Source organism: Manihot esculenta, chromosome 16, assembly GCF_001659605.2.
Source record: "Manihot esculenta cultivar AM560-2 chromosome 16, M.esculenta_v8, whole genome shotgun sequence".
Classification (NCBI taxonomy): Eukaryota; Viridiplantae; Streptophyta; class Magnoliopsida; order Malpighiales; family Euphorbiaceae; genus Manihot; species Manihot esculenta.
Window position 1 is genome coordinate 31,519,724 of NC_035176.2, and position 140,470 is coordinate 31,660,193.

The following is a 140,470-nucleotide window of genomic DNA, read 5'->3' on the forward strand; positions in this document are numbered from 1 at the left end:
TTAAATATAAAATTTTAAAATATAGAAATTAATTTATTAATTATATCAAAATTTAAAAATTTAAATATAAATTTTTAAAATCAAAACTACTAATTGTATTAATAAAATTTAATCAAATAAAATGAGAGATATCATCATAAATGGAGAGACAATTATATTTAATAGATTTTATAATTAAAAGTATGAATAGTAGCATTATGACGAACCCATCTAAAATCACTATATAAGATAATTTGGTAAAAATATTTTCAAGTGTCTATTTAAATCCTTGCACAAGATAATTTGGCAAATATGCTCATACTTTTTTCTTATCTCTCGAGTGTAAATCATTAAAGTCTCCCGAATAAAGGCACAGAAAAGAGTTTATACGAGACAAAGTTTGTATAAAGTTCTAAAACTGACGTCGTCGTTGCGATTCCAGAAATCCATAATAACTAGTAAACCTCCATTGAACATTACCTTCCGAAACAACTGAATCAATAAAATTTGAAGAAAAACCAATCACGAAACAAACACAACTTTTTCACATTAACGAAAGGTTTCCTTCCAATTCTTGTCTATTGACTTGTATCTCCTTCCAAACAAATAGGAATCAATTGTACAACTAAAACTCTCATTCACTATAATTTCAAAATCAACATTATTAAAAAATCAAAACCTATATTTTTTTATCTCTAATTTCATAATAGATATCCCTCTAAAGGATATCTACATATTCTAAAAATTATTTGAATTATATGTGAGAAACATCTCTAGCATATAAAAATCATAAGTGATTATCAAAATATTTTTAGAGCTCTTAGCAGGGACAACAACGTCTTATTTTTAATCAATAATCAATTGACACAGATCATCTTTCACGGATAAGTGTAAAGAAGAAATTAACTTTAAGAAAAAGAAAAAGCCAAGACCATCGAATTATAAAAAGACCATAGAGAGTGAAATTTACGTTAAAAATAAATATAATTTATTTATTTTTTTTGAAAATTATATAATTTATCTATTTAAAAATAATAATAAAATTATTTTTACATTTCTAATAGAATAAATAGATTAAGTAATCTCTGATTTATATATATTTTAAAATTTAAATATTTAATTTAAAAATATAAAAATTAAGTTATTATCAGGACCTTTTTACTTTTCCACGGTTGAAAACGAAGAAAAATTGCATTTGAACACGAAATGGAATCCGATTAGCTTGATGTATGGGGGAAGAAGCAAGCTGAAAGTGGATGTCTTGTCACCTTAAATTATCCACTCAACACCCAAAAATGCTCCGACAAAGAAAAAAAAAAAAAAAAAAACCCTAAAATGAGAGTTGACTTATGATATACAAAGACCTAAAATTCTGCTTTTTCCTATATATACCATTCAACTAATAAATAATTCATTTTGTATTCTCTCAAATTTAAAAATATTTTACACTCAAAATTTAAAAATAAAATAAAATTATATCATCTTATATTATCTTTTTAAAAATACAAAAATTTTGTATTATTAACATAAATATGTGTTAATAAATTTTAAATTTTTTTATTAAATAGAGATAGACTTTTATTTTCTCAATATAAATATCAATAATACAGATTTAGACCGATTAAATTTAAAAAATATTAAATTTTACTTTTTTTAATTTTTAATTTTTATTTTATAAAAAAATTAATAATATAATATCAAAATAAATGAATGAGGAAACTTAAATTCGAAACATCACATCAATGAAGACTAAACATATTACTATTTAAGATATGCACATGTAAATGTTTGAGTGAATTATTATTTTTATTATTATTTTCTATAGATAAAGAGTAGATTTCATATGACAATCACAAAACTGGAATGTAACATCGCATCATATCATCAATTATATAGATTTTTCAAGCAAAGTTAAAAGATGTTCAGACTTAAATGGAAGTCCATCAATTAATAATTTTACATTTAATTCACTAGTAGCCACAAAAGAAAGAAAACAAACGACCCAGCCGCCCCAGTCCTCTTCCGCCGTTGCTGCAGTCGACGCTCTTGCCTACTTCACCTTCACCGCCATTGGCAGCGAGCGCTACCCTGTACTCCAAGCATGCGTTGTCCGTGGAAGCCGCCTCAGACATCAACGAGAGCTATCAATATTATATTAAAAAATAATTAATTTGTTTATTTTAATATTAATTAAAAATAAATAAATTAAATAATATGAATAATTAAAATTATAAAATTAAATTGAATAATAATTCAGACAACTGATTTTTTTTAATAAAATAATTAAAAAATTAAATTTTATAAAATATAAATACTTTTTAATTAAGTTACGTTACAATAGAAATGAATTAATTTCATAGAAATCAGTCTTAATACTAAAAATAGATCAAAAACGTCAGGCGAATTAGAACCGTGAACGATGAACCGGAACGATATGGTCCTGTCCGGTCCACCCTTATCAAACTCGAACCGGTTGTCCGCTGTCATGTCTGCTTTATGGATTCGGTGTCCGATGGTGACGCTGACGGCGAATTGTGTACGCATAAGGCTTTTCCCTGTCACTCTGTATATTACAAAAAGCAAAGACGCTTGGCATTTAACAACAATTGCTCAGAAATCGACAGCGTTCCTCTTACACGGTGGTATGGTACACTCCTTTGTTATCGGCGAATTTGACAGTTGAGTCGAGGGTCCTCATTCGCACCAAGAGAATGGAGAAGCAGCAGCTGCTCAAAGATGGAGCTGACGAAATTCCTTCTTCTCACCGGAAAGTCTCAGCCCTTAACTGCGTCGATCTCTCCTGCCCTGATATCCAACAATCTGTTTCTTTACTCAAACAGGTGCCTTTCAAGTTTCAGTTCTCTCCTTTTTTTTTTTTTTAAATCTATTTCTCTTATTTGGCGCTCTTCATGCTAAATTTGTTGCTTTAACTTAATGATTATTAGTTAATCTGTGGAATTTTCATTTTCTTTTTTAAATTTTGTTTTCAGGCTTGTTTGGATTGTGGATTCTTTTACGTGGTGAATCATGGAATAAGCCAAGAATTCATGGACCAGGTTTTCTCGGAGAAAAAGAGATTTTTTGAACTTCCATTAGCTGAAAAATTGAAGGTTCTTAGGAACGAGAACTATCGAGGCTACACTCCTGTCCTGGACGAGCTTTTGGATCCTGATAATCAAGTACATGGTTCGTTCCATAATGACTTTCACCTGAGATTATCGATAATTTGCTATTACTTCAAAATTTTCCATTATCACAAGTCTTCTCTTTAATTTGTTCATTTCTTTTATTATTATTATATTTGGTAGGAGATTACAAGGAGGGATATTACATTGGAGTCGAAGTGCCTGAAGGTGACCCTCAAGCAGAGAAGCCATTTTATGGGAAAAATGTTTGGCCAGCAGCCGGTAATTGAAATTTCTTACAGTGGAGAAGCTTACTTTGAATTATGATTATTTATTTTTGAAGACTTAATGCTTGTTATTCATGCCCTGTTTTTAAATTATGATGTTAGATCTTTTGCCTGGCTGGAGGCAAACCATGGAGAGGTTTCATAAGGAGGCATTGTAAGCTTTTGCAAACTTAATATACACCTCTTGGCTGTTTATAAAGGATAGCCTGCTTGTATTTCATTGCCGTTGTAAATTTTGATATTTTCTTCATGCAGAGAAGTCACAAGAGCAGTTGCAAGGATCATAGCACTTGCGCTTGATCTGGAAGCTGATTTTTTTGATAGGCCTGAAATGCTCGGCCAGCCAATTGCAATCATGCGCTTGCTACGCTATGGAGGTGAAGTTTTAATTAGTAGTCGTGCAACTTCATTCTGAACTTTCTGCCAGTTTCTAGTCAATAAAATCCATATCTTCTTCATTTGATTTTATTCCTTTTTTTTTTTGTGTTCAGCTCAGATTTCTGATCCCACAAAGGGAATATTTGGAGCAGGAGCTCATTCTGACTATGGTTTGATTACCCTTTTAGCCACAGATGATATCTATGCTCTCCAAGTAAAAAATATTATGTATATATATAAATATATCTTATTTGCTCTTTTTCATTCACAATTTGATTGCTCATTGCAATTTCTTATAATCTTCTTGCAGATATGCAAGGATAAGAATGCTCAACCTCAAGTTTGGGAATACGTAGCACCGTTAAAAGGGTGAGAAAATATGACTCTTACTGATTGTAATTTTCTACTGTTCTACTATATAATTTGGAAATTCAATGATCCCAATAGGCTTTCATCTTTTTAAGTTGTGTGATATACACTATTCTTTCATTTCTGCATCTGTATGCCAAGGAGAACTAGTCTCATGCATTGAAATGTTGATTTATTCAATAATGAATTAATGGAAATTAGAGCATTCTATGTCAAAAAACTTAGAATAAAATTGATACATAATCTTATGTCTTCTTGCACCTAAAACACTTTTGTCCAACCACAAACTAAAGACACCTATAGAGGTTACAACATTATAAAGAATTAAATGAGAATTATTGAACAATCCTCACAAGATATATAATTAGTAGACACACTAGACAAATATAAAATTACTAGATGGAGGATAATAATTTTGAAGAACACCTCTCCAAGATGGGCCTGGGTTACTAATAGGACATGGGCTGAATCTATGGTGATTTGTAGTAGGCAGGAATTTGACCCTTCAAGGCTTCAAGCTATCAACATTTTTGTAATGAAATTTAACTTAGAAGCCTATATTACTCTTACATAAGGAGAAGGAAGAATACAATTACCTAGCACCAATTAATACCACTTCAAACTGTTCATTATCCAGCTGTACTCTGTTACTATGCTCTGAAGTTTATAAGGAATAGCAGGAAATTGTATTGCTCCATGAATGACATAATCAGGAAGACTTTGTTAATTAGTCACGAGAGTTGACATTTTCTTATTGGTTCATCTTAAATGCAGAGCTTTTATAGTGAATCTTGGTGATATGCTGGAGCGCTGGAGCAACTGTATTTTCAGGTTCTTATCTATTTAGTATATATAACTTCATTTTATTTCATGCCTGAATAAAATTTCAAAGCTGGATTATAGGATATGTATGGCACATATGGCATTTGAGAAGAAAAATAACTTTTCATTAACCGTGGAGCCTGATGGATGTAAACAGCCCGAATGCAAATACCAATATACCATTCCTAATTCATTTGCTATTTTCATATCCAACTTTTCATCATTCTGTGAAATTGAACTCATTGATTTATTTCTTTCTGCATAACCTTTGTTTATGGTATGTAATGGTATACAGGTCCACACTGCATAGAGTTGTAGCGAATGGTCAAGAGAGATATTCTGTAAGTGCTCTATAGGGTTTTCTTTTCATTTGAAGCTCTCAAGCTCCGTAGTTGCAAGCCGTTTATTGTATGTTTTGCAATTCAATATTTTTGTACTGTTTGTATGGTGTCATGTCAATCTCTCAAACAAATTCCCTCTTGATCTCTGTACGAGTATTTAACTATTTCTGTTTTGTGCAACACCCTTCTGAAGAGCAGTGGTAGAAAAAGCAGCAAGCTAAAGTTTTAAACTGTTTCAAAATTTTATTGAGTTGAGTCTCTATTATGCATGTGATTCCGTAAGTTCTCTTACAGAGAAATAGAAGGACATTCAATACCAAGAAAAGTGTCGGAGTTAATTTTCTTGGTCATGCTGTATCTTTGCTTCCCTAGGTTTTTCTCTTTCAGTTAATTTAACTTTATTTGCTTAGTTACGTCCTATATTGGTGAATATTATCTTAGAGAAAGTTCTGTATTTTTCACTTGCTTCCTTCTATGACAGATAGCATATTTCGTGGAACCTAGTCATGATTGTGTTGTTGAATGCTTGCCCACCTGCAAGTCAGAAAAAAATCCTCCCAAGTAAGTAGAAACCACAGTTTATTACAAGCGCGATTGAAATTGTTGATAGTGCAACAACTCATCCTTGTACAATGCATCCAGATGAATTAATTTTACATATAAATGTATTTTTCATTTAAGTTTTATATTAAAGATTCTAATGAGCTGTTGCATGTGTTTGTTTTATCAGGTTTCCTCCAATCAAATGTGGGACTTACCTCAGTCACCGCTACAAGGATACTCACTCTGATTTGAATACATACAAAGAACATCAAGCTTGAGCCAAGAAATTAAGATTTGATAGGAATACGAGGAGCTGACAATCATACGGTGCACTTTCCTTGAAAGTTCTGTGGTATTTGTATATAGGGCTCTCTATAATTTTTCTTTCTAGTTTAGTTTATAGAAGATCAATAATCAATGATAAAAAGTGATGGTTATATTTGGTGTCTAGACATGAAAAATGACTGTCCAAATTTGTTATCTGTATATCAATAATAAAAGATAGATTTACTTTATTGCCATGCCTCTGGTTATTTCTACTTCTCTTCAGAATTTTAATGAGGTCATCCATGTAAATTTTCTTAATTGGGAGTCCTAGCTGCTTGCTGAATGTTTGGCTTTCGAACAGTTCGGTTTGTTTTTGCTTTTTCTTGGTTCGGTTTGATTTATTCCAACTCAATTCAGATTCCGTGATGACAATGCATAGCCTATTTTAATATCATTAAATTGTGTACTGACACCCAGAGCCGTAGTTTTTTTCTTTCAATCTTCTCCATACAAATGTTTGGCTGATGTAGCTTGCAGAACAATTTGGAAGGCCGAAGGAGACAACAAAGAGATCCATCATCTTCCCTTTGCCTTGCCGTCGCATACTGGATGGACTATCCATGGTTCCTCTCCGCTTCTCTGCTCCTATTTGGGTTGGGTGCCTAATGCTTTTCTGAATCTGGATCTGTTGATCCCTTGGTTTAGAGGCTCTTAGGTCCTCGTTTATTCATTCGGTTTTGGTTAAAAGAAGGTTCCGGACCACGACAGCTATGGATATGGATATGATTATACTGCTGTTAATGTATCAGCCTAGAATAAAGGTTGCTGAATAATGGATTAGAATTCTATTCAGAAATTTAGTGAACTTGCTGACATGAAATCTAAATTTATCATTCAAGTCAAAAATCTTTATTTTGTTTAGAGGTACAACTTCTTAAGCATATCAAAGCAAAACACAAAATTACAACCCACAACCCGCAATCTTGATGATTCATATCAGAATCTTATTTTGCTCAGAACTAATACACCTTACGTTACATGTAGCTTCTCACCAACAAAACTTCAAAATTAACGGAAATTTCTGTAGACAGGACTGTACATGCAACTCTCAGCATACTTCACAAGGTTCTCCGGGCGGGGGAGACGTGTAGCCAACCCTATAAAATGGATAAGAATGATAATAATATTCAGAATTTGCCAATCAAAGATTTCACTACAAGACGAGCAACACTTACCAAGTTCATATGCCTTAGCAGCTACTTTAGCAGCAATATTTGCTGAAATTTTTCTGATGTTAGAGAAGGGTGGGTAAATCAACCCATTGGCATAGTTTTCCTCCGAAACTTGTGCAGCCAAGGCTTCCGCTGTTACAGAATGGACACAACAGAAATGTACAAGTTAATCCTCCAGCGACAACTATAGTAGGTCTAAGGTCTACATGCACCTATTTTTGGACCTTAACATCATATCAGTCTAGAAGATCATCCCAAAAATATAATTATGGAGATTTATGATTAGTTCTGCCGTGGATAGAAACCTAAAGTTTTATTTCAGTTATTTTTACTCTCTCTGCAGTCAAACAAGGTCAATAATTATTGTTCTTTATAGGAGTTGAACTTACATGCTGCCAAAAGCATATCATCATGAACACGAATTGCTCCAGAGATGACCAATCCCAAGCCAAATCCAGGGAAAATATATGCATTATTGGCCTGAGTTGACAAGGAAAGCACAAATTTCAAATCTCAATAATTGATATTCAACTCAATTACCAATTAATACTAAGTAATCATATATATAACCTGGCCAGAGACAAAAACTTTGCCCTCGTATTCAACAGGATCAAATGGACTTCCGCTAGCAAAAATTGTCTTGCCCTAAAGTTTAAAGTAAAGCAAAAAGCACAAGATAAGATTAACTTTACTTGCAAAACAGGGTATTTAAACAAACTTAAGATGGTGGAATCCTTGCACAGTTGCTTCCTTGGCCATATCATTACCTTAGTCCAAGTATAAGCCTCTTCAGCTGTACACTCTGACTGTGATGTTGGGTTGGAGAGAGCCAAGATAAGAGGTTTCTGCACATCAGTGGCATAAAAGTTAGTTTTTCCCCTGGTTGATATAGGGTTATTGAATGTAATATTAGAGCAACTTCTAAAACACATGGAGAGAGAGGGAGAGACAGAGAGAGAGAACCTCATTTAAGGAAGCCATGGTTTCAATCACTTCCTTTGTGAATGTTCTTCCGACCCCAGATGATCCAATCAAAACTGTTGGTTTGATTGCCTAAAGGAGCAAATAAATATATTGAGGGACTAATGAACACTACAAAAACAATTTCAAATCAAATACACATGTTTTTTACACACCTTCACAGCATCTAAGAGAGTATTAACAGGTTCATGCTCATGAGCCCAAGGCTGCTTGAAGTGTTGAAGTGATTCCTTTCTAGAGCTAACAATCAATCCCTGTCAGAAAATCACGTGCAATTTAGAGGAATGAATTAAGACAAATAAACAATTCTCAACCGAAGACTTAAATATTTTGCAAGATATCTTGATTAAGAGTTCAGTTTATTATTACCTTTGAGTCTACCAACCAGATCTTCTTGCGTGCCTCTTCTATAGGAGCATTGATCTAAGAAAGAAAAATGAATTAGGGAGATAAACACAAATCCCCATTTACATTCTAAGAATAATCAAAGATGATCCGAACATAATGATAGTACATACCCGTTTTGACATCTCAAGAGCTATAAGCTCTGCTATTCCAGTTCCAGCCTGCAAAACCAACATATTAGAAAGGATATGGAAGGACAAAATCTTTCAACTATTAATCACATCTCCAAAAATGAGACATCTAAATTTATAACGGGAAGGAGAATAGAGGAATTTAAAACCAAAGGCTACATTTCCTCGGTTGACATTTCAAAACCAAATTGAACCACTCATTAATATCCTCATATAATTAGGACTTGAGACAGAAAATGACGAGTTTAAGATGGCAAATCTTACTTCCCCAGCACCAAGGAACAAGAAAGTATGATCAGCCAGGGAACCACCAAGCAACTTCAGTGCAGCAATAACTCCTGCAAGAACAACAGATGCTGTCCCCTGCAACAACAAGATTAGCAATATATCAGAGATGAATATGAAGTTGACTCAAGTGACTATCAACAATTGCACCATCTCATACCTGTATATCATCATTGAAGACCAAATGAGTTGTGCCATACTTTGCAAGCAGCTCAAAAGCATTGTGGTTAGCAAAATCTTCAAACTGCAGGATTCAGCACAAAAGGCATGTGAGGAACCTCATATTTTAATTAACTTAGAATAAACTCATGTGCACTTTAACTTGTTGCTAACCTGTACAAGGACTTTTTCTCCATAGTTCTGCTTTACAGCGGCCATGAATTCTTGTAGAAGTTCAGAGTATTCCTGAGAATAAAATCATGAAAAGAAAGAAATTTAGGCAATGTGCAAATGAAAATCAGCTAAACTTAATCAAGCTGCAATAGTGTGTAACCTGGCCAGTTGCCCTTCTTTGTCTGAGTCCAATATAGAATTCATCCTTCAACAATTTCTCATTGTTTGTACCCACATCAATAGTGATAGGCAAACACTAAAAGAGCAGCAAGAAATATTCTTAATCAGAAAGGATAAGGAAATGATGGCATCATAACCAAGAATCAGGGGATCGATTTTGAAGTTAAAACTCTGTTATTCAACATAGCCATGCTACATTATTCTGGAAACCTAGAATTACAAGGATAAGTAATAATAGTCAAGGAAGCACCATTCTGAAAGTAAGTACTTTGCACAAGGATTGATTTGGAAAGAAATACTTCTTTTCTTTGGGTTCACAAAACAGAGGCAATTAGATAGCATTCTTTAATGATTTGCTTACCGCAGAAGGACGAACTCCTCCAAGTGCGGTGTAGAGTGCCAATTTCCCAACAGGAATACCCATCCCCTGTAACAATCTCAAATTTATTATGCACATGATAGTCCAATTTATAGTTTAATTGAAATCGTGGGCTGCTTATCTAGTATGCTCACGATGGAATATGTTTTTACCTGACAGCCAAGATCTCCAAGTCCCAAGATACGCTCACCATCAGTTACAACAATAACTTGAATACTTCTTTCAGGCCAGTTTTTCAATACATCAAGAATCTTCCCCCTGCAAAGCCAACAGCCCGTAATAAGTAACGGTAAAGTATGCACATAGATCACAGAACTAAAAAAAAAAAAAACAAGCATTCATACTTTTCCTTCAAACTTATGTATAATCCCTGAGGACGCTTGAAGATGCTTCCATATTTCTGACAAGCTTCACCTACTGTTGGAGTGTATACAATGGGAAGCAACTCTTCAACATTATCAATGAGAAGCTTGTAAAACAGTCTTTCATTCCTCTCCTGCAAAACCAAGAAAATTTTAAATAAATTCCTAGCAAATTATTCCACCACATCATAATTAGATCTAACCAAGGATTTAAGGATTTAAGTGGTACAACTTCTGCAGGTGTAAAACACGGTACCTCAAGTTCCATCATGGCCATATATTTTTGAAGAGGAAGTTGATATTGTCTTATAGTGTGCATCAACTTCTTCTCCTGAAGTTGTTGGCTTGCAACCACAGGGGGAAGAAGCCCACGCAGGTAGTGGGCATCCCTCTCTTTCTCAGTAAAGGCAAGCCCTTTGTTATGGCGTGGATCCCGTAACAAAGAGTATCCACTGCATGTAGCCAAATCAAAAGGTTAGTGATCATATCAGCACTCCAGTGAACACAGGTGAATACAAGATCAAGACATAAACTTGAATCTCAGATCAAAAGATGTATAATTAACAAATAACAATAGTCAAAACGCAAGATTAAACTTACTAAAGTTAACAAGAAAGAGTCATTTGGGAAAGCAACTAACTAAAGAAAGTGCCAAAGCAACTAACTAAAGAAAAAGAATAAACAAAACAAAATTCTTAGAAACTGCTTAAATTGATAAAAAAAAATGGTAAAATGATCAGTCAAATCCCTAATCAAGACTTCAAGTCAATCACAAGAAAGAAGGGAAAAAAAATCCTGATCTGTTACTTGTCATACAAGAATATGGATAAGCAGGAAAATCAGCATCAGAAGTAAATCTACAAAGAAACGAAAAGAAAAGAATATTCCCAGTGTGAAGCGAGTAAGTGATAGTAACCTGGCAACTGAGATAGTCCAAGGAGTGACGAGCTGATCCAGGGTGGCGGAATCCTCACCGTAAACATCCTCAACGCCACCACCGACGGTGGACTTGGGATCCATGTCGAGGACGGAGGCACCGCCTCTTAAATCCTTCATTGTGCTCTCCATTCTACTGAAGCGTTGACTTAGTCTCTCAAAGCAAATGCTGAGATCGATCTGAAACTAGCAAGCAAGAAATAGTGAGAGGAAAAGAGAAGTGATGTGTCCAAGCACAAGCGGCTTTGATGGTTCTTTGCTCTTATTATATAACAAATCAGCATCCCATTGTCACCCACTCTCCCTCCTCAAAGAATAGTCTCTCCAATTATTAAGCTGATAAAATATCTCTCAGAATTAAAAATAAAAAATATGGATAAAAAAAAGAGGAAGGAAAAGACATGTTTTGCCCTATAATAATAATTTTAGTAAGAGATTAAACATAATAAATGAAATAAGGGAATAAGACAATAAAATTTTGATACGGTAAAACAGATGTCAAGTAATATGAATTATGAGTAAGTTAATTATGTTATACAGAGTAAATATTATTAAGGATGTAGTATATATTAATATTATGAAATATAATAAATTAATGAAAAAAAAAAGAAAAAAAGAAAAGAGGAGTCTAACTTTGAAGAAAAATAATATTAACAAACCTATAGTTTTAAATATTAATTTAAGATTAATATCAGAGAGTTAATAATAAATATATATATATGAATTAATAATTATGACAAACACATTGGTAGTATTGATATCGAATCCAATTAATTAAATTTAGAATAGTTTATATTTTAAAAAAATAATTTTCATTGTGGATTAAGAGAGAATGTAGCGGTGTAAATCTATTTATATAAATAATTAATTTAATATAAAAAAATATATTTTATAATAATATTTATATATATTTTTATTTAAAAAAATTAAAATTTAAATATTTTTTTAAAAATATTAAACTTTTTAAATAAAAATTATTAATAAAAAATATTTTTTATATAAATTATTAATTAAAATATTTAAAATTAAAATAATTAAAATAAATTTTTAATTAAATTTAAACGAATTTAAATATTATTAATATAAATTAAATTTAAATTTAAATATTCTAATTTTTGTAAACATTCTACTTATTTATACGTATAACGATAAAAAGATAAATAGTGTATATTTTTGGTCAACAAGGGTGGATTAGGAAAATCATAGATAGTGGATTTTTTTTTTTGGACAAAAAGGAAATTATTTGTTTAATGCGCTATCGGCGCAAGACCTTAAGAGGTGTTTATCCATTCTTTTACGTGGTCCCTCCTCGAGACTATAAGCAGATGGGACCGCGCACATGGCAGAAAGTTGGGGTATAATTCTTAAGTAAATCCGAATATACACATGATTAATAAAAAAGAATTAATATATTACAGTTGATATTTTTAAAAGCATGCACACAAATCAAAACTAAAACATTTAATTTTATACAATATGATAATCTAGTAAATTCTATCATTAAATGTATATACTGACGTGGAGCTAAGACTGGCTCCACGTACACAGGAAATAGCAACTTTTTTACTACTTTTTTTCTGTTAGGAAAAGGAAAATATATCTCTAATGTATTTATTTTGCCGAGTTAAGCTTTTCCAAATATAAAATTTCATATTGATGACAACTGTGACGCACTTGATAAAAGCAACATAACGAAAAGAACAATGAACCTAAACAATGCTTCAATTTCGCTAATCAAATTGACAGAAAAGGAAAGGAAGCTTCCTTTCAAAAAAAAAAAAAAGGGAAACTTCACCTTTCATATCGGCTATTATTTTTAATTGTTGTATCAGATGCTGAATGATAATTCAATATTTAAAAAACCATCCTAAAATATATTAAAAAAGCAGAATTCATCCATGCTTGTAACCCATCACGAGACATTTCAAAATTATAGTGCAAATTGGCCACTTGCAGTTTTAGTTTAGTACTCCACCTAATCCCGCTTCATAACAAGTCAAAAATGCCAGCAGACTTGGAGCATCTTTCCATAATTATCTATATATATTTAGTACCATGGCGCTTGTCCACACTACGAGGGACGCCCATGTGTTTAATTCTAGTAGCGCCAAAAACATGCATTGTCCCAGACACGAGTACTCATATTTACACAGCTTTATATTATAACTCTTCTTCCTTAAACTTACAAATATAATGTACTACCTTTTATCTGATAAACAACTCCTTCAGGGTAGACGGCGTCGTATATATCTTCATTGGTTTTTGGCAGTTACCCTGTTTCAATGAATAAAGTTTGCACAAGGCTTGTCCTGCTACTTTCCAAGCAAACCCACAATATTTAGCATCTCCTCGGGCCTTGGCAAAATTATAAGAAATATGGTAGATTGCAAGTGCTTCTTCAAATACGTCTTCTTCCTTCCTCTTGCTCTCTTCAAATTCTGATGCTTCGTATAATATCTATTCAGAAACAAAGGGTGGGAAAAAAGAAGAAGAGGTTTTTACCCATAAGACCGTTTTAACTGGACAAAATATTAAAAAGGTGAGGAGAATATTATTTGAATTACCGCCTTGTATTTTTTAATGACTTCATTTGCAGCCTCGTTTTTTGTCTCTGTATTTTGATTTAAAGCATCTGTCATATCTTGTCTGTAGTGTTTATACAACTCCTCCCATTTCATCAGGCATGACTCGGAGACTTCTTCATTGAAATAATGGAGTTTCCAAACTTCTACAAAACAATAATAATAAGGCATCCAAGACTGTCAAACTGACTTTTTAACCTAAAATCCGCGAAGGATTTCAAAATTCATATGGTAAAATACAATCTTATGATTTTAAACTTGAAATACCTTTCAAAGAGTAATATAAACTTTCATATACAGCACAGAGGTTTATTGAGACAAACTTTATAATATATTATTTAGTACAATATTTTACTTATTTTAACTTTAAATGTAATGTTCCTTTCACCAAGATATTAATATGAGTATAATTAAAATTGCATGTATATATATATATATGTGTGTGCATACACTTCATATTTGAAAACGTAATTCCTCGGTTTACAACTTTAAAAAATATAAAAATAAATAATAAAAATATTTGACCAATAATATACAAAAATTAGATGAATAACAAAAGTTGTTCAAAATATAATAAAAGAAAAGTTACAATAAATATTTATGATAAATGTAATAACATAAATAGTTTTTTACCATATTTAAAATCTTATGAATCCAGTGTTAAAATAAACAAATATTAAAAGATAATATTTCATATTTTAAAATTCCAAATATATAAAAATTATGAAATCATAAAATCGCAAAATCATGTTAATTTCAAATATAATTTTACTATTTAAATCGTGGTTTTGTCTTAATTTTACTCGATAATTTTTAATGATCTTAACTCAAAATCAAACGGGTCAACTCAAGATTTTAACAACTATGTGACATGCTGACAGCCATAAACTTTCAAACGTAGGAATGTAATACTACATCTAAATCCAAAGTGTGCCTACAATTTTTGGCAACTTAATCATGCCATGATGCTCAGAAGCTTCAATTTTGATAGTCAGACGCTTACCGGTTTCTAGTGTATCCTCTTCCATGTACAATTTCACTTTGTCATATATTAATCCCAGGATAGAGGTAGACTTATAAGAAATCTCTTCCTTTTTTTCCATATGGTGTGGAAATAATTCAGCCTTCAATTGCTCTGGAAGTTCGATCTGTTTAAAATGGCAAAAATGTCAAATTCATTTCAAAATAGGAGCAAACAGTCAAATCACTCTAAATCGAATATTGCAAACAATAAATTTTGTTCTTAAATCATAAGGAACAAACTACACCAGTACAATTGTGCAAATAACTTCTAAAAGCTAAGTTGTTTCAAATTTCAATATAATTTGATATTTATTTCTACTCTTCTTTCATCAGGTTCTACATATATGATGTTCAACTTATAATTTTAGGGCTTGATAGAATATATTCTAAACTTTATTCATTTTTCAATTTATGCTTTTCATTCTATTCAATATACTCCGTAAATTAGTTTATATTGATTGTATGCAATAGCTACAGGGTACGTCCATGCTAAAGTAGACTTTCACATGTACAAAAATGAATAACTCTCCCCCCAGCCTTAAGAGCCACAAAACAATGGTGTCATGCGAATAAAATAGTTTAAATCACCCGGAGAAAATTTTTAACTAAATGACGACATATGATGGCTGCTACAGTTTATGCGGCCTTGCTTCTTTCATATGTTAACATAAGCACGTCCCAAACATGACACAATTGAAACAACATCAATAATTTAGGAAAGAAATGGATAAAATTAAAGCATAGGATAAAAATGAAAAGGCATCAGCAGCCCTAAAATGAGTGGAACTACAACTTATCCATTTTCTTTATATAGGACTAAAGAGAATAAATACCGTATTGTGTTTGAAAGGTCTAGGATATTGAGGCCTAAAAAGAAGAGCAACAGGACAATGCAAAGAGGCACAAAATTCAGATGCCCTAAAAAGTTGCAAAACTCCAAATCCCAAACATATTCCCAAGTCTAGGCAAGGGCTTAATTTTCTTAAGCTCTACAATGGACTTAAAACACCAGGAGTTTACGTATGGAAATGGAAATGCGTTTAAGAAGCCAAATGCATAGGTGAAAAATTAAATGATTTTTAATTCAACAATCAAACCAGAGGCATTTAAGCTATAACTACATTTGCTTACCCAATTACAAGTCTCCATAAGCTAAAAGCTTCACCACATGCCTTTTCATATTGACTTCAATGCACTTTAATTTAACAGACATCAAAAGTGATCCAATACATGCCAAGCCAAGTTCCAAGAAGTTAGACAAATAATTAATCAATTGCAAGACCCAGATGATGTCCAAATCAGGTAACATAAGAATTAAGCAACAAACTTTTTCCAATTTCAGTGACTATTTTCAGTGCAACATTACTGTATGAAAGAAAATTTTTGGGCATAATTTTCATCTTTGTATCTAGTAAGGCTGACAATTAGCGACAAACTGTAGCAACAGGAACTTTAAGTTCACAGAAAACCCATGCACAGGGTAGAACTCAAGGAAATTCGACCTGATTGAACATTTTCAGAAGATTACATATCCAAATTCATACTCAGCTGCATTCTAGCTTAAAGTAAAACACACAATCTCAGAACCTTTCCATGTATTAATTCAACAGTCAAGAAAAGCTGTGATACTAACCTTTTCCCCCCCTTTCTTTGGTGCATCAAGAGCATCATAGTATTTATCAATTAAGTCTAACATGTTCCTCTTCATGTTATTTCTCTCATCATTTCTGTCATCTCCCAATATCAGAAGCCTATCCATTATTGCCAACCAACTATCAGCTGCCACACCCATAGTGTAACTGAGAGCAGCCAAAAGAGTGTACAAATATCTTTAGTAGATTCCAACAGGAAAAAGCTACAGAAATCATATAAAGAAATTATCAGGGAAAATTAAAAGAAAAGGGGAAATTCCTTACTACACCAAAGCATTATATCAAATGAGTGACTACCATGTACCATGATCGTATAGCATTTACGGTTACATGCCACTCGTTTGTTGAACCATGTGTAAAGCACTCATGATTCATGGAAATGATTCATTCATTTAGTGCAATACTCTTGAGTGTAGCGAAGTGGTTTCCTAAAAATATATATGCATTTGACATTACTAAGAAGCATGCCAGAAACTTTTAAACCTTAGTTAAAAATCTTTTTAAGGCGTAACATGCTTGAAAAGATGATTAACCCATATACTTTTTCATGTCAAATGCACAACCATTGTGATATTGAAAGACAATTTATCTAACATATAGCAAATGCAGTGAATAATAGCCAAACATTGTGAAAGCAATATGGTCTATTCAAAAGCAAGTGCATACCTTGGCTGAAATCTAGTCATCAGAAACAGTCTGAACAACTCGTCTTCTAATTCCTCATCAGAAAAATCACTAGGTTTCTTATTAGGCACATTACTGCTAGAAAAGGGAGGATTCCAAGGTTCACTCTGATTGAACTTCTCTACCAGCTGGATGGAAAACATTTTAGGTGCTTACATTTCAAACTGACAGCTACTTAATTAGGAATAAAAGCTGGAATTTAACTCAATCCCGAACTTTGAAGATTAAGCAACATATATCATCACTGGTAATCAGTCAAGAATCAACAATCAAACATAAGCAAGGACACACATAAGCCAAAAAGGTCATGCACCATTGCGTGGAAAAGCAATCAATTTCACATATTCCAAGCAACAGGAGTCCAAATTTTTTCCTCCTGCTGCCCCTTCTCCATTTGAGTAAAAGAAAGGGAAAACAAGGACTAGAAATCATGACCTGTCTCAGCTCCCAAAAAGTAGGAGTCAAGGTAAAACTAGTATTCAGCGGTCAACAGCATATCACAGAAAACTTACACGACTAAGGTAGTACATGAAACACAGCACATGTTCATTTTGTAATACACATTTTTAATATCAACTTCTCTCAATACTTTTTGCTTAATAGATTTGAATATAAGATTTCAAAAGTTCGTGATTTATAAGAGAGAATACCTACGACTTACCACCTCTCCCAAGAACACTTGATGTGTAGCCTACAGAACCAATGATCATTATACTTGCTAATCAGCCTAGTCTCAAACTCTTGTTCACTTGAGCACAATCAAATTGGCTGTCAACACTTCTACTTATGGGTGTGTATTCAACCATTGAAACTGAAGACCAAAATGAATCAATTAAATTCAGTTTTTTGGTTTAGGCCTTTAGTTTTGGTAGGTTCATTCAAAAAATTTAACTAAAACGAACTGATATACGGAAAACACATATACCCTTTGCCATTTCACAATATACTCAGCTGCTTAGAGAAATTATAAGTGTCTTTCAATGTTCCCCCATCCTGATGCCCTAAACATCTCATCCTTGGTCTCTAGATAGTAGCTTTGTGCTCTTTTCGAGATCCCACTCATCTTATTTCTCATCTTTGGCACTGGACTTGCCTTTTGCTTCTCCACTGTCGCTGCATCACTTGCAGTTATCCTTACAACTGTTGGTTCTACTCAGGTGCACCACCTTTTTCTCCCTCCTGCATTGGATCCACAATGTTTCTCAGTGGTTCTGCAATTTTGCATCTGTGGCATGCTACCCTGCATGTGAAAGCTGATTCAAGACTCTCGAGTTTGTGGCTCTTTCAAGTAATGTTGTCTGTCTCATCTTTCAAGTTGCAGATTTTCCATTGTTCTTCTCCACTAATATGTATCTCAATAAGTCTAGAGGTAGAGGCAGAGGCAGAGGGAGTGAGGGCATGAGGGACATTCTTAGTATTTGGTGGTCAAATTCCACTTTCCACCATTCTTTTGGATGTGTTGCTTTTGGTTTGTATTGTGATTCGTTAGTATTTTGTTCTCATTTTATGGCTTTTGTTGGCTAATTATGTTAGTTTGAGAATGATAATGTTATTTATTGTTACTTTGATTTGATATAAGACTGATGTTGGATTTGTTTGAAGAACTGATGGACTGAACCCAATTGAACAGATTTATTTCAATTCATTTCAATTTCTGAAAAAATGTTACTTTGGTCATTTGATTATCCTTTTTTTTTCAATTCAGTTCAGAACTGAATATATCCATTACACACCCATATTTTACTCTCATGAACTAATCCCTACCCACTTCCAGACTCGTACATTCTGGCGCAAGGACGATCCTTGGCTATTTTTCACTAAAATGTAGGTCTTGATGGGAACCTATCCATGTGCAAGCATAGCAAATTTATTTCAAGATACACTCTATGCCCTTGTTTAATTTTTCACTTCAACTAAGCTCCAGTGGAGCAATTCACTCATGGATAATAAAGGTAACATGTTAATTAGAACACCACAAAAAACTATAAGATTTATGAGCACATCTACAGTGAAAGCTAGGGCTTATGCTAGTAACAATTGGTTGAAAGAATTACAATGACAAGGCAAATGGTGAAGGAAAGTCAAAAGAAATGGATGAACTTCATTCGGTAGCTAAAATCTACTCTGAATTAAAGTGGAACTGAAGAAAATTGTATAAAAATGCAAGTATTCGACAAATGAAAGCCTCACAGGTGAAACCCTAAATAATGACATTCACAGCGGAAGCAAACATATAAAAAGATAAGGGCAGCCATTATATTCATTTGCATGCAACTATAAAAAAATAAATGCCGACCTCAGGATTTCTTGACACAAAATACATGTCACCATCATAGTCACCTCCTGCCATCTTATCTGCCAATGAGCGTGGTCCTTTACAAGGGAATAATATAGCATATTTTGCATTTCCTACAAAATCTTCTATGCCCTCCACATATGTCGCCTTCAAAATATGTATATCTCCAAAATGTAAACCAGGATTTCGATACACCAGTACTTTCCCTGAAACCTGCCCATTATCCCTGCATATACTCATTGAATATAGCACAGATAAGGATATGCATAAAAGTGAAAACGACTTTCACTGCCTTTTAACTAGTTATATTTGAACTTGAAAGTAGCGAACTTCAAAAATTGCTGAGATTTTGTTTTTTTTAGTTGCAATTCAGGTTAGTCATGTAAAATGTGCTCCTTTCCACGTAGATTCAGATTGAACTGGTATCACAAACAAATGTTGAAAGCCTTCACACAAATTTTTGTATCATTTGACAGGTTACTGTCACTAATAAATAATAAGGTGCACTTGGTAGAAGGAAAATATGCCAACAACTTACAAGATTATACAAACTTCATCAGCCTCTAGGGTTCCAGTGGGATCAACAGTCCCCATCAAATAATATGATTCAGGGACGGGTATACGTCCCCCTTTAAGACTCTTCTTCTCCTCCCTCATCAATACAAGCTGATGGTACTGAATATGTGATTCATCCAAGGGAATTCCAGAAAATAGCATTCTTGCCACAGTAAAATTATCCATCTCTCCATTGCTAATGGCCACTGCGTGAAGGAAAACAATTTTGAAAAACTTGCATCATTGAGTTTGAAAACACTGGAATGGGTAGAAGTGAACAAAAGATCACAAACACACAAAAGATCATTAAACTTGTCTTGGGTAGATTAAGGGCTAACAAGGGACCACCATTTGAGGATATTGAAAAGCAAAACCCAAAAGAACAGCCACATATTGACACATTCTCGGGAAAACTACCTCGCAAAGCTACATGCTTTTTTGAGAGGGCACCTTGTGCATCTTCTAAAGCATTATTCAGTAAATCCATAAAAAACTCTTTTGGAACCCCACCATAGCTAAGAAGTGCAATTAAGTTCCTCGAAAGATATGCTCCCTTTGGCCGATTGCTGGAGATTGAAAAGGCAAAAATGTTTTACAAACCATAGAAAAACTTGAATAAATAAAAAGATCATTGGATTTTCTCCACTTGAATTTGCTCAATGAAACCAAATTGATCATAGGGAAGCCATGAAAACATCATAATAGTTCCATGACATCCCAACTTTCAGGCAGCTTCCCTTTGAAATGTATAAATACTGAAATAGGATTTTAGTCCGACATCTCCAACGGCATAAGTTACCATAACTATATTAGTTCACTTGCATAGGAATAAACTACAGAATGCTTATGCATTTAAAATGGATAGTTAAAAACAAGGGTTCTGGAATTTTAAGTTCATTTTACATTAATGGCAGAAAAGGTATAACTAGGTTCAAGTACAAATAAATCCAACAGCAGCAACTACCTGGTTCCAACTATCTCAAATGAATTTTTTGTGCAAGCATTTTGCACTGAATCTGGCTCAACTTTAATCATTGAGGGTCGGACTTGAATGGTTCCGGGACAGAGCTAATAAATGTGGAAACCACAATAAACATAGAGATATTAGAAAACATACAATGGAAAAAAAAAAAAAGGAATAATGCAAACTGGGACATAGTAGCCCAGAACTTTGATATTGAGATCTTCATTGCAAAGTGCAAACACATTGCATATTAAAATTTTTGTCTTGAACATCATGCTTGACTTACTAATATGCCATGGCATAATAGAAGATCATCCTAAAATTTGTAACTACAGATGAACCTGCTATGAAGGCATGAAATCACTTCAGTTTCAGAGCCCTATTATTTGCACCTCAGGCACGAGTATCAAATAAATGGATCTGTCCAAGCGTAAACATGCCTTTAAAAAAAACATAGATTCTCCCGTTAATTTGAACTGCCAAACAGGCATATCAATGTCCAAGTATCCTTTGCTAGAAGATATTTTAGGTTAAAGTAGTCACGCTTCATGAGTAAGGTCAGTGACTACACAGATGCAGGTTGAAGAGTAGTATTTCTAGAATTGATGAAATTCTCCTTAAATTTAGGATTAATTGTCCTCTTAATTCAAGGATACATTTCTTTAATTTTAGGATCCATATCTTGATAGTTTCTCATTATAACTATGCATTACTAATTAATGTAAAAAAGAAGATAGTAATCGAGTAAAGATGTAGCTTTTTTTATTATTTTCCTTCTTTTCCATTCCTTCCCTCTCCATTTTCTTATGCTAAAAACTTTTAACAATTTCCAACAAGTTTACACATAAGAGAGAATAGAGATCCCAAAGGAAGATGAAAGAACAGTCTGAAAGATCCGATAAAAGAACAGAGAACAATTTAAGAGATCCAAAAGAAGAACAAAGGAACATAGAAGCAGGAAAGGAGCCATGATATTAAATTAAAATCATTAGAAGCTTCAGAATAGCAAGCCCAAAACACCACCAGTCCCCACTCCCCACCCTTAACAAGCTAATCTAGAAGGAAAATAAAATTGTGAGGTATTAATTCATTCCAATTTTTTTACAATCTTATCCACTCTACTCGATTACTCCAACCATAACTGATGAGCAACAAAAAGGATAAATGAGATAGCCTGCAATTTGAACTGGGTTAAATATTTTGGGCTGCTATCCTTAACCCAAAATTAGAATTTTGATTCAAGTTCCCTTCTTAAATAAAGAAGAGGAAACATAAATAAAAAGGCAAATTATGATGATCCTATTATTGAAACTCCAAAAATCTGATACCATTGACCAACATAAAAGGTTCCTAATTAGGAGGATTCAAATTTTTGAAATCGTAATTAGGAGGATTCAAATCTTTGAGATCCTAATTAGATTGAGTTAAGAGATTTTTATTTTTATCGTAAATATTCCTAATTTAGGTTGATTTTTTGTGCATAGATCAATTCAATCGAAATAGAAAAAAAAATTCTTCAAAAAATTCTTCTCAAAATTCTCTGTGGTATAAGAGCTTTTTTCCTGAGGGTTTAAATTCAATTTTTCTCTTAGGGTTTTTAAAACACTAGATCTACCTTTTTGGTACTACCCTACTAGGAACCTTTTTTCATCTTACCGCCACCACCAGCAGGGCACCAAACCGTTGCCTGCCAGCCGGCCAGTTTCGACGCTGGAAAGCCACGGGCATGAGGCTCATGGACCTCGCAAGATTCTGGGTCTTTCCCACGTGTCGGCGCGTGTGACGTTTTCCAGTTGTCTTTTTTAACGGCGATCCTTTCCAGCAGACTCACCTTCAAGTCGTGCTTCTGATCTGTTGGACCTGTGCCTTGTTCGCGGGTGAACAGTAATTCTTTCTTCAATAACAATAATTTTCCACTGTTTTTGATAGAAAAATGGTAGTTTTTTCTTAAAATAGCAGTGACTTGTGTAGATAATGTAAGAACTTCTGATAATGCTTTTGTTTCATCTCTTAATTCTGCTCCATGGATTATTGATTCTGGTGCAAATAGACATATGACAGACTCCTCTAAAGGCTTCTTTAATTATCTTCCATGTCTACAAAAAGACACTGTCAGAATCACAAATGGTTCTTTCACTCTTGTATCTGGAACCGGTTCTATTATTTGTACTCCAAATATCAAGCTATCCTCTGTTCTTCATGTTTCTTATTTCCTTGTTAATCTTTTATCTGTTAGTGTTCTCATCAAAGCACTTAACTGTAAAATTGAATTTTTTCCTGACCACCGTGTTATTCAGGACCTTCAAATTGGAAAGAGGATTGGCAATGGTAGATTGCACGATGGCTTATATATGTTGAAAGGGAATCTAAATTTGAATTCATCTCGGGCTCTTTTTGGAAGAAATCAAAATGTCAACTAGGAAATCATACAGTGGTATCGACGGTTAGGACACCTATCCTTCTTTGTTTTAGATAAACTTTATCCTAATTTATTTTCTAAGACTCAAAGTGATTCTTTAGTTTTGTGATACTTGCGAGTATAGGAAACTCTTGCAGATCCTGAACGAAAAGGAGCAACGATTGAAAAGATGAAAGCACAAGCTAAAAATGAGACCTGGAAGCTTGTCACTCTCCCACCTGGAAAGAAATTTGTTGGCAACAAATGGGTATTCACTGTAAAACACAAACCTATGGAGTGGATTACTAGGAGACATTTGCTCCTGTTGCAAAAATAAACTCAATTAGAGTATTGTTATCTTGCGCTATCAACCTTGACTGGGATCTACAATAATTTGATGTAAAAAATACATTCCTTCACAGAGACTTGGAGGAGGAAGTGTATATGGGAATTCCTCCTGAATTTGCTCATGAAAAAACACAAGGAGAGGTGTGCAGGCTAAAAAAGGCTTTGTATGGATTGAAGCAGTCACTCAGAGTTTGGTTTGATCAATTCAGTAAAGCTATGATTTCTTTTGGCTATCCACAGAGCAATGCTAACCATATCCTATTTATCAGATGTCGTAGGAATAAAATTATTCTTCTTATAGTCTATGTTGATGATATAGTAATGACAGGGGATGGCACTGAAGAGATGACCCCGCTGAAAAGGCTTTTGGCTCAGAAGTTTGAAATTAAAAATTTAGGAAAACTGCAATATTTCCTGGGAATCGAGATTGCTAGGCCAAAGAAGGGAATCTTTATTTCTCAGATAAAATACATTCTACATCTTTTAGAAGAAACTGGTATGTTAGGTTGAAAACCAGTAGAAACTCCCATTGAGAGCAATCACAAACTACAAGCAGAGATTGGTGAATTCGTGGATATGGGCAGATATCAAAGGTTGGTAGGCCGACTGATTTATCTTTCGCATACTTGACCAGACATAGCATATGCAGTCTGCTTAGTCAGTCAGTTTATGCATAATCCTCGTGAGTCTCACATACAAGCTGTTTTTCACATTTTGCGATACTTGAAGTCTGCTCCTAGAAAAAATCTCCTATTCTCTAAACACGGTCATCTTCGTATACATTCATTCACAGATGCATATTGGGCTGGATCCCTTGATAATAAAAGATCGACTAGTGGGTACTGTACACTTGTAAGAGAAAACCTTGCCACTTGGAGAAGCAAAAAAGCAAAGTGTTTGTTGCTCGATCAAGTGCTGAGGCGGAATATAGAGCAATGGTACAAGGTGCTTGTGAACTGCTATGGTTGTAGAGATTATCGGAGGAATTGAAACTATTGGAGAGGGACAAACTCCTCTTATACTATGACAATAAAACTGCCATCAGTATAGCTCACAATCTAGTTCAACATGACCGAACGAAGCATATAGAGATTGATCGACACTTCATTAAAGAGAAGTTAATAAATGGTGTCTTGAGGTTAGATCATGTGGCTTCCGATGAACAACTAGCTGATGTGTTTACCAAATGGCTCAGCAACAAGACTTATCATACCTTGGTTTGCAAGTTGGGCATGTGTAATATCTATACATCAACTTAAGGGGAAGTATTGACCAACATAGAAGGTTCCTAATTAGGATGATTTAAATTTTTGGAATCCTAATTAGGCTTGAGTTAAGGGTATTTTATTCTTGTTGTAAATATTCCTAATTTAGATTGATTATTTGTGCATAAATATTCAAACCTTGTAAAGATCAATTTAATCGATATAGAATAAAAAATTCCTCCCAAAATTCTTCAGATACCAAAAGGAGAAACTATTGCATTCTTTCAAACTAAAGAGACAAATAATCCACAAACTGTTACAAGTCTCAACAAGATCAAAGGTCTAGTAGATGCAGCATCAACCAAAATAATATATGAATAAAATATGAAAGTTTTTTTTTTAAAAAAAATGGACGAAATAAGATATATTGCACAAAAAAACTGGGTAAAAGTCCATACATTATCCTTCCTCTAAAATGGAAAATTACTAAGATTACCTTCTTATTGACAAGGAGAGTTCCTTTGACAGCACCACCATTGTGGAAAAGGCGGAACTGAATCAGCAAAGGCTTGGAAAAAGAAATGGAAAGATGATGGATAAGTTGTAGAGTGAATGAGAGGCAAAAGGAAGCACTGACAGACTGTCAAACATACCGGTTCCCCAGAATTAGATTCTGGAAATTTCACTTCTGAAGATTTCCCCATGAGCTCATTACAATCAAGCAGTCTCTGTCAACATTGAAAAGCAATAGAAAAGGGGATGAGTCGCATTACATCCTATAAACAGAAGGCAATGCAAAAGTAAAATGTTCAACCCATGAATTCTGAACTTATTATGAGTAAAGAGTAAATTCAAGCAGAGAAAACAATATATGGATGAAATACAACCACGAGGCATATGTGAAACTATAGATAAGAGAATGAGATATCACTTGCACATTTTTATATTAGCACAATATATGAACAAGTATGTTAACAACCAAAACATCTTGTAGAAAGGTAATATTTGTTATCTATTGCAATAAAGATTACAACATACTTATATATGAGAGACCGTATCTAGAAAGAAAAGGAAATCAAGCCTATGATCATGCAATCCCTAAGATTAAGCAACTAACACATCTATTAATATTTACTTTCTATATTAACATATTTACTTCCTATAACCTATAATACTCCCCTCAAGTTGGAGCATAAATGTTAATTATGCCCAACTTATTACATATATAATCAACTCAAGTCCCATGTAGAGCCTTAGTGAAGATATCTCCTAGTTGTTTTCCGGTTCGGATATGTCTTGTTGAGATTATCTTTTATTGGACCTTCTCACGAATAAAATGACAGTCAACCTCGATGTATTTAGTCCTCTCATGAATAATACTGGATTGGAGACAATGTGGATAACTGCTTGATTATCATACCACAACTTAGCAGGCAGTGAATTTGTGAACCCAACCTCTTCCAACAATTGACACACCCACAAGACTTCACAGACGGCTTGTGCCATGACTCGATATTTAGATTCAGCACTAGAACGAGAGACCACATTTTGCTCCTTACTTTTTCATGAGACCAGGTTACCTCCCATAAAAACAAAAATCTAAAGGTTGACCTCCTATCAACCTTCGAGTTTACCCAATCAGCATCAGAAAAGCATTCAATATTTGAATACCCATAGTTACCATAGAAGAGACCTTGTGATATGGAGCAGTTAGCCTTGGGCTTTACGGCAGACTTGAACCGGGCCTAACTTTTGTTGCCGACATCCGATAGAGACCCACAATAGCTTTTTGGAAAGGAAATTTCGAGACGCACGATTTTCAAAAGTGTGACGAGGGCCGTAGGGGGTCAATTTTGCAATTTAATTATTTTTTTAGATATTTTGGATATTTTCGTAATTTTGCATATTAGGGTTTTATTTCTATTATAAATAGCCTCCCTTGGCTATTAGAAACGCACTTTTCAATCTTTGAGGAATTTCAATAAGACTTTTAGTCTTTTATCCTATCTTTTCTCTTATTTCGTCAAACGATATTGGTTGAAACTCCTGACAGAGTCTAAATAGTCCTTTATCATATTGGTATCAGAGAAAAGTTCGACCATGGCAGATAACCAAGAGGCGCGACTTGCTGCAATTGAGGCATCTTTGGCAGAATTAAGGAAGATGATCGGACAATTGACCCTACAGCAGGGAATCCACCAACCACCCGCCGCCGCACACCCCCAGCCAGTTGCCAATCCTGTGGCCGCCAATCCTGAGGTCACCTATAGGTGAAGAAAATCTTATGTTCAACAAAACAGGAGGATGAGACGCAAAGGAGGAAGATTTTCCAGGCAAAGTGTCGAGTAGGAGAGGCAATTTGCAGGCTAATCATAGATAGCTGCAGTTGTGAGAATCTGATAGCTAAGCAATTGGTGGAAAAATTACAGTTGCCTACACAGCCTCACCCCTCACCATACAAAGTCGGATGAATTAAGGAAGGACCGACAATTGAGGTCAACAGAATCTGCAGCGTGCCTATCTCGATCGGTAAATCTTATATTGAACCTGTTAATTGTGATGTTGTGGATATGGATTGCTGAGGCATTTTGCTAGGTCGCCCGTGGCAATTCGACGTTGATGCTTTGTTGGAGCCCCTTTCAAGTAGCAAAAAATATGTCCCAGAGCATCCCACTGAGCAACAGTAGAAAAGGACATAAACTGACTTACCACATTCACTGAACATGCAATATCAGGACGAGTCACCGTCAAATAATTCATCTTGCCAACTAATCTTCTATACATTTCAGGATCTACAAATAGCTCATTGTCTTCTGTGTTAAGTTGAAGATTAGAGGTCATTGATGCACTACAAGGCTTAGCACCCAATTTTCTTGTTTCTACCAACAAATCAAAACATATTTTCTTTGAGATAAGAAAATGTCTTTCTTACACCGCATAACTTCAATGCCAAAAAAATATTTTAAGGAGCCCAAATCCTTTGTATGAAACTGTGTTTTGAGAAATTCTTTTAGGAATGTAGTGCCAGAAATGTCAGCTTCTGTGATAACAATATCATCCACATACTACAAGTAAAATTACTCCACTATTAGAATTTCTATAGAACACTGAGTGATCACACTTACTCATCTTCATTTCAAACTGTTGGACCACCTCACTAAACCTGTCAAACCATGCCTGAGGACTCTGTTTCAAGCCATAGAGGGATTTTCGAAGTCTACAAACCTTGCCTAACTCGCCCTAGTAACAAAATCAGGTGGTTGCTCAATATAAACTTCCTCCTAAAGGTCACCATGGAGAAAAGCATTTTTAGTATCCCGTTGATGCAAAGGCCAATCATGTATAGCTACCAAGGAAATAAACAATCGAACAAATGCGAGCTTGACAACTAGAGAGAATATATTAGAATAGTCAATGCCATAAGTTTGAGCATAACATTTGGCTACTAAACGGACCTTGAGGCGAGCAACAGATCCATCAGGGTTTACTTTCATTGCAAACACCCATTTACACCCAATAGCCCGTTTTCTTGGGGTCAAGGACATCAACTCCCAAGTACCATTAGTGTCTAGGGCTACCATTTCCTTATCCATTGCAATACGCCAACCAAGATAGGATAAAGTCTCGATAACATTTTTGGGGACTGAAATAGAATTTCAAGTAGTGGCAAAACAACGAGAATAAGAGGATAATTGACCATAGGATACAAAAGACGGAATGGGATGAGTGCAAGTACATTTACCTTTGCGAAGAGCAATGGACAACTCCAAATCAGACGGTGAAGGATCAGTGGGAGCAAGATTTGTCAACGAAGAAGCTGGTAGCGAAGCGAAGTCATAGTCCTCTAAGCGTCTAGAATAAATATGATAAATGGGAGGGCAACCTGGCACATGAGCAGAAGGTGCAGAAAGAGTCTGAGGAGACAAAGAGCGAACCGTGTATAACAAGAGGTCATCTTCCTACCCCTAGGTGTCATAAACAGATGATGGCGGAAAGAACGAAGTTGACTCCAAGAATGTTACATCAGCAGATACAAGGTACCGATTAAGATCAGGAGAAAAACAACGATACCCTTTTTGAAGTCGAGAGTAGCCAATAAAGACACATTTGAGTGATTTGGGATCCAATTTAGTAATCTGTAAACGAACATCACAAACATCACGAACAAAACAAGTACAACCAAAGAACATGGCTCAATAGGAAATAAAGATTTATTGGAAAACAAAATATTACAAGGGATATCAACATGAAGGATGGAGAAGGGTATGCGATTGATAAAAAACAAGCAGTAGATACAGCATCAGGCCAAAAGCATTTAGGTACTTTCATTCGAAATAAGAGGGCTCTGACTACTTCAAGAAGATATCGATTTTTTCTTTCGGCAACTTCATTCTTTGAAGGAGTGTCCACACAGGAAGACCGATGAAGAATCCCTTTTTGTAATAAATAAGATTGAAATTCCCCAGAAAGATACTCTTTAGCATTATCACTTTACAAAATTCAAATGGAAATATTGAATTGAATTTGGATTTTAGCATAAAAAGCACAAAAAATAGAGAATAATTTTGAATGACTCTTCATTAAAAATAACCAAGTAGTGCGAGAGAAATCATCAACAAAAGTAATAAAGTACTTAAAGCCAAACTTAGACATGATAGAATAAGGACCCCAAACATCTGAATGGACTAACTCAAAGGGGGACGAAGCCCGTTTATTGACTCGAGACAATGTAGGTAAACAGTAATGTTTGACAAATTGACAAGACTTACAATCTAGAACAGACAAAGAGTAAAACTGTGGACATAACTTCTTCAAAGCCGAGAGAGAAGGATGCTCCAAATGACAATGAACATCAAAAGATGTTAACCTCGTGGAACATGCAAAAAATCTAGGTAGTTGTTGATCCAAGACGTAAAGGCCCTCTGACCCACGCCCTCTACCAATAATCTGCTCCGTCGAAAGATCCTAAAAAATATAATGATCAGAAAAGAATGAGACACAACAATTCAGTGTACCAGTGAGTTTACTAACGAAAAGAAAATTAAAGGAGAACTTAGGAAGACATAACACAGAGGATACAGAAAGAGAATGAGTTAAGTTGACATGTCCAGAACCCATGACAGAAAATTTAGTGCCATCAATAAGAGTAACATAAAAAGACAATGCATGAGACTTAAGATTGGACAAAAACAATTGGTACTCACTCTCACCAGACTATTCCCTTAAAGTGGGAGGTCAAGGGTTCGAGCAGTGGGGGAGGCGACCTAATTTCCAAAGGGAAATTTGGGCCAAATCCACTTGGGGTAAGATGGGCCGTAGGTGCTCTCCCGAGGGACAAATCCTGCCTGGAACCCGTGAGGGTGAAGGGATGTTAAGAGCTGCTCACAGTGGCGGGGCCCGAAGGAGGTCACGGGCTGTGGGTGGTAACAGTGCCGTGCGAGAAGGGCCGGGCTGTTACATAAAAAGGCGCCTTTTTATGTAACAGCCCGGCCATCCTCCGTGACCGGCACTGTCTTAACATCCCCTCACCCTCACGGGATCCGGGCAGGATTTGTCCCTCGGGAGAGCACCTACGGCCCATCTTACCCCAAGTGGATTTGGCCCAAATTTCCCTTTGGAAATTAGGTCGCCTCCCCCACTGCTCGAACCCTTGACCTCCCACTTTAAGGGAATAGTCTGGTGAGAGTGAGTACCAATTGTTCCAATTGAGGCTTTGATGAAATCCCACAGAGGGATTAATGTTTATGTATATGATGAACATAGTGCATGCACAGGTTGAGTTTGGTGAATGAAGAAAAAGAAAAGTTTTTAATTCTTATGTATGTTTGTTGATCATGTATGGGATTAAACAGGTAAACAGGATGTATGTAGGCTTGCTACAGGTTCCGGCGGCCTTAAGCCGACCTGAATCCTAGCGCCGGTAGCGGTCCGGATTTCCGGGGCGTTACAAGATATCAAAATTTTTTGATCAAAAGAGGCCTCAACTGCCATATGCGTCATTAGTAAGGTTAATTCTTATTCTGAAGTTTCAGGCATGTCTTCTTTGTATGTCCGAGTTTACGGCAGTAATAACAAATGATTCCACTAGAGTCAGAGGTAGAAACTGCTTCCCCAAAACATTAAGATCCTCTATCACCATTAAAACCTCCCTTGTGCCCACCTCTGTTATTCTATCTGCCATTATCATTGCGACCAGCAAGAGCACTAGTGGTGTATGAAGGAATTGAAGACTATACGCAACACCCTAATGAAAACATCATGTAACGATGATATTTCAGAGTCAGAAAGAATTCAGATTTAGCTGTCTCAAACTCTGGAGGGAGACTTGCAAGGAAGCTCATAACAACCATTTGCTCTCGTTGAACTTGTTGCGTTTTCACATCTGTACTAAAAGGCATCAAGATATTAAGTTTCTCATACACTCTTTTAAAATCCATAAAATAGGAGGTCAGAATTCTATTATTTTCTCAGCTCGATAAAACATCTTACACACATCATAAATACGAGAAATATTCAATTTGGCAGAATATAAAAACTCCAAATAATCCATTAATTCTTTAACAAATTCATAGTGATTAATAAGGCTGATTACCTCACTATGAATAGAATTTCGGATCTGCAAAAATAATCAAGTATCATCCTTCATCCAATCTCTCCTAGTTTTATCAATTGGAGGATCCTTGCTAAGATGATCATCCACTCCGATACTTCGTAAATAAATACGGATAGTCTTACTCCAATCCAGAAAATTAGATCCATTCAATTTGTGTTCCGTGATTTTAGTTAACACAGAAATCACCTCAACTACGGTATTTTTAACTTCAGCCATGAGAACAACCAACCCAAAACAATAGCAACAAAAGGAACACAGAATCAAGACCTGAACAGTACTAAAAATGCCTCCACCCAACACCTAACCGTCAAATGAACCTCAGATCTAACGAGGGAGCTACAAGGCGACTCCGGCGAGGGTGACCGGAGCAGCGATGGACAGGCGACACGCCTCCACGCGCCCACGAGTGAGACGGCGTCAGAACCTTGTCGCGGCGCGTGAAGAGCATTCACCGGCTGGACACCTGTCAGCTCTTCAAGGTAGCTTCGCCAGCGCTTCGGCGTCCTTCCTAGGTGGGCGGTGAGAGATAAATATTACCTAGATGGGTAATCCAAAAGAATAGGAGCCCTAAGTCTAAAAAAAAAAAATTTAAACTTTAAAGGAGAAAAAAAAATCTCTACGAAAATGGCTCTGATATCATGTAAAAAAGTAATATTTGTTATCTATTACAATAGAGATTACAACATACTTATACATAAGAGACCGCATCTAAAAAGAAAAGAAAATTAAGCCTATAATCATACAATCCCTAAAATTAAGGGACTACCACATCTATCAATATTTACTTTCTATATTAACATATTTATTTCCTATAACCTCTAACCTATAACACATCTAATGAACACAAAAGGAGAAATAAGTTGATTTTCTATTAAAAAATTACAGCAATATAACAACACCACTTCCCATCCTTGCACTGTTTCAAACTTCAAAGATTCTTTCTATATGCAGCAGAAAACGAATATGCATAAACAACTCATAGGGATAAGATAACAATTTGATTCTTTTCAGCTTCAATTAATAGGAAAAAGCTGGTACGCTGAATAGTATATGGGAATATAAAGGAAAAATATATAGTAAATTCCTATCAAGTCCCTATTTTTTTTTTCAAAATTAACTATTTAATCCCTATATCACTCAATTAAAAGGTCCCTATATTGTGCAAAATCAAACTTTTTAGTCCTATCAAATACAATGTTAGTCAATTTGTTTTAGTCTTTGTCAAGGAGAGTATGGATATATTAAAATCACAGAAACTAAATAATATGTATAGTTAAAAGTACAAGGACTAAACGATATAAATATTTATGGTTAAAAAAAGATGACTAACATTTTCTTTGATAGTACTAAAGAGTTCAGTAACTTCGGTTTCACAAAATATAAAATTGTTTTAATTGACTGATTTTCAAATAAGAATTACATAGTTAAGATTGACAAGCCACAAGGACTTGATAGTAATTCACTAAAAAATATAATTATTTTTGTTAAAAATCACATGCCTAGGAGTATGGATTAACAAATAGACACAATTACACACTGAATTGAATTCCCCAGCACCAAAATGGATGGCCAAGTCATTTTGTTTCTATTTTTCCGACACTTGTATGCCATTTAATTTTCCTGTCCAAAGCTGATATGGGACTTTTTACCATGAGCCATATTCCAAAACTCCTACTTGAGTGCAAGTAGGTTTAGCATAGGCTTCACACGCCCTGTTATCACTTGGTATTGCATGCGATGGCCCATTGGGCTAGCCCATGGATCAACCTGAGTCTAGCTCAATTAGCTCAACTTAGGGGTCTCATTGGGGCTCAGCCACCATGCTGTTGGGTCCTAGATCTACAAGCATTAGGCCTCACTGCCTAATACCATATTATTGGAGTAGAAAATTATGTATGCTACATCAAGAATTAATACAAATTTATGTACAATCCTTCCAAGAATCAAGCTTGCTAAATAGGAAGATATTCAAACTATATCCCCATAATTGTGCTACTTATTTGCTTCCTACACTACAACTTTATTTCCTTCAAACTACCTAATTTCTTTCTGATTTTTTCTATTACAGTTAAGGGTTGAAAAAGGAAAAAAATTGGTCATTGATAAATCAATGTCCAGTTTGAAACAAAGAATCACACACAGATTCATAGATTTATAACATTAAACCTAAAGATGCATGATCATCAAACATTTATCATACAAAATAAATCAGCAAAAAGTTTGCATACTGTCGCCTTTATTTTAATTGATGAGAAAGTCATAGAGACGCCCAAAATTACAAACCTCCATTTCATTGGCATCAATGCACTTTCCCTTTTGCACTCTCCTTGGGCATTTTAAAGCCAAATCCTCTGATATAAAACCAGTTCCATCCGTATGTATTAAAAGTTTTCCATCCTTGCCTTTGACAATGTTACCATCATTATCCTGCAATTGAAACATAAAAGGATAAAAACCTAAAAATATTTCAAGATGTGGTATCAAGTAAAGAAACAAAAAAATAATTTATAAATCTAAACGGAATGGAGGCAAGAATGAAAATTATAAATCATACCAGGCATGGTATATCATCTATTTTCTCTATCTTCACACTTGATAAGTTAACTTCTAAGTTCACAGTCTTTGACAAAATAAGAGAGAATCTGCATTTCAAAACAGGGGGAAAAGAATAATTCTCAACCTATTTGACAAAACATACCTAAACTTAGGTCATAAGTAGGGAAGCTCGGAGGTCTTAGTTTTACCAACCTAGCCATACAGTTGGATAAACTAGGCAATTTATCTACATCCATAAATATAGATCTAGCTTCACGAATTGTTTTTCCATGCAAAATATAATCTCGACTGTCCTTAAAAGCATCAGACTCTGTGCGAACAAAGAAGCATTTAACAGGTGAAGTGGTTGGGTTTTTCTTCTTTTCTTCTTTGCCACCATCTTTAAACACTAGTCAACAATAAACAAAATCATTAAGTAATTAGAGTCGCCTGGAGCAGGGGGGTAATAAATATTGAAAGCCCACAAAGGTATCATGTATGTTTAGCCTCACATAAAAAAAGACAAGAAATGTTCATTTATTGGCTCCATGTTGCATAATTTTACATTCACTTTTTTTCCAAAAACAGAAGCAGAAGCTTTTGCAATCCTGGGCATAAATATGCAGAGCATCAACTCATAGTAGTATGGAGGACTGAAGATGGATGGTTGTTGTAATGCAAGGTCTACATATCATACCAAAAGACATGACATAATGGCTTTCCAGTTAACGTTTGGAAGAGAGGGGGATTAAAGTCTAAGTTCGACCAGTATCTTTCATACCAAGAGGGTAAAGCATAAATATTAACAACACGGTTACGCTGAACAGAAGCTATCTGCAATGAGCACTTTAAAAATGCAATCTGTTCCAGAAACCAAATTCCTAAACCAACAAATGTCTTAGTTTTTATTGGTAAGAAAGATATATCAATGTCAGGTATGCTCAAACATAGAATAATAGATTATAAACATTAAATTTTATATATATATATATATAAAAAGTTATCATCCCACACCATGACTTTAAAGAGGAGACTGTTCAAAGCTTGACTAACGGTAGAATAATAACAAAGGAGCATTAGAATAGCAAGTTCAATATGCATTTCATGACAAGCAATCTATAGGCTCACCAAAAAAGCGGTATCGGCGTAAACCAACGACAATCCCTTCTCTAGCTAAGCTGCCATACTTAGCATAATAGTCGACTGAACTACTTGTTGAACACTTAGCATAATAATCGACTGGACTACTTGTTGAACACCTCTTGTCAGCATCCTCTTTTCCAAATTTCACCATTAGAACATTATCATCCCCTAACACCCTTTGTAGGAAATTGCTCATCGTGGTTAGATAAGGTCCCTGAAATAAGCTCAAGAAATATATGGAATTATTATATAATCTAACATGATAATCCCTATAAAAGCATTCAAACTCAAAACTTTCAACAGAAGGCCAACCTTGATTTCAAATTATTACCAAGTTTTTTCTGCTCCTGAAGAATAAGGAGTATAAAACTTGATAGACTTTAAAAATTATAATAGTTCACAGTGCCGAATTTTAATTCTATGATTAAAACAGAAATTAGCTGGAGGAATCAGTAGGAAGAAATAATATATTAGAAGAAAGCTTGCAACAATGGCCTTAGAATTCTTTCCAACAGAAATGAGGTTAACTTGAGCAATAATTAATATATTTAAAGCCAAACTTGCCGTCATAAAACAAGACTTTCTCTGCATTTCCATGGATGTGCACACACATGATCGCATGTTGTGCAAATGGCTAAGGAAAATTACTAACCTTGAACCTATAAGTTCCGCCCGAACTAACATGGCAGTGGTAAATGTGTGTTTTTCCACAATCCCAGACAAGATACTGCAATACGCACACCCAAAATTACAGATAGTTATTTTCATACATATCAAATCACATTATAATCTAAATTCTTCAACGCAATGGCCAATATCCCGACAATAAAAAGATATCTGATATTGCAATCATGATTTTAGCAATCTGAAAACAAAAGGATATTTAACTTTAAACGATGGCTATAAAAATGAACTTCAAAGTGCAAGACAATATATGACGAAAACAATAGGGAAAAACCAGTCGATATTGTGTAGAAATAGCACCTTCACGCGTTCATTCTCCTTGATATACCCACATCTATTGCCCACAGCTTTCCAAACTTCAGCCTCAAATTTATCCATCGGCAAATGTCCCATCGCTCGAATCTTATCCGCAGATATCACTTCCTCCAGCTTATAGCTATTGTCAAAAGGGACAAAATAAAAAACAGTATAAAACTCGAATGCTGCAAACTGCAAGAATCGGAATGGCATATAAACGCACCTGCCCATATAACTCAATATAAGAAATGCCTTTCTGAATTCGAGTTCACCCAATGCCTGCAGCTGTGGACTAATTTCGGTTCTGCTCACTGCTTCTGAGCTACAGCTAGTATCCCTGGATAGGGACATCGATATCGGGGATTCAAAAATAGATTCACCTATAATCACCGTGTCAAAAAATAAATAAAAGAATATATTCCCAAATGTTCTGGTTCACAAGTAAATAAGCAAACAAACGAGAAAAATATAGTGAGAGTACATTGCTGGTGCATCATCAACCACGCAGGTGCGGAGCTGCGACTCGACTGTTGCGGCGAAGTCGGAGACAAACAAAGGCGTTTAACAGGGGAACTATTACCTACCTTCTGTTTAACCAAGTAAAATACAAAACCGTCAAAAGATTTCCTAATTTCAGAACTGGCTATTGTACAAAGAATCTCGAGAACCACTTCTTCCTCCAGTGAAGCAAGCACTCGGCGAGCCGGGAGTCCGAGTGGTGGTTGGTTCTGATCAGTACATATTTTAGCTATGAGTTGCTCTACAGAAGGAGGCAGCTGATGAGCATCAGCCATGGATCATATGTGTTTGTAATTTTAATGAAGAGAAGAGAGAGGGAGAGAGCTTTCAAGCTCTAGAAGATAAGTTGTTTGATGAATGCTGGATTCGAACTGTGTTTTCAATTTCTAGCACCAGATTAGTTTTCTTCCTCGCTTTCCCGCTTCTGGCCTCTCAGTGCTTTCCTAGTGCTAGTGCTACTGCTGGCTGATCAAATCAATCATGTCACCGTCTCTATATCTCCAGCGCAAAAAGCTTTAGGCTCGGTTCAATTTTTTCAAAAATATTTTAAATATTTGAGGAAAAAACATTTAATATGTTCTGCCATCTATGATTGCTTCTGCGTCACTGTAGCCTAAGACACGTGTACATCTCATTTTACAGTCTCTGACAGCATTGCAAAAATGAAGTGTAATTCTCCATCGACAGTCGTATTGGACATAAAAATGAATATACGGTATTAAATGATGCAAGTTATTACAGAGCATGCATAAATGGCATAGGGTATAAGTAACGGAATCTAATATTTATGTCGAATTAATGCCATATTAAAATATATATATTATATTTATAGATTTAATTTAATAATAAATATATCTAAATAAATTTTAAAAATTTTAAATTTTATTTTTTAAATTTCCAATTTCATCTCAAAAAAAAAAAAAATATATATATATATATATATATTAATTTTGGAGTATTAAGATTGATTTTTGCATTTTATAATTTATTTTTAATAAATTTTTAAATGTTAATCCTTATTTAGTATGCAATTTTTTTAAAAAAAATAATTTAATTTTATCAATTGAATTGAATTTATTTATATTTATAAAATAATTTGTTTATTTAAAATTAATTTAAATTTAATTAAATTTTTCATATTATATAAATAATAATAAAATTTAAATTAATTTAATTTATTTATTATTTTTATTATTTGTAAACTAAATATAAATATATATTCTTATAATAACAATATTTTTATCATATTTATTAAAAAATCATTATTAATATTTTTATAACATTTAAACCTGAATTTTACATAATATTTTATCATTAAAAATATATAAAAAAATTAAATTAACAAAATAATATAGTAAATTAATTAATAATGATTATAAATGTATTAAATATTAATAGTTACTATTAAATTACAATAATTTTTGTAAAAAATAATTATTAATTAAAATAAAAAATAAATTTAAAATTAAAATAAATAAGAAAATAAAGAATAAAAGAAAAATAAAATAAAAAGAATTTCTAAGGGCTAATTAAATGATTTCCATGTAAATAATATTAAGTGAAATCATTTTTTATTAAATTCTAATAATTTTTTACAATATTTAATTTTAATTTAAAATTAAATGGAGTGGCGACAGTGGATATTGGAAGTATTTACAGTCTAATAAGCACCGGTCCAAGATTATCAACTCTCCTATATAATTTTATGCTAGCGGCTATAATTTGGGATTAAAGGCCGGTCGTGATGAGCTGAACAAGTCTTTTAGTTCTCTTTGATTGGCTGAATGTGATTCTGATGGTTAAGATATGCAGTATGGTCCTGACGACTTGCCAGTTAAGAAGCCCGTTAAGATCCCTGGCTCAGAGACCTTAGCTTCCAAAACTCCTACTATCTCTTTCTGGAGTGTCTTAGAAAAAGATAGTGATCGAGCCAATCAGATGACTATTAATCCCCTTGTTCCAGAGGCCATAGATACCCAAGTTTCTCCCTCGGAAGTTGTTACTTCTACAGACCCGACTGTCGAAGTTGCTCACGCTACTCCTGCCATCTCCAAGGTTGAGCCTGACCTGGCTAATGAACTAATATCTTCTAAAGAAGTTTAAAAATATTTTTTGATTTGTGGATGTACCGCAGGCTTGTTTTTGTCCTGCTTTTATGTCTTTTAATTTTTATAACACATCTTCTATTATTGAGAACTGTTTCTTTATTTGCAGCTTGATATTTTATTTTTTTGCTCTTCTATTTAGATTTTTCTTAAGGGGCCTATTCAGCCCTATCATTTATATGAAATCTTAAAGTTTTGTTAGGTCGGCAGGATATTTATGTTTTGACTTAGCGCTGATGGCATGTCGAGATAAAGACTTTAGGTTCATGTAAATGAAAGAGATAATAAACAAACTGTTTTGATAAAGGTTGTAATGAAAACTATTGTAAGTTCTTGTATGGGACCTTTAGTCTATGTTTGAGAATTTCAAAAGGTCGTGATATATTTTGTTTTTTCTCTTAGTATCAACTTGTATTCTTTTTAGAAAAGACCTCCTAGACTTTTGTATGGCCGAATTTGTAATGACCCGAAAATCGGACCGCTACCGGTGCTAGGATACAGATCGACTTAAGGTCGCCGGGACCCGTAGCAAGCTTAACATACATCCTGTATACTTGTTTAATCCCATACATGATCAAACATATGCATAAAAATTTTGAATTTTCTCATTCATTTACCAAACTTAACCTGTGCATGCACAACTCATAATCATAAAACCCCACATTGGAGCCCTCATCAAATGCTCCAATGGGGTAACATATCATACATTAAGCTTGGTTTACATAAAATGTAATACCCGGCTAGACTCCGGTATCGGAATTCCTACCGTCCGGTGGAATCTCGAATGTCGGAAACCTCTAGAAGGGTAAAATTATGTTTTTATAAAATGTTTTCATGTATTTTATGGTTTTAAGCAAGAAAGAAATTAAGTTTTGAATGAAAGGTGACCAAGGAGGCATTTTCAGGTTCGGCCGCCGAACGTGGGATGGTTTAGGGGGGCAAGTTAGGCTTCCGCAAATCTCAAAGGTTCGGCCGCCGAACTTGCATGAGATGTGGGGGCACGTTCGGCTGCCGAAAGGTGGTCTGCCAGCCCTATATAAGAGCTTCATGGCCGAAACGGGCGAGTTTTCTCTCCATTTTCGGCCACGGTGAGTTCATGCTCTCCTACGGTTCGTTTTTGATGTTTTCCCTCCAATCTTTCATGTTTTAACAAGCTTTATGTTGATTTGAAGAGATTTGAGCAAAAAGAGCAAGTTTGGAAGCTTGGAGACCAAAGAGTGGATTTCTCCCTACCTCCAAGCTAGGATCGTCTTTCCTCTCGATCTTCAAGAGGTAAGCTTAGATCCAACCTTTCTCGCATGTTTTAAACTAGTTTTATGATGATCTATGGGGTAGAAATGTATATATAGGTTATTGTTATGTTTATGGGTTTATGTATGTTTATAAACAATGTGGGTTGTTTGATGTGTTGTAGTTGGGGTTTAGGATAGTTTGAAGTCCCTAGGAGCTTGTATGCTTGTGTATGCATGTTGTAGAATAGGAAAATGCATGATTGAATGTGTTAGGAGGCGTTTATGCGTGTTGAGCTGAGTTTCTGCCCTTTTGGGAGAAACCAGGTTCGGCAGCCGAAGGTTCTTTCAACCGTCGAACCTGCCTGTGGTAGCATAAATCGGCTGTCGAACCCTGCCCCCAAAAGATGACTTTCGGCCGCCGAAGGTGCCGCCGAACATGCATGAGTTTCCTCTCTGAAGGGAACCTTCGGCCGCCGAAAGTGCTGCCGAAGGTGCATGACTTTCGGCTCTGGAGGGCCTTTCGGCCGCCGAACCTGCCGCCGAAAGTGCCCTGTTCAGCTCTCCTTTGCATGATTTTCTTGATTGTTTTAAGATGTTTTGGGGGGGTTTTTGGGGAGTATTTTAGAGTCATGATCATAGATGTTTGGTCCCTCATTTGAGTCCACCTGTGTAGGTTCGGACCCGAGGAACCGAGGACCCCAGCAGTGAGATAGCTGCTTTCGAGTCTTGTCAGAGCTAGCCAGAGGTGAGTGTAATAACTCTCTATGTTTTCAAAGTAAATAATGAACGTTTTAGCATGATTCACGCATCATGAATGCCATGAGATATATTAGGGTACTTGCATTAGTATTCACGAATATGTCGCATTGCACATTATGTTGTTGGTGTGGATGAATGTTGAATGATCCATTAGCCCTTATATGGTATGATATGATAGACTATGGAAGTCCGGGTGAGCCTGCACTACGCTCCCGGCATGAATGGATATGTATGTTATGCTATGGAAGTCCATATGTGCCTGCACTACGCCCCTAGCATGATTAGACTGTATGGAGGGCTAAGTGGTGACAAGTTCATCCTTGATGTGAAACGATTGTGTTGTGATGCATTCCATGATATCATATGTTTTAAATACTATGTTTTATTATTCTGCTCACTGGGCTCTAGTAGCTCACCCCTCTCCCTTAACCCCCAGGTTTGTAGGTACAGGGTAGACCAGGAGGTCGGCAAGAGTAATGAAGTCATGGTCATGTAATAGCTAGTGTGGACATGATAAATGGTGATATGTTATGTTAAGTACAATCATGTAAAAGTATAGCATAGAAATGTAATGTAATGATGTCTATTGAGGTTATGGTTGTGCTTGACCCTAGTATATTGTTATCCCGTTGAATACATGATTTTTTTAATGCTTATGTAACCAAACTCAATACATGTTATGTCACCCCATTGGGGCAATGTGAGACTCCAAAGAGGAGTTAATGTTTATGACTATGTGTATGTTTAGTGCATGCACAGGTTGAGTTTGGTGAATGAATAAAAGAATGAATGAAAGAATGAATGAATGTGAGGAAAAGTCCAAAATGTTTATGTATGTGTTGATCATGTATGGGATTAAACAGGTTCACAGGATGAATGTTAGGCTTGCTACGGGTCCCGGCGGCCTTATGCCGACCTGGATCCTAGCGCCGGTAGCGGTCCGGATTTTCGGGTCGTTACATAAAACATCATTAAAACGTTTCATTAAAAAGACCATGTACTAGCAAGGGATTAACAACATACTAGGGTCAAGCACAACTCTAAACCTTCATAAACATCAATACATTACATTACTGTACTTATACTTTACATTACATCATTTTCATGTCCACATCTACCTATTACATATAACATGACTTCTTATTCTTGCTGACCTCCTGATTCTATCCCGTACCTGCAACCTGGGGGATTAAGGGAATGGGGTGAGCTACTAGAGCCCAGTGAACAGAATAATAAAATATTATATTAAAAGTTCATGCTTTCATGAAATGCATCACATCACAAACAAATCACATTAAGGATGAACTTGTCACCAATAGTCCTCTACATAATCCAATAGTGCCAGAACGTAGAATGGGTCCTGGTCTTTCCCTTACATAACATGTCATAACATTCCAATGTGCCAGGGACGTAGAATGGGTCTTCCTGGACTTTCTCTTACATAGTGCCAGGGACGTAGAATGGGTCTTCCTGGACTTCCATACCGTATCATTATCGAATCATACCATATCATTTCATACAAGGGCTAATGGATCATTTAATGTTCATCCACATCAACAACATAATATGCAATGCAACATATTCGTGAATTCTAATGCAACAACCTAATATATCTCATGGCAATCGTGATGCATGAACATGCTCAAATTTATTTATTTACTTTGTAATATAAAGAGTTATTCTACTCACCTTAGGCTGACTCTGAGGTAGCTAGCTCACTGCTGGGGTCCCTGGTTCCTTGGGTCCGAACCTACACAGGTAGACTCAAATGAGGGACCAACATACAAGAACATGACTCTAAAATACTCCCCAAAAACCCCTAAAACACCTTAAAACAATCATAGAAAACATGCAAAGGAAGGCTGAACAGGGCACTTTCGGCGGCAGGTTCGGCGGCCGAAAGTCCCTCCAGAGCCGAAAGTCATGCACTTTCGGCGGCCGAAAGTTCCTTCCAGAGACGAAACTCATGCATGTTCGGCGGCACCTTCGGCTGCCGAAACTCCCTTCCAGAGCTGAAAGTCCACTTTCGAGGGAGGGGTTCGGCAGCCAAAGGCTTGCCTCCACAGGCAGGTTCGGCGGCCGAAAGTCCCTTCGGCTGCCGAACCTGAGTTCTTCCAAAGTGGCAGAACTCAGCCATTCAATGCACATTTGCCTCCCAAACCATCCAACTCAAAACCAACACTTCCAAAACATGCATACATACTTCCATAAGCAAATAGGGGTTCCAAACTAACCTAAACCCCAAAACAAACACATCAAACATACATATACATCATACATTAACCATAAACTCAATATTAACCTAAACATGCATTTCTACCCCATAACCCTTCAAAACTTGCTTAAAACATACAAGGGAGGTAGGATCGAAGCTTACCTCTTGAAGATTTAGAGGAGAAACGATCCTAACTTGGAGATGGGAGAAATTTAGCTCCTTGGGTCTCCAAGCTCCAAAACTTGATCTTAGCTCCAAAACTCTTCAAAACCAAGTTAGAACTCGTTAAAACTTGAAAGATTTGAGGAAAATCAACAAAACCAACAATGGGAGAGCATGGACTCACCATTGGCCGAAAATAGGGGAGAAAGCTCGCCCGTTTCGGCCATGGGGGCCTTTTATAGGAGCTGGCCAGACCACCTTCGGAAGCCTAAAGTGCCTCCAAAACTCATGCAAGTTCGGCGGCCGAACCTGAACCACTTTCGGAAGCCTAACTTGCCCCCCTAAACTATCCCATGTTCGGCGGCCGAACCTGGAAATGCCTCCATGGTCTTTTTCATTCAAAACTCAATTTCTTTCCTACTTAAAATCATAAAATACATTAAAACATTTTATGAAAACATGATTTTACCCTTCTAGAGGTTTTCGACATCCGAGATTCCACCGGACGGTAGGAATTCCGATACCGGAGTCTAGCCGGGTATTACAGAATTGTTTTTGTGAGCTTTTAGCACTTACATCATCTTCAGAATTTTTAGCCTTGAGTATTTTCCACGATTGCTTCAATTCTTTACCGGGCTTTTTGCTCTGATTTTCATCTAAGTTTTTTAGTTTCATATATTATTTTTTGCTTTTTTTATTCCTGACTCTACGTCCAAGCTCTTAAACCTTTACATATTATTCCGGAATCTTTAAACCTGATTATTTTTATGCCCAAGCTATTTTGGCTCTTTGCATTATTTCAAGCTTTTAGCCCTGACTATTCTTATGCCTGAGTTTTTTTGTTCTTGCACTTCTTCCGAGCTTTCATAGCCCTGTATTTTTATGCCAAGCTCTTTTGGCTCTTCACATTATTTCAAGCTTTTAACGCTTAAGCGTCTTCTGGATTTTTGTTGCTTAGTGTAATACCCGGCTAGATTCTGGCATCGGAATCCCTACCTTCCGGCGGAATCTCCGTTGGAATATGGAATTTTGATGATGCCAGAGTCTTCTAGAGGGGTAAAATGTGATTTCTAAAATGATTTTTACTGATTTCATGGTTTTAAATGAAAAAGAAGTGAGTTTTGAAAATAAAAGACCAAAGAGGTTTTTGCCAGGTTCGGCCGCCGAAGGTGAAGTTCGGCCGCCGAACATGGGAAGGTTTCGGGAGTGCTTTTGGCCTCCGAAAGCTATGTTTGAACAAACCAGGTTCGGCCGCCGAACCTCAAGTTCGGCCGCCGAACATGGGGATGTTTCGCATGCACGTTAGGCCGCCGAAGGAGGTTTGGCTGGCCACCTATAAAAGCCCCTCAGACCGAAAATGGGCGAGTTTTCTCCCCATTCTCGAGCTCAGGTGTGTTCATGCCCTCCTTTGGTCATTTTCATGTTTTTCTTTATCTCCTTCATATTTTTATGAGTTCCATGGTTGTTTTGAAGAGTTTTCAAGCTTAGATCAAGTTTTGGGAGCTTGGAGACCCAAGGAGTAGTTTCCTCCCATCTCCAAGTTAGAGCTCGCACAAACCCTCGATCTTCAAGAGGTAAGTGTGGATCTATGCTTTCTTTTACGTTTCATGAAGTTTTAAGTGAGTTTTAAGAGGTTTTGATGGTTGAGTATGGGGTAGATATGCATGTTAGGGTTCATGTGGGTTTTATGCCCAATGTATGATAATGTATGTTCTTGTGATGTTTGTGTTGGGGTTTAGGACTGTTTTCAAGCCCCTTGAGCTTATGGGAGAGAGTATGCATGATTGGGAGAGAGTATGTGAGGTTTGGTTTGTTTTGGTGGTTTTGGCCTATGTGGGTCATAAACTATCTATGTATGCTTTAGATGTTGTTTTTGGGAGTTTAAGCTTGTTTGAGCTCCTTTGTGCATGGTTAAGGATGTATGCATGTGTTTGAGAAGTTGGGTGCTTGTTTTGGGGTGTATGGAAGGTTTGGGAGGCTTGAAATGCACAAAGGCTGAGTTCTGGATGAACTCAGGTTCGGCCGCCGAAGGTGGTTTCGGCCGCCTAACCTGCCTGAGGATGCAGAGATTGGCCGCCTAACCTTGCCCCCGAAAGTTGAGTTTTGGCTTGAAAGCAGACTTTCGACCGCCGAAGGTAATGTTCGGCCGCCGAAAGTGCCTGACTTTCGTCTCTGGAGAGAGGGTTCGGCCGCCGAAGGTGCCACCGAACCTGCCTGACTTTCGTCTCTGTCTGGAACTTTCGGCCGCCGAAGGTGCCGCCGAAAGTGCCATGTCCAGCCTTTTATTGAGTGTTTTCTATGCATGTTTAAGTGATGCTTTAGGGGGTTTTTGGGTAGTTGTTTATGAGTTGTTTAGAGTATGTTTGGCACCTCACTGGAGTCCACCTGTGTAGGATCGGACCCGAGGAACCGAGGTATTTAGCAGTGTTAGCTGCTTCAGAGTTAGTCCAGAGCTAGCCAGAGGTGAGTGGAACTAACCCTTATGTTTTAAATCAAATGTTTTCAGCATGTTCAAGCATGTTCATGCATCATGAATACCATGTTATGCAATAGGTTGTTTGCATTAGAATTCACGAATGTGATGCATTGCATAATACGATGACAATGATGTGGATGGATACTGGATGATCCTCTAGCCCTCAGTATGTTATGACATGATATGGAATAATATGATATGACACGTATGATATGATATGAGATGAGGAGTCCAGGCGTGGCCGTATCGCCCCTGGCATAGAGTATATGGAGTCCAGGTGTGGCCGTATCGCCCCTGGCATAGAGTATATGGAGTCCAGGCGTGGCCGTATCGCCCCTGGCATAGAGTATTGTTGACTTGTTATGGTACGAGATTGATATGTAGAGGGCTATTGGTGACAGATTCATCCTTGAAGTGATATATTTGTGATGTGACGCATTCCATGATAGCATACGTTAAAATGAACTGTTTTCTTTTATGGTTTCTGCTCACTGGGCTTTTTAGCTCACCCCTCTCCCCTAACCCCAGGTTTGCAGGGTCAGAGATAGTCAGGAGATCAGCAGGTTACGTCCATGGACATGTTTATGTAATAGAATAGTAGTGGACATGATGTAATGTAAAGTTATGTAAGGATGTAAAAGAGTTATATTGTAATATGACATTATGTTATATGTTCAGAGTTATAGTATTGTGCTTGGCCCGAGTTGGATAATCCCTTTGTACATGAGTTTTATTTTATGTTATTACATGTGATGGACCGAGTTTGACATAGGGTATGCTGACCCTAAGGGTTCTATGAGTTCAGTCATAGTGCATACACAGGTCAAACTGGTAAAAGGTAAAGTTTTAAATGTTTTATGGAAATGTTGGCTTATGTTTGGGATTATACCAGCTGTACAGGATGCATAGTAGGCTTGCTACGGGTCCCGGCGGCCTTATGCCGATCTGGATCCTAGCGCCGGTAGCGGTCCGGATTTTCGGGTCGTTGCACTTAGATTTTTATCCGAGCACTTTTGCTTTTTATATTCTCCAAGCTCTTTAGTCCCAATTTTGTTTAAGCTTTTTAGGCTTTTTGTTTTAGTCCAGGCTCACAGCCCTGAGTTTTTATTTCCAGGATCTTCTACTCTTAATGTGCTTATGAGCATTTTTGCTATTTTATTTTTACTAAGCTCTTAGCCTTGACTTCGGTTCCGGGCTATTAGCCTTGATTTCGTTTCCGAGCTCTTAGCTCTGATTTTGCTTTCAAGCTCTTAGATTTGATTTCACTTTCGAGCTTTTTTGCCCTTAGCGTGCTTCTGAGCTTTCGCTCTTTCATCTTTCTAGGAACTTAGCCCTGATTGTGCTTCCGAGCTCTTAGCCTTGATTTCGCTTCTGGACTCTTTTACTCTTAACGTGCTTTCGAGCATTTTTGCTCTTTTATTTATGCGGAGCTCTTAGCCCTGACTTTGATTCTGAGCTATTAGCCTTGATTTCATTTCTGAGCTCTTAGCTCTGATTTCGCTTTCGGGCTCTTTTGCCCTTAGTGTGTTTCTGAGCTTTCGCTCTTTCATCTTTCTCAGCACTTAGCCCTAATTGTGCTTCGGACTCTTAGCCCTGATTTCACTTCCAGGCTCTTTTGCCCTTAGCGTGTTTTTGAGCTTTTGCTCTTTCATTTTTTTAGGCACTTAGCCCTGATTGTGCTTCCAGGCTCTTTTGCCCTTAGCGTGTTTCTAAGCTTTCGCTCTTTCATTTTTTTGGGCACTTAGCCCTGATTGTGCTTCCGGTCTTTTAGTCCTGATTTCACTTTCGGGCTCTTTTTCCTTTAGCGTGCTTTTGAGCTTTCATTCTTTTATTTTTTTGGGCATTTAACTCTGATTGTGCTTTTGGCCTCTTAGCCTTTATTTCGCTTTCGGGCTCTTTTGCCCTTAACGTGTTTTTAAACTTTCGCTCTTTCATCTTTTTTGACACTTAGCCCTGATTGCGCTTCCGGTCTCTTTTGCCCTTAGAGTGTTTCCAAGCTTTTTCTCTTTCATTTTTCTGGGCACTTAGCTCTGACTTCATTCCCGAGCATTAGCCCTAATTTTTATTCGAGCATTTTTACTCTTATATCTTCTGGGCTCTTTTGCCCTTAGTTCGCTTTCGAGCATTTTGCTCTTGCGCATCTCCTAGGCTCTTTTATCCTGATATTTTCCATTTATGGGCTTTTAGCCCTGATTTTTAGTTTTGAGCTCTTTAGCTTTTTAATTAACTTCCAGGCATCTTTAGCAAGGACTCAGACTCGCGGCCTTATTGGCGATCTCTGAAATTCAGGCTTGTGGCTTTACTGGCGATTTTAAAGATTCAGGTTCATGGCCTTACTAGTGATTTTCGATTCAGACTTGTGGCCTTATTAGTGATTTTGAGATTCAGGCTTGTGGTCTTACTGGTGATTTCAAATATTCAGGCTCTAGCCTTACTAGCGATTTTCGAAATTCAGGTTCATGGCCTTACTAGCGATTCCAAAGATTCAGGCTCGTGGCCTTACTGGCGATTTTCGAGATTCAGGCTCATGGCTTACTAGCGATTTCAAAGATTTAGGCTAGTGGTCTTACTAATGATTTTCGATATTCAAGCTCGTGATCTTACTGGCAATTTCAAAAATTCAGACTTTTGGCCTTACTGGCGATTTCAAAGATTCAAACTTTTAGCCTTACTGACGATTTCAAAGATTCAGACTCGTGGCCTTACTGGCGATTTTAGGCTTATTAGCCTTTCTTTTACTTTCGAAATTTATCTGCAAAATAATAACTTATACTATGCATATATATATATAGCGAGAACACGCGCTATTAATTGAGCCATATTTGTCAATGAACATTGAGTGTATAGTGTACTTAGCTTTATCTTGTCCTTTTGGCTTTTTAGCTTTGACCAGCTCCTTGGTTTGTTGGTAGATTTTCGGGCTTTTTTAGTCCTGGGTTTGTTCCTTAGCATTTTTGCCTTGGGTGATTTTCAAGCTCTTGGCCTCGATTCTTTAGTCTTTCTCTTGCTTTTGAATTTTTTTGAAAAATAAAAATTTGCACAAAGTGTATGTAACGAAAATACCCGTTATTAATTTGAATAGTAAGATATTTTAGATTCATGGTTTGACTAACTACAATCATTAATTATGTGCAACTATATCATTTCATATGATTCAAAAGAATATAATGAGTATTCTCATGCATAAATTACTTCACACTTTTCAAATTATAATACAGTATGCTTTAAACAAATAATCTTTTTCTCAATGGATTTATGTTAAAATGAATCATAGATGGGAGCTTTTAAGCTTCTTTAGTGTACTTATCATATTAGGGTTCACATACACAAGACTTTTATCTAAAATTATAATTTTTTTGACTAGTTCATAATAACAAAAATAGTCTGAGTTAAGGAAAGTAACTGTACAAATTGAGTAATTCGTGCACGTCACTCCTTTTCTATGGTTGCTCTTCCTTCTCACCTCAGCGTCTTTTTCTATTTGATTTTTCATCGTGTGGCTTTTAGATGTAACTGGTAATTCCTTAGTCTTTTCACCCTATCTCTTTCTTTCCATCTTTCTTGTTATTTGACTATTAGTTTTTCTTGGTTTGCCATGTGGATCTCAATAGGTTTGGTTTGGAAACTCCAGCGACATGATAGTCTCCTTCGTGTTCCTATAGATGGTGCCACTTGATGAAGCAAGATCTATAAGGGTGTCTAGATGTGAACACCTGGCAGCTATTCGATCCAATGGGTTGACTGTTGATCCAAAATTGATTCCGTTGGGCCCCTCCATACTTGATCTTGAGAGAGAGGTTCTGTAAGATAGAAAAGATGGTCAGAGGTCCACCGGGGATGTACGGTGAAGTCCCTCCGACGCTCAATCTCGATCCTTAATATAAAGAGGAAATAAAAGTAAATGAAATAGTAAAATATCTTCAAAAAGTCTCTAGAGGGCATTTATTTTGAGGATTCTTCTATGAGTATACGAGAGGGAGATTAACTCCTTTTGGGCCTTAATTCCTAGAGAAGAGAGAGTCTCTATCCGATGGGGTTCCTCAGTTGATGTATTAAAGAGAGAGACCTTATTTTTAGATAACTTTTTTATTTTAAGGAGAGTCAATCTGCTAGAGCTTGAGAGAGGAGAGAGTTTTCTTTTTCTGATCCAGCCTCTCCCTAGGCGAGGTGGGTTTTTGGGATATTTATATTCTGATTTTCTACTTTATGTCACATCAGATTGGATAGAGGCGTGGTACGACAGGTATGTCAGGAGACTGCCAGATGACTGATCAATACTGAGCCATTGAGCCTATACCCTTTGCAGGTGCATTAGATAGCTGGGTAGCCTTTCTGCACGCATATTTAGTACTACGGAGTGGACTAGAGGGGCCGACTATCGGATGGAGGTCGGTTGACTTGCTTTGGTTTTACCAAGTTGTGCCCGGTCTGCACGACCTTCATTGGGGTTGATGGTCTTTATATTTATTTCTAATGTGTGGTATGAGCATTGAAGAGGTCGCCCTGCTTGTTCTAGGTATTGCGGAGGTCAGGGGTGCTAATGGTTTGATCTTCAGTCTCTTATAAATCGGTCTTTCTTTGGTTCAGTTAGAACAAATAGACAGATTAATTTATCTCTTTCAAATCACATGTATACGTGTCACGATCTTAACGGTTATTGCTTTTTATATGTTATCAAATGGGAAGACAAAATAAACTCCCATCATATATCTTTCTTCAAGCGCCATCTACACAAAGAAAACCTATGGAGTATTAGATCTCCTTGGCTCTAACCAACGAAAATAATATTTGAGGGGGTACTGAGGTAGAACTCTTGGCTTCTCATGGCTTCTCACTCTCGTATGCCTAATGAGCGTTTCAATTATTGATGAAGTAATGCTGACCTTTGAATACCATTACTGAATATACAAGCCTCATTCATTTGGTAAAAATGTAGATTCTTTAAATTTTAATGTATCTTCAACAATGAAAAATTTCCAGATTGTCCAAAACATCTCTCTTCATTTGAATTTATCTAAAATACAACACAAAGCAAAAGTATAGAAAACACAAAAACCTTACTTTTCAACATCTTAACAATTTACTGTACTCTCATTCCTGCTTGTTTAAATTGTGGATTTGGTTTGTAGATTTACAAATTGCATCACACTTTATTATATAATTTAAAACAAAAAAAATAAGAATAAATCTCATTCTAAAATTTCTTTCCTCTCTTGCTTTTCTCCACTTTAAATTTTTATTAACCTATTTAATATTATTATTTAAAATAATATAAATATTAAATTTAAATATATTTATTATAAAAAATAATCTGAATTGAAATCATAATAATTTATAAACCATAGAATTACTTTTAACATCTAAAAATTTATTATTCAGTATGAATAAAATGAGTGTTCAAATATATAGTAAATATTAAATATTCAAAATAATTAAATAACTTTTTAAATATGTTTTTTCTTCTTATTTTACTTCTATTTGCTCAGTGAATAAAATAAAAAAAGGAAAAAGTTGCCAGAAAAAGGACAAAGAAAGGTATTGGGTAGTGTTTGTTTTTTGTTTCTTTCTTTCTTTCCATGGGAAAAGGAAGTGAATGCTTCTTTTTCATAAAAATAATTGCGTTTTGGATGCCTTCGTCAGGAAGTAGTCTGCATGTTGGCGTCCCTATCTATGGAAAAACTATTTGAATGGGTTGGGTTTATCCACTCATTTGATCTTTTTGCAACGTAAAGTTTGTAGGTAAAATTGAAAAGGAAGGAGTGACCCCCCTTTTCGTATGGAGTAATTATACAGTGATTTTTTTTTTTTAAAAAAACACAATTATACAGTGAATATGATATTATATCATCATAAAATATACATATAAGTAAATATGAAATTATTTATTAGTTACTAACTTTATAATACAGTCAATTCATGATTAACTTCCTACTTCATAAATGATTTATTTTATAAAAAATAAATTTAAATTAGATTATAAAATTATGTAAGGTTGTAATTTCTTTTTAAATAAAATTTGTATAAGTGGAAAATAATTGGATTTTGTCATGACATATAAGAAAATTAATTGGAAAAAAAAATCAATTGAATAGAATATTCTTTGAAATACATACAAATAAAAAAGAAATCACCATTCATGATAGTATTTATTACTTTGGAACATCGAATAATATTTTAAGAAATCCAAATAATTTGGGAGAATTTTTATTTTGGATAAAAACCATTTAATTTAAGTGATATTTTTATTATTATCAAAATTAAAATACCATCAATATTAAAATGTTAATAGACTTTTTAAAAACTGAAAGATTATCTAATAAATTTTTCAAAATCAAAATATTTAATAGTTAAAATTAATGAAATAATTAACCAATAAATCTTTTAAATCTTCATAATATTTTAATATATTTTTTAAAATAAAATTACTATCCAGTGAATAGTAGTAATTTTTTTTAAAAAAAAAAAAAAAAAAAAAGGCACAAGTCTCGGAACTCATAAAGTTGTGGATCAATCATGGTGCAGGTAATCGACAAATTACAAATAAAAGAATATTCCATTTCGTGAAGAAAAGTGTGGATCTACAAGCATGGTGGTTCCCATCGTAAAATCCCCAGGCACACCAAATTGACCATGAAAATAACACACAAGACTTGCATGCACATATAAATTTGTGCCTTCACATCAAGCAATATGCTATTCTAACCATCACCAATTTCTCTGTTTCTTCGAATGACTTGTATGAAAATCAAACGAGTCTACGATGGTTTTCACTTTCCTTCTCAACAGTATTGCCATGTTATTTGCTGGATATTCACAAGCCATGGTTTGCTTTAAGAACGCTACACAAACCTTTTGCAGGCAAAAATGAGGCTTTTGCTTTTTTGATTAGAAGCAACTTCATGTATCATGGTAAAGTTTGGTTGGCAAGACCCATAGACTCTGCAACTTCTCTAGCTGAAATGTTATCCACTTGTTCCTTCACATTGCAAAATAAAATTTTAAAAATTAAAAAATAATAATAATAACATCAATGCGATACCAAGAGTTCTCAATTTCAGAGTCTGGAGGGAGAAAAAAAACTCCCATCTAAATAAAGCAACATAATTTTCTAGACAAGGCAGATTGTTTGGAATAGTAACATAAAATCAAAATTTGAATCATGGCTAAAATATCCATACCTGAAGGCGATGCAATAAATACATCAAGAATAGGTGTACAAACACCTGCATTTGATTTCTCATGGTCATCATACAATTCAAAACATCTAATGATCCTTACAATACAATATATCCTCCTCTTACCATATAGAACAGAAAGATGAGTCGAGCTGTTGGATAACGCCACAAGAATCTTGTGGCTCTGGCAGCCCCGGAATCCAATATCTTTGCTGCCTTCTGCAACTGCATTGTTGCTGCTGCCATATGACGGTGATGCACAGGAAGAGGCCTGCAAATGTTACCACATATGAAAGTTTCATACATTTAATGAAAATTTCCTGCCTCTGAGAAAGCTAAAGTGAAAACCCAGAAACTAGCACAACTTATATCAATGTACATAATAAAGTGCATCTACTTAGTCAGAAAGAAGTGAAAAAACATACTCAAGTGCCTTCATTTCGGCATCTTCCTCCCAAGATGAGGATGCACGGCGGGAAACTTTAGACCTTTCTGCTTCAACCTGTTCAATAACAATGGTAAGATATACAAAGTAAAGATATTCTGGTTACATGTCATACAAAGAAGTAGACCAAGTCAGTGCTATTTATAAAGCAGCATTAAATACTTAAGGACAGACCTGTGCTTCTTGAAGCCGCTTTACCTCCTTCTCCAACTGAAACTCTGCTGCAGCTTTTTCACTAGCCATGGCTTCTAACTGTGTTTGCTTATAGTACTGCATCATGGATGTTTAAAAATAACATGAGAAACAGGCATAAATCATTGTTAAAAAAAAACCTCAGTAAATGATAAATTATTCCACATTATTATTACCAACAAATCAGTTAACTCTCGGTAGCGCTTTTCCAGCTCCATGTGCTCCTGTAGAATGCAGCTATGACAAATAAGATCCAGGTGGAGTACATAATCAGTGCAGCTATAGTATGCAATTATTTATAATAAAAATAAATGGTATACAATGTCAACACTTCTGTAGGATTTATGATGCAAGCCAATCAAAGAATACATGAATATTCATGTTCTACAATAGAACTAATCATCTGCCATGTGACGGTTGTGTCATATCCAAAGAAAAATATTCTTCCATAAAAGAATATTTCCACATCATAAAGTTTATTTCCTTTTAACCAATCTTCTTCTGACAGAGGCTAATTTCTCCAAATACAGAAGATGTATAAAGAGATCAATTTAAGACTGCAATAAAACTAGCAAATAACAGAATATTTGGTACTTCTACCTCGTCAGATGGCTACTAGCATTTAAGGCTGGTACTTAAATCATGATCACACATTTGTTGATTGAAATAAATGAATGAATAAATAAAGGTTGGATTTCCTAATCTAAGAAGCTGTGCAGGTTACCTGACGTGAATAATGTTCAGCATCCCTCTTCATGGCTGCCATTTCAACCCTCATTTTTTGCAATTCAGCCTGCAATCAAACAAATATATCATAGGCACAAAAATAAATTGTCAACTGCTTAACTTACGATGATTAGGAAGACAGGCTCATTCATCAAAATTTATATGAAATTAGATATGATCTGACAGCATTTTGCCAATGGAGATGATAATGACAACACTTAAAGCAAAGAACAAAAGAACCTTGCCTCCATAGAAGAAAGCTTGCCCTCAGCATCTCTCTGACCTTGACGTGCACGCTCCACTTCTTCCTGCCAAGCCTGCATCTTCACATTTTACAGTTTATATTCATTATGTGGACACAGTGACAGATAAAGATGTGGCATAATTCCTATGTAATGCTATAAGACATGACAGAATTAACAAATTTTATAAAGTTTCAAAATTAGCGGGAAAGATATTTAATTTTTAACTTGAGATACCTCTTTGACATAAAAAAAAGCCAATCACAATATGGTGTACCTCATGATAAAAGAAAAGCTACAGATGTAAAACAGAAATGCATACATCAGAACAATATTAGTTAAAAACTTATGCATGCCATAAATGGAGAATGTCATCTTTTTATAAAATATTATACCTATCAGTAAAATTACTTCACTGAAAGGCCAATTAAAAGTGTGCCAAAAATAGTTGTCTGAAAATATGGTCTGAGATTGAGCAGCTTGGATTTGAAATGGTACCTGAATCACTTGATTTGCCTCTTCTGAGGACTTCTTTTGTCCACGACGAGCGCGAGCTTCCATATCTTGCAACTCTTGATTTAATGATGCACACTCAAACTGATTGCATATAGTGGTAAGTATCAGTGATTATACATCAGTTTTTCATTAAAAAAAAGAAAAGAAAAGAAAAGAAAAAAGAGTTAGCACTGTCTATATTCACCTCAAGCAGTGCCACTTTCTGCTCAAGTTCTGCTGCCTTTGTTGTTCTCTCATCAGCAATTCTCTGAAAATGGAGGCAAATAACAACATTGAGTACTCAGTAGAAATAATAGACATGAAGTTTATAAAATTCCTACTTATTCTCTAGATAAGGAACATCCCTCATAATTAGGTCATTAAAAATAATGTATTGATGATCAAGCAAAAGTCTAGCATTATATGTATGTATATATGTAGATTGTAGAGAGAGAAAGAAAGATGAAAAATAGTAGTTACTCATATATATGATCAGTCCTCACATAGTCACATTACATAGTAACTCAGATAAGGACTTTGTTACTTGAGGTAGTTGATAATCTTCCTTGGTTGAAATTGCATTACCTGGACCCTAGCAAGGGCTGTGGAAGACTCAACAGCTCTATGCTCCAAATCGACTTCCCTTTCCATAGCTGCCTATTTTACCAAATGGAGATTATCAGCAGAAAAGGCAACAGGAAGTAAATAAATATTTTAGATGATTGAGTTGATGTAGCAAACCATTTTGGTAGCATTATGTGCTGCACGTTCTTCTTCAGCTCTTCGCTCAACAGAGGCTAGCTCCTCCCTAAGTGCCTGATAAAGATATATTTCATAATATGATAATGATATTTCATAATATGAGAATCAACAATAAAAAGAGAACCTTTTAATTATTTGCCAAGAAAAAAATGACAGAATATAAATGCGAGGAAGAACCAACCAGTTTACCTGCATCATCCTTGTCTCTGTTAGTTCTCTGTTTCTCATAATAGACTCCATATTTGCCTGAAAAGCAACCAAAGTGTTACAAAGCCTTCGATTAAGACTAATATAATAAAGAAAAAATGCAATCCCCTGGAAGGAAGAATGATATTCAAGTATGATGAAATATCAAATGTGTATATCAAAACTAAAAGAAACAGAACAAGTTAACTGACATGTTTGCTGTCATCTATAAAGCTAGAGTATCTAATTGTTGGCAAGAGGAAGACGGCAGAAGGAACTATAGCTCAGAAGTAAAAAGATATTGTCAGCAGCAGGTTATATTTACACGAGATAGTGGAATGGCTTGAAAGATGGATTGAAGCTTATTCTTTTCACATTAAAAACAGCTTAATATTTCTATTTGAGCCTACTCCGGGGGTGGCAAAGAGTTGATGGTTGACTAAAGAAAGTCATAATACAACAGATCGGACAAGACACTGCTCAAGGCAAGGGAGCAAATAATGCATCATTATCCTGAAGATAAAAAGTGGAACGAACCTGCAATGAAGCCAGATTTCCTTCAGACGAAGCTGCTTGTTTCTTGAGTGCATCCATAGAATTGACAAGGCTCTCAATTTCAGAATTTTTTGCAGCCAAAGCCTCTAACATATTTGACTCTACCCTGGTCACCTCACTTTTAGATATAGACAAATCTTGTTGTAGCTGCTTTATACGAGCCTCGTATGATTTGCTCAACTCTCTCTGTCAAGGCAGTATCCCAAATATTAAAGACAACTGCTTTAATAGCATAACGTCAGGCGCAAATATGCACAAGCTTGAATATCCTCACTATATAAGGATTGATAACAGGACAAAGGTTTATCATCTCACCTCAGCAATGAGAAGTTCCTCCAGCTGTGCATTTTCAGATTTGTATTCTTGAAGGCGAGTTGACAGTCCAGCACAAACCTGAACATTGATAGCAGGGAAGTTAACAAGGCAGAAAAGAAAAGGGCCAGAAACTGCTTCAAAGGGAAAAGTCGTGCTGGGTTCAAGTAGAGTAACCTATCTGGTCCAAGATAATATTTTATGTAAACACTTCTTTGAACTGATCTCATGACTGACTTAGTTGAAGGAAGGTGCGTAATCCAAAAGACTAGAATATCTTGTACTTTGTTTTAACCAAACAGGCCATTTCATGTCAAATCTGCAGGTTAGGACTTAGAATATGTGTCATAGGGCCTTTTAAAGAGGGAGTGAGGACTGACACTAGATAGTGGATTAAAATTAAACAAACATGTGGCTGACCAAAGAGGTGGTATGCCAATAAAACTAACCATGGTCTAGTGAAAAAAGGACGCATTAACAGCTGCAGCTTACCCGTGCTAACCTTGCCTCTTTTGACTGGCCAGTGGAAATTGCTGTCTTAAGGAGTCCTTGAGCCTGAAAACCAACTAAGGCAACTAATCAGAAAAACTTAGATACCAAATGCTTAAGATTACTATATCCACGAGCAATTGTAGTACATGATCCCCATACTAGACAATTTACCTCATCAAGTTGTTCCTGTACTTTCATAGGTGAAGTATCAGCTTTATACTGATGCTGCTGGTTCAGTTGATCAACCAGAGGTTCAGCGCTAAGATCAGCATCTTTCAGTGAAGTTTCACCATTAACAGGAGGATCAGTAATTGCTGACTGAGATCTTTCTTGGTCAGTATTTGAAGAAACATCAGCATCCCTTAGCTTGATCTCAGCATCAATTGGATGGTCTTGACGGTCTTCATCCAAAACCTCTATTTCTTTGGCAGGTAATGGGGAAGGAGGACATTCTACAGGAACATCAGAAGCCTTCTCATTGACAGTGTCACCATTTGAAGCTGATGTTGTAACATCTGCATCAACAGCAGTTACAGGAACTTTATCATGGTCAGCATCATCTTTAACAACTTCATTTGATGGTCTCTCTGATGATGTAATGCTAGAGACATCTTTGCCAATATTCTGTTGCTGTTCAGCGACTGTTTGCGGCATCAACTTGCTAGAGGGGGCTGCATCATTTTCAACCAAAAGAGTAACTCTATCTTTATCAGACAATACATCTAATTTTGAAGTTTCTGTACTAGTCAATTCCCCTGTAGTGGCACTTGCTTGAGAGGGTATATTTGTGGATAGCCTCTTCTGTGCCTGCAAACAATCAATTTGTAATTTAAATAATCCGAGGGCTTTGTATAACAAGAACATATTTCTTTGAAATTAACACATGCTAAAGGTACAGGTAGGTATACAGGCACATACCTTTGTCTTAGGCTTTGCCCTCTTAGGTTGAGATCCTTGCCCATTAGAAGCTTTAAAAAAATGGAAAAAAGAAAGAGAGACACAATGGTAAGTAACAGATATCATCACTTATAAAACAGTTACTAGTAACTGCTTTTCCAAGGAATGTTACAATGCTGTCAATACCGGACATAAATGTCACAACTAAGTTTCTTTATATTAGCAATTCAAGCTGGACAGAACAATTGCTGAAAGATAACAATAGAATAGCTAAAGTACTTGGTCAATACTCAACTGCATTTTAGGTATCCAAGAAACATTCTAATCATGTATGGCTAAAAGGAACTGAAAAGGCCAAATATAATATTATTGCTAGAACGGTTCAGTTTAATAGAACTTTAGCTGCAAGTAAGACTGATCTAAAAATTTAAAATCACACCTATCAATGCTAATTTGTAAGAATTTGAAGTTGGCGGAATGAAATTTCTCACCAAGCCACTACCAGACATGAAACAATGAAGTTAATAGCCTCTATGGCTGAATGATGACAGCACAAGTGCACTAATCATATCTAATATTCTCAAGAGATTGACAATCAATTGACAAAAGCCAGTATACAGTATCAGGTGATGCAACCATCCAAATATCAGATCAAATGTTTAATATTAAGAAAAACCTAAGGGATGGATGAACAATAGCAGATCCATACCTGGCAACTGAGAATCAGAATGCTCGTCTGCCAACTCACTGACAACCAACTTTGCCCTTCGATCTACAACTTCAAACAAATCTGACAAGAACAGCAATGGACATAATACCTTTTAAATCAATGGATAAAAGGGGGGAAATGATCAGTATTTTCATATGAGTAGCAATTGCTTATCAATATAATATATGATCTTGGTTAGACAAGTAACGGGACTTGCAATATCACATTGAAAGCATGGGATTTCGATGTGGGTTTAAGTGTAATTGGGCTCTCCCACCTCAATAGCTAGCTTTTGGGGTGTGGTCCTCCAAAGTCCATAACACAAGACAACTCATTCCAAAATTTGACTACTGACATGCTTAAAATAAGAAATTTAAGAAAAATGCTGGTCAGTAGATGCAGATATAGATTCTCAGAATTTATGATAAAAATTTGGCCAATATAAACCTCAAGGATGTTACCTTCAGTTCACCTCTTTCAAGCAATCACTTGGTAACAGTTGTACATTACTTCAAGATTAAAAACTAAGAACCCATTAAAAAAAAAAATCATGAATTTCTTCTTCTCCAACTAAGCATTCAAACGCATCTCAAAAACAAGTCCGAGTAAACCCAATCCCAATCGGTATTCCCACATTCTAGCTTAAATCCGTCTCCTATAGCGCTAGTCGAAGTCCAAGCGATGTGCAAGTTTGAAGACAAGTCACACAGTAAATATCACAGCCATATTACATTTCAACACCAAACCACATCACCGAAATTCTCGCCAATAGAAACTCTAGCTTAGACCTCCAAACGCAAGCACATGAAGGAATGCTCGAGGAAATAAAATTGAAAGAAAACAACAAATTGAAGTCTATGAGATCCAAACCTTCTGCGGCTTTAAGCCACGAAGCCATTGATAAAAAAAAATCTCCAATAAAATGAAAGCCCTAAATTTGGATCGATGGAGCTTCCATGCACTGATGAGCGTTCTTATTAGCGATTCGGACAAGTTTTGGATTAGCTGGTGCAAGATGGAATTGAAATAGTGGAAAATTGAAGAAATGCAATGGTTTCGGTGCGAGAATTGTTAAAAAATGAAGAGTAGTTAGCTAAGAACCATAGGATTTGCGTATATCATAAGGCATCAGATCAGCAGCAGTAGAATTGAAGAAATGGAGTTGCGTTCTGGTGCTGGCGGGACAGTAGTCCATAAGCCGAAGGCCACTCAAGGGGCGGAGATCCAAATGTCGAATTGGATCAGGTCCAATTCAGGGAGAGCATTTGTTTCTGGATCGGCACTTGGGGCAACAAGAGGTCCTTGTCATTAACGGGCTATGAAGATCCATCGGTAAATGGACGAAAAAGCCCATATCACGCTGCCCATTGATCTTATGAACACAGATTTTTCAGCCCATGATCGCCGGAAAAGGCCGGAGGTCGTATGTGCGTGTAAACGAAGCCTTTGGACTTTGTTTGGGAGATAGTGCTACATTATTAGAGGAATCTGAATTAGTGGAAATTATGGGTAGGTTCCACGTTGCAGCTTTGCAGTAATAAGATATGCACAAACGTGAACCACTAGCTATTTGGGGAAACACTGGTCCACATCCAATCATGCAGCCTCTCCTTCCTGCATAATTTTGGCCTGACTTCACTTTATAAATGACTCAATATATAAATCCATAAAATTTATTTATTTATAAATAAAACTCGCATAAAAATAAATAAAACTCATGTATTTATAAAAATATATAAATATTTATTTTTGGGCTGCTCTTTAAATATAACTTTGAAGGTGGTGAACAGTGAAGTAAGCTGGAAGTGGAGCCTGAAGTAAAGGGTATGAATATGATAATACATGTAGCTTTATTTTTTGTTGTTTTGCCTCCAATAAAGCTCTAAAAGTAAAATCCATTAACCCCACAAACCTAAAACTTGTGGATTTATTTATGTGATTAGAAAAGCAATGCCCAAAATTTATGTGGCTCGTGTTATGGAGTATTGCTTATCCACCTAAGTTCATACACATCTGCAAAAGTGCAAAGTCACCCCCCAATTAACAAAATTAATAAATTAATTAGTAAGATTTGAGATGGATATCAAATTTTACTATCATGAGATATTATATGTATATGAAAATTAAGGCCTTGCAATTTTAGAATATGAAAGGAAGTAAGAGAAGTATGAATTTGCATTAATGGCTGATAGGGTTTTTGGGAGAAATGCATTGATCAATAATGGCTTTAGCATTTCTCAAGAGTGCATGAGCCATGGAGTACAACAATCACAATCCATCACCTACTGATCTTTATAAAAGTCACTTTCTTCATTTTTATTTTTCTTGAAATATTTCTTTAGAAAAAACCCCATTTATTAGTTATTGCTCTTTCCACCTGCAAATTCTAAAACCGACAACTGCTTGTGCTTAGCAGCCTAGAGAGAGAAGGGAGGGAGAGAGAAAAAAATTTGTCACCACCAAATTTGCTATTTTCAGAATCTTAATTTTATTTATTAATAATTTATTTTGGTAAATATATATTTCAGAATCAAACTGCTATAGGCAAAAAAATGAAAAGGTTAGACAAATGATTTTGGTCTGATAAACTTATAATAACAATCTCGAACTTAATTATACTATGAAAAAGTTAAGAGCTCATATAGCGATTTGAATTGATAAATCAAATTGAATTAATCAATTTCGATTAACGGTTTAATTAATTGGAATATTTGATTCAATTTGATTAATATTTTTTAATTTATTTAATTTTTAATTTAATTTAATTTAAATATGTTAAATAATCGATAAATCACATAATCAATTTTATATATATTTTTATTATATAAAATATTAATTTTATACATACTTTTAAATTTTACATTAATTTATATAATTTTTTTAAATATTATCATTATATATTCAGACAATATTTATTAATAAATTTATGTAAAATATTTATTAAATTATTTTATTAAAATTAAAATTAAAAAATTAAAAAAAATTATAAATTTTGATTTGAAATAACTGAATTTGGTTCGATTATATTTTTTTAATTAATTTTTTTAATTTTTAATATTTTTATAATTTAATTTCTAATTTTTTCAATTTAATTCAAAATTAAACCCACCGATTCCGCGGAGGCGCGGACCTAAAGAAAGTTGGGCAATAATTAATTTAGGGAAGATATTTAATTGCAGAAGCTACCTTTTGAGTTTTTCATCAAAACAATAACAATTCCATCCAATAGAACAGCTTGTACAAAAGCAGACCTTTAGAATGTCAGACACAATGCCAGTCAACTCGCCTAAGTATTGGTCCTTCAATTTAGAGGAGAAAGTGGTAGTTCCACTCTTGTAGGTCCATCCCACATCAAATGATTAATAAAGAAAAATAAATTTAATTTTAATATTTTCAATTAAATTAAATTACATTAATTATAAGAAAATAGCCTTAGTTTAACCTCATTATATTTTTTTTTCATTTTAAACATCATTTATTTTACGAAAAATATTTTTATATTTATAAATTTTAAAAAAATTAATTAATAAAAATAAATAATGAAAAATATATTTTTAAACTATTTTCCATTAAAATATTTTTTAAAGTATAATATAATAAATTGAAGTTGTTGTATGCATTATTTATTATTTCAACTAGATATGGGTGGCAGAGGTTTCCTTTGACAGCTTCAAATAAATAATTTGAAGGACATATTTTGTCCCTTACACTTAGATTTTTCTTTTTCTTTTCTTACTATATATTATTCTATTGCTTCTCTCACCCTATATTAATAAATTATTAATTTTATATAATATTTTAACAATTCAGCTATTGAAATTGTTTAAAATTATAATAAAACTTTAATAATTTAATAATAAATTTTAATTGTTTATAAAATACAATAAATTGATAAAAAATAAATAATTATTCACGTAATTATTAACTTTTTATAAAAATAATTGCTATTTCGTTAGAATATATTTATATAGTTATTCAATTTTAATTGGCCTGACAATCCTTTACAACAGTCAATATTTCTCCTCAACCATGCCAATAGAAACACCACAGCTAAATTCCACATGATACATTACTGGACAAACACGTCGAAAGCAACCCTAAAAAGCAAACGAAGATAAATCCAAAGCTCCCGTTCACCAACTTGCAAGCCAAACGACCACATTAAAACTCTGAAAATTGCCGTTGTCCTACCATGCAACCAGTAGAAGTAGACATTTACCAGCTTTTCATTAAAATAACGGATTAATATCATGTTTATATCAACTTTTTATTTTTTTATATTATTCAATTTATTTTCTTCAAGGTTTACATTAGAAAAAGAAAATGAAAGATAGTAAAAAAAAAAAAAAAACATTAAATGGTAAAGAAAAGTGATTATCACAACTAAATGCCGGAAAATAGCTGATCTCATCGACCAGAGAGTACAAGCAGCACAATTTCACCTAATCCTCTCAAGTGTTTTAGCCAGCGGATAAGCTATTTGCATACAAAAAAATGTCGCACGATTTCATCAAATATCTTGACAAATAGCTTCAGATAAATCTTGATCATAGGTGAAGGTGTCCCAACTTGCCTTAGAGCATGCATGAATTTTTTTTTTCCCGGGCGCCGGAGAGCAAGCAATCTTAGCCAGAAATTTGAAAAGGGCAGCAAAAATAACATCTTCATTATCATCTACCCCACATGCCATGATAAGGTGACTCAAAAGCAGCACTATTTTTTTGCAACTTCAAGTCCTTATAGAACTTCTTAATGAATTCCTCAGCTGCCTTGTCCACCTGACTGTCTCCCTCATCCTTTAACGGAAATGGCGAGTCAGTTATTCTTAGTTGTCTCACCATTGGGCTCTTTCCAAACCCTGGCAACACCATCGGTGAAGCCTCCACCACTTCATTATTTAACATCTCAAGCATCTTCTGCACGGCAGCTACGGTGGTGACGTCTTCGTATTTGTAAGATTTGGCTAAATGAAAGTGATGATGCTTGCGCTTGTGGGCATGAAAAGGGTTAAAAGTAGCTGGGCTGTTGCTGCAGCTGAACTCGTATTCTCGTGGGGAGATGAAGGAAAGGGAATCATTGGAACGGCAACTGAAGGAGGAGTTATGGTGGTGGTACATGAGATTGCCGATGGCCTTTCCTGCAAGCTTATTTCCCCGTTTGAACATCAAATGTAGATCCACCATTAATCTGCTCTTTGATATTCCTTTTCTTATCATGAAGAAGACTACACGTACTATATGCCATAGCTTCTTGCCTACTTCTTGTGTGCTCGGCTGCATCTCCATGAAACTTCCTTCTTCTTTCTTCTTCTCTGTTTGGAAAGAGAGAGAGAGAGAGAGAGAGAGAGAGGGAGAGAGAGAGAGAGAGAGAGGAGAGGAGGATGCTTTGGTTTGGGAGTGAGGGAGAGGGAAGAGGTATTTAAAGGGAAGAAAATTACTGCTAATAAAATGGGATTGGAAAATAAATGAAGAAAAATAATGGGGATTTTGGGGAACGACAAAATTTTCGTTGGGCCAAATTAGAAAAGGGAAAGACAATATTGGAACAAAAAGCAAATAAAGCAAGCACTCTAAACAAGGGTGTCTGTGCTAAAGTGAAATGTGATGTACTTTCCACGCGCTGCATATGGATGAGAATTTGGCGTTTTCAATCAAATAGAGAAAACAGTGGTCGGAAATTCATTTTAGTTTTGATATTTTTGTTTGTTTATACTTTCTACCTCCAAACTTCTTGTAATTACGACATTATTTACTACAAAGACCATTTTAAGCGCTTTACTATAAATATTACTTCGATTCAAATTTTTCTCTTTTAAAATAGAGATTGATGTTTTAATTTTTATATATATAATAAATATTCATCGAAAATATTTTATAAAATTAAGTGAAAGTAAGGGACATCATGCAATTAGGGGTGTGTTGTCTTAGCTAAATCTTTCAATTTGTTGTATTAACTAGGTTGTCGGGTCGCTGCTTAATTTGATTAAACTTGTTTGAGCTTTGTCGGGCCTAAGATTCATTTTGCTGTCTTAAAATTAAATAATATAGAGATAATATGACTGATTTAATTTCTCATAATAAAAATAAATATTTTAAAATTAATAGATAGAGAGACTCAAATACAAAATTTTCAATAAAATAAAAAATATTACAGGGTTTACAAGGTAATTTAAGAATTATTAGTAGCCTTTTAATTTTAGGAATTGATTATCTAATCACGGGAACAGATATATACTACTGCAGCTTCCCTGGTTGTGCTTGAACCTTGATGATGGAGAATGACAAGTGCGTTGAGTTCACACAAACGGAGAGGCGCGTGAACATAGTTTGTTCCTCCTTACCTATCAATACAGTTGTCAGTCCAACAAGGTTGACAGGAATGAATAGCAGTAACTACTCAAGACACGTGGCGGACAAATTGAGGTAACAGATGAATCTGGAGCCGCATACGCTGGGGATGCAACTTCGTGAATTGTCATCTTGCCCATTCATTTTAAGAACTGATAGTGAGATTCCTCGTGCCGTATAAAGTCAGGAATTAGAAGAAAATCGCCGCACCAAATTATTAGAGCAAAAATAAAGGCTATGTTAAATAATTTCTGAACTGAAATTGCATAAATTACTCATCGACTTTTCAGTTTTTAAACTTGAATCGGATTTAAAATTAATAAAAAAAATTTCAACAGGGCCAATATTTTTTTTAAGTTTAATTTATAAATTAAAGATATATAATCAATGACTTTCAATTTAATAATAATACGATTTTTTTTTACTATAAATTTTTGTATTCATAATTAAATTAAATTAATTTAAAATAGAAGGGGTTTTTGAAATTCTCATTCTCTTATTTAACTAGGAGTAAATAAATGAAGTAACACTTTATAAGAAATGTAAAAACTTCCCTTATTTATTTTTTATTTTAAATAATTTTTTAAAAATTATTTTCCTTATATATTTTTAAAAAATATAATATTTTAAATTAAATAAAACCGACAAAGAGAGTTATTGATTCCGTATTCTATTTGAACAGAGTTATTTGTGAAAGTTAAAGGACGAGCGAGTCTAGTTTGTTTTGTACAGGAACTTTCCTCTTACTGAGAACAAAAATTAAAAATTAAAAGAAACTGGGGAATAAATTAAATTGCTTCTAGAAGCCTCGTCTTTTCTTTTAAACAAAAAGAAAAATAACGGAATTAATTTCCTTTATTTATTATGCCTGTTGGATCTTTTCTCATAGCACTGGGCCAGCGAGCCGAAATACCTAAACGAACAGTTGCAGTAATATGAAAACAAGAAATCCAACAGCAATGGGACCATATACAAGTGTCAAAATTTTGTGATTCCACGCCCGTTGATGAAATTATGCACCAACACTGAATTTTTTTTTTAATATAAAATTTACTTTCATTAATTCATCATTCAATTTTTAAAAATATATTAAAATATACATAACCCTTTACACTTCAATTGAAATGTAAACCATAATCATTCACTAAAGCAATAAATTACTTAGCCATACAGAAACCGACAACAACCTGCCGTTCTTTGCATCAAGTAAAATTTTATAATATATACGTTTTCCACGTGATAGTAGTGGAAAAAATAATATCCTAAAAAAGGACTCGTGTATATTAGTCAATTTTAGAAGAAATTTATACCAAAGTTGCATGGAAATTATCCAACAGATCATTTCTCCCATCTTCAGTAATTTTGAATTCAAATTATAATAATTTATTTAATTTATTGTATAATCATTTGAATTAAATAGTAAATAATTATATATAAAAGAAATAAAATTATTTATGCATGGTGGATGTGACCAATTCATCGAATTAATTAATAATTATTGCTCTCATAATTTATTGTTATATTTACAAAATGCTGAAATAAAGATGTGGTCTAAATGTGTACAAATTTGTATGAATCGTACCCTTTTCATAAATTAAAAAAGGAAAAGGGGTAGTAATGCAATATAAGAAATTAAAGCAAATCCATCAGTATCAAAGGAGCGCTATATATATGCTTACTTCTTTTAATAAAAATCACATGCATCGCTTTTTAGATTTTTCTTTTACATGCAAATACAGCTTTGCTTCTCTCATACTGGGATTGGACCAGGTCGGAACCGGCTTTAAGATCGAATACTATGATCATGGATACGGTCCGATTTGAAAATCAAATTAATTTTAAAAATTTGATAAAAGTAATATTTTCAAATTGAATTATAATTTGATTTTAAATTATAATATTTTTTATTAAAAATAAAATTTCATTCGTTAAATTAATTAAAATTAAACCAAATAAAATTGAGTATATTACTTTTTCAGTCATTGGTTGTTAATTTCTTTCTCTCCTTGTCATTTTTATGCTCTTATATAAACTGCAATAATTGGGAAAAGTTCCGAAAACTTATTTTGACTTAAATATTATGAATTTAATATATTAAATTTATGTAAATTTTATAATATTTATTATTGATATAGCATAAAAATCGTATAAAATAAGTCATAAATTAATATTTAAAAACAGAACTATATGATAAGGGTATTATCAGGTAATACTCGGTTTGATTGACCCAAAAAAAAGATTTAGATACCGTAGATCTTATCTCTTCATTAAAATTCATCCTCTCTTCTACAGAGCGAGACGGTAAGAGAAGCTATTATTAGAGAACGCACATCAACAATCCCCATTATATCTATAATTTCAGAATTTTATATTTACTAGATAATGTTAGTTGAATTTTTAAAAAATATAATAATTAATTTTATTTTTTTAAATAAAAATAAATGAATATAAATATCAAAATATATATTTTTATATAATTATTCTTGAATTTAAAATATTACGTTACACTTATCTTTGTCGCCATTGTTTTCGTAAGCATTAACCACCTTATTTTTTTACAAATTAACTAATTACAGCACAGTTTCACTCATTTCAGCCGCATCAATTATATTTTAGATCGATAATCGAAAGAAAATACTCAAAAGAAATTACAAGAGAATGAATTTTCCTTAAATGTTCGAAAGCAATTAGTAACTTCAAAACAAAGTTTGAAATTTAATTTTCAATTAAATTTTTACCCTCCATTTGGCATATTTAATTTCTTTAAAAAAAATAAAAAAATTATTATAAAATTATACATAATTCAATTTTATTAAAAAAATTAAAATTAAATAATAACAAATTCTTCTTAAAATAAGAAAATTGAATTAAATGATTATGAAATTTTTTATTCCAAACAATAGGTAGATTAGTATTTTTCCATTTAAAATATTTTTATAAAGAATTTTTATTTAAAATATATAGCCATTAAAAAAAAAATTCTACGATTGGCCCAAAAATTGAAATTACAAAGGGAACTAAACTATTCATATGGCTATTAATTAATGAAAAGTAATTATCTTTGGACATAGAATATCAAAATTAATTATCACAAACTATATTTGATAAAGACATTGTGTATATCAACCTATAATTTATTATTTCAAATTGAAGTGCTCAGCACGCCACCCTAAATTAAATGTGGAAAATTATACGTTACAATCTCAACAAATAGATAAATTATAATTATATATTAAATCACAATCCAATAAAAATATGATATTTTTTTAAATATTTTACACAAATGTATTAATTTATTGTATTATGTTGTATGCTGACGTTGATACGGAATAACCAATTCTAACTAAATTATGTTGTATGTTAATCTTAACATGGAATAACTAATCTTAAATTTTATGGTAGATTTAGACCGAACCTAATTTTTATTATCGATGTTCGATAAAAATTCACGATGATTTTTTAAAAAAAATTTCAAAACCAACGATTTTTAAAAGTGTGATGAGAGCCACAGATTTAATAACAAAATTCGAAGTTAAAATTTCACCTTTAAAAATTAATTTTACATTTTAATTATTTTTTTAAATATTTTTATAATTTTACATATTATTTTTTTTTTATTATAAATAGCATTTCTTGACCGTTTTAAATAAATTTTTTAATTTTTAAAAAATTTTAATAAAACTTTTCGATTTCTAATTTTCCATTTTTCTTATATTGTTTTAGTTAAACGATATCGTTTAAAATTCATAAGACATGATATTATAATTTTATTATATAATTTATTGAACAAATGGAATTAAAAGTTTACAAAAGGAACCATAGTGAACTTAATAAGATGTTAATAAAATTTTAATTTAATTAGTGATATTAAAATTAATTTTCCAATTTAAATATATTGAATTTGAGTAAAAAAGATAATTGAGGCGTAAATTATTGGTGGTCCATCTGCAGTTAAAGCAGCAATATTGAAGTCATTATCTTTGGTTTGGTTAGTGTTATGTGTTAGCAAAGTATGGTTGGCAAGGCAATTTTGTTGGTGTTGTGATTAATAATAGCTAGCTTGATTTTCCTTCTCATGGTGGGCACTGTTGCTTTAAATATATAGCTTTTACAATTTCAATAATGTTTTTGGTGGGCCCCTTTTCCACTCTCTTTATCTCACCTGTACACTTCCATTTTCCCTTTTGTTGTTTTCCTTTTCACATGTATAATTAGTCCAACATGATCAACAATTATTATTTTTTAATTTATTTTTACATTTTAGATATTTCTCTTTTGAAATTTGAAATGAAGTAATATAATATATATATATTATAAATATTTTAAACACTCCTTCCTTTGAATTAGTTTTTGAGATCAGTTAGAACTGATCAAATTTAATAGATAGACATTAACTAACATGCCTTGCCCTTTATTTTAAGGAAATGCACTTTGTGTTTATCTAAAATTGACCCTTCTAAATTTAAGCATTAATTCATGTATTTAATAAATAATATTTTTATATATACTTATTATCTAGACTTTAAGTCTATTTTTGAGATTATCATTGATTTTTTTGCACCCTACACATTAATAAATGGATAAAATATTTCCATGAAAAATATGGAAGCTTAATTATTATTTTTCAAAAAATATATTTCATCTCAACGAATAAACATTCTTTTGATATTTTATTACATTTTTATATGTTGGTATTAAAAATATATATATTCTAAATTGGCCGCTAGGCCTAGTTAGAGCAAACCCACCGTGAAGAGGATAGGGCAGGGCTACTTATGGGTTCAAAAAAAATTGACTATGGGCTTTAAAAGAGGGGACCAAGCCCAGTCAGTTACTGGTTGTGCTGGTGTTTCCACTATAATTAATTTAGTTTATTAAATTTTTTACTTTTATTAATAATTTATTTAATTGTTTTAAATTATGATTAATTTTATAATATTATATGATATATACACATAATTTTATTCTAATTATTTATTTTTTCAGTACGTTTGTGATTTTCAAATTATGAATATTATTTAAAATAATATTAATATTACTTTATAGAGATAATATTAGAATATATTATAAATATTTAATACATCAAAAGCATATAATTTTTTTAATATTTTAAAATGATGAAAATTGATAATCATATAATTTAATTTAAACCCAAAATTTTCTATATAATCAATATTATTATATTTTTATTGTTTTTATGATGAAATCTTTTTTTTTAAAAAAATTAGAGAAATTATTATTTTTTAAATAATTTAAATTTAATTTTAATTATAAAAATATTTTTTATTAATAAATTTTTAAATGTCTAAACATAAAAAAATGTAGAAAATATTTTTTGTAGAATGAGCATCGTAACTGGTTTATGGCCACGATATGCTGGAGGGTACGGTGCCGTTATTGCCTTCTACATAAATATGGCCTCTTTTAGAAGACTTCTTTGGCCTGTGAAGGGCATCTCCGGCCAACCAGGTTGCGTGCGTTACTGTTCTGGGTTTAAAACACCTGTTGCTAACATTAATGGCGAGGCCATGAACTGGACCAAGCAGAAACTGTTGTCCATTTCTCGAACGGAGATGGTGTTTGGCTATTCTATCATAGATGGAAATGTTGGGTTCTAGGATATTTGTCGACTGTTAAAATTGTGGCTAAAGAAGATGGCTGTGAGATTGAGTGGAAATATGAAGTTGAGCCTGTAAATGGATGGACATTAGAGCACTTGGATTCTTTTATCAGCTCAGGTTTGCAAGTTAAGGCAAAGAAAATGGCAGAAGCTCTCCAAGATTGAGCCCTTCGTTCTTATATTTAAACTACTGGTAAATGGCTTTGTTGAAGTAGGTTATTAAAAAATAATTTAATTGAGTATTTATAATTATTTAATGTGTTATGATGAAATATTAAAATTCAGTCTTATGTTTTAAATATTATTACGCATAGCAAATAAATCCATTACAAGAAATGAATTATTTAAAAGAAAAATATTGAAAACTTCAATTTTTTTAATTTTTTTTTTTTATGATTGCTTACAAAGTCCCTGCTTATTTTGATATTTAATATTTATATAAGAAAAATTTTAGGTATAGATACAGAGTAAATATTATATTGGTCTCTAAAAATAAATTTTGGCTCCACTACTTTATAATATAAATTTTTATATGAAACCCTATTTAAATTCAGGTCATTATATATCAACAAATCTCTTTATAATATAAACTTTTATATGAAACCCTCTGTTTTAGGTTAATAGTAAATTTATTTAACAATTCAATATAATATAAATTTTATAATTTTTATTTAATAACAAACCAGTTCAACCTCGTTTCAACTTTTAACACTTGAGGCTCTATCTTCAGGAACACATACGTGCATAAGACTTTGGTGTTAGGCGAAACCCAATTGGAATCTTTGGAAAAAAGAAAAAAAAAACCAACAAAAACTGAAACCTCATAAGAAATAAACCTAATTAAGCAGTTTTTTTTTGTTTTCTGTCGTCAATTGGTGCTTTGTTGATGCTCTTTTTAGAGGGTCCATAAACCTATAATTAATATAAACGGGAAGATCATTTCCATGATCCAAAAGTCAAACCATCCTCATCCAAATAAATTCCTATTGAAAAAAATCAAATAAATTCCTATGTAAAATTTCTATTTTTTTAAAATAAAAAATTTTCAAATTAAAAAAAAAATATTTTATCTCAAAAAAAATCAATTGATTTGAACTGTTGTAGAATCCATCATTCCAAAAAAGAGCACAGAAACTAAATTTCAATCTGATCACATGGTATCCCAAGGATTCAATTTAAGTTCAAAATTTTGGGTGGCAGCCAGAGTCCGAGTTCACCGTTAATTTCAAGTGCAAAAATCATAGAAGAACAACAGACATACAACTATAAACAACTACAAATGAATTGCACAATCATTTCCACAGTTTCTCTCGCTAAGATAATACACAACTCTATCAGTACAAGTGTTGGCAGTTTCCAGGGCCTTTGTCAGCTCAAATCTTCAGTCAGCACGTTAATATCACCTATGAAACCAAGATCACCTGTACAAGGCCAACCGAAAGGAATGGGCATCCGGCGCAAAAGATGCATTGACGATCAAGCAATTTACTCACAACTGGTCGAAAGCTCAAGCAAGGGCTATCCTTGGGACCAAAAGCTTCTGAGCCAGAAAATGTTTCATTCTCCCCTTTTCCGTATTTCCAAATCTAAAATATCTATAAGTTGTCTTCGATTTCATCCGGTACATGAAGCTTTTCAATAGCAGCCTGTTATAATAAAGTAGAAATGAGAACTGTTGAACAGAATAATACCCTGCACTAATACAAAAGTCCGGTTGGGGGGGGGGGGAACACATTCCACACCCAAATTCAAACGTTCAGAATTTTAGAATTGTGTGAAGTTAAATAAAAAAGGCAAGATACTGTAGTTCTACAAACGCAACCACAATAACTGCAAGGCATTCATCCAGTTTGATTAGAATGACAACTGATGGAAACTCAAGCTTAAATATTTCCAGCATATAAATTCATTCTCTGACCAACATATTGCCTAATAATAATAAGACCCTGACCAGTTACTTAGAGAACTTTATATACTTTTCAGTTGCTCAAAAAAATTGAAATGGAAATTACCTTAATTGTAGCAACATCAGTTGCAGATGGTTTCAAATCCAAAGCAAGACCAAAATGAAGCATTGCCTTCTCATGCATGTTACGCCTCTTATAGATCTTACCCATCAAAGCATACACGCTGCTTTCACGTGGGGCATACTCTTTGAGCTCTTCTAGTACTTCAAGAGCTTCATCAAAACTTTCCAAGCTCACAAGTATATTAGCCTTTTGATACATGGGAAGAGGATTCTTCTTATCAGCTAAAATTGCCCTCTCCATCATCTCTAGAGCTTCCTCGTTTTTCTGTAGATAATACAAAATAAATTTCAGACAGCTGTAGATGATCATGAATTATGCATTCCAGCATGTAAAAATCGATATACCAAGTGGCTTGACCTTTAAGGCATGCAAAGCTGTCCCAAGATAAGACATTATAACAGAAGAACATGGATTTATTCGAAAAGCCATCCGGAAGTGATGCTCAGAAAACTCAAACTTCTCTTGCCGAAGATAAACCATCCCAAGGCCATACCATGAGTTATAATGTCTAGCATCAATCCGTAGAGCACTCTGGTAACTCTTAATTCCATTCTCAAAATCCTCCAAAGCTACATATCTGCGGCAGAAATCAAATTACCAGGAAAAATATATAAATGTATAACAAGTGCAAATCAACTGTCAAAATACAGAAGATTTTACCCTTCAACAATTTCACACATTAGTTAGATCACGAGGGAGTGGAAGAGGAAGTGACTTACTCATGACCACAAAGAGTGTGTGCATATGCAAATCTTGAATTAAGCTGCACAGCACGCTGAAAATTTTTTAGAGCAGTTTCGTGATCTTTTTGCAAGCTATAGCAATTTCCCATAGCACACCTGCATGCCCATTCAACAGAAACAAATTCAAAAAAAGAAAAAGATGACGATCAATGATCATTATTCATTAGATACGTATCACAATGCAGTTGCAACCAGTCAACAAGCAATAGTAGAGCTAGTATGCTGAACCTTGGTTTTTTAGAAAAAGAACAGGGGGGGGGGGGGGGGCATCCTTATTATGTGTATCTATGATATATTAAATAATCTTGTAAGATTATCAAAACTTCAAAAACTTGACTTTATGTTTTTTTTTTAATTTAAGAAAAAAAGAGCAGCTTATGCTTTCTTTTAAAAAAATTTAAATGGACGCTTTATATCTATATATTATTTTAAAATAAAAGATAAAGAAAACTCAAATAAAAAACTAAAGGGTGACACAACAATATAGAGAGATTTTACTAGACATGATCTACCATGATTGTGGAGCTAAGCGATCAGTTGATATCAATTCTTGAGCCAAGTAACTTAACTGCATGTCTTCCTTCAAATGCTGCAATGAATGCAAGAACAAATTTTAGTGAAGCGAGTAATTGAGATACCGAAACTAGCATCCTCCGTGCATCAAGCATGACAATCGAAGATAACTGCTTAAAGAGAGTACTCTAGAAAAAACGTTCAATGTCATCTGGATTTTCCAATGGTTGCTAGATTACAATGAGGGTAACAAGCTATAGCTCTATAATGATGCAGCAGGGAAGGTGAAAAAAAAGAAGAAAATATTGGAAAAGAGGAGGGGGGGTGTTGGGGAGGGGGCAAGTATTAAGCTCTGAAGCTAGAAGGAAATACAACATACTGTGAAGCACTTTTGTACACAATGCGCAAGGAGTGACATCATGAACCAATTCCAATTATAGAGCATTTCTGCCTCTTTCCCCATCAGAGGCACAGATGGAGTCAAAATAAGAACAGCTATATTATTATTGACATAACTTCCAGAGGAAAAAGGATCAACAGAACTCACATATAGAACAGTTGAATATATATCCAATCCTTCTAAACTGTAAGGCGATGCTCGACGGGAAAGACTGAAAACTCTAGCAGCTTCCAAGTAATCTACTAATTCAAAATATGCTTTCCCAACCTGCATAAGGACATGCCAAGTAGCATGCAAACTGTGGATAAGAATAAATTATAGTACTAAAATCATTTGGGGATACAATGTATGAGAATAGAGAGGTGAAGTAGAAGCTGTAGCAGTTTTCCCACCATCTAATCATGACATAATATTGAAACACATTTTATGGTGAAAGCAATAAAATGGAAAAATATAATCAAGTTGTAAATAAATCAGAATGAAAAAGGGAGAAACAGAATTAAGTAAATAAATAAATCAGAAAGAATGAGGGAACAATCCATTGAATTACAGAAAGGCAATTGATTTGAATAAATTTTTATATTTTTACACAAAATCCCCCGGGAAACAGAAAGGATTAAAGCACAACAACTGATATTACCTGGGAAAGAACCCAGCCTGTGTTATAGTGCTTGTGCGGTAGTTTCATATAGATATCCAGCGCATCCTGTCATACAAAGAAGCAGCACGCCTGAGACAACCATTAGTCCAGGAAATAATACTAACCTAGGTTTTCTAGTGGCCTATATTTTATACCTGGCACCTGTACAAGCAAGAAAGTCTGTAGCCATCTCCAAGAACTCTCAAGAGGCCTAATATTTCTAAAGCACCACTTAAAACTCTTGAGGCACTCATGACAACTCCACCAATTGGTATAGATGCTGCTTCAGTTTCAAGAGATCTAGCATCACCAGGGGGTGAGGAGGTAGAATTTGTTGTTGCAATATTTGCATTCGAATCATCAAACGTCTCGTTGCGTATTCCTTAGTAAGAGAATTTTAATTTTTTTTAAAATGAAGGGATAAATTAATGACTCCAAAACTATAAGCAGGAAAGTAATATTATGGAAGAAGAAAAAAAGCAGCTACAAGAAGCCAGGATATCCTATGCTATTAGTACATTGAAAGGGAAAGGAGGGGGGAAGAGAAAAAGATGGTGCTTGTCAGTGCACAGCACTCGGCTCATACAGAATGGGTAAGCCAGTCATTCTTTTCATCCCTATCTTAGCACATGTTTGATTGCTTAGAAGGTCAATTAAAATTAGACTTGTAACTTACAGTGCATGTAACATCAAAGAAAAGCCAAAATCTATGGAATCTGGGACTTGGGAGAGTTTTGTGCAGTTGTGAATTAAAGCAACTACTAGTATAGGCCAGTAAAAAAAGTCACTTTCTTATGCTATTACAATTTTGCAAAAGAAATTCTCATCTTCTTCAATATTAACACAGATGCGTAAATACTCAAATTAGTGAAACACAAGAAGATCTTTACCTTCATCACAATTTTCATTGCCCCATGACTGTCCTTTACGAATTGTCACAGACCTTAGAGCAATAGAGCTCAATTTAGAACCACCAAGATGCTTAGAAGAGTTGCTAATTCCATTCGCTGCCACCAATGTGGCACTAGCATTTGAGTTGGTTCCTGCTTCAGCTGCAAGTCTTGTACTTCGTCTAGGGCCAGAATCAGAGAACAACCTCCCAGAAATCTGAAAACAAGTTAGGGAAACTTATTCTGAGATGCGGAAATAAAAACAAAAGAAAATGCCATTTAGTACGGAACAAATGGATATATTAATCACAAGTTTCACAAACTAGGTAAAGATGGACATCTCGCAAATAAGATACCACAAAAATAACTGGTCAAAATAACCACAAACTATTCAATTGAAGGAACCGTAGATTATAACACAAACCCTAGAATGCATAGATAAAATCAAACACCTGCACTGAATTAGTCTAACCCAAAAAAAAAATGAAGATAAATGAACAGGTTCAACCAGGAGACCAGAGTTGCAAGACACAAATAGCCAATGAACTGATGGTTACATCAATCAACAAAGAAAACAGTCTAATATTACCTATAAAGACAAGTTAAGCAAAAAAAATTCCACTGCCAACAAATTTCAAATTTAGAGAAAGCACAGGTAAAACATACAAATTTTCAAGGTTATATATTTGCTTCCTATCCAAAAAGAGACATTGTATTATGACAAGATTTGGAACTGTAACTTTTCTTGCCAGCATCTGAATGTAGAAGCTAACAAGATTATTTGCACTCAAGGCACACCTAATATTCTAACAACAGTTTGCAAAAAACATAAAATTTTGTGCATCACTAGATATACAACACCATTCTATTCGGAGTTCAACAAATAATTACAATTTCTAATGAAGAAAAACATATTAACAAGTAACAACATAAAAATTTACATGGATCAGAAGATATATTGGAGGCAGGAGGGAGGAGAAAAGCAGAGAGATTAAAGTTTTAACCTTCCGTAATTTCCCTTCATCAACAAATTTTCTTCGAGGGGCTTGAATATTGGAGTTCACAATTGACTTCGGGGAGTTATCAATACCAATTATGCTAGTATTAGGATTATTTGGCTGTGCATTTCGACACAAAGGTGGCGGGGCAACACCTGACAACTGCAAAATGTAGAGGATCTCAGACTAGTAGTTAAACTGTACTCTGGGAAAAACATAGAAAAGTTCAAGGCGGCCAATATAAGCCTTCCATACAAAACCAGATTAAAGAAATAAAAGTCTATGACATGAAGTTATTCCAATTAATAAGAGATAGGAATCCTCTTTATAAGATTAGGAGCAAGTTGGTCATTGCCCCAAAACAAAAGGTACCATATTAACTTACCTTAAAGTAAACATAGAAAAAAAAATGCAAATATTAACTGATGATTTGACACAATTCATGTTGTCGTACCTGTGTGGTCATTGGTGAAGGAGTATTATAAAATGATAAGTTTGGAGGACCCCCATTACTAGGTTGATTGACAGGTCCTCCTAATGGTGCAGCTCCAGGAATATCTCTAAGGTTATTGCCTTGAGCATGCTTCAACTGCCTTGGACTAACATCTTCTGAGCTAAAGTTTCTAGTGGAGAGTAAATTGCGATCCTCATTGGACATATGCATATTTTGCGAAGCTAATGCATTGTTTACATACTGCTTTTGAATGCAAAGTGCAGCGGCCTCACCAAAAAATGCAGTTGTCTCTTCAGCAGCACCTAGAACATTCAAAAAGAGAAGGCTTTTACTTAGGTCAGTCAGAAATTGAAGAAAATGTATATATATGCACTAGAAATTGAAACCACATTTCTCAACTGGAAAGAACTTTCAAATTCAGACACAGGACTGAAAAGAAATAGAGCGATGTGGGTGTTCTTAAACAGACCTAATATGCACAGCTCCTCATATGCAGCCCAGAGTAAAGGATCTATAGCCAAAGCCTGCTTGAAGTGCTGAATGGCACTTTTCCTTCTATCAGTACACCTGAGATTCATAAACTTTGATAAATGAGGACCTAATATATAAATATATGGCACATGATCTAGAAAGCATTAGCAATTTAGCATATAATAGATCATATAAATCAAAGGCTAACCTATAGAAAAAAGCCAACCTTTGGTGCTTTTGCCAATTATAGCCGATTGTTCTAATTTTATCAGTTTTAGCATAATTTTAAATATTTGTGTTAATGTTAGACACTGGTTAAAATTAAGAATTAAAAGTTGCTAATATGACTGCTCATATGGCATTGGCAACGTTATTGGATATATGATGCACAAAGTCTGATAATAAAAAAAAATCCAAACCATTTTGATTTTTTTTTTTCATTTATAACCGAATTTTAGTTTCACTTATAGCCAACTAACTACATTTAACCAATTAAATTAAAATCTTATTACTTCATTCAATAAAATTATTATTTTATTTTACTTTTTTGAAATCAACATTTATTTTGCTTAACATAATTAAAAAAATAAGATTTCCTCTATTTTTCAAAATATTTTTATAAAAAAAATTATTTATGAAATTGAAAATATATAATTTTTTTTTCCAAAATTAGAAATTTACAAATAAGTTCTATAAATACATTCTAAAAAAAGAGGAGATAGATATGTTTTATTATACAATTAAAATGAATATTAATTTTATAGTATTAAGCAATAAAATACTAATTTTGAATCATTTAGGTCAAAATTAATCAATTGGTTATAATTGAAACAAACCTATAAAATTAAGATATAATTGACAAATATTGAAAATATTGGTTTTTTAATTATTAGATTTTATGACACATTAACGACTATAAGTAAAATAATAATATAATATGCAATGTCAGCAGCTCCAATTTTTAATTTTGACCATGAGCTACAATTAAAAGGATTGGCTAGAAGCCTAGAATTGACAAATGACGAAAAGGTTTTGACTTTGTTTACAATGTGACCTATATCAAATAACATAAATAAAAGATTGCTAATGATTATGCTGGTTCAGAATTTCAAACAAGATGCTATGCTCACAACATATCATTTCAAGAAGGTGTCAACAATGGTATGAATAGAATTATTTATTGTTACAAGGTTTTTCAGGATGTATATACTGTTCAACGGCTTGGAAAAGGAAAAAGAATAGTTCAACACAATTATATTTCAGCAACCAGTAAAATCTCAAGCAGCAACATGATTCTGCCAATAGCTGAAGAAATATTCTAAGGTAATGAAAAGGGAGGTTGATACGTTACTTATCTTCTTTTTTTTTTCAGTGAAATGCAAGTATAAATCTATACATTGTAAGGGTGTAACTTGCACTTAAAATCTATCAAGCAAAGGAACAGAATTATGAGGGTTAAAACAATATGTATAAGAAAAGGGATGGGCAACCTATGGATAAGCCCAAGCAGGTAATGCCCAGCTGCACCATTTGGAACCTGCAGAAGGAAGATAGACAAAAATGAGCAAGTGTTCCTCATCCAGGAAAGGACCTCAACGAGCACAAACTAATCCATGGACTTGTGCAAACAATTAAATTGTGAGGAATCATTTTCTCCTTAGTACAATTTGTACACACAATATAAAAATGATAATGAAGATCTTAAAATCTTTTCGGAGAAAAGCATTTATAAATGGTAAATTGCAGGTAAGTGTCTTCTATGTGAACAATCTCGCATATACCTCTGCATTAGGCTCATTAGCAGGACAAAGTACTGCTTCAGCTTCATTTAGAATGTCCATCTGAAAGCATGATATCGCAAACAAGTAGCGGGATTGAGCCATTTGTGTGCCTTCAAGTAATAATGGACAAAAAAGAAAAAAGATGCATAAATTAAGCAACACTTTTATGAACCAATTGCAACAGAAAAAAAAAAATGATAAATTGAAACAGGGAAAAAGGTCAAAGACAAGATAAGATTATTTGGAGTCACCAAAAAGCTGACAAATGGTAACACGAAAACACTTATGGTATATTACCTTTTAGAATATGATATGCTGAGTAAGCTTGATTATTTTGCAAATAACATCCAGCTAATAACTGTAAATTTGTCTGCATGTAGGAAACTCTGGTCATCGAGTAATCAGGCAAACTAAGTAAAATGAAAAGAAAAATAAATGAGTGAGTTTTTCTTGCATAGAGCTGCATCTTTCACTAAGATAACATAATCATTCAGCAGTACAAACGTTTGAGGAATAATGTTATGTAATATACTGACAGATGCCATTCCCAAAATGGGATCACAAATGAACATCTATTATCAACTAAAAACAATTTTGCTATGTTATATTCAGAAAATGACATCGCCAGATTTGCTAGATGTTGCAGAGCAGTAAGTACCCTGTCAGGTAAACCCTCCAAGAAAAATTTCTTTGGTTTCTCAACTCACCAAATATTTCTTAACTTCAAACACGGAGTTAGGGCTTCAAAATGTCAAATTAACAAAATAAACAAAATTTCGTAGCAGCATTTGCAAAGCACACATGATGTAGTGCTTCTAGAAGCAGCAGATACTAGCTACAATGAAACCTTTTCTTTTTTTGGTCAATGACCCAGCAAAACAAACTTTGTTGAATTTATAATTATAAACAATCTTTTCAACTTTGTCAATTACATAAGTTCTTTCAAAATTGGTTTAGAATTCAGAAAACACATGTGCTAAGATTCTCAAATTGCAATAAGACATGTTTTATTCGAAAAAGTCTTCATGTTTGCATTTATAGGGCATGAGTTAAATTTGTATAAAAAAAAATAGGAAAAAGAGAAATCTGATCTTTTCATTGCATTTTCTCCCATTAATGCTTAGTGAAAATTTTGTTAAAAAAATGTATATTGTGTCAACCATTTGGGAGTTCTTGCCCTATCCTCTTCAAGTTACAAGTTTGGCTCTGGCCATAATCAATCATTTTAGTCGGACTATTTTCTTTTTCCCTAAAATTCCAAAAAGTAAATAAATGAAAGGAATTAAGGCTGCTTAGAGTTCCAGGTCCCAAATCATTTAGTCCCTTGGTTGCCAACCTTATCCTGACATTTTGACTTTCTAGCAACTAATAAGATTATCCATGCGTTTACAACCGGTACAATAAATAAGTAAGAGCAGTATTGTTTGTTTCTAATTTGAATATATTTCTAAAAGGAAAATTATTATCAGATCCCTAAACTTTTAAAAAAAATTACTAATTCATCCCTATTTCAAAATTATTCAAGTAAAAGGTCACAGTGTTCTATAAAACTAAACTGTTTAATCCTACTATAAAAAATAACTATTAATCAATTTGTTTTACTCTGACCAAGGGAAAAAACAGTATGGATAGGACTAAATAATATACTAAACAGTAAACAGTTTAAATATTAATGAAGTTTAACGGTTTTTTTACAGAAATATTAAAGAGTTTGGAGTTAATTGAGTTGTTTTGAAACAGGAACAAACTAGTGAATTTCTTAAAATCATAGGGATCTGATAGTAATTCTCCCTTCCTAAAAAAAGGAACTTAAACCCACCCAGCTAACTCCGATGCTTGTGCCGCGAATGAAAATTGAGCCATTATGAAAGAATTTCCAAACTAATCAGCGGTATAAATAGCTAAAAGCATTAAAAACACCTGAGAACATGATCTTTCCGGTTAAAATTATGCTCATTTTGTTTCGCCGAGAAACAGTAAGAATAAGAAGCCCAGCAAGTAAAAATAAACATCTACCTACTGTTCCTTGAGAAAAGAAAATCCCGTTTTAATTTCCTGCGATTTCTCAGTGGCCAAACAGAATGCCCCAAAATTCTTTTCAAAAAAGGAAAAGAAAGCGAAAAATCGGAAATTTAAGGGACTAGTACCTCAGAAGGGAACTCGGCACATAGACGCTCGCACATAAAAATGGCGTTTCGGTGCATGAAATGACGGAGACTGTTGTTTACACAGTCTACCAGTATCGCTTCCATGGCAGCGATTCAGGGAGAGAGAGAAAGGGAGACAACAAGAAAGAGGGATTTTTTTCGCTTCGGGGGCTCTTTGGGTTCAAAATGGAGCGGCACGTGCTACCTTTAGTTTCAAATAATTCTCACGTGACTTTTAATTATTCTAGCCCTTTGGAAAATAGAGAATTATTATATTCAATTGTTTACCAATAAACTATTTAATTAAAATATTAAAAAAATTACTGTGCTTCATCGATGTTAATGAAATTTATTAGTTAGTATTTATAATTTTAATTTTAATTAAAATATTTTTTATATTTTCAAAATATAATTATTACATCCTCATTAATAACTATTAATATATTTTCTATTTTACAACAAAAATTATTAATATATTTCATTAAATACACATGAAAAGTCTTAAATACTCTCACCTAATCTATTCCCTTTCTGGCTTTGATTCTCTCATCCTACACAATGATTCTCCAATTAAATGTGTAGAAACCATGAATAAGCTCTTGCTCCATGTTATCTCCAACCATATTTTTAGCATTAAAAATTATTTAAGGACCGATGTTGAGCTAAGTTGATTTAGATGTGAAATTTAATGTTAAGGTGAATGAGCATAGGCGATAAAAGCCATGAAACACAAGAGTGAGCTGCGATGTTGTGCTTGTTAGACCTCTATTCATCCCGGTGAATTCAAGCCGTAATGTTGGGTCGATGGACATTGTGAAAGTAACGATGAAGTTGCTGAAATACGGGAGTGAGTTACAATACTGGATTTGAGCCTTCTTGTGCTCTGTTTTGTGGGCAACAACATCAAGGATGAAAAGGGAAGACATATATATTTAGGATGCGAGAGTAAGGTTAGATAGTATGAAATGTCTCTAGGTTATTTTGCATGGAGGATTCATCCGTATCAATCAAAGGTTTTTTATCGTGTAAAAGTTTTGATTTTCATAAGGTAGCTTTTTATATTTTTGTCTTCCATGACAGTCTACTTTCATTATTTATTATATTTTTAAGATGTTCACTTATGAATTAGATAAATAAATGAAAATATAACAATGAAAAGTGATTTATAATAATTTTAAGTTAAAAAGATCCTCATGAGAGGTATATTAAATTTATCATAAACTAAATCAACATGGAATGCAGCACACTTCATCTCTAGACCCATCATTAATGCAATACTTTTGTGTCGTATTAAATTTGAGTTAAATTTTATTCATTTAAAAAACTCAATTAAAAAAAAGATGTTAAGACTTTTTAAATGAAATATTATCCATATTTCAAATCGATATAGAATTTAACAAGTTGATTATAAATTTAATTTGCCATAGGAAAGATTCTCGTTCAGCTGCAAACTCAAAGCATCTCATGGACAATTGACTATTCAAGGCGTTATTGGTGTTGTTGATAGCTCTACTCAAAGAGTTAAAAGTCACTTTCCATTACTCGACCACGCATTTTGGCTTGATTGTATTGTCTTGTTCTTCGACTTCAATTCATCCACTAGTAGTCGTTTGAATTTGACGATTCAGCTGAGGGTCTTTGGTCTTTAGCTTTCATTTGGCTCTTTTAAGTAATGTCCCATATGTGGTTTCCTTATCGTTTCTTAATAACTTATGGTTCGATTATAGTAAAAAATGGTATTTAGATGTTTAACTCTTATCCTAAGTCTTGATTCGTGGGTGGCTTACTTTCAACTAATGGTTTGTCGCTTTTCTATTAATTTAATTGTTGAATTTGATTCATATTTTTAATAATTTAGAACAGATAGATTGATTTTTTCTCCATTTAACTTAAGAATTTTATTTTATTTGGACTAAACAGTTTGTTCTCTTTTTATTTCTCCTTATATATGTATATATAATTTTTATTTATAATCTCTTTCATAAATATTTTCAATTTAATTATTCAGTTTTAATTTCAATTTATTTATCAAAATTCACTCGATTATAATTTCAGTAATATTTGAATGCAGATTACATGGTATTTCAAGTTTTTTTTTTTTTTTTATTTCAAGAGTTTTTAAAAAATTTAAGTGGAATGTTTAAATTAACGTTAGTATAGAGAAATAATTATAAAATTGACAACAACATTTCAAATTCAGCATCATGTGCTAGTTAATCCCACGAGAAATTAATCTATTGGTTGAAATGTGATATTGTGGGTGGTAATGTATTTAAATCTACATCTTCTACTTTAACAGAGCGGTGATCTGACATTTCGTTCAAATAAAAATCGCATTTGTATGGAAATTTCATTTAAACTACGAGCTATTTGCTAAAAAAATCATATATTTTATAAAAAGATATTAAAAAAATAATTATTTAATTATTTTAATTAAAATAGTGTTTAATTTAACTTATAAATATATATATAACTATTTCGAAAAAATAATTATTTAATTATTCTAATTAAAATGGTATTTAATTAAACTAATAAATGTATATATAACTATAGTTTATTTTGTTTTTTTTAGTAAATTCATGATATTGGACATGTATTTAAAGTTCAATTATTCCTTTTTTATTACTCTGAAATAATATTTAACTATATAATAAGACTGCACTGCTAAATTCCTTGGATTAAACTCCCTTAAATATCTCCACCTTAGAGCGTCTCATTTTGTCAAAGTCGCTATTGTTTATCTACTACTTTATTGGATTTTGCTTTTTGCCGTTGCATGTTGCTTCTATTGGATTTCTACCGTTTGCCTGATTGTCTTGATGCCGGACTCACAGTTATCGTTGATCTGTCAATTTGGACTCAGGCGATGGAAACGGTGGGACATGCAACATAGAGCTGGGCTTGGATGGTTTGTGTTTTTGAGTTTGGGCTGGTTATATGGGTTTTGGGCTTTATTTGATCAAATTATGGTTTGGGTTGGACATCTCCTCCGCTCTCTATATATTGTGCTAACCCGTTTAGGCCATGATAAATGCAATTTCCTTCCATTAGTAAAAATAAAAATTTCATTTTGACTTATAAATTAGAAAATACATAAAATAAATTTAAAAAAAACTCTCGTTTAAGGCCAACCCTTTCGAATCGAAATAATCCACTGAATTAAATTAATTTAAAATTTAATTTGATTTTATAAATTGTTTGATTTAACTTAAAATTGAGTTTAATTTTATAAATTATTTGATTTAACTTTAAAAGGGTTAGTTATTTTGATTTAGTTTTAATTTATGAAAAAAATAAAAAAATAAAATCGAATCGATTATTATTAAAATTATATATTTTAGAAAAATTACTTTTTAGTCTTTGAGTTATAGCGTAATTAATAGATTCGTTCCTCTAGTTTTTAGAATCAAACACTTTCGTTATTGAGATTTAATTCATTCAAAATTATATATTTTTCCGTAAAAAAATGTTGTTAGTGACAAAAAATAACCGAACTACTCTTTTTAAAATCCAATACTTTAATTCCTGAAATTTAATTTCTATAAATTTATAGATTCCTCTTTCAAAGAATCGGAAAAAAAAATATTTTCATTCCTAAAATATTATATAATTAACATATTTATCCCTCTATTTTTCGAATTGAACATTGTAGTCCCTAAAATTTAATTTCGTCAAAATTCAAAGAAGAAAATCACAAACTCAATCTCTATAAATAAATAAAAATTTCAATAAATTTAAGATTTAGTAAATATAATAAAAATTAAAATATATAAAATTTCAATTATTAAAAATAAAAAGTTAAAATTTAATATAAATTATTTTTGTGATGTCTGTCGATTACTGCTCGCTATTTAAAAAATTCATTAAAACGTTTATAACATTTTAAAAAGTCTATTAGTTAAACTTTCAGTTAATTTTAGTCATTAAGTATTATAAAAAAATATAAAATACCCCTGATATGTATGGACTAATTACTAAACTTTTTAATAATTTGAGAGACCAACTAATAATTTTTTATAAATTATAGGGACTAAATAGTAAAATATTTAGTGATAAAATTAATAGAAGAACTAACTAGTAGACTTTTTAAAATGTCAAGGATATTTTAATATATTTTTCAAAATTGAGGGATTAAATAATGAGTTTTTTCATACTATATGAATTAAATGATAATTTCTCATTTTATTATTGACAAGAGTATTTTTGGGATCATATTTATTCTCTTTCTTTTGACCAAGTAAAAATCATTGATTTAACATAAATTTTTTACAAAAAGATCTTAAATTTTGACGGAATTAAATCTTAAGTATGAAAATATTGGGTTCTAAAAATAGAGAGACAAATCCGTTAATTACACTATATTTCAGAGACTGAAAAGTAATTTTCTCTGTAATTTTTAATAATATAAAAAATTAAACTTTAAGTAAGATTTAAATATTTTAAATGAACTATAAAATACTTAAATTAAAGTCAAAAATAAAAAATCAATTAAAATTTAATCCGTCGAATTAAATTTAATCGAATCGAATCAATGATTCAATTTAAATCAATTTTTCACTTTTAACTTTTATAAATATTTAAATATTAATTTTTAATTAATTTAATTTAATTTAAAATCGAATCAACCCAAATATATTAATCTTACCACTTATCTTTTATGGTCACATTGAAAGGTTAAGTTATTTTTATTTACCTATAAACATTTAGGTTTATCCCTGCAAAATTCATTTATGAAATAAATATTTAAATCAATAATAATATAATCACGTATATTTTATTATTTATTTTAAAATAGTTTTTACATTAAAATTAATTTTTTACTTTAAACATAATAATTGATTAAAAAATCAATTAATTAAAATATTTATAAAATTATTGATTTTAAATAAGAGTTAAGCTACTTACAATAAAAATTAAATTAAAGTATCCAAACTAAATACACTTTAGAACATAAGGGAAATGATTTTATAAATTTTAATTTTTAATATTTCGTTTAATTCGATAATTTAAATACGTACAATAATTTAATCTCTAAAACATAATATAACAATATTAATTTAACTATACTTTTATGATAGAAACTACTTTATTAATTTTTTAAAATTAAGAGAATTAAATAGTTAACTTTAAAAAATATAAAATCTGATTTATAAATTTTACTTTTTCTATTTTATAATTTTTATTCATTTTTTACATCGATAATATTTTTTAACAATTTTTTAATTTTAAAAATATTAAATTTTATTAAACAGTAAAAAATATTTTAAAAGATTTTTTTTATATATTAAATAAAATTATAACAGTTCATTTATATATTATGTTAATATAAAAATAATTATAATTTTAAAATAATTTTAAAAAATAAATAAAAATTATGTAACGTTACTAAACTATTGAAAGTAAATTGTAATTTATTTATTATTTTTAATCCATTTTTCTTTAAAAAAAAAAAAAAAAAAAAAAAACTCGAAACGAGAAGAGGATTGTGGGAGGAAGTTCATCGGTGTGGCCACCATTTCACGTTAGCCAAGCCCAAATGATAGAGCTAGGCCCAAATTTGAGCCCAAATGATCTCAAACATTTTCCTTCGGGAAATCGATACGCAAAAGAGAATCAAAAGACAATCTCATATTACAGTTCTATTGCTGTTCCTCGTACGCACCAACCTAGAGCATTCGTTAATGGACGTCAAAGACCAACCACCGACAGAATCGAATCCCGATACTGATGATCAGACCGTCGAAATTGATCCGTCAAGCACGGTTCTTGATCTCACCAGCTTCCAGCTCCACAATCTCGACTCAGTCGAGTTACCCCTGGTTCTTACTGAGTTGGATTTAACAGCGAATCGCTTATCGAGCTTAGACCCTAGAATTGCCCTTCTCTCGAACCTGAAAAAGTTCTCTCTTCGACAAAACCTCATTGATGATGCTGCTATCGAGCCATTCTCCGGCTGGGAAGCGTTATCGGGCCTTGAGGTAACTTAGTATGATGTCGTTGTTTGTTCCTGATTCAGTTTAATTGCTAAGGAAGTGCAGGAACAAATACCATATCTTGGATTTCATGTTTTAACTCCTTCCCGTTTCCGTAGAAAGTGAATAAGATTACGTAAATCTATTTTCTTAATCACTGTCAACTCAACTAGATTTGGTTTAATTATTAGTTAATGTGTTTTTACCAAATTAAGCGGTTTACCACAAGGCATTATATTTATACTGGATTATCTTGTTAAAAGTTTCCATCTTTTATATTTATTTTGCTTGGTCGCCCAGAAACTGTAGTAGTTAATATTGGGTAGTAAATAGAAGTGATTTTAGTCTTTGTTCAAGGATGTCTAGATGAGTAATTTGATTTTGTTTATTTATTATTATTATTATTTGCAGGAGCTGGTCCTGAGGGATAATAAACTTTCAAAAGTTCCTGATGTTAGCATATTCAAGAGTCTCTTGGTTTTTGATGTTTCTTTCAATGAAATCGGGTCCTTGCGTGGAGTGTCCAAAGTCTCCAATACGCTGAAGGAACTCTATGTATCAAAAAATGAAGTTACTAAGATGGAGGAGATTGAACACCTTTATCAGTTGCAAATTCTTGAACTTGGTTCCAACAGATTAAGGGTCAGCATTCTACATGTTCGAATTTGGGGCACAAGTTTCTTTCTGTCCAATTATCCACTTCTTTTACTTGGTTGGCCAATTGTTTATTTGTTTGCATGTGATTATGAGAGACATGCATACGCATGCTATACCCTGTTGCAATTGTGTTTATGCCAATGGATATGTGGGAGATAAAATGATACACTGATGGTTTATAGTTTTGAAATTAGAATTGTTGGAGCATGGACTTAATCTGAGAACAATTACTTTGTTGTTTCAGGTAATGGAGAATTTGGAAAATCTAACAAATTTACAGGAGCTGTGGCTGGGACGGAACCGTATCAAAGCAGTTAACCTATGTGGTCTTAAATGCATCAAGAAGCTTAGCTTGCAAAGCAATCGTTTAACTTCTATGAAAGGATTTGAGGTATTTTGGAAAATTATGCTTTTCCTAGCAAGAAAATTTCTCTTGATGTTCTGTCACAAAGAAATTTTAATCTAGATGTGGGATTTCCACTTCCCCAATTCTCTTTTTCATTCATTTGAACTGCAGGAATGCGTTGCTTTAGAAGAATTATATTTGAGTCATAATGGTATCACCAAAATGGAAGGCCTATCAACCTTGGTCAACCTGTGTGTACTGGATGTATCATCTAACAAGCTAACTTCAGTCGATGACATTCAGAACCTGACCAGGTACATATATTCCTTGCACTTTTGCGATTATTTACAATCAAATTGAAATTTATTTCTCACTTCTTGACTTTACCTCTGATTACAGGTTACAAGATCTATGGCTTAACGACAATCAAATAGAATCACTTGAAGGCATTGCTGATGCCATTGCTGGTTCAAGACAGAAACTAACCACAATCTACTTAGAAAATAATCCATGTGTATGAACTCTGCACTTCCAAAAACCTAAATTGTTGAGATCACTATTGCATTAACGCCACATTCTGGATTATAGCTGATTTATCTTTTCATTATTATTAATAAATTAGGGACATCTCATTTTACAAGCTCTTATACCGAAATAGTGAAATTTAGTAACATGCAAAAGCTTTGTAGAAATGTTATATCACGGGTCCTCTGTTGGAATTCTCTCCTAGTTTCATGCCTGTCATCTGATTACTTTGTTCAATGTCTGATTCTGTTATACTGAACCCTGTTTCCAGCCATTTTATTTTTCCTGGATCATGGATTCTCTTAAACATGTCTTTGATAGATATTCTTAGACAGAACATATATGATAGCAGAGTAAGCCACAGACTTTTATATTGGTGATTGTGTCCATCATATTTTCTCCAGTTTTTAATGATTTGAAAATTTTATGATAAGTTCACACTTAGTGCAGCTGCAGCCTCCCAAAAACAGGTGACACCAGCTGGGTGTTCTACTCATGCATCTCTGTGAATTTTTTTTTTTTTTTTTTGGGGGTGGGGGGTTGGGAAGAATTTTCACCTACTTCACAGAACTAGAAATCCTTGAATCGAGACATCAGATGTTGAACCCCTCCATTTTCTGATAAAAGCATGTCCATATTCTTTTCTAAATAGAGCTCAACATAAATTAGGGCTTTTGCTCGTATATTATTGATCACGTGGATCAATAGAGACTAGTACTTTTTCTTCAGTTGCATATAACTGAGCTTAGATCAATGTCGATTAAAAGGAAGAATCTCAAGTTGCAATTTTTTCTCTTAATATGTTTGTCTTTATCACTCATCAGAAATATTGATTAAAGACTAAACTAAAACTCTAGTATTCTTTGGCGGTACTCATGCACTTCAATTGATGATAAAATCATACCTTTGGTTCAGTTGCTTATAAGGGAATGCCGTTTGACTCATGCACTTTAAATGATGATCATAATAATCTTTTGATATTGTTATTGTTGCTATTGAGCTTTCCCATCTCAGATTCTCCCCTTTTTTGGCAGGCAAGATCACCAAACTATGCTACCACTTTGAGACAGATTTGTCCTAATATTCAGCAAATTGATTCCAACGTATTTGCTTAAAAGTTCATGTTCCCGAGTTCCTTTTGGCAGGACAGTGGTATCCAGGAAGTTGAAACTCTTCACTAGTGGTACTTTGGCCGTGTCCCTGTTTTCTTTGGTTGAACTAACAGAAAATTCCCTTTAATATGTTCTCACAAAACTGGTATGCAGACCAAATTGTGGTACGAGCATTAATGAGACGGTAAGTACACCATTGAAACAAAAAGCTATGTATTCCTTCAACTGGGGATGCAGGTTGCAAGTTTTCAACTGCCCTTAGGACACTTGTATTTTGCAGATATATTCTGCAATGCATTTTGTGAACTACAATTCTTCCAACTCTCAAGCGTCTATTGATCTTCAACTAACTATGGTTTTTCTTCTTCAAAGTAATATTTCAAGTACAAATCTCAAGTTACTGTTGTTTCTCATTTTTGTTAATTTTATATTATCTTAGCAGTTGAGAGTTTAATCCAGTGTGAAGAATTTTTTATCTTCAAAGAGTGATGTTCCTTGTGTAATGTTTTTTTCTTCTTGGAAATTGTTGTCTTGTCGACAAACATTTAGTTTGCAATTCAGTTGATATCTGTGAGTTTAAGGGTCATGTTTGGCATTGTTTGTTATTAGCGCTGATGTTGAAAAATATATATTTTTTTAATATACTTTTTAGAAATTTTTGACATGATTTAGTTATAAAAATAACAAAATAGCAAAACAGTTTAGATTGTTTTAACAACATTTAAAATGGCATTTTTTCTTAAAACAGGTGCTTTTTGAACCTACAATCTTAGCAAGCGAAGATTGTTAAGATTGTTTAGAGCCATTGGGTGAGTAGTTTTATGGATAAAATGCCTTAATGTAATGGCAAAGGGAACTTGTGCGCCATGCGCATGTTCTTGAATCTTTCTGTTAATTGTAAGTTCAATAGTGCTTATATATGAGAGAGAGGCAGTTCAATTAGTTTATCCTCCCATCAGTTAATTGCAGAACCAGAAAGGAGTTTCATTTAATTGATTCATATTTTAAGCATCCAATAGCCAAATGCAGTTGGCTAGGACCAGCTAGTTTCACTTCCCAGGAGACGTAGTTGGTCAATATCCCCAAAGTGATCCCAGAGCCTCGAGTCAATGTGTCGCTTGCTCATAATCACCAATGGGTCTCCATGTCGTTACGGAAGTTTCCATTTGAGCTGGCGGTGGAATTTCAAAAGAAAAGTGATTCAGACTCTTCTGGACACAGGATGATATTCCTACCACTGTTTGCCAAGAAAAAAGGTCTCATACAATCAATGGGGCAAGAGTAAACGCGCAATAAGGTGACACATCAAATTGTATATTTTACCAAAGGTTGGGTTTATAAAACCATAGAGAACAGGAGCCAAGTCATTGTGCGAGACCAGTAATACAACCACCGAAGTCCCAAATATCAAAAGTAGCCTATGCTAGAAACAGCAATATGTAGGAATTTTGCGTTGCAATTTTTTTTATTCCGTATGTTTTGTTCCATTAATAATTACCATAAGATGGATTAATAAGCCTTAATCTAATGTTGAAGAAAGCGTAGTAGAAACAAGATAACAAGAGAAAACAACTCTTACAAAACATGTGCAAGAGGGATTAATCCATTGCAATTCTACAGAAAAGGAATATATAGCACAAGTATCATCACATGGGAAAAGCTTCACGTAAGACACTGCAGATGGGAAAGGACAACAATACATCATAGGGGGAGGAAGAAAAGACTTCAGGAAACATGATATCTAGCGGCCCCTCTCAAATCCAATGCGAGTTCTACCTGACCCTCCTTCATAACCATCCCGCATTGAAGATCCAGCACTGGCTTTCATAGTTCCACCAGTACCAACTTTATCCATAGCCTTCTTACCTTTCTTTACTTCTGTCAAGAACTGATCCAGACCAAATGGATCCGCTTCCTCTGCATCCTTTTCAAACTCAACAGGCCTTTCTCGTGGACCTGTTTTCTCAGAAGTACCAGCAAAAGCCTTGTCAGGTTTGAACCTTTCTGTCTTCAAGATCTTATCTAACTGCTCATCAGCACCTCCATACATTTCGGCATCAGCATCTTTCTTCGGCCTGTACAGAGTTGAAAGTGTAGGCTGAGCAGTGAAGAGGCCCTTGTCATACACATTATATTGATCATCTGTTGCAAACCCGGAGTCCATCCCTTTCTCCTGGTTGAACAACCTCTGGTCATACATGACCTCTCCTCCTCTGCCAGCACCTGTTGAAGCCATGCCAAGGGCAACCTTCTCACTGATGTCACGATCTCTATCTCTTGTGATTTTGCTTTTCTTACCCATGGCAGCGTCTTTTGCATCCAACCTTCTTTCCCTCTCCCTCTCTCTACGTCGCTCCTCACGAATTTTCTCCCGTTGCAGCCTCTCTTCCCTTTCCTCTCTCGTCTCCTTGGGAACATCCTTCTCCCTTTCTCTCACACGCTCATAATCCCCTGTCATATCAACATCATCCATTGCATTCTTATCAGATAGCATTGGTGCTGATGCTGGCGGCGCTGCACCAGTTCTTTCAGAACGAGCTTTCTGAGCTAATGCTCGCAGTTCCTGCTCTTTCCTTTCCTTCTCTTTCATCATCATCTCCTTTTGAACCTTTGATCTCATAGCAACAGCTTCCCTAGCCTTCTGCTCAGCAACATAAAGTGCCTCTGATAGCTTTGCAAAATTATCATTAATCTGAACATCCTGCAGACCTCTTCCATCAGCTGCTAGACGCTTATCAAGAGGAATTGTGTAACCCTTAGGGTTCTTCCAATTTGAGATACAGGGAGGGATTTTCCAATCCTGTTGGTCTTTCACAGTCACAGGTCTAGGTGGAGAGTGCATGACTGGAACAGGTGGGGATCCAGAAGCCTTGGGAACTCTCTTATGCTTGAACTTTGGTGGCTCAAGTGGGTCCACCGGCATCTCCACCATTCTAATGATTCTTTCTTTTGCCCCTGAATTGAAGGCTGCTGATTGCTGCGATGGCTTATACTTAATATACTTCGACTCTGAAGACTGTTTGGGCACATTTTTTGGTTGTGCTGCACTTAATCTTACATTTACAATCTTTTCAAGTGCAGCCTTAGTTTCCTGTGTTGTCTCCTCGATCTCTTTCTCCAAATCATCATCCTCATCTCTCTCCTCATCATTCCGCAAAATCTTTGGAACCAGATCCTTATGTTGAGAATAAACAATTTTCTTTGCATTCTCATTTTGCTTCACAATTGCATCATACGCCACATTGCCATGGGCATCAACAGTCAACGGTAGAATCTTTGACCCTGGTTTTGTAGATTTATCCCTACCCATACCAAGAGGGTATTGAGCAATATGAATCTCAGGAAATGCACCCCCATCCCCAAAATCCTCCACTCTCCGGGGAACAAAACCTTTACGCTCTAAGTATGGAGGTACATCTTTATGATGGACAGCAGTAGTCTGCTCCGACTCAGATGAGCTGAAACGTTGTTTAAACCAAGGGTCATTTGAATGATCATAATAGGTTGATGAGGTTGACTTAGCTGGAGGCAGGAGGTCCTTCAGAGCTGCCATTATCAATGACTCCTCAAACAACTGCAACAAAAATTGAAATCCCGCTTTCAATAATCTGGCAACCTGCCAAGACAAATCCCAACCAGAAACCCCGGAGGCTCGATCAATACATGAACAGAAATATAACAAACCGCATGGAGACCAATCCCATGTCAAACAAATGCTTTGATCCTGAAACTAAAAAGAAACTACAACTACACGGGCACTTGCCCTGGTTTTACATAACCCAATTCATTTCTGAGATTAAACAATCTAATCGTATAAGGTTTAGTTTTAAGAAATTCAAAGGCACAGATATAACAATAAAGCCCTTGAATCGTTTACAAGCGATAAAATAAATAAAAAATCGAAACCAGTCTTCAACAAATCATGGATCGAGCAAACAATTAAAAACCCTATATCGTAAAAAAAATCCAAAACTACCGGCTAACCTTGATGGATGTCTGAGTGAGTGCTTTCTTTGATCTCTATGCGCTTAGCGAAGCCGTATGAATTGATGCTGTCCGTTTGACTCCGATTGAAGAGGCGTGAGACGATGGGAGCTCTATAAATATCTGAATTCTGCAGACGTTGGTTCCGGATTCGAGTCACTCTGAACCAGAGGCGGCGCCCCGAATATCAGCAGATTAGGGTGGTTGTGGGATTAAATTGGTTGTTTTGGGCTCATGGAGCAAGTGACCCAGTGGTCCCTGTCCAGAATCAATAAACGAGCTTCGTTACCTAGGCTGGGCTGTAATCAGGTTGGAGCTATTGGGCATTTGGGCTTGCTCTTCTCCCCATGAATTTCCTTAGCAAAATATTTTTATTTTTACTTTTATATATATGCATAAGGACGATCTTTTGTTTCTGAACACGCTCAGATTGCATTTACATGGTCCATTAGGGAAAAACAAGAGGGTTATAAACGCCAAAAGCCCATACTAAAAAGAAACCAAATAAAAAAAAAAAAAATCACTCAACTTAAGTCAAACCAATCCAAACACAGAAACCAAATAAAAGTAACCCCCCAAACTCAAATAAATCAAACCAAAGAAACCAGCAGCCACCGCCTCGTTACTCCAGCACCGCACCAATTTAATAAGAAAAATTTACAATCTAATTTTTAAATATTATCATTTTTAAATAATATAATAAATTTATATATTTTTAAAAATCTATTAAAATACTTTTATGTTTTCTTTCCGTGTTAATATAATAATCATTCCATCTATTTTTTTTATTAAAAATATAATAAAAAATCAAATTATTCTCTACTTTTTCTATTCATTTTTTTCCTGCTTTTTCATTGATTCTTTCTTTTTTCTCCATATTCTTCTTCATTCATTATTCCTCCTCCTCTTATTCTTTGATTATATTTTTATTTTTTTTTATATTTTTCCTTAAAGAAGAGAGAAAAATTCTTTTTATTTATTTATTTTTCTTCTCCTTCATCATTATTTTCTGTTGTGAAAAGAAGAAATGATTATTTCATTAATGAAAAAAAACGATAAGGATATTTAATAAATATAAAAAAATATAATAACATTTTAATAGATATAAAAAAAATAATAACGTTTTAATATATTTTAAAAAATATAATAACTGATTTATTAATAATAATAATATTAAATAATTAAATAATGAGTTTTATTGAAGGGTAAAAATAGATTTTAAAAATTTTTTCTATTCTTTTATCTATTTTTAATAGAAAAAATAATAAAATGATTATTTATTTAAAAAATATAAAATAATCACGTTTTAATAGATTTTTAAAAATATAGGAAATAATTTATTAATAATAGTAATATTTAATATTTAATGATTAAATTTTAAATATTTCATTTAATAACTCAGGCATCAAACAACAGTTGGAAAAGTTTCACAAAGTAAACAATGGTAGAACCAGAGCAGAGTAAACAAAGCGCAGAGCAATAACCAAAAATAGAGAAAAAACAAGCATGCAGCAAGCAAGGAAAGAAGCCCTCGGCGCAACTAGAAAGACCACCGGCAACAACAACTAGAGACAGGAAAAGCCGCAGAACCCAACCAGAACACGGCCAACAGGAGCGATACTCACTGAACGCATTGGTGTAATCCCGATATGATGACGTCACTTGCCATAAAATTCCTTCTCAGTCACTCACTGAAACCATAACCCTCAATGCAGGTCCAATATGCAACTCCCTCCCAGTGAAACTAAAATCTTGAAAACAGCAAAATAAAACACCGCAAAACAAAAGGCAGAAGAAAACGACACCATCTCGTCGAGGGAGAAGACTGAAGGGATGAGACACCCTAAAACAAAAAAAGGCCTAAAAAAAGCTCCCCTCCCATGCCTATAAGCAGGGGAGACGAAACCAATCCCAACAGAGACGAAAGCAAAATCAAATCGGTACTCAAACAAAGCCTTTGGTCTATCGTTCAATGATCGACCTTCGACTCTTTGATTTTCCTGTCTCCCTCTCCCTCTTTCTCTTTCTCTTCGATTTCCTTTATTAACTTTTTCTCAGATAAAACATGTGTTACCTTAATTGATTTGGTTTGGACAATCATTACTAATAATATAAAAATTAATTTAAAAATTAAAAAATATTCATTATTGATAAATCAAAATATAAAATGTACTTAAAAATTACTTTTTCCAATTTATTTAAAAACTGGCACATAAAAAATAACACTGTATTTCTATTTTAACGTAAAATATTACTAAAAAAATGCTTACCGTTTTTAATGAGTAAACAACTCTTTGTATTTTTAAGAAGAAAAATATTGTACTTCTTGTGACACCTAAATTTAAAAAGGCGTGCAAGGGTTTTCAAATGGATACTGAGATATTTTGATATTAATAGATGAGAATCGCTTTAATTCATTTTGGCTGTTGGATATAGTCTATAGTTATTATTTATTATTGATAATCGAGAGCGGGTGGTTAATATTATATATTTGATAAATTATGTTTTTAATATATATATATATATATTATATTAATGAAGTAAATATAGAAATATTAATTTATTATACAACATATAAAATATTTAAAAATATCATTTTAAAAATATAATTATTTTTCCTGCGCACATATAAAATTTTATTACATAATAATAAAGTATATTTATCTTATTTATTATGTATAGTATATTTAATTTATTATTTTGTCTTGTAATTTTAAATAATTTATTAATATACAAAATAATTTAAAATATTTTAGCTAATAAATTTTATAAGGATAGTACCATCTAAATAAAAATAAATTTAAAATTGTTATGAGCTGCTGAAAAATAACTCTAAAAAAATAATAATTAGAATTGCATTGGCCAAATATACTTCACTCATCCTTTTAAAAAAATAAATCACCATATTTAATTTATATCCACTTGATGATCTAGATAATGAGGGAGAGGCTTTCTTCCCTTTATCCCTTTCCTTTTGTCCGTTAGTGATACTTAACGATTTTTCAGTTATAGTGTCATCCGTCTCTGTATGAAAGCATTAGATGCTCTCTCTACGTCAGGCGGTCATTTAATTCCACCGGCGGGCGTCCAGACAGGGCTGTGAGGTTACTGGGCATGCCGTTCTTTCTCCTGTCTTTTAGAGCCGAACTTAGTCTTTCAGGGCCGAACTTAGTGTGAAAAGACTGAGGCCCATGAGAGACCCGACCTTAAAGCTGGGCGGTCCAGATCTACTCGTTGAAGAGTCCCTATGACCTTTGGATCAGGGTCACTATCATGAATTAGGTCTTATACCAGGGTGGTGAAGTCCAATGGTCATCACAGCTCATCAAACACCATAATCAAAATTGTAAATCTATAAAACTCTAACAATTAAATATAATTTAATCACATCATTGATTTTATGTAAAAAAAAAAAGAAATAATTCAATTTATTATTAAACACACTCAAAATTATGGATTAAGATTTAAAATGTTATAAAATAAAGAAAATTGAATAACTTTCTCAATTTACATAAATTTAAAGCATAGTCAGGAAAATATAAAGTATAGTCAATAATATATGATTAATTTTTATATTTTTTTTATAAAATTATTTAATTATCATGATTTTTATAAATTTCAATGTCAAATATGTTAAGATTTTAATTCAAGTATTTAATAGGTTAATCTCAATTAATATAAGAGTATAAATTATATTCAACCAAATTGAATGGATTGATCGAAGTTTAGCAAAATTTACAAGTTATAGATATATATTATGAACCTATAATTTAAACTATAAATATGCAATTTAAAAAAAAATCACTTATAAGTGTAAATAATATATATATTTATGTATATTTTTTAGCATATTTGATATTGCTGTTAAGAATGTTGTTGAAAAAAAACATTTTTAAAAAAAGTTTGAAAATATTAAATAATGGTTTAGAATTATTATTTTTTTAACATAATTTAGCCATAAAAATGCAAAAAAATAAAGCAGTGCTAAACATATTTTTATTAATAGTATTTAAAATTATTATTATCATTATTGCCAATCGATTATAATAATAAAAAAGTAAAATATTTTTCATCTATCACGTAAAAAAGAGAAATGGATGAAGAGAATAAGTATAAAAACATATAAAGATACACAACAATAGCATATTGAGCCATAAGCGGTGAATAGGATCATATATAATAAGGATATCAATTTCACTCGTTAAAAAAAAATGATTTTTCATTAAAATTTATTATTTTTTAAATAGATCAAATTTTCATATAAAATTATTAAATAATTTAGTAAATTTTTTATTACGCCTATAATTATAGGATTATTGATTAATTAGTCATTACCGACTGAACTTTTAAAAATTAAAATAGTTAACTCTGTTCTTCTGCAATATAAAAATTAATGATTAAAGATAAATATACCTAATTCTTACACAATTATTATTAAATTTTAAATAATTTCATACAATTATTTTATCTTTTAATTTACTAATTTGAATATTGAAATTATTATCCATCTTACTATATTTTTTTTATAGGACCGACTAATCACGAAATATATTTATTTTGGCTGCATCAGCATTAAATAAAAGTTATCTATAACTTTTTTATTCTCTAACTTAAAGGAAAAAAGAATTCTACTATTATAACAATTAATTTTAATTATAAATGCCTGTTTAAAAAAGCTATTTTTCTCTATTATATTCTTAATACAGATAGAGGAAAGAAAATTCCTTTTTTTTTTTAATCCTTTTAATTCACTTACATCCTGTTTCAAATTTTGATTTGAGGGGTAGTAAAATGAAAAGCTGAAAAATAAAACATATTTTCTATTTCTTATTTTTGTTATTACTGTTCAAATACATGAAAATAAAAAAGAAAAAAAATATATTTTATTGTGTTTGAAAATGCAGTGCTCCATTGTTCATATAAGAGTAAAAATTTAAGTTTTTTTATTATTTTATATTCAAATACGAGAGGAAAAAAAATATGGAGTAAGAATTAAAGTTATTTTTTGAAATATCATTCGTTTTTTAAAAGAAAATCACACTATTCACATCCCAAATATATATTTTCCTTTTTTAATCTTTAGTGTATATAAAAATAAAAATTTACTATTAAATATTTAAATCTTTAAAAAATTCTTTAACTTATCCGTGTTTCAAAATTATACAATTTTAAAATTTTTATATTTTATAAAAATCATATCATCGGTGATTTTGTAAAATAAAAACCATTAACAATCAATATAGTTGTAGTATTTAGTCATTGTAATTTAAATTTATTTAATTTATATATGTAAATAATTATATTATTTATTCCATTTAATAAAAACGTTTCCTTTAATAAAAAAGATTATACATTTTAATTTTATAAAGTAAAATACGTTTTAATTGATATATTTTAAGAAAAAGATGAATTAGTAATTTTTTTAAAAAATAAGGATCGGAAAGTAATTATGCCAAACAATTTCGTAAACTTAACGATTGCTGACCAGTCAAGTAATATCTTTGGGAGAACTCCACCTCATAAGCGGGACCCAAAACTTAGGCAGCAAATCAACCGGAGACACGTGGAAGACCACGTATGTTGTGACCAATCCATGTCATTTCTCAATGAAGTCTTGCCACGTAGAAACAGAAGGCATAGAATTGTCAATCGGTGAATAGAGCTTCGCAGCTTTGCTCCCTAGTCACCCTCAAACCTCACTCACTCTTTCATCCTCCTCTATCGCTCCACCAAAGTCTTCTCTTCCTCTCGAGTCTCGGCGGCCTACAAAAACCCTCCGCTGCACTCAGCGCTTAGAGTCACTCTCTCTCTCAATGGCGGACCCAGAGAACGCCATAGGGGCAACGACTCTGCGATATGCTTTTGGCAATGTTCTCTCCTTCTTCATCCTTCTCTTGATCGGAGTTCTCGCCTTCTCGATCCGTCTCTTCTCTGTGAGTTACTCAAATTCCGTAGATCGATCCTTATAATACCAGTCACTTTCGGTAATTGCTCTTTATCTGTTTTGGAAATGGAGGAAAATGATAGATTGATGCATTATTTAGTTTACCTCATCCAAAGGAACGGTAAACTGAGTAGAAACTTTTGAATATACTATTTGTTTCTCTTTCTCGTTCAACGTTTCAAAGTTGTAATTATCTGAAGATATGAAAATTTGCCATTTATGCTCGAATTGCTGAGAAATGGATAGATTTTTCTTTTAAAAAAAATGCTGTAACTTTTTGCCCCCCATTGAAATGGAAAGGCTGACTTGACTTAGCTAGACATTGAGGTAGGATTTAGTTTATTCCCCGCCCACCCCAACTCTCTAGTTTCATTTTTCGGGAAGAATTTAAATTACCTAGGTGGCTGTTTCTTTTGCTTCCTTTTTTAATCAATCGAATTTACTTTTGTAATTTAGTTAGGTTGCTTGCATTGTAAGTTCTTGCCGGCTCACAAGCTTGTTGATTGATTTTCAGGTCATAAAGTACGAGAGTGTTATTCATGAGTTTGATCCTTATTTCAATTACAGAGTCACCCAGGTTCACTTTTCCTGACAATTATTTATCTGCAAAGATACAAGCGCACATTGAACATTATATTCTAGTTCCAAAATTAGATTTGCCACATATTCTAAAACAATGATATTAAGGTGACAGGATTGATTGTTTCATGATTTCAGTTTTTAACGAAGAATGGGATTTATGACTTTTGGAATTGGTTTGATGACCGAACCTGGTAAATAATGTATTATCTACTCATAAATTCTCGTAGAAGAGTTTACTTTTAGGTTTATGTATGATTTTATAAGTTGAATGCTTTTATTTGTTTCACTTAAGGTATCCTCTTGGTCGAGTGATTGGTGGAACTGTTTATCCTGGGTTGACCTTGACTGCAGGCACCCTATGGTGGTGAGTATACTAGTATTAGCTGTAAGAGGTCTTCTACCATTTAAAGCATTTGAAGCGGCATGAATTAATGATCATTTGTTGGCTAACCTCTGGAGTTATTACTTTTTGATGCCAGGGCATTGAATTCTTTGAATATTCCTTTGTCCGTTGAGACTGTTTGTGTATTCACTGCACCAATTTTCTCTGCATTTGCTTCATGGGCCACTTATCTTTTGACCAAGGTTTGTATGTGCTGTAGCTGTCTTCTCTTATTGAATATTTAAGATGAATTTGCTGATGCCTGATGACGTGCAATTGCTTTTGATATAGGAAGTTAAAGGTGCTGGTGCTGGTCTGACAGCAGCTGCTCTTTTGGCCATGGTAAATCATACACCGGGTATTCCTAATTTTATAAATATGTCTCTGTAATTGTATCAATCTTTTTGGAACTTTTTTTTTCAATGAGGCATAACTTAGTTTTTGGGCCTAGCATGTGCAATTGGGTTAGTGGCTATGTGGACCTAATTTGAAGTTTCTAACTGGGGTGGAGTCTGGTTGTAATATGTGAAATGCAAACCGGCCATAGATGGAAGCTGCTCTCAATTTGATTTGTTATATGCATAAAGTTTTGCAGTTGCCATTTATTTAAAAGAAATGCTAAAAAAACATGGTACATATTTTCAGGGATAGAATGATCTTCTGTAATAGGATCTGCTATGGCTATTAGAATGTGTTGTACGGATGCCCAATACACATGTATGACAATAACAAGAAGTTAACTTCTCACATTGGTTTGCAGGTTCCATCATATATATCTCGATCAGTGGCTGGCAGCTATGATAATGAAGCTGTAGCTATATTTGCTTTAATATTCACTTTCTATCTTTATATAAAGGTTAGTTGCTGACAAAAGGAACCAAATTCTCATTCTTTTAAGAAATGCTAAGTTACAGTGACATCTAGTCTAATGTAATGATCAGCAGTTTTACCAACTGAAGGCATTTCTTGTTGGCTGTTTATTGGCTCAAGATAATAATTTTTTGTCTTTGATTCTTAACTGAATTTGATTTTGTATCATGTGCAGACATTGAATACAGGATCCCTCTTTTATGCCACTTTAAATGCCTTGGCATACTTCTACATGGTAGGTCCTTGTGCTAGTTTGCTTTGCTTCCTATAACACCTTATTATATTTATCCTCAATTTTTTTGCTGTTTTGTCTTTCAGGTTTGCTCATGGGGAGGTTACACTTTTATAATTAATCTTATTCCAATGCATGTGCTTCTGTGCATTGTGACTGGTCGGTACTCTTCCAGGTTGTACATTGCATATGCTCCCCTTGTAAGTAACTGCGGCACTCATGTAGTTTATGTTTACTATAAACCATCAACTTTTCTGGTATGAGTATTGAATTATGCATGCAGTATAGCTAAGCTTGGAAGCGTGGTGGAGGAGTAGCCCAAAAATAGATTTTCTTGTGAACATAAGGAGTCTTTGAGTGTATATGGTTAGATGACTTGCCTTGTGTTGTTAATATGCATTATCATGTCTTTGAGTGTATATGATTAGAGGACTTGCCTTGTGTTCTTCAGTATATGCATTATCATGCTAGTGATGTTAAATTACATGGGGATGATTGATTTATTGTTTTTCAATTATGCCATTTTGTGTTTCTTTGTAGCTTTCAATACCCTTCTTATTCCTTGCATCTGGTGCACATGGGATGCAAAGAATGGAATGAGTCACTATAATAAGTTGGCATGGATAGTGCATTTTATTTGACATTTATGTCAGAAGGCCCAGAACTTAGAGAATTTCTTTTCAAGAAAATGCATTATTTTTTTCATGTCAATGGTCTATCATTGTTGAGTAAAACTTTCCTGTATTAGTAAGTTAAGTTCAGCTTTTTGTCTCCCAATGAATGAAATTACTTTGCCTTTGTTAAACGAGTGACTTCTTAATGCAGGTGGTATTGGGAACGTTATTGGCTGCTTTGGTGCCTGTTGTTGGTTTTAATGCAGTCATGACATCAGAACATTTTGCTTCATTTTTGGTAAGCTTTCCTTTCCTCTATCTTTGAAGCACAACTTATTCCATTATAATTTTGGATTGTCCTCATACTTTCCTTCAACATGGGAGTCACTGCCAAAAAGAGGTAAGAGGTCCATGGTGTTGCAAATGAATCAGAGAAAGCCAAGTTTTGGCATTTTTAGTCTTTGCTCATATGTAATCTTTAAATTTGACTTGTTTGCTGATATTGAGCCAAGGGATTTCTCAACAGATTTAAGCTTTAAACTGAAATACAAATTTATTAAAAGTAAACAAGTATGCTGTGGACCTTTTTATTTATGTGTATATTGATAGATTGTGTGACTTGTAAGGATTGCCCTATTAGTATACTACGTGAAACTTAAAGTCAGAATCAAATTAGTATTAACTCATTAACAGGTTGATTCATCAGCTAGAAAAAATAAAGCCTCACTCGATTCAAGTCTTGGTGATTTATCAAACAACTTTTAAAAGTAAGTTTGAAGACAGCTCATTATTATTTAATGAATGAGTTCAAGAAAGCTTTTATCGAGTTGAGTTCTAAGTAGCTTATAAGCAACTTTTCTTGTTGACAATGCTATTGGTTACACATGCCATGCCATCTAAGATACAAACTAAGCAACTTCTGCAGTTTCTTGGGGTGTAATTGCCTTATATTTAAGGTACTTTGAAGCCAATAGTGTGGAGAGGTATAGCTCATTTTAAGAGAATGGGACACGAGTTAATCTTGAAAGTGCTAGTAATTATTTCTACACTAAAATACTGTGAATGACACTGTTGATTGTACTTGTTTCTTCCTGGATTTCTAGCTAGATTCCTTATCTCTACATGTGAACTTGTTCTCTTGTCATTTTACTTTTGTTTCTTTTAGGCCTTCTCTACTTGTTACTAATTGTATTTCTTTAGGTTTTCATTATTATCCATGTGGTGGCTTTTGTGTATTATATCAAAGGGATTCTCTCTCCAAAAATGTTCAAAGTAGCTGTTACGCTTGTTGTATCCATTGGCCTGTAAGGTTCCATCCTCATCTGTTTTTTATTTAGCATCTTAAGTGCAGTATAAAATTCATTACACATGTGACACATGATGAATTAATGATGAACACACACACACACACACAGGTTGTGTGGTACTTTTTCATAAAACATTAAAAATGTTAAACTTGGGCATTATGTTATCTTCAGGGCAGTCTGTTGCGCTGTGCTGGCAATTCTAATAGCGCTGGTTGCTTCCAGCCCAACAAAGGGGTGGAGCGGACGGAGTTTAAGTTTGCTTGACCCGTAAGTACCTAGATTCATCATTTATGACTTTCTCTGTGATAGTTGCAATACTGGGGAAATTTAAGAATTTAGTTTGGGTTTCTGTAATCTCTCTGGCTTCATCAGCCAGTGTCATCTCTGTCTCTCTCTCTCTCTCTGTGGTGGTGGGAGAGAGGTGGTTGTCTACCTTTTTCTTCAAGTCAACCTAAACATCTTCCCTTCTCTCTGTCTTCCTTTGACATGCTAGGAGACCATATAACATAACTTAAATATGTTTGTTCATCAATTTATTGTTAGATAATGAATTATTCCAATACGATTTTTTTTAATATACTATATGTGATTTGACAGAACCTATGCAAGCAAGTACATACCAATTATCGCCAGTGTTAGTGAACATCAACCCCCTACATGGCCATCTTACTTCATGGACATCAATGTTCTGGCTTTCTTGGTTCCAGCTGGGATTATTGTAAGCTACATGCTTTCTTCACAATTTTGCTTTTCACTGCAACATTATGCTTACGCCATGTCTCATTATGGTCTTCTTTTTGTTGGTAGGCGTGCTTTCTTCCTTTATCTGATGCAAGCTCTTTTGTTGTCCTTTACATTGTGACATCTGTATATTTTTCTGGAGTCATGGTAAGTGGAATTTTGGCATGTCTGACATCATTTAGTAGTTAGTATCCTCTCCACTGGGTGTGATCATTGAATTTTGATCATATTACAGGTTCGATTGATGCTAGTACTTGCTCCAGCAGCATGTGTCATGTCTGGAATTGCCCTTTCGGAAGCTTTTAGTGTCTTCACAAGATCAATTAAATTTCAGCTACCTGGATTATTGGGGAGTTCCCAATCCCAAGTTGACGTAAGCCTGTCTTTTCCATTATACTTATGGTGTATGTTTTTCAACCATTTTTGAGTTTTTTTATCAACTCCGGAATCACAATGATTTAATGCTTTTGATTTTTAAGTCAGGGGATGCTAGTTCAAGTACTGCTGTCGCACAAAATGATGCAGGAAAGGTTGAGAAAACTGAAGATACAGCAAAAGAACGACCCTCAAAAAAGAACAAGAAAAAAGAAAAAGAGATTGTGGATAAACCATCTCTTAAAACCAAAATTGAAAAAAGGCTTCTCGTTTTACCTTTGGAGGCATCAATCTTTGGTATACTATTACTTGTGTTGCTTGGTGCATTCTATGTGGTATGTGGGCTCTATCTCTTCTGACCCCATTACGCATTGAGATTTCAAAAAGTTATATTCTTGAATGATGTATGATTCTGACTTAGGTTGATCTGGTGTTATTCTTGAATGATTTGTGATATTGGCTTAAGAATTATATGGTGTTGTCCTGTTATGTCTTCATGTGATGATCAGTTCTGAAAGACTAACATATCCTTTTGTTGTAGCCCCCACTATAGAAGGCATCTAAGAATGCCAAGTCATCCATCCATAATATGGGCCTGCTAAGTACGAGGACCAAGGTCTGATGCAGCAGAGCTGCACATAGCAGTCTTTTTCCTGGGCTGCTTTGTCTGGTCATCTATTCATATGGCATTATGATTGTATTTTTTGTTTCCTTTTGAAGCTTGTTTGCTGCATAAGATGAAGCCATCCAACCAACAAATTTTCTTGGAAATTCTTGGAGAATGATGACCACAATAAATTATGCTTTTCCGGAAACCTGATCTTCTTGAACTCTATTCCTTCGATGCCTTTTCCCTCTCTCCCTTCTCTGTAAAGTGCATTATTATCTTATTTGCTTTGTGTTTGATGATGATGAATATGCTAAGAACATTTGGCAATAAGCAAATTGTGCATCCCATTCTCCTGTATAGATCATTCTGAAGTGTCTTTAGTGCCTCCATATACTGGTATATATTCCCTGGCAAATAACAAATTCAATTTTGCTTCTACTCATTGTTTTGCTCTTATTTAAATTGTTTTACTTGTGAACAAAAGGATCCCAGATGATAACTAACCCTTGTCTTTGTAGGTTCATTGTGTCTGGGCAGCCGCAGAAGCTTATTCTGCACCATCTATTGTTTTAACATCTTATTCACGTGATGGTGGTCTACATGTTTTTGATGATTTTAGAGAGGCCTATGCATGGTTAAGCCACAATACAGATGTGGATGATAAAGTGAGTTTCTTTCTCCTTGCCCCACCTGTGTGTTTTAGCAATTAGCCATTTGATAAACCTCATGGTTTCCATATGTTGATGTTACAAATTCTAGTTTTCAAGCAAGTAGTGTGAGATATCAGAGTTACGATAAGATGCCCTGTCTTTTTCCCCCTTCCCCCCCTCTTTTTACAAATAAGTTTGAAACATTTTCAACTACTTTATCTATAATAATTTTATTGATTTCAGCCTGATTAGTAATTTTTTTATTACTATTTGTTGGCTAGATATTTTACTACAAGCTATTATGTAGCTTTTTTTCTGTTAGGTTCTTTAACCTTGTTAAGACGGTTGGTTGGTTTTTTATTCTTTCAGGTTGCATCATGGTGGGACTATGGTTACCAAACAACTGCTATGGCTAACCGAACTGTTATTGTTGACAATAATACCTGGAATAACACACATATTGCAACTGTTGGCACTGCCATGTCTTCTCCTGAAAAGGCAGCCTGGGAAATCTTTAACTCCTTGGATGTAAAATATGTTCTAGTTGTTTTTGGAGGTTTGTTTACTTCTATTTTTCCTCAGATCACTCTCCATAAAATAAATAAGCATTGAAAAATAAAATAAGAAGGGGGAAACCTGTGAGTTTATGATGAATTACTTGGTTGATTAGGACTTGTTGGCTACCCCAGTGACGACATAAATAAGTTCCTGTGGATGGTTCGTATAGGAGGGGGAGTGTTCCCTCATATCAAAGAGCCGGACTACCTGGTAACTTCTTATATCTAGCTGCTTTTGATTGAAATTCTGTGGAATCTTGTCAATAAGATGCTGCTGCAATGGATCAAATTTGTATCATGTAGTATGTGTGATACATCTTCTCTTGCGGCCTAGTCTTAAAGATGCTTAAGTTTCCTTGTTAATATATCTAGTCATTTGTGTCTTTGACTACTTTTTAACCATTTTTCATGTCAAAAGAGAGATGGCCACTATCGGATAGATTCTCAGGCTACGCCAACCATGCTAAATTGTCTTATGTACAAACTCTCATATTACAGGTTTGATTTTGCCTTGAACCTATTTATTTGTGTAAAGAGTGTATGTTTGGTTTCAAGTAAGAGTTAATTTTATGCTGCATTTTTCTCCTACAGGTTTGTGGAAACTGATGGTAGAGGTTTTGATAGAGTAAGGCAAACAGAAATTGGGAAGAAAAATTTCAAACTCACACATTTTGAGGAGGTCAGATGATTCTAATATACATTTTGGCAAAAATTGCATAACATTAGCATAGTCTATAAATAAGGATTTGTGTGGTATTGTTAAAGTAGAAAAGCACTTTCTTAACTATATTAGTTAAATAGTATTAAAATTGATTTACAATTGAATTTGACATACTTTTAGTTGTAAAAATACCAATATAACAAAATAACTTTTTTATTATTATTTTTTTAAACATCTAAAATAATGTTTTTTTATTGTGAAAAAATGTTTTCTAACCCCTCTAGCATTCAATGACAATCAGGCCCTAAATAGTTAAGCCTCCCAAAGTTCGAGAGTTGCAACATTTTAGTACCCAAAAGAGAATCAAACTGGGCTCTACATTATTGTTTAAAAATTTTATCCACTCCCTTATTAAAGTGGCGTAAAAGGATTTACAAGTTCTGGATTTTGATGGGGATTTAATGTCTAAAAGAGCTTAAACGGCAGAAAGGAAACATACAGAATATCTAAAAGAGCTTAAACGGCGAAAAAGGAAACATACAGTCGATCTCAACTAGTTTGGAATTAAGTTACTGTTATTATGAAATGTATATATGCTGATTGTGCACTTAGTTACTGTTATTATGAAATGTATATATGCTGATTGTGCAGTATCTATGATTTTTATCAATTTAGGCATTCACAACACACCATTGGATGGTCCGCATATACAAATTGAAGCCTCCTAAGAACAGGATCCGAGGGAAGACGAAAAAATCAAAATCGGTATGTATGAAAGTTGAATGTTGTAACTATATTTTTGACATAGCCTAATCACCTACTTTAACCACTCTGGCCTCCCTTGGCAGAAAACAAGCACAAAAAGAAGCGGAGCAAGTAAGAGGAATCCATGGCATTAGGTAACTTTTTAACAGGTTGATGTTCTTAGATGACTGTATTTGATATATAATTTGTACTCAACGAGCATTTGAAGAGAGATGAGAGATCATGCAGGCTTAGTCTATTATTTTTAGCTTATGAGATGCAAATGGTCAATCAAAGATTTTGCTTTCTTTTATAATGACCTTTGGCGTTTCCTCTCAACGTTATGTAAAACAAACACCAATCAGTTCTTGATTTAATAGCTTTGAATTTACTCAGCAATGCAAACTGCAACCCGTATATCGATTGCTTTAACGTATTTTGATCTGTTTGCCAACTCGGGGCACCTCTAACAATAGTTAACCCCTACCCCCCAACCCCCCCCCCCCCCCTTCGCATTTCACCATTTTAATTACATTTTTATCTTGAATCTATTCTACGATATTTTTTTCATTTTAATTTAAATTCATCGACTTAAAATTCTTACTTGAAACCTTTGTATTCTGTAAGTGTAGAGACGACAATCTTAATTTCAAGTATCTTAGAATCATGTAGAGCTGTGCATCTTAAGAACCTCTATTGAGGATCGCCACGGTTATTTGAATTTTTATAGGAGCTATTATTGAAAAAAAAAATTAATAAATTAATTGGGGGATATTAAATATTGAACTTTTAAAAGAAAATATGTCTTGCTCGTTCGAATGTAAAAATAGTAAAATAACTTTTTCTAAATTATGTTTTTTAATGACTTGTTTTCAGTAAAATATTTACAATATCATCATTAGATTTTATCACTGAAGGATTTATTTTATTGGAAGTAAAATGACAATTTAGTCCTTAGTTTTGTTTGTCAAAATCAGAGGTTTTGTAATTTAATTTAGCTGTTAGTCGAACTGTTTAAAAAAGGGGAAAATTTTACCACTAAATTATCCTTTGCCTTACTAATTTATCTCTTTCTCCAATTGCCCCACTCTTATTAATTTTCTTTTTTTTCTTTTTCTTCCCCTGTTTCTCCCTTCTCCTTTCACAGGGACTCGAATAGAATCTTAAACATAACCATCATCAAATGATAAGTCTCATAACTAAAAACATTCATTCTCTGACAATGGCATAGCGATCGGCAAAGTCCGTCGATGCATTTGGAGATGCTCAGATGAAGTGACTGCCTCAACTCCATTTCACTGCCACTAGACCGACAGCCATACCAACCCAACTCCTTTCATCGATACTCTAGTACTTAGTGACTCTAGCTCATAAAACAAGCTTTATATAGAAATGTTCGATTTTTTTAGTCGCCGGGGAAGGAAAAATGAAAGGAAAAAAGGAAGAAAAATAGTGTGGAAAGAGAGAGAGAGAGTAGCCTGACACTGCTTGATCCTAAAATATGCAATTTGATCATGCGCAATGACATCAAGAAGTATCACTGTTTCAGATTATATTTTCCCAAGAAATATTATCTAATAAATAGGTGGCTTAATTTGATCCTTTGAAAGAAAACTATAAGATACAATTCTGCTCAATCAGTCAATCTAGAAACTCAAAACCAACAGTTCATTCATCACAGTACTATCAAGCATCTATCAGCGGTCAGTCTCCACAGCAGAAGATAGTATGAGAAATGAGGATGAGTATAAGATCAAAGAAAAGCCATAGAGTCTCACCATGTCCACCAAATGTCTGCAGAAATTCCAGTGTTATTATTCTGCTGCAGAAAAGAGCAGAAGCAATCTTGTGGAGCTCTCTGGTAATGGCTTCACGAAAAGTTCAAACTCAGAAGAATATACCAATCTGTGTGTAGTCACTCTAAGAAATGCTCCCCCAACAAAATCTGTCCCATTGGAGCTTTTGATGAAAGGATAAAATACATACTACTGAAGCCACAACAATCATTTCACAGCCTTGGATCAGAATACTTTGTTTCCCTATATATCTACAGTGGTTATAGTTTCTTAGGTAAGTTGTAAGTCTTCTTCAGGAACTTTGCAGCTGTTTCATCACTCCGACAACACAAAACTCGCAATAGTGTGTTTGGTTCAATAGGATTCCACTGGCCTGAAGTTGGAGGCAACGGAAACCTGGATTTATCAGAAGTGCCATAACTCTCCTGAGTAAGACTTCTGAATCGCTCGATCAGACTCTCTGTGTCGGTACGAAATAGCGGGAGTACACCTTTAACTGTTGTTGAGAACTTGTCTATCAACTCAATGGGCAATCCATCACCATTGGACCAGAACAAATCTGTGAGAAATTTAAAATCATCCTCAATCATTTCAGAATCATGCAGCGTGAAAGCTCGAGAAGGACCTCCAGCAAGCAAGACTAGTAGAAACCCTTCAAAGGATGCTTTCATCACATCGGTGATAGCACGAGTTCTCACCCTGTCATGCACTGTAGATGAAATAATTTCCAAATACTGCTCAAGTTCCTGAAGAAAAGGCTCAATCCTTGAAGACGAAACTTCTCCAACATATAGCCCATCCCAAAGGACATGACTTAGATCATGAAAGACAGCCTTATATGCTGTTGCCTCACAGAGTTGTTGTATCCCTTCCACACATGCAGCAGCTGAAAGCTCAAACTTTTTCCCCAACCCATTAGCAAAATCATCAGCATGACTTACTCTACAATTCCTCAGTTGAACAACTGTCCTCTTTTCCAAAACTTCCAACTGCATGCGAACATGCTGCAAAGTATTAACACGAACACAGAGCTGGGGTACACCAAAGGAGGTATCCCCATTTGTAGATCCAACCTGGGATTTCCTTCTCTGGGCTACATGAGACTTCTCTTTCTTTCTAAATACATGAAATTTTGATCCTGCTGTACATCTAGTCAATGCAGGCAGTGTAGGTAAGAAAGTACTCCGGGTCCCTGCAGATCATGAAACAGAATCTTTTTTGTCATTATGGAGATCTATAATTAAAAGTGATAGTATGATTTTCAGGTAAGTATTGCATACCACAGCCAGATTTAGTCTTCAATATGTAATTTTGAAGACTTCTGTCAAGCCCAGTGACCAAGTCAGGAAGCAAGGTCGGATGCATAGTAATCGGCAATAGGAAGAATGCCTCCAAAGTTTCATCAACAATTCGTAGAACTTCAACAGCAGAAGGAGCAAACCGCTCTTTGTTTGCCCGTGGATTCCATACCTACATCAAAGAGAAGGAAGGTAAGGTCATGGAGAACCATAGAGCTTCAAATTTGCTAATCAGGAGAAAAGAAACTTGAAGAAAAAAACCCTCAAGTTTCTACTGTTTTTCCTGTATTTATCAACTTGGACTCTTCTACATGTCACAGAAGGTCTAACTAGGAGGTTGGGGAGGAATGTCTAACAGCAATGTATTGCATAAATTCTTAACTAGATACTTGACTATTGACAGGAAATGTCATCTTACTTCTTGTTGCAAATTCCTATCGACCCATTCCTTCAGCCTGTCAATTCTTGTCTTTATCCATGACTTTACAAGATCGGCAATTAAAGCTTCAGCCTCATAAGGAGGCATCTCTTGAATTATCGACTTTCCACCATCCTCGCTGTCCACTGAATCTCCAACTGCAATCTGCACAAGATCTTTCTCCAGTTTGTCAGCAGCACTCAAAACTTGTATTGAGTCAGGTGTCAATTCGCTAATATTCGAAACAAATTGTTTCAGTTCATTCCCATAGCAAGAATGAAGGGTGGCTACTGCTACACCTGCTGCAAGTGGGTGCCATCTCTTAAATATTGGACTAAACATTGCCTTTTCGTTAAAAGCCAGTTCAGTAATGTCTTGTGCAAGGAGGGACAGGACAGGAAGGGGATTCTGCTGGTGTCTAAAATGCTTGCTTGAGTTCAACTTCTTCAATTTCTGCCATAGGAGGAACAAACAGAATCCTCAACTCACAAAATATGATAGAAAGATCAACAGTCCGGCATGGTCCACATTACAAATGATTAAAAATGGAAAGCAGAAATACTATAAATCACATAGAAAAAATATGCTTAGCAATAATGAAAAAGGAGGAAGATCTTCTTGAACCATATCAAAATTGAAAAACTCATGATAAGGGTATGTCCGGAAAGTCGTGTACAGTCTCAAAATTCTTTAAAGACATGCACAAAATTTTCATAATTATTGTTTTATGTCAAAAGGCAAAATCCTTGTCAGTGCCAACACTATGGAGATTGAATATTAACTGGAAAAGGCAGAGATTAAAAGTACTCTCTTAAATATATTAATAACAGAGTACTAAAAAATTGATTTGAACTTAAATTTGACATGTTTTAGTCATAAAGATATTAAAATAACAAAAGAACTCTTCTTAGCAGCATCTAATTCTAAAATGGTGCTTTTTCTGAAAAGCACTTTTTAACTCCTAAACCTCAATGAAAACAGGCATCAAGTATTCACCCAATATAAAAAGCTTCATTACTATTGTTAAGGAAATCATGCTGAAACAATGGAACTTGCCTGACCAAAAGTTGTTCGCATTGATGATCTTATGTAGTTTTCAATCCTCTCATGAGCTACATCAACTTCTTTCCTTTTACTACGATACTCATGAAAGCTATCCTCTACCATTATTTTTGCTGCCACAACAGCCAGGGAAGCAACACTTTGCATTGATTCTATATTATCACTATGAAAACTATCATGGTAAGTGAGGAGCCTTTTCTCTGCCCAGCCCAATATGGAACTTAATATGGAACTCAAAATCTTGGAATAATCCGAGTCCTTAGTTGTTTTTGCATCCTTTTCAACTTCCATCAACAGATTATTAGCAGCAAACAATAGGTCATCCTCAACTTGGCCAGTTGCAACATAGTGGTGAAATAAAACCCACAAAAAGCAGAGACTATGCAACATCTGGTTCATGCCAAGGACTGCCCAAGTCTTCTTAATGAGTTCTAAAACCTCATCAATTTCTTCAATAACAATTGATTCATCATTAACATCAAAACAAGCCTCTAAGAGTATTTGGTAGATTCTTAAATTTAAGGGAAACCCATCCACCCAGTGGCATTTTTCAGTAGATCCATCAAATGATCTGCAAGCAAGAGACATAACTAAACTTCTGAGAACTTGCATAGATTCACTGTTTTTTCCTGTTTCAATGGGTTTTTCTAATGCTCCACGAATAATCTGCTGGAATTGTCGAGGAGCCGAGTCAGTCTTATGCAGTGGCAGGTGAGGATGCAAAAGGAGTCCAGCCTCTAGAAGCTTCAAATTTCTCCTCTGCCAAGCTTCATATTCTTGTTGACTAGGAAAATCCAAAGACTTGAGCTGCTGCAATAGCTCCAGTGGCAGAACCATCGACTCTATGCGCCTTCCAAGCTGAGACAATTGAATAAACAGAAGCTCAGTAATTGTGCATATTCAATAAGAGAATCACACAAGCAAAACAAATGTTATTGAATGAAAGATTTCTTTTTCCCCACAATTCATAAAAATCAGTAATTATGCTATTACTGAACTAAGATGTAATCTTCAATCCTTCCCTACCAAATTTCAACTTAACTGCAATTATAATTCCCCCAAATCATGAGGAATTCAATTCAGTAGAACAGCATCTCTAAGCCAAACACCATGTTTTTAAACCCAAACACAAACCTGAGCAGCAGCAATCCTCAACAGGGCTCGCCTGATCCTGGAGTCGGTCTGCTCAGATACTCTCATCTGGACTCTAACCAACTCTCCAACCGTCACCGTTTTCTTAGTCTTCCCTTCCATCACTGACTCACCGCCATCGCTTCTCCTCTTCGTCGAACCCGACTTCATCCCCAGTGCCTTCTTTACCTTACTTGCAGCCGTTGACGTCAACGACCGCTGCAGCGAAGGCGAAGGCGTGAGAGCAGGAGCCGAAGCCCTATCAGCGTTCCTCTCAGACTGTGGGATGTAAGTCAAGGGCCTGCTCCCGGAACTCCGGCAAGCCCCAATTAGAATTTCATAGGCGGATTCTCGAAGCTCCGAGTCAGACAAGGAGGGAGCGGCATCAGAGAAAGGGGACTGAAGGTCTTCAATGGGATAACTGGGCATGACTACGGCCGGTGGAGTGATTTGGGTGTGTCTCTTGGAGTTGCCAAGGGCTTTGTCCCTGAAGATGTGAGACATGTGTCAATTATGCGGTTCTGAGATGGAAAAAAGCAGGTGGTGGGCTAAAGAAGAAGACTTTTTTTGTGGGGTTCAGCGGTGGTGGTTGTCGCTTTCTTTAATTTCCGAGATTGGGCTGTGAGTATTCTGTTATTCTTGCTTGGCTTTTAAGGTAGCCATTGATGTGATTAGCCTCATAAAGATGGAAAGCTATAAAAGTTGGGAAATTTCCATCTGTCTTTAAGTTATGTCACAGAAACAGAGCGAGAAGAGATTATTATTTTCTTTCCTTTCCTTTCCTTTTCTTTTCCAATCGAGGCAGCCAAGCAGGGAAATTGGGATTTTTGAATCCCAAGATAAGAAACAGAACAACGGAAGAAAAGGGATTGAACTAGTTTGAATTCGTCTGCTTTTTTTAAACTATTTTATGTAATGTAAATATTTGCAGAGGTCAAAGCTTAAGCACACAGGGATATCCATAGCAGACAAAATGGCTAATTTAATGGGAGCTGAGACTATTGCGCCGGTTAGTTGACATTTGGGTTGGAATCTGAGTGAGTTGGGTAATTCATGTCTGAAGCACAGGACAAGACTTGCTCAAACAAGTTGACAACTTCAAATGAATGCTTAGGAAAATGTCAAAAACAAGCCATCTTCTATTCTCTGATTCCTTCTCTTTTGGCTTCTTGCAATTTGCAAAGCTTAGTCGAAAATGGGTAAAAGCCACAGCTCTTCTTCCTTTTATTTCCTTAATCATTATCTAACTTGGAATATATTTTGCCTTAAAGTGAGTGTCTTCACACATCACTTGCTTTTTTTTCATAAATAACTATACATGTTATTTTCTCTCTTCAATTATTATTTTTATTTAATTTTAATTAAATTTCAGTTTTTAAATATGCTTATTGCTTCAATTTTTAACTTGCTTATATCTGAAAGGTGGGGTGGAATTTAGCTGCATGTTGAAGATAGTAAATAGAAGGAGAAAGTTGCCGTGCAGGTGTAGGGATTGAAACAACACATCTAGAAATTGACACTCACAGCTGCAAGAGCATCAATTGCCATTAAAGTTCAATAGGACTAATCCTATTTTTCTTTTCTTTTTATTGTCAAAGTTAAAAACATAATGGAAGGATGGGAAGAGTTATACTCAAAATCTTTCTAATTTAATTTTGATGCTGATGATAACTGGAACCTGTATATTCTAGCCTTGACAGAGTCCGTGTAGGAAAGGTTAGGCCTTAACTCTATTGAGACCCAATATATAAGTTTACTTCACATGCATGTCCAAGCTTCACTTTGACAAGTTGGACCGGACTCGAGTCTACGCATAACGCATAGGAGGCCTGACCATGTTTATCCTTCTACGCATAGGAGGCCTGACCATGTTTATCCCTTTGGCCCCGTGAGACAACAAACCCCGTGACGCTCGGGATCGTGTCCACATGGCGGCAGATGAAAGTAAATGGCCACCTGACAATGAAAAAGGACATAGTACGTCCGTTTGTACGGCCAGCATGACTGTGGCAGGAGAGTACAAATGCAGAATGACGGTTATATATCATTAGAGGACAAAATGGGAAAGGAATAAAGGAAGCGAGGGAGAGACAAACCAGACTAAATTTAACAAAATGCACCTTGAGTCTACCCTTTACTGGATCTCAGAACATCAATTGGCACCATTTGAAGGAACGAAGGAGATCTTTTCATCACTGGAGTTCTCATTCTCATTTCACCCACTGAAATCCACATGGCCAACCACGGCGAAAACTATACTAGAAACACCCCGAACGACCTAAGTTCAACCCAAGAAGAACCACAGTTCTCATTCTCTAGCCCAACTGCCCCATTAAACTAACCTCCTATATTGTTCAGCCCTTCGTCGAACTTGGCCGAAACCGTGCCTCGAACTACCTTATCTGACCACGAGCTGCAAAGTATGGCTCTCCAGTTACAGAACATTGCCCAATGGTTAGGCCAGATGTTGCAATAGAGAGAGCTTAGCACCCTGTTGAGTGTATCGCCCGCTGCTGAGGGATTCAACATTAGTGAACCCCAACCCACATTAAACCATCAAGCTCCTCACTTGGCAAATAAGATTTTCCAGCAGGGATACTATTGGCCTACAGCAAAGAAAGAAGCCGAAAAATTTGTGAAGAGATGTGATATTTGCCAAAGGTTCGCCAATACTATCAACGGTCTGGCTACACCGTAGTCAAGTATATCAAGCCCGTGGCTGCTCACGCAGTAAGGGATAGACATTCTGGTGTCATTCCTTAAGGTTGTAGGGCAGAAGAGGTTTGTAATTATGGCCGTAGAGTACTTCTCTACGTGGTCCGAAGCAGAGGTTGTACCCACCATCACAGCCTGAAAAGTGAGATTTTTTATAGGTCTCGGGATACTCAAGAAACTCATATCAGACAACAGAAAGAAGTTCAATTGTAATTCTTTTCAAGATTTCACAAGGAATATGGGTATATGACACAAGTTTTCCTCAGTAGCTCATCCGTAGATGAACAACCAAACTGAGGTGACAAACCAAGCTATCCTCCAAGGACTGAAGAAATGGTTAGATGGTGCTAAAAAGAATTGGGCAGCCAAGTTGCATAGCATCTTGTGGGCATTCCAGACTACACCTCAAACACCAACAGGGGAGACACCGCTCGTGCTAGTGTTTGGCACAGAGGTTATAGTACCCATAGAGCTATAGATCCCTACTCACCACGCCCAATTTAATGATCAAGACACCAATGGTGAGAAATTGAGTAGCGACCTGGATGCCTTAGAAGAGATTAGAGATGAGGCACAAGTACAAATAGCTGCCTATCAGCAGAAGGCAGCTCGGTATTACAACTAGAAAGTACATGAGAGAAACTTGAGGGTTAAAGATCTAGCCCTGAGAAGATTAGAAGCCACGGGGAAGAGAGCTGCTGTTGGAAAATTAGCGCCAACCTAGAAAGGTGACTCGCGGTTGTCGAAGCCGGTCAAAAATAACCTTCTTGGTTATCAACAATTTACAACTGCAGATAGTAGTGAAGGATCGAATCCACAGAGAATTGATTACCTATTTATTTTTCTCAATCAAGACCAAGAGAACTAATTGAAAACACAATTGAAAGCAAGTAGTTGAATGAAAGTAAAGTGCAATAAAAGTAAAAAGGGGGGGTTTTGAGATGATTTGACTAACAACTATTGAAAGCAATTAAAACAGCAAGTAATTAAAATAAAAGAGGAAATCAATATGAGAAAAGTCTAGTTGAAGATATGGATCCACTTTGGTTGTTTGGGTTGATCATTGAAACTTAGGTTTTCTTGATTCATTCAATAGATTAGTTATGGGGGTGGAAAACGCTTCTCACCACCATGTTTCGCCTTATGATTAAATCAATTAGGGAACGTCCTCTAATCAATTACTAATTAACAAATTGCCAAGGAACGTCCTTGGGCCATAGGCATCAAAACAATTGTCAATTGCATAAAGAATGAGAGAGATCCAATCCTAGCTACTCAAACGCATGAGATGTTGCTAGATCATGCAATTCCTTAATTTTTACACAAAGTGTTCTTAGGTCAGAATATTTTCAGCAATTACGGACTAACAAATATCCCAACTAACAATCAATTAACTTTGCAATCAAGAATCAAGTGACCAATTTGATCAAAACAACAAAGCAATCTTAGAATTAAGCACACAATTGCATGAATATTGAACTAATCAAAAGCAAACACTTTATGTTCAGATCTCACAACCCTTTAAACAACCTTAGTTTCAACCAAACTTCAACTAGAATAAAGGGTTTCAGCCACTCATGGCTGAACCAAAACAGAAAATAAAAGAAAAGAAAATAAGAAGATGAAGAACCAAAAGTGGAGAGTGAAGGGAGGGGCTGCCGAACCCTTTGGAGAAGATGGGGGATCCAAAATCTGCCTCTTCATGTCTTCTTGAAGCCTTTAAATAAGTCTTGAGAGGCTGCCTAGGGTTTCTTGGATGTCCATGCATTCTTTTAGAGATTGCCCAAAGTGCCCTTGGTCTTGTATGTGCCTTGTGTGGAGTTGCAAGGACTTTTTGGTCTTTGTTGTTGCCCAAGGTGTATCCAAGAAACCTTCTTCACATTATTCATGCACTAAAGAGGAAGGTGGAGCCTTGATTTGAATTTTGAATGTGCATGGCATAAAATAGGAAACATGTGATCTTCAAGATTTGGCTTATTGAACAAGGAGGAGGCTGTTCGGAGGGACTTTCGGCCGCCTAAGTCTAGTTTCGGGGGCTGGACTTTCAGCTCTGGAGTGAAGGTTCGGCGGCCGAAGGTGCCGCCGAAGATGGGTCACTTTCGGCTCTGGACCAAGCTTTCGGCCGCCGAAGGTGCTTCTGAAGATGACTGATTTTTGGCTTCTGAAAATGCTTCCGAATGTGGCTTTTCCAGATTTGGCACTTTTTGGCATTTTTAAGAGCATTTTCTCCAAATTGTTTCTTTACACCTAATATCTGTAAAACATGATTAAAACCACAAAATTAGGTAGAATAGATGTAAATAAACATCAATAAGATCATGATAATATGGACTAAAATATGCTCTATCAAAAGGACCATTCAGAATATCCAAAGTCATCTGACTCGAAGTATACAGAATCAAAGATCTGCAGGGAAATCCAGAACCTCACGCTTGGAACATTCAGCACCTAAAGAGGTATTTTCCATAAAGATGTACAATGTAACTGTTATGTCTAAGATATGAGTAAAATTGTCTTTTCTACTCCCAAAGCACTTCTGAGCAGATGATGAAGACCCAATAAGGTGGGTGACCGGTCTTGAAAATGGAGCGTCGACACCACAAAACTGGTTGGAAAGACAAAATCCTCAACGAGATAGGTGACGGGTCTCGAAAATAAGACCGTTGACGCCATAAAACCAGTTGAGAATATGAAGACCTCAATGAGGTGGGTGACCGGTCTCGAAAATAGACCGTCGGCACCATAAAATCGGTTGGAAAGACGAAACCCTCAATAAGGTAGGTGACCGGTCTCGAAAATAAGATAACCGGCAGCACAAAACCGGTTGAGAAGATGAAGACCCTAATGAGGTGGGTGACCGGTCTTGGAAATGGACTTGTCGGCACCACAAAATCGGTTGGGAAGAAGAAGCCCTCAATGAGGTAGGTGATCAGTCTTAGAAATAAGACCGTCGGCACCATAAAACTGGTTGAGGAGATGAAGACCCCAATAAGGTGGGTGACCGGTCTGCAAAGTGGACCATTGGCACCACAAAACCGGTTGAGGAGATGAAGATCCCAATGCGATGGATGACCGGTCTCCAAAATGGACTGCCTGCACCACAAAATTGATTGGGAAGACGAAGCCCTCAATGAGGTAGGTGAACGATCTCGGAAATAAGATCGACGGTACCATAAAACTAGTTGAAGAGATGAAGACCTCAATAAGGTGGGTGACCGGTCTCGAAAATGGACCATCGGCACCATAAAACTGGTTGGGAAGATGAAGCCCTCAATGAGGTAGGTGACCGATCTCAGAATAAGATCACCAACACCATAAAACCAATTGAAGGGATAAAGACCAATAATAAAGGCCCACACCAGCAAGGTTATAAGCCAAAAGAAAACAAACCAAGAGATACGATGCCGACTCTAAGAAAGGACCTTGGCATACACAAGACTTAAGAAAAAGGTTAACGCCTGGTTCCGACCTCACAAAAGAGCTCGGTTTATAAAAAAACAAGGTAAAGACCTGGTTTTGACCTCACAAAAGAGTTCAGTTCACAAGAAAATGAGGCTAAGGTTAATTGCTGACCTCAAGAAAGAGCTCGGCCTGCAAAAAATAAGACTAAAGCAGAGTGCTGACCTAAAAAAAGGGTGGGGGGAGCTCAATACCCCTAACACCTAAAGGGAAACAAAGCTAAAGCACAACGTTGTCATCAAAAAAGAGCTTAGCGCCCCTAAGGCTCAAAGAGAAGTAAAGCCAAGGCAAAACCAAAATAAAACTAAGGCCTATTACTAACTTCAGAAATGAATCTGTGAATGTCAAAATACGAGTAAGTAAAAAGTATAACTTGGGGGCAATACGAACTAAGGCATTCAATAAACAAAGAACAAAATACAATAAATCATACGCTTTACAAGCAAACTAAGCAAATAAGTAACCAGCCTAGCACAACTTACGGGCCATATACATAAAAGCAGTCTAAGTATGAGAATACAAATAAAATTTAAATAGACAAGGAAATGAAAGCGGACAGATAGAAAAAAACAGAAAAACTTAAAATTTTATTAACCATTGGAATGGGTTACAGAGGCAGCAAGGGAAAGGGGAGCAAAGCTGACTAAGTCATTTATAGGATCATTATTTACAGAGTTTCCCCCTGCAATCCAGAGGGCAAAGGAAGAGGGTTCTTGGGCAAAAGGTTGTCATCTTCTCCGTAGCGGATCTCCTCACCGTTAGATTCTAGTTCAGGGGCTCACAGGTCAGCCAACAGAGCGGAAGGGGCATCCCTAGCTATTTTAAGGCCCTGGTTGAAGCTTGAAGCGAACATGCGAAAGGCCTCTTTGTATATTCTTTCTTTTAACTCCGCAGAGGCCTTATACTCCTCCAATCGCGCTTCCCAGGCCTGCTTTCTCCTTCAACTCTGTAGAGTCCCTGTACTTCTGCAATCGCTCCTCACAGGCCTGCTGGACCCTGTCCTCTTCAGCCCGAGCATCCCTCAACAATGAAGTACACCACTCCTCCAAGGCAGAGACCTCTTGGCGGAGTTATTGCTGCTGAAGTCGGGACTCCTCCGCCGCCGAATTCATGTCCTTTAGGTCCTCAATGTATTTATTGAGCTCCTGTTGGAGGACAGTAGCAAGAGCTAAAGCCTCATCGTGCTGGGCCTTGGCCTTGTCGTGCTGACGACAGGCCTCCTCCAAAGTGGACAACTGTGCTAAGGCTTCATCTCGCTGAGGCTCCGCTGCAGAAGCCTGTTGGGAAGCCCTGGTGACTTCCTCCCTCATCTTTTCGAGCTGCTTGGTAAGGTCCTCAATTTGATTTTGAAACTCGATGAAGTGCCCGCGGGCCTCACTAGTGGAAACTATATTCTCATCCCAGAGCGCCTCAGCGATGCGCTGATCCATTGAACCCTATAGAAACAGGTCCCGAGCATTAATTTCTATGAAAACACTCAAAGCCTACTACGGAAAAGCAAAAATAGAGTTAAAGAAAGCCAAAAGAACAGAAATACTCTCGAGGAGGACAGACAACTCACTATGAGGAGCATCTCTCTCATACTGTCTTCAAGATTCTCCTGGGATCGCTAACTGAAGAATGCCTGCTGTCTGGTAGAGCAGGCCAAATGGCTGACGAGAGCAAGAAAGCGGGGATCAGAAGCATCTGAAACCCCTCCAAACATCTTCTCATGCAACATCTTGGCCACAAAAGCCAGAGTAGACTCAGCAGTCACCTCAGCGGCGTTCAACAGCTCGTTGTCTGAAGCAGATGATGGGTGCTCTACTACCTTCTTTCCTTTATCAATTGGAGGGGAAGGGGTTGCCCTCGCAGATTCCAAGATATGGGCATGCTTAGCAGCTCTGCCCTTAATCGCAGGTTTCAAAGTCTGGGCTTGCTTGGCAGCCACATCCTCGATCACAATAGCTCCCACGGCATGGATAGGTGGGACATCCAGGGGAGTAGTCGAGGTGCCCTCTTTCGAGCTACTTCCAGCCGACTCGCTGAGTGTGATGGGCTCCTTAGGAGTTTCCTTGGGAGCAGAAGGAGTCTTGGCAGGAGCCAGCGCTTTAGCGGGGACCGACGTCCTCGAGGCGGCAGAGCGAGAGCCTTATGTCGCGAGCACCAAAGCCAGAGAAGGGGTAGGGGCAGAGCGACGAGTTGCAGAAATAGGGTCCGCGGCCTAAAAGACCTCTCGAGTCACACCAACTACAGTTTTGTTGGCCTTAAAAGAGGCTAGAGTCACCTTCATGCTCTCCCAGGACAGAGTGAAATTCTTGGGGAGCTTGATGGTGTCCATTAATATAGCAGAAACTGAAAAGAAAATACCAACTCAGTAAGAGCCCAAAAAAACAATAGAAAAACATGAAAAGAAAGAAAACCAGAAAAAAATACTAGCTTTCCGGCAGTCTTGCAGGTTGGACATAAACATACACTTTTCGACGTCATACTTCTTCTTTACAGAGATCAGTCAGAGAAGACATACTTGGTCCACTAGGTTTAACCTAGAAAAGTCATTACAGCCCTGAGGGAACCCCCAAAGGAGAGATCGACATTCCAATTGATCTTTGAGCTCTCTTTTAGCTCGACAATAACGAAAGTCTCGGTCTAACCTTTTATTGAGTCCTTATATCCAGCAAATATGGACAACCCAATCCGAGGACTAAAGTAATAAAACTCATGGGTAGACTTAATGAGGCGGAAAAAAGTGCAAAATATCTCAATAAAATGGGCAAAACCCCAACACAGGCAAACAAACTCGAAGTAGCATATGAACAAGATGGAATTAGGAGACAGCATCCGAGGAGTCACTCTAAAATGACGAAAGACCTCAATGAAGAAAAGGGTAAAAGGGAAGGTCAGCTCGAAATCACGCTATTTCATAGAAAAGATCAGGTTACACCTTTGCTGGTCGTCTATCAAACCCGCCAGCAGTAGCTAGGAGAGAACAATCCTCTCATTAGGAAGGGGTGCCCTAATCCTATAGATGGTGGTATCAAAATAGTCGCAGAAAAAGTAATGAGAAAGATAGGAACGATATACCCATTACATCGGGAATTCTAGTAGAAGCTATAAGAAGAGTAGGACATACCTCATATTAGAAAGGCAGGAATTACAGGGAAAAGAAAGGGTAAGATAACAGAAGCAGCGCAAGAGGCATAGCAGCGAGTGAAATCAAAAGCGTAAATTTGAAATGGATAAAGGCGAAAAGGAGACGTTTTGACAAAAACTCTCATAGAGCCGCACAATAATAATTGGAGTTTCGGAATTTACTTCCTCATTAATCATGAAATAATTAATGAGTAGGTAAAAGGGTACTTGATGATAACCAGACCCTGAGCATCCAGTCCTGGCTGAACCCGTACTGGAAAGGCCATGCCTTAACTATACTGAGACCCCATACATAAGTCTGCTTTACATACAAGCCTAAACTTCACTTTGACAAGCCGGACTAGACTCGAGCCTATGCATGGGAGGTCTGACCATATTTATTACTCTGACCCATGAGATAACAAATTATGTGACGCCTGAAATCGTATTCACATAGTGTCGGATGAAATTAAATAGTCGTCTGACAATAGAAAATAATATAGTACGTCCGTATGTATGGCCAGTGTGACTGTGGCAGAAAGATAGAAATGCAAAATGACGGTTATACATTATTAGATAACAAAAAAATAAATAAATAAAGAAAACAAGAGAAAGATAAATCATACTAAACTTATCAAAATACACCTTAAACCTGAATTTCAGAACATCAGAATCAATTATCATAGCAATTATCAATAAATATGATTGTAATTAGTCCAACAAACAATAATAAAATTTCTCTTTTTTATTCTTTAGGATCCAATCTTAATATATATATATATATATAAAAGGTGAAGTGTCGTTAAATTAGCATTACCAAATAATGAATTTATTATTTTCGTCTCTGCCCAATTTTATTCTATTCTATTTCTTTTAAGCAAGAGATCCTTGTTGGGTAATCATTATTATTATAATTATTATTTGATAACATTAGGTAATCATTATTAAGTCTTATATAAGTCATGACAACATATGTTTGCTTTCTTTTTTTTCTTCCATTTATATCTGTTAACATCGTGACGTGTATAGACAGTTTACTATGAATGGCTAATAAAATTAGAGATGAAACGATGTCATTTTACCCTTCCTTTACATGTGTCTAGTATTTAATTCCTCTTCAAACATGCCTATACAAACCCAATAGAGGATTGATGGCCCATCAGTGATATCGTGCAAGTCTTATGTGTCAAATTTCTTTGAATTTGGAGCCGATCAGTCATGGTGGGTTTTTCATGACTAACCCAATCAGGCCTGTTTTATCTGGGCCTGGTTTTTAAATTTGATTTCAGAACGAACTCAGAAGAACCAAAGGCGATTCTGAACTGCGCTGTAATCTTACTAGGCCGTCCCCCGCGAACCGAGTTGGCTCCTGAGTAGGTCCAGTTAAATTCAACCCATTATTTGCACGTAATTTTAAAATTTTCTTTTTCACTTTTAAAATCATACTATAACCATACATGTTATTTATATTTTACTAAGTAATTATTGTTTAAAAAGTTTTATTTTCTTTTAACGGATAAATTTGACTAGAAAAGAACTATAGTCCAATTGTAATTCCAACATCAAAATTGAACTAAACCATGTCAAAATACAAAATAATCCAATTTAAAGAAAATAAATAAAACCCTCTAAAAATATTATTTTAAAATTTGAATTACGTATATGCATACAATATTATTATTTATATATTAAAACCCAAATAATTGGATATTAAAATCAGCTCTTGCTGTATTTAATGCAGTGAGATATCAACTCTCACCAAACAAGAAGCACATAGAAATAGAATCTAATCATGAATGATTTGTCAACTAAATTATTGCATAGATAGAAGTCGATTCTTGGATTTTTTTTTTTTTTTCTTGCACACTATCTCAAAACGATATGCTTTGTTTCCTGTATTCACTGTTAGAACTTGGGAAATTGATGGTTCAGCTTTGGCAATTGGATTGATCCAGGTTTTCAAAGTTTGCCTATTTAGCCCAATCAACTTGTGGGTTGGGACCTTCCCATTATTGCCTACTGATGAAATATTTGGGGGTTGGCGGTGGCTACTTAACCCTAAATAAATATCCCCCCCTATTTAGACACTTCAAGAATCACCATCTCTCCACTTCACTTCAACCCATGTCTTGTCCTCCTTCCTTTTTTTTTCTTAAAAAAAAAAATATATTACAAATTTAGTTTATTCACTTTGGGATTAAATTTTTTTTAAATAAATTGAAAATAGAGGAGTAAAATTTGAGACTTTCCAGATTTACTCAAATACACTTATTATCAAATTAAATCTGTGAGTGGTTAAATATTTTTTTAAACAGCATTATTTGAAAAGTAAATGCATTTTAAAAATTTTATTTTAACCATTAAAATTGATTGAGAGAATTTAATATAAATTTTTAAATATATCTTTTAAAATTAATAAACTAATTTAAAAAAAAAATGTGTGTCTATACATAACTTATACACCCGTTGAGAATATGTATACAAGGAAGACAGAATTTCCCTTTCCAAGGGAGGCTCCACCTGAAGATTCACATGTTTCCTCTCACATATTATCACAATCCTTTTCTCTCCCACCAACAACAAATTAAAACTAGACAAATCAGCTGCCCAAAAAAAAAAAAAATCATAATAACAATAATGGACTCTTCAAGAACCTCCACACGTGTGGTTTATGGAATACCCACGCGCGACCACTCCTCATATTCCATAGAAAATCTGTCCCAGCAGAGATTCTGGAGCCGCCGCAAATCCCCGGAGGCCCTACCCTTGCCTCCGCCAGTTTAGTTTAGCTTGTGAACCTTTCCTCCCTTCATAACACCGCCCCTACAGCTGCTCACTAGTCACTACCACACCATCGCTATAGTCAACGTTTGACTAATCGACGTGATGTGGACCATCAACCAACCATTATATTCTTATATCTTGATTTTATTTATGTAAAATGGAATGAAAATATTCAGGTCGGCACATTTTTAAATTTTTATTTTATTTTATTTTATTTTGATATGAAGAATAGAAAAGGAAATTGCCATAGGCCATGGGGTCGAAGTCCATGGTTGGTAGGTGACAAGGTCCATCGAAATTTTCCATGGAGAATTTTTGAACCTCTTTTACAGATTCTGTACTTGAGAATATATGCTGTTTTAATCGTACAATAGATTATAATTTAGGGCATAAACAATGAAAAGGGGTTCAAAGGCTAAAACCCTTTTAGCTTTCCTTATTAAACATACAAAGGAATTACTAAGTTAATTACTGATGACATAAAGTTATCTAGGTCCTGAGTCCACACCAATGAATAAAAACTGCACGGTTTTGTTTAAAATGTGTCCACTGGAGTTTTAAGGGCAGAGACTTATAAGACCTTCTCCCTTCCAATCTCTTTCCGATGTGGGATACATTTAATCCACCCGCATAGAGGGTCATACAGGCCTGAGCGTGCTCGCTCAGCGCACCGTACTCGTGAGAACCAGGGTTTTTTTCCCACAGACGGCGCCAATTGATGATCTGAAATTCAAAAAAATAGGGTTTTACAAGGGTTCTGTAAAACTGAAAAAAGTTTAGGCCTATAGGAGAACATTTCTTCTTTTATATGTTTTCTTTTGTCCGCTAGTGACGTGTAACAGAATGTGTGTCATTGGGCCACCTGTTTCTGTCACGTTGATATGGACGTACGAGGAAATCAGATCGCTGCCCCATGCGTAATGGCCTTCGATTCTCTCAGACGCGCGTGCGGATGGGCCCACCAGACGAGTGGGCTGGTCGCCTTCCTTCCTCTGGGCTAGGCTGAAAGATGAGATTAGAGCTGGGCCTAAAGAGGATCTGATCGCCGGGCCATAAAGACTGGACCGGCCTGATTGTGGAGTCGGAATAGAGTTCGGTCTCAAGGCTGAGCGGACTGGCGGGTTGGGCCTGAATCATAAGGGAGACTTGAGGGCCTCTAAGTAATGAGCTGATATCGTGGGCTTAACCCCAGGCCGGGATGGAGAAATCCAGCGGTCATCAATTACTTTATTTAAAAACTTTCGCAATGTTTATTTACCTCAAATATTCATTTTCTTGATTTCAAAAATTTTATAAAATTTTAATTGAATTAATTTTTTTAATAATTTTTTATTTAAAATAAAAAAAATCATTTCAGAAGGAACAGTAGTTTACTTTCTTTATGCAAACAAAAATAATCTTTTGATCAACTTTTTAATTTGTAATCTCTCAAACATTAAGCTCTTATCATTGGTCAATGAGAAGAAAACAAAAAGAATAATAAGGTAATCAATCATATCATTACTGGGATATATATGCAATAATGTATGCAACAAAAAGTAATTAACAAATTAAGTATAAATTAAAAATCATTAATCTTAATTAAAATTTTAACTAAAATTAATGATGATAAATTGTCTCATTAGATCCTTTACTTTTAATCATGGAGAAAAAAAAAAGAGAAGAGAAAGCTCTCATCAAGTCGTTCGTCGTTTTGACGATGCGGATAAAATAAACATTGAAAACGACAGACGTCGGAGTGGCCGACGAAGCTAAAAGTTGAACACAGTACTGCGATGATTTTCTTTATTTTTCTTTGCTATTACACTGCAATTTTTGTTCTCCAATCAGACAAACTTCACTTTGTCTGCCAGATAGGGCTAGTGCTTTATAGGTCCTACTACCTTCGTACTCAAAGCCAAATTAAAATTGACAAATGAAGGTTCAGTTTCATCTACCAGTAATCATTACGTACGGATAGCTTTAGCTACTAGGTATACAAGAACAGGTTATGGTCTGTTTTCCGACTCGAGCCGCTGATTCAACGGCTTTTATAGCTCTAATTGGTTTTGATTTGAAAATGGCTGTGGTTCAAAACAGTTTCACAGACTTTAGGTTCTAGTTTGACTTTTTTTTTTAATTTTTAAAAAGGACAACTAATATATTATTATTTAATTTCTATAGTAAAAAGAATAAAAGAAATCAAATTAATTAATATAAAGATATTTTAAAAAATAAAAAAATTATTATTAAATTTTTAAAAAATTTACTATTCATCCCTATTTTAAAATTAATCAAAATGTTATTATATAATATATAATTTTAAACGAAAATATTCAATGAAAAATATTAAAATAATTTATATTTCTAATTATTGTATTATTATTATTAATAATGAAAATATTTAGCTGTAAGGTGGGGTTTTACAGCCGCAAACCTTGAAATGTGTTGAATTAAAAAGGTAAATATAATATAATATAATAGGAGCGGTCCCATCCTATCATCTGTTGGCCAATGCGAATCTTATTATGGCTGAAGAGGCGTTGACGCGGGTTCAATACGACTGCACGTGCTGTGACCTCTCAATGCCGACAGTCTCTTGTCATTGGTCAGTGTTTTCCACTTACTGCTTTGCTGTATCTACGTTACCTTTTAGATGACGGTGATTGCCATCTGTTGTTCCTCCTCAAAACAGCACCCCTGCATGCCGCTGCTCACGTGACTCACTCATTTTTAAATAATTCAATAGTACCCGTAAAGCCTTCCATGTTCTATGGTATCAATTCAATGCCAATAATTTCACACCTATACTCAATAAAAATTTACTAGCTTCATTTGCCAACATTAATTAAAAAAATTTATTTACTAATTTTCAAGTTTTAGAATTAAATATATTAAAATAATTATAAATTTGAATATTGATATATAACTGCTCAAAAACATAATTAAAATATTTAAGTTCTTTTTGTGTATTTTTAATTATTATATATGGACAAGCATTTTTTGTTAAAGTTTCAAGCTATCAATAATTGGATCAAACTTTTGGAAGAATGATATGTACGTAGGTTGCGTTGATGAGACATGATGCTCTTTGTTAGCTTTCGGCCTCTAAATCATTTCCTTCCAGAACAGTTTCAACGGCAGATGTTTTTCGTGTCTCTAAATTCCTCTCCTTTCAACGGGGCGGAAAAGTTTTAAATTAATTTGATTTAATTAATTTTTTTATTTATTAAATTATTAATTTAATACACAAATAAATAAAAATTAAAATTTATAAATAAACCATTCAAAGTAATTTTCTTAAATTGTATTTGATAACCTCCAGATCTTTCCTAGTCTATGAATAAGGTCGGGTCCAAAAGAAGGCCACAGGTCCAAAGCCCATCAGATCATACACTTGAGAGGCAGTTCGACTTCACGAGTCTGGGCCGGCAACCCAGGATGATCCGGATCAGATATGAGCACAAGCCCCATAAGAGAGTAGGCCCAATCACTCACCAGCCCTACCCGCATGCGCTCTGCAGAGCATTAAATGGCCGTTACGCATGGAGCAGGTGCCTGACACGCCCGTACGTACGGGCCTGAGTGACAAGGACAGGAAGCACTATATACCGGGGGATCTTCTCTTGCAAGGGGGTATCTTCTTCTTTTTCTTCTCCGGCCTGGACTCCATTTTATTTTCTCTGCAACTCTTGTCTAAGGACACGACTCTTATTCAGGAAACCTGACTTAAACGTCGGAGGGTCTCCGCCGGGGCATCCCCGGTAGACCCCTGACCCCCTTTTCCCTTGATTTGCAGGTCCTTTCCTCAAAGAAAATATGGAGAGACCCATTTGACAGACTCAACAGAGAGCCCAAAAAGGAATCATATCCATATAACAGGGGACGAGGGAGAACCAGATCTATCGGATATAGAGCCCAGGGAGATTTAGAGTTATCAAATGGCGCCGTCTGTGGGAAAAAACATAACCTGGTCCTCATGAGTACGGTGCGCTGAGCGAGCACGCTCAGGCCTGTATGGGGGAGAAAGAACCCTACGCAGGTGGATCATAGGTATTCCACATCGGAAAGATGTTGAAAGGGAGAAGGCCTTATAAGTCTCTGCCCTTGAAACCCCAGTGGACACGTTTTAAGCAAAACCGTGCGGCCTTGAACCAAAGCGGACAATATTCACTGGTGTGGACCCAGGACCCAGATGACTCAACGTCATCAAATGGCGCCGTCTGTGGGAAAAAAACATAACCTGGTCCTCATGAGTACGGTGCGCTGAGCGAGCACGCTCAGGCCTGTATGGGGGAGAAAGAACCCTACGCAGGTGGATCATAGGTATCCCACATCGGAAAGAGGTTGAAAGGGAGAAGGGCTTATAAGTCTCTGCCCTTGAAACCCCAGTGGACGTGTTTTAAACAAAACCGTGCGGCCTTGAGCCAAAGCGGACAATATTCACTGGTGTGGACCCAGGATCCAGATGACTCAACGTCATCAAATGGCGCCGTCTGTGGGAAAAAACATAACCTGGTCCTCATGAGTACGGTGCTCAGGCCTGTATAGGGGAGAAAGAACCCTACACAGGTGGATCATAAGTATCCCACATCAGAAAGAGGTTGAAAGGGAGAAGGCCTTATAAGTCTCTGCCCTTGAAACCCGAGTGGACGCATTTTAAGCAAAACCATGCGGCCTTGAGCCAAAGCGGACAATATTCACTGGTGAGAGCCCAGGACCCAGATGACTCAACGTCATCAGTATTTATAACATATTAATTTTAGAAATATATAAGTTATATATTGTAATTATATTGTAATAGGGTGAATATATATTATTAAATAATAAATTTATAAGAATTTAATATGTAATAATATATTTAAAATTGGAGGGAAAAAGTCCAAATTGTAATTCAAGATATAATTGGAGTTTCCAGTACAGTACTTCATTTAACACCTTTTATTTTTAAGATTTTTATTATCATGGAGATGGAAATATCCTTTTTCATACTTAATTTATTTCTTCTAATTTTGGATGATGGAACCATTCAGATAATGGTACCCACTAATTGGATAGCTAAGGTAGTTGCACAAACAAAATCGTCTTTTAATTTAACAAATTTTAACTAAAATTCCTTAATTTTTATTCAATTATTTATTCCTTAATTAAAAATTCGAAAAACTTATAAGAATTTAATCATCTGTTACCCATTTAAATTTATTGCCTATTTACCTCTTTTTAAATTTATTAAATATGCAATTAAAATTATTTACATATAAATGTAGAGACAGTGAGCGAAAACTCACACTTTGAATTAAAATATTAGAAATCAATTTTCTGCGCAGAGGGGATAGAGAATAGCCGCGGCACTGGCAGCAATCAAAGGCTCAGACTAGAGAAAACAAGAAATGCCAGAGAAATGCAATGCACAATCTACATTTGTGTCAAGAAAATAAATGCAATGAAGACTAAAGCTTAGGCCAAAACTATCCAATACATGACATTTCTCTTTCAAACTGAAAAATTGAGGAGCCCACAATCAAAGTTTGAAACTGACAAGTAAATAATATTGCTCAAAATTAAGCAGAGTAGAAATTGGAATAAAGATTTAAAAGAAAAAAAATTGTAAAATTGAATTTGGACCACTTTGAAACTGATGAGATTTAAGAGTTGGGTCTCTATCTTAAATGAATAGCCAAAAGCTTAGGGCATCAAACTTAGTAAATGCTGATAAATGACCTTCTACCTGTTCGGAATTTAAGGACTGTGGTGAATTGTGGGTCATCAATTCTCCTTTTTCATTAATTTTCTCACTGCGTTCTGGCCGCTCCTTGATAATGCGTCCTTTCTCCGAGCACGTAGACGGCGGTGATTTTGGTTCCTTTGCTGTTAAATTGAAATCATCTTAAATCAAAATCAGCCCTATACTATTATAAGTTTAGTTTGGTTTGATCTTAAAAACCTGTTAATAGTTCTTGTTCTAATTTATAAAAATTGTTAGTTTATTTCACATTGAGTGCAGCTGGGTGAAATGAAAGCAATGAATTGGTAAATAAATTTAAGACGATAAGACTAGCCCAATTAAATGTTTATTAATGTTAGTTACAAGGTAATCAAATTGATAGTAGATATTCATTACCTTTGATTATGATTTTTTCATACAAATAAAAAAATTTAAAAAAAATAATAATAGTGAGATATAAATGATCAAATCATGATATGCAAATTAAATTATTACAAGTGGGACAAGAATATTTCAGCCACTCATGAAAGAAAACAAATCTAAAAATATGGTACTGCCATGAATAATGGAATATATGATTCTTGTCACAATAAGGGTTTTTACTTAATAAATTAAATTAAATTAAATAATTGAGAAAAAAATTAATTTAATGTGCACTTTCTTTTTTTATAAAGTGGAGAAAGTTCATGCTCAACATATCCAAGAATTAGGTTAAGCGGTGTGTTTCAAACAAAATCAAAAGGGATTGTTATCATTTAATTTTTGGAATGTTTTTATGCCTTTTTTATAATTTGTTAATTTTCAAATTTCTATTTTGCTTTTTAGATTCATCCAGTCTCATGTATAAATATATATACAGAAAAAAAAATGTATTTTCTCCCTACCAAATATTTTTTTTTAGTCTCTTTTTATGGTATCAAAACAGGATCTATGACATGTGATAATATTTTTCTCTACTTTTAAAACTGTAAATAAATGACTAAAACAAGTGAAAAATTCGATGAAGAGAAGGTCCTCAGTGAGATGGTGACACTCCAGACCTCTGATAATCTTGGTATATAGCTAGTAAGCGTGTAAAAGGATGGCTCAAACTATCAATCTTGGAGCAGAGCGGTCATAATTACATTATGAGTCAAAGATAAAATGGAGTTTATTGATGAAAAGAGAAAGATAGCAAATCCATATTCAATATTATACAAAAAATTGCACCGCTATTAATTTTGGAATATATGGCACCGCTTAATTTGTGACTCATGAAAGAAAACAAATCTAAAAATATTGTACCGCTATTAATATTGGAATATATGACTCTTGTCACCATAAAGGTTTTTACTTAATAAATTTAATTTAATTAAATAATTGAGAAAAAATTAATTTAATGTGCATTTATTTTTTTTATAAGGTGGGATGCTTAACATATTCAATAATCCGATTAAACGGTGCGTTTCAAATAAAATCAAAATGCACCGTTTCAATTGATTTTTGAGAATGTTTTTATGCCTTTTCCATAATTTGTATAATTATCAAAATTCTATTTTTTTTTCTAGATTAATCCATACTCATGTATAAATATATGTATAGAGAATAAAGAAAACATATTTTCTCCCCTACTAAACACTTTTTTTTGTCTCTTTTTATGGTATCAGAGAGGTCTATGACCTGTGATAATACTCTTCTCTATTTTTTAAAACTTTACATATAACAAATGGCCGAAACAAGTAAAAAATATGATAAAAAGAAGGTCCCTAGTGAGATGGTGGCACTCCAAACCTCTATAACCCTGGTATGTAGTTAGTAAGCGTTCAAATGGATGGCTCAAACTACCTACCCTGAAGTAGAGCGATCATAACTGCATTACGAGCCAAAAATAAAATGGGGTTATTGATGAAAAGAGAAAAGGAAAAAGTACCTGCTCAAATATCAACAAAAGAAGTTACCATCTTTTCCTTCCCTTAATTTCTTTACAAAATTACCTACATTCAATCATGAGTACATTAAATTTGTGGCTGCTTTATCTACTATAATAGAACTTAAATTTTACTTTGAAGTTAGAAAGGACAATAATTGGATACATGCTATGCAAATTGAATTAAATGCATTGAAAAGTAACAATACATGGGTCTTAATTGAATTGTCTGCAAAAAAAAGTTATTACATCTAAATAGATTTTCAGGGTAAAATACAACTCTGATGGATCAGACAAATATAAAGCAAGGTTGGTGGCAAAGAGGTACAACCAACTGCCCAGAATAGACTACCATGATAGCTTCTCTCCTGTTTCCAAATTAGTAACCGTAAGAGTATTCTTAGCTATTGCAGCCTAAAAAATATGGCAAGTACACTAACTAAACATCAACAATGCTTATCTAAATGGTCATATAGAAGAAGATTTATACATGCAACCTTCAGAAGGTTACATGGTGCTTGAAGGGAAAGTATGCAAACTGATAAAATGCCTATATGGGCATAAACAGGCTCGAAGGCAATGAAATATTGAGCTCACTTCTAAACTCTATTGCTATGGGTTCAAACAATTTCAAATAGACCAGTGCCTATTCACTAAAAGTTCAGACACTACCTTCCTAGATTTAATTGTCTACATGGATGACATGCTCATTACAAGTCCGGATGAAAAGTTATCAAAGATGCAAAAACTTATCTGCACAGTGTCTTCACTATTAAAGATCTTGGTCATGCACATTACTTCCTTAGGCTCGAAATTGCCAGATCTGACGCAGGGGTGTTCCTTCATCAACAAAAATATGTTAAAGACATCATCTTTGATCTAGATCACAACATGCCAAAGAAACACATCTCCCTTTTCCCATAGGAGTGAAACTCAATAAAGATTAAGCAGAACTTTTACGTAACTCAGACCAATACAAAAGATTAGTGGGGCATTTGTTATATCTCGGGCTCACCAGACCCAATATTACGTACTCCACACAGCAACTCAGTCAATACATGTAGGTGCCCCAAAAACCCCACCTTAATGCTGCTTTATATGTGGTACGCTACCTCAAAGGAAATCCGTGAAAAGGGCTATTCTTTCCAACGAATGATGCTTTCCAAATTTCGACTTACTATGACTTTGATTGGGCTGCTTGCCCTAACTCTCGCAAGTCCCTCACAAGCTTATGCATATTTATGGGCTCCTCCTTAATCTCTTAGAAAATGAAAAAGCAAACAACGGTTAGCAGATCATTAGCAGAAGCTAAATACAGAAGTATGGTTGCTACTGTATGCGAACTATAATGGATTTCATGTGTAACAGCCCGGAAACCGAACTGCTACCGGCACTAGGATCCAGATTGACTTAAAGTCGCCGGGACCCGTAGTAAGCCTGCTATACTGTCTGTGTACCTATGGAATCCCATACATGATCATACATTTTCTGTCAAATCATTAAAACTTTTCTTTTCTCCAGGGCTTAACCTGTGCATGCACTATTTCTGATCTATCAACTCATAATGTTAAGCCTGGTTTTCTCATATTCATAACAATAAAAGAAAACATACATAAACTGATCATGTGGCTACAACAAGGGATTACAACTCTTATAAGTCAAGCACAACACTATACACTATACATTATCTCTTTACATGTACATGTCCACACTAGCTATTACATAACTCTTCTTCTTGCAAACCCTGCTGGACTCCCTCTGAACTCTGATCCTGCAAACCTGGGGGATAGGGGAGAGGGATGAGCTATACAAGCCCAATGAGCAGAACTATATAAACCATAAGTTGAAAATATGATCTCATGGAATGCACTACAGCACATCATCTCAGGGATAGACATGACCACCAACAATCCCACTCAAAGGATGCCTGGCCTAGCCAGGTCTTACAACCTCAATCTGCCTGGCTCGGCCAGGTTTGGTGAAAAACATGAAAAACATGAAAGTCAACTTGGGAGAGGCTGGAACTCACCTCTGGCTGCAAGTGGAGGAGAAATATCCTCCTTCTACCGACCCTTGGCCCTTTTATAGGTGGCTGGCCAGAACACCTTTGGCAGCCGAACGTGAATCCGAAACCATGCAATGTTCGGCGGCCGAAAGTGACCTTCGGCGGCCGAACCTTTGCATTTTTCCCTTATTGCTTTTCTTTCAAAACTCATTTCCTTTCACACTTGAAAACATTCCAAACTCTTAAAACACACATGAAAACATATGACTTACCCTTCTCGAGGGTTCCGACACCCGAAATTCCACCAGACGAAAGGAATTCCGAGGCCGGACTCGAGCCGGGTATTACATCATGCCTTCTCTAGGACATGCAAGTCGATCTCCTCCTTCCCATTCCTCTTCATTGTGATAATAAGGCCCCTCAGCATATCACGACCAACCTAGTTTTTCATGAACGCACGAAACACTTAAAAATTGGCTACCATGTCATTCAAAATCAGATAGGTAGAGGATTCATCTCTACCCATCACATCCCTTCGAGATCACAGCTTGCAGATATGTTTACGAAGCCCCTCGATACCACAAATTTCACCGCCTATTTTCCAAAATGAGACTTCCAATGTTTTTGCCGTCTTCATCTTGCGGGACAGGTGAAGAAAATGAACGACAACGTTTTCATGCTCAATGTGCCTAAGAACCAGGTTAAAAACACACCGTTTCACTTGATTCTTGGGAACATTTCTCTGCCTTTCCCACAACTTCTACAGCTGTCAAAATTATATTAATTTTTTTTTTTTAGATTCATCCACATTCATGTATAAATATATGCACAGAGAATAAAGAAAACATACTTTCTCCCCACCAAACACTTTTTTTCCTCTTTTCATGGTATCAGAGCATGGCTATGGCCTGTGATAATACTCTTCCCTACTCTTTAAAGTTTTACATATAACAAATAGGCGAAATAAGTGAAAAATCTGATGAAGAGAAGATCCTTACTGAGATAGTAGCACTCCATACTTATGATAACCCTAGTATGTAGTTAGTAAGTATTGAAATGGATGGCTCAAACTATCTATCCTGGAGTAGAGCGGTCATGATTGCATTAAAAGCTAAAGACAAAATGAAAGAGAAAAATATCATATCCATATTATTTTTTTAATTATAAAATAATGAAAAAATATAATTTTTTAACACTCTATTAGATATTAATTTTAAAAATAATATTTAATATTATAATTAAATATTTAAATATTAAATAGTTAACTTATAAAAAATTACTTTTTATAATATTTAATTAATCACTACTAAAACAGCTATCATCTATTACTAAAATAATTAATATCCGGCAAACATAGTCGAAATCTAATAATTCAAATATATTTTTCCCATATAGACACAATTGCCCATTTTGATAATCTTCTTGTTTCTGCATAATCTCTAGCCATCTCTCCAACATATGTTCTCATACAACGTATGACTTCCAATCTTTTGGAGTCAAACCCTAGACATGCTATTACTAATTAGGGATTAATAAAATTAATCTGCAAGCTAGATTAGATCCTTATTTTGGCTGTTTTTTCTTATTGTGGTGGGGAGATTTAATGACCTGTGATTTAATTATTTATTATGATAATTTTGCTGAAGCACAGCAGCTGGACTTGGTGCAGAGTTCATGTGCCTTGCATGGAATCCCATTAATCAATTTATTAATCTTGTTCTTCAATTGGGAATCACGAGAAACCCTAAAATTGGTTTTATTTTATGAGATTATTAGTGTACGATGATTACATATTAAATTAATATTTATGAGATACTTAGTTGATTGATTTGGCAATTAAAGAATTGCAAATTGAATTGTTAATTCATTAAATCAAACCGCATATATATATTCTATTGGTTCTAAATCTAAAATAGTAAATTATTGGAAACCCTAATCTGAGGGGATTATTAAAATAATCACACATGATTAGTCCTCAATTTCAATAGCATGCAACGTGGTTAGGGTTTATAAATTCATTTTTCTTGCCTACGGACGTCATTTTTACTTGAATTCAGCCATGAATGTAGCCGTGGAGCTGTGATCTTATGTTCAGATCAGCATATGTAGTCTGTTAATCAGATGAAAATGGAATATTAAATTTGTTCTCGATATTTTAAAAAATTGGTTTTTTTTAATAAATATTGCATTTGTTAACGTCAATTTAAAATAATATTGTATTTATTAAAAAATCATTTTAAAATTATTTATATTGCAAAAAATAGAATAAATTACCAAAACGCATGAATTTTTCACAGAAATATTGTACCAAATGCCTAATTAATATATGATTTTCGTGTAAATTCCATTAAGGGTCAACTGTGTAATTAAAGATGCACGTGTGAGTGATTATATAAAGTAATTTGTTAATGAAACAGAATGAATTTATAATTTATAATAAAGAGTCAAAATGTCCAATTCCCATTCCAAAAAGAAACCCTAATTTAAAAAAAAAAAAAGAAATTGAAATCTGTTCCATTAAGAATCAAAGACCTGTTGTTTTGGTCCTGCATTAAATTAAAATTACCTGAGACTCAGTCTTAAATATCTATTTGCTAGATTTAAGGTTTCCCAATTTCCAACCACATAAAATAGTATTAATTGAGACAGGAAAAGAATAGTTAATATTAGTAATTAAATAAATAAATAATAAGACAAAGGTATAGTGAGTAATAAGCAAATGAGTCTTGGCATAATGGGTCACCATGCCTTGACTTATTAGATTTTCTATTTGAAAAAAAAATTGTTATACGTTACATATTTTTCTTTTTATTAGCAAGTAATGTATTCAAATTTATAATATAATTAAGATTATTTTATAAGTCTTGAAACATATACTTAAAATTGAGAGAATAATAGTTCGCCACAAACAGTAAATATGAGAGACTTAATCTGGTGATAAATATATTTGAATAAATTTAAAAAATTTTAAATTTTATTTCTTATATCTTCGATTCTCAATTTCTATTTAAAAAAAAAATTAAGAGGACAATAGACCAACCACAAACACTAAAACTGAAAAAAAAAATTAGTAGATGAAGGACAACAAAATCAACCAACCATTCAAATAAATCAGAAGATGAAGGACAACGGAATCAACCAACCATTCAAATAAATTAAATTTGATGCAATGTTTTAACATATTTATTTATTTTATTAGATTATGTTATAATCTTTATATTAATATTATTAATTGTAAAGTCATCTAAATATTGATTGATTGAATTAAAATTCTCTAAAAGAAAAATACAATTATCAGAAATAATTCAATTGATTATAACAATAATAAGTTGCTTTGAAAGAGCACGTGTTTTCAGGAAAAAGAAGCATATGATCCCATGATGGTCTAAAATGGAAGTTCTGTACTCTACTGCACAAGTAGCTTACTAAAAAAGCAAGGGAGAGAAAGGATTATTTTATTATGTAAAAAAAATTAAAAATAAATATGAAAATAATAAACCTTATAATATATGAAATTGGAATTTTAAAATAATTTTACATAATATTTTTGTTGGTTGTCTATCATTATTCGTCACCATTAGAATAATATTGTATTATTTCTTTAATATTTTATTATTTAAATTAAAGGGTTATCAATTTTTTCTTTAAATTTCTATTTCTGTCACCTCTCTGTGTCCAGAACTAATCACATAATATTTTAATGTCTTATTTTTTAAAAGAAAGCCAGATAGTATTAATGAGATACCAACAACCATAATTTATTTTAAATCTAAATTATCATTCTAGATCCTTTTATGATACGCAGGATCTCATATTAATAACCAATATTAACTAATTTAAAGTTAAAAATTTAATCTTTATAATTTCTTATTAAAGAATATTGCAATTTGTTGATGGCAGGCTTAAAATTTTTAATAATAAATACAAGATTTCCCATAAGCACCCAACGAAATATGCATAAATACACGAGTAAGGACACCATGGCCAATCGCCATGCTTGAGTTATGGTTGTTGAAATGCATTTGTCAATGCAACTAGCCCCATCCAACAAATAATGATAATAATAATAATAATAATAATAATAATAATAATAATAATTGGGACAGTCTTACAAATACATGGGCAACCACACAGTTAGAGAAATTGATAAAGAAGTTGGAAATGAACTGAAAATCCATCTTATTAAAATTAGGCAAGCTTGCATAGCCAGTG

The 140,470-nt window shown here is 34.4% G+C and overlaps 10 protein-coding genes and 1 pseudogene across 20 annotated transcripts; 4 read left to right on the top strand and 7 right to left on the bottom strand.

Moving 5' to 3' along the window:
- Positions 1-2,347: 2,347 nt before the first annotated feature.
- LOC110603084 (2-oxoglutarate-Fe(II) type oxidoreductase hxnY) lies at positions 2,348-6,365 on the top strand. Its single transcript, XM_021740755.2, has 11 exons — positions 2,348-2,819; positions 2,970-3,165; positions 3,288-3,386; positions 3,494-3,545; positions 3,647-3,768; positions 3,883-3,983; positions 4,080-4,138; positions 4,913-4,969; positions 5,256-5,301; positions 5,783-5,862; positions 6,032-6,365. The coding sequence occupies exons 1-11, from the start codon at positions 2,691-2,693 to the stop codon at positions 6,120-6,122; spliced, it is 1,032 nt and encodes a 343-aa protein (XP_021596447.1). The 5' UTR covers positions 2,348-2,690; the 3' UTR covers positions 6,123-6,365.
- Positions 6,366-6,981: 616 nt separating this feature from the next.
- Positions 6,982-11,631, bottom strand: LOC110603083 (NADP-dependent malic enzyme). The gene is made up of 18 exons (XM_021740754.2): positions 11,316-11,631; positions 10,656-10,851; positions 10,382-10,533; positions 10,190-10,295; positions 10,020-10,085; positions 9,639-9,734; positions 9,479-9,550; positions 9,306-9,389; positions 9,125-9,223; positions 8,843-8,890; positions 8,694-8,747; positions 8,480-8,578; positions 8,307-8,396; positions 8,111-8,188; positions 7,914-7,988; positions 7,733-7,823; positions 7,347-7,475; positions 6,982-7,268 (listed from the first exon to the last, which is right to left on the bottom strand). The coding sequence occupies exons 1-18, from the start codon at positions 11,465-11,467 to the stop codon at positions 7,180-7,182; spliced, it is 1,776 nt and encodes a 591-aa protein (XP_021596446.1). The 5' UTR covers positions 11,468-11,631; the 3' UTR covers positions 6,982-7,179.
- A 1,707-nt stretch (positions 11,632-13,338) lies between these two features.
- LOC110603720 (probable RNA-dependent RNA polymerase 5) lies at positions 13,339-37,354 on the bottom strand. 4 transcript variants are annotated; one of them, XM_021741595.2, is made up of 19 exons: positions 36,796-37,349; positions 36,538-36,694; positions 36,318-36,453; positions 35,986-36,060; positions 35,319-35,547; positions 34,404-34,599; positions 34,210-34,297; positions 33,939-34,082; positions 25,696-25,770; positions 25,539-25,610; positions 21,092-21,195; positions 20,545-20,693; positions 20,111-20,333; positions 19,573-19,798; positions 17,259-17,404; positions 16,574-16,739; positions 14,921-15,065; positions 13,900-14,063; positions 13,339-13,792 (listed from the first exon to the last, which is right to left on the bottom strand). In XM_021741595.2, the coding sequence occupies exons 1-19, from the start codon at positions 37,106-37,108 to the stop codon at positions 13,541-13,543; spliced, it is 3,060 nt and encodes a 1,019-aa protein (XP_021597287.1). In that variant the 5' UTR covers positions 37,109-37,349; the 3' UTR covers positions 13,339-13,540. The 4 variants fall into 4 exon arrangements, 3 of the variants coding, with proteins under 3 accessions (XP_021597287.1, XP_043807557.1, XP_021597289.1); XM_021741597.2 differs by lacking the exons at positions 13,339-13,792; positions 13,900-14,063 and adding an exon at positions 16,072-16,135 and having other exon boundaries at positions 15,018-15,065; positions 36,796-37,353; XM_043951622.1 differs by lacking the exons at positions 25,539-25,610; positions 25,696-25,770 and having other exon boundaries at positions 36,796-37,350.
- A 14,962-nt stretch (positions 37,355-52,316) lies between these two features.
- Positions 52,317-60,300, bottom strand: LOC110603848 (golgin candidate 1). 4 transcript variants are annotated; one of them, XM_021741796.2, is made up of 20 exons: positions 59,841-60,300; positions 58,971-59,051; positions 58,283-58,332; positions 57,536-58,171; positions 57,365-57,427; positions 56,876-56,953; positions 56,543-56,746; positions 56,009-56,065; positions 55,799-55,873; positions 55,643-55,714; positions 55,263-55,325; positions 55,061-55,159; positions 54,566-54,637; positions 54,319-54,387; positions 53,771-53,818; positions 53,577-53,672; positions 53,383-53,459; positions 53,084-53,228; positions 52,961-53,005; positions 52,317-52,758 (listed from the first exon to the last, which is right to left on the bottom strand). In XM_021741796.2, the coding sequence occupies exons 1-20, from the start codon at positions 59,866-59,868 to the stop codon at positions 52,687-52,689; spliced, it is 2,130 nt and encodes a 709-aa protein (XP_021597488.1). In that variant the 5' UTR covers positions 59,869-60,300; the 3' UTR covers positions 52,317-52,686. The 4 variants fall into 4 exon arrangements, with proteins under 4 accessions (XP_021597488.1, XP_021597487.1, XP_043807883.1 ...); XM_021741795.2 differs by having other exon boundaries at positions 54,566-54,643; positions 59,841-60,288; XM_043951948.1 differs by lacking the exon at positions 59,841-60,300 and adding an exon at positions 59,432-59,834 and having other exon boundaries at positions 54,566-54,643.
- Positions 60,301-63,328: 3,028 nt separating this feature from the next.
- LOC110603094 lies at positions 63,329-64,367 on the bottom strand. Its single transcript, XM_021740772.2, has one exon. The coding sequence runs from the start codon at positions 64,253-64,255 to the stop codon at positions 63,641-63,643; it is 615 nt and encodes a 204-aa protein (XP_021596464.1). The 5' UTR covers positions 64,256-64,367; the 3' UTR covers positions 63,329-63,640.
- A 6,360-nt stretch (positions 64,368-70,727) lies between these two features.
- Positions 70,728-71,256, top strand: LOC110603311 (annotated as a pseudogene).
- An 816-nt stretch (positions 71,257-72,072) lies between these two features.
- Positions 72,073-82,182, bottom strand: LOC110603899 (cell division cycle protein 27 homolog B). 4 transcript variants are annotated; one of them, XR_002486195.2, is made up of 16 exons: positions 82,005-82,182; positions 80,155-80,227; positions 79,858-79,967; positions 79,567-79,613; positions 78,075-78,172; positions 77,606-77,907; positions 77,158-77,313; positions 76,154-76,370; positions 75,419-75,645; positions 75,264-75,329; positions 74,771-74,890; positions 74,223-74,299; positions 73,687-73,806; positions 73,312-73,544; positions 72,950-73,231; positions 72,073-72,583 (listed from the first exon to the last, which is right to left on the bottom strand). XR_002486195.2 is itself a non-coding variant. In XM_021741897.2 (16 exons), the coding sequence occupies exons 1-16, from the start codon at positions 82,107-82,109 to the stop codon at positions 72,533-72,535; spliced, it is 2,271 nt and encodes a 756-aa protein (XP_021597589.1). In that variant the 5' UTR covers positions 82,110-82,179; the 3' UTR covers positions 72,073-72,532. The 4 variants fall into 4 exon arrangements, 3 of the variants coding, with proteins under 3 accessions (XP_021597589.1, XP_021597590.1, XP_021597591.1); XM_021741897.2 differs by having other exon boundaries at positions 73,325-73,544; positions 82,005-82,179; XM_021741898.2 differs by having other exon boundaries at positions 73,325-73,544; positions 80,155-80,267; positions 82,005-82,143.
- Positions 82,183-87,600: 5,418 nt separating this feature from the next.
- LOC110602828 (protein phosphatase 1 regulatory inhibitor subunit PPP1R7 homolog) lies at positions 87,601-91,202 on the top strand. The gene is made up of 6 exons (XM_021740401.2): positions 87,601-87,982; positions 88,388-88,618; positions 88,878-89,024; positions 89,151-89,293; positions 89,379-89,493; positions 90,539-91,202. Exons 1-6 carry the CDS (start codon positions 87,686-87,688, stop codon positions 90,617-90,619), a joined length of 1,014 nt encoding a protein of 337 aa, XP_021596093.1. The 5' UTR covers positions 87,601-87,685; the 3' UTR covers positions 90,620-91,202.
- Positions 91,203-92,172: 970 nt separating this feature from the next.
- On the bottom strand, positions 92,173-94,802 carry LOC110603676 (SNW/SKI-interacting protein). Of its 2 annotated transcripts, none has more exons than XM_021741503.2 (2): positions 94,601-94,802; positions 92,173-94,190 (listed from the first exon to the last, which is right to left on the bottom strand). In XM_021741503.2, the coding sequence occupies exon 2, from the start codon at positions 94,167-94,169 to the stop codon at positions 92,358-92,360; it is 1,812 nt and encodes a 603-aa protein (XP_021597195.1). In that variant the 5' UTR covers positions 94,170-94,190; positions 94,601-94,802; the 3' UTR covers positions 92,173-92,357. The 2 variants fall into 2 exon arrangements, with proteins under 2 accessions (XP_021597195.1, XP_021597194.1); XM_021741502.2 differs by having other exon boundaries at positions 92,173-94,232; positions 94,601-94,801.
- A 5,448-nt stretch (positions 94,803-100,250) lies between these two features.
- On the top strand, positions 100,251-109,268 carry LOC110603806 (dolichyl-diphosphooligosaccharide--protein glycosyltransferase subunit STT3A). Its single transcript, XM_043952080.1, has 23 exons — positions 100,251-100,533; positions 101,059-101,121; positions 101,262-101,317; positions 101,419-101,490; positions 101,606-101,711; positions 101,800-101,850; positions 102,269-102,364; positions 102,554-102,613; positions 102,697-102,810; positions 103,436-103,522; positions 104,425-104,528; positions 104,703-104,798; positions 105,129-105,249; positions 105,339-105,419; positions 105,508-105,645; positions 105,752-105,982; positions 106,776-106,922; positions 107,277-107,463; positions 107,578-107,675; positions 107,883-107,962; positions 108,056-108,143; positions 108,801-108,890; positions 108,974-109,268. Exons 1-23 carry the CDS (start codon positions 100,414-100,416, stop codon positions 109,022-109,024), a joined length of 2,337 nt encoding a protein of 778 aa, XP_043808015.1. The 5' UTR covers positions 100,251-100,413; the 3' UTR covers positions 109,025-109,268.
- Positions 109,269-110,396: 1,128 nt separating this feature from the next.
- LOC110603618 (protein unc-13 homolog) lies at positions 110,397-115,739 on the bottom strand. Its single transcript, XM_021741413.2, has 5 exons — positions 114,578-115,739; positions 113,438-114,301; positions 112,382-112,834; positions 111,946-112,135; positions 110,397-111,857 (listed from the first exon to the last, which is right to left on the bottom strand). Exons 1-5 carry the CDS (start codon positions 115,076-115,078, stop codon positions 110,926-110,928), a joined length of 2,940 nt encoding a protein of 979 aa, XP_021597105.1. The 5' UTR covers positions 115,079-115,739; the 3' UTR covers positions 110,397-110,925.
- Between the last annotated feature and the right edge of the window lie 24,731 nt (positions 115,740-140,470).

Excerpts from the sequence above, each read along its gene's own strand:
- LOC110603084 (XM_021740755.2), top strand. The coding sequence starts at position 2,691 with ATGGAGAAGCAGCAGCTGCTCAAAGATGGAGCTGACGAAATTCCTTCT. Across the intron at positions 3,166-3,287 it reads TCCTGATAATCAAGTACATG|GAGATTACAAGGAGGGATAT; the intron begins GTTCGTTCCATA and ends TATATTTGGTAG. Across the intron at positions 4,970-5,255 it reads TGGAGCAACTGTATTTTCAG|GTCCACACTGCATAGAGTTG; the intron begins GTTCTTATCTAT and ends AATGGTATACAG.
- LOC110603083 (XM_021740754.2), bottom strand. The coding sequence starts at position 11,467 with ATGGAGAGCACAATGAAGGATTTAAGAGGCGGTGCCTCCGTCCTCGAC. Across the intron at positions 10,852-11,315 it reads TGGACTATCTCAGTTGCCAG|TGGATACTCTTTGTTACGGG; the intron begins GTTACTATCACT and ends GGCTACATGCAG. Across the intron at positions 8,579-8,693 it reads TCTGGTTGGTAGACTCAAAG|GGATTGATTGTTAGCTCTAG; the intron begins GTAATAATAAAC and ends ATTTTCTGACAG.
- LOC110603720 (XM_021741595.2), bottom strand. The coding sequence starts at position 37,108 with ATGGCTGATGCTCATCAGCTGCCTCCTTCTGTAGAGCAACTCATAGCT. Across the intron at positions 15,066-16,573 it reads CAAAGAAAGGGGGGGAAAAG|ATCGAACTTCCAGAGCAATT; the intron begins GTTAGTATCACA and ends CATTTTAAACAG. Across the intron at positions 13,793-13,899 it reads TCATTAAAAAATACAAGGCG|ATATTATACGAAGCATCAGA; the intron begins GTAATTCAAATA and ends GTTTCTGAATAG.
- LOC110603848 (XM_021741795.2), bottom strand. The coding sequence starts at position 59,868 with ATGGCTTCGTGGCTTAAAGCCGCAGAAG. Across the intron at positions 59,052-59,840 it reads GTGGCTTAAAGCCGCAGAAG|ATTTGTTTGAAGTTGTAGAT; the intron begins GTTTGGATCTCA and ends TGTTCTTGTCAG. Across the intron at positions 53,229-53,382 it reads GCCGAAATGAAGGCACTTGA|GCCTCTTCCTGTGCATCACC; the intron begins GTATGTTTTTTC and ends TAACATTTGCAG.
- LOC110603094 (XM_021740772.2), bottom strand. The coding sequence starts at position 64,255 with ATGGAGATGCAGCCGAGCACACAAGAAGTAGGCAAGAAGCTATGGCAT.
- LOC110603899 (XM_021741897.2), bottom strand. The coding sequence starts at position 82,109 with ATGGAAGCGATACTGGTAGACTGTGTAAACAACAGTCTCCGTCATTTC. Across the intron at positions 77,908-78,074 it reads TGAGGAGCTGTGCATATTAG|GTGCTGCTGAAGAGACAACT; the intron begins GTCTGTTTAAGA and ends TGAATGTTCTAG. Across the intron at positions 75,646-76,153 it reads CAATGAAAATTGTGATGAAG|GAATACGCAACGAGACGTTT; the intron begins GTAAAGATCTTC and ends TCTCTTACTAAG.
- LOC110602828 (XM_021740401.2), top strand. The coding sequence starts at position 87,686 with ATGGACGTCAAAGACCAACCACCGACAGAATCGAATCCCGATACTGAT. Across the intron at positions 87,983-88,387 it reads AAGCGTTATCGGGCCTTGAG|GAGCTGGTCCTGAGGGATAA; the intron begins GTAACTTAGTAT and ends TATTATTTGCAG. Across the intron at positions 89,294-89,378 it reads GACATTCAGAACCTGACCAG|GTTACAAGATCTATGGCTTA; the intron begins GTACATATATTC and ends CTCTGATTACAG.
- LOC110603676 (XM_021741503.2), bottom strand. The coding sequence starts at position 94,169 with ATGGCAGCTCTGAAGGACCTCCTGCCTCCAGCTAAGTCAACCTCATCA.
- LOC110603806 (XM_043952080.1), top strand. The coding sequence starts at position 100,414 with ATGGCGGACCCAGAGAACGCCATAGGGGCAACGACTCTGCGATATGCT. Across the intron at positions 100,534-101,058 it reads TCTCGATCCGTCTCTTCTCT|GTCATAAAGTACGAGAGTGT; the intron begins GTGAGTTACTCA and ends ATTGATTTTCAG. Across the intron at positions 108,144-108,800 it reads AACTCACACATTTTGAGGAG|GCATTCACAACACACCATTG; the intron begins GTCAGATGATTC and ends TTATCAATTTAG.
- LOC110603618 (XM_021741413.2), bottom strand. The coding sequence starts at position 115,078 with ATGTCTCACATCTTCAGGGACAAAGCCCTTGGCAACTCCAAGAGACAC. Across the intron at positions 112,835-113,437 it reads TGCGAACAACTTTTGGTCAG|AAATTGAAGAAGTTGAACTC; the intron begins GCAAGTTCCATT and ends CTCCTATGGCAG. Across the intron at positions 111,858-111,945 it reads GAAGACTAAATCTGGCTGTG|GGACCCGGAGTACTTTCTTA; the intron begins GTATGCAATACT and ends CATGATCTGCAG.